Source organism: Ranitomeya variabilis, chromosome 5, assembly GCF_051348905.1.
Source record: "Ranitomeya variabilis isolate aRanVar5 chromosome 5, aRanVar5.hap1, whole genome shotgun sequence".
Classification (NCBI taxonomy): Eukaryota; Metazoa; Chordata; class Amphibia; order Anura; family Dendrobatidae; genus Ranitomeya; species Ranitomeya variabilis.
In genome coordinates, this window is record NC_135236.1 from 647910467 (window position 1) to 648054645 (window position 144179).

General features: G+C 43.9%; 2 protein-coding genes across 3 annotated transcripts; one reads left to right on the plus strand and one right to left on the minus strand.

Annotated features, from left to right (window-relative positions):
* Positions 1–427: 427 nt before the first annotated feature.
* DCTN4 (dynactin subunit 4) lies at positions 428–33146 on the minus strand. Of its 2 annotated transcripts, XM_077266345.1 has the most exons (14): positions 32952–33146; positions 31024–31094; positions 29672–29850; positions 23481–23524; positions 21777–21884; positions 20801–20821; positions 20554–20627; positions 20167–20279; positions 19422–19531; positions 19264–19337; positions 19041–19095; positions 17595–17702; positions 16921–17018; positions 2657–5540 (listed from the first exon to the last, which is right to left on the minus strand). In XM_077266345.1, the coding sequence occupies exons 1-14, from the start codon at positions 33084–33086 to the stop codon at positions 5318–5320; spliced, it is 1413 nt and encodes a 470-aa protein (XP_077122460.1). In that variant the 5' UTR covers positions 33087–33146; the 3' UTR covers positions 2657–5317. The 2 variants fall into 2 exon arrangements, with proteins under 2 accessions (XP_077122461.1, XP_077122460.1); XM_077266346.1 differs by lacking the exon at positions 20801–20821 and having other exon boundaries at positions 428–5540.
* A 6117-nt stretch (positions 33147–39263) lies between these two features.
* SMIM3 (small integral membrane protein 3) lies at positions 39264–77759 on the plus strand. The gene is made up of 2 exons (XM_077266347.1): positions 39264–39402; positions 77420–77759. The coding sequence occupies exon 2, from the start codon at positions 77447–77449 to the stop codon at positions 77621–77623; it is 177 nt and encodes a 58-aa protein (XP_077122462.1). The 5' UTR covers positions 39264–39402; positions 77420–77446; the 3' UTR covers positions 77624–77759.
* The last annotated feature ends 66420 nt before the right edge of the window (positions 77760–144179 follow it).

Genomic DNA, 144179 nt, shown 5'->3' on the forward strand with positions numbered 1-144179 from the left:
GAAAGGGTCGTTAACCTCTTCAGCACCAAAGGAAACAAAATCATTAATATGAAACACAAACACACAGGCAAATGGAACATATGAGATTCACAATTTGTAGTGATCTTCTAACCCCATATCTCCCAGGAGGATGTGAGTTGCTTGTGACAATACCATGTTGAAAAACAGCTGCAAGTCCGAAACGCATCAGGTTTTGCCTTTTCTGCAATATTTTTAATGTACCAGGAACCTTTTAACCTGTACTAATAACCAAAGAGCAGGCTACCTTAATTTGCTTTGTTTCCTACCCTGAATAGCCTTATTGAGGGGCTAATCCAAGTTTGGATCATTAAGGGCAGAAATTCAAGTCCTCAGATGCTTGGATGGATCTACAATGTAAGATGTGTAAGCATTGCCTAATGAACACAAAATGGCAGGCACACGTAACTGCACGGGTTTTATTAACTTTATTAACATTACTGTACGGTCACAACATTACATATAAGCTATAAGGTGAACCATCTGACAGCTGACAAGTCTTGCAAGAGTCACCATTTGCTTATAATGCTGCATATAGTTAGTGAGCAAGTGCTGAGCCACCCCGAGGTGCCCAGCCCAGAGATGGCCGATCCGGTACGGCTCTGTACATTACACCAGTAAAACATCAATATACTGACAGTCCGCACCAAACTCAGGGTCTTACACTTCCAGCCGGACCAAGCAATCATATCCTACCAGACGGTAACATTTGGCAAGTTGTAAGTAGAAAGTAGAAGTCGTTGCGGACTGAACTACTGCAAAGTTGGACCGTTCTTGCTTTATATTCTTTAGCCCCAGTAGAAATTAAGGAAACACGAAGCAGAAAGGCTTGTGCTGATACATCGCATACGATAAGCAGACGCTGCATGATAATACTATAGACACAATAAATATAGGCTATGCCAGGAGGTCATGCTCTAGGTGCGGTGACGGTGTAAACGTAACAAGACCGTCCGTGTATTGGCAGTGACCTACCACAACGGGAGGGAAGAGATGGCATCTGCTCCGTCAGCCATTTATCACAACATCGATGGCTGAGCAGCTACACTGGAAGGTGATGGGATAGGAGTGTGGCCTCCATTCAAAAAAGCGGTGGGAATTAGCGCAGCTTTCCTACTCTATTTGGTTACTATCACATAAACCAGAAAAGACTGCTCTATAAAAACGAAGTTATGTTCACTTTCACAGCAACTTAAAGGGGTTGTCCAGGCTTGGGGTCACTATGACTGCAGATTTGTGAGTGTGTACGCTCTGCCAGGACTCTCCTGTGCCGGGTGCATGACCACAAGTAGGCCATTTGCTTACATGTGGTCACATGCCGACTAAACGTGCGTGGCCTCACTCAACACACATGAATTGAGCAAAACCAGACAGGTCTAGTTGGAATGTGGCCAGAAGTATGCAAATCAAACACTCACAGTCACATGACCGCACACTCCCAGTGCCGACATCAGAGAGACCTACAGAACTTTGTGCGACGTGAGGATTCACAAATCTACAGAGTCACTGCAGACATGAGCTCCAAGCCTGGACACCCCCTTTAAATTAATCCAATGAGTTTAAAATGAAAAAAATAAAATAAAAGCAGCTTTGTAAATAGTTTCAAATTCAAATCTCCGACTGTTCCATCGCCATAGTAACAGACTACAAACAAGCCCTGTGTAGTCTGATCCAAAGTACAGTTTTGAGTTCAAATCTCCAACTGTTCTATCGCCATAGTAACAGACTACAAACAAGCCCTGTGTAGTCTGATCCAAGGTACTAGTTCCTTCCACCTGTCCCCTACTTTCTGCTCACATACTGAATGTATTTTACCACCAAGAAGTTGGTGAACATATGGAAAAGTCTGCCTGACAGATCAGACTACAGCGGGTGTGTGCTTGTAGTCTGTTACCAAGGAGACAAATCTGTTTTTGAGCTGTAGACATAGAACGGTAAAAGATTTTTAATCAAAACCATTTACAAAGTTGCCTCACTCTTCACCTTAAAGGCAATGGAAACAAGACACAACCTTTCAGGAAGCCCACTTACCATGTACTGCCAATAAAAACCAACAGAAGTTTAATGGCAGATGTACATGGCCTTAAAGGGTATATGTGAGGTCAGAAAAACATGGTTGCTTTCTCTTAAAGGAACAGCGCCACTCTTATTTATAGGCTGTCTGTGCTACTGCAAATCCAATCAATATACACAAACCCCATGGGGCACCAATGAAGCCTTATGGACAAGATTGGCGAATATCAGCCATATTTTTCCAATCTTAACCAATTTAGAGACCGGGAAAGGAAAAAAAATTGTCATATCAGTGGAATGGAAGCGTTCCCCATCAGCTATAGTGACCTACCGCAGTCATACGTAGCAAGAGCCTTAGAAGAATGTGAAAAAAACAAGTATGTAACCCATCATTGTGACATCAGTAACATATGTTGTATCACATAATGTATTGATGTATTTAGTGTTTGCCACACACACAAAAAAATAAAATAAAAAATGTCACATGCTATACATCATACAAGAAAACAACGCATTAAATAAAATGTTTAAGGCAAAAGTGAAGAACGTATCTGTGCTGCTTCCAGGATGGAAATGTAGTAATACAAAAAGGTTGATACGAGACTTATAACTTATTATTGGATCACTTTTATGTATGGAGTCACTAACAGAATGGATCAAAAACTGAAGGTAAAAAATAATGAAAGCCATTTCATTGCTTAATGGGGTAGTTCACTTCAAAATGTCCTTTGCGTAAAATTTAAAACAAATTAAAGGGAATCCGTCAGTAGGTTTTTGATATGTAACCTGAGATCAGCATGATGTAGGGGCCGAGATCCTGATTCCAGTGATGTATCACTTAGTTTACTGGGTGCAGCAGTTGTGATAGAATCACAGTTTTCTCTGCAGCAGATCCCAGAATGCTGGGCTGTGTGAAACCCCGCCCACACCACTGATTGGCTGCTTTAGGTGATGGGGGTGTGGTTGGACTAGAAGGCAGCTAGTCCTGTAGTCATAATCTCCTGCTGATAAAACAGATTGTATTGAAACTGCAAAAAACAGTAGAAAGTGATACATTGCTGGAATCAGGGTCTCTTCCTCTACATTATAGCGCTCTCAGATTAAATAGCAAAAACCTGCTGACAGACTCCCTTACCCCAAAAAAAAAAAAATACTCAAACCTGCCTTGTTCTCTGCAGTGTCTACTCCCTGCTGCTGCAATGACATCCTGACCAGCAGCAGCCAATCACTGGCCAAGGCTGCTCACCACTGCAAGCCAGTGATTGGTTGAGTAGTCACTTACGGTGTTATTGAGCTGGACCAGAGGGTAAAGAATTAGGGACCTCAATGGGAGATATGGTGGAATCACTAAGGACTGTGTCACATGGTTGTTGAGTCATGAGACCCTTAGACGATGGGTACAAGGAACTCAGACAGGAGACTGCAGCCTTATACATATCATTGGAGAATCGTGAGCTCTCAGGCTGCAAGAGTCTCCACGCATGTGTAAATGGCATGTTCACCATTACAACCAGTTTGTGTTGCTACAATGCTAACGGTCTCGATTAAAAGCTTCCTACTAAGGATCAAAGTGGCAGCAAGACATTACATAATACTTGGTAGCTTATCTCCTGGTGATCTAGATCTGCGGTGCTTCCCCAGTCTATTAGACTTCGACAGGTACAGACCAACCACAACCTACAACTTCTGCCAAGGACGTCGGCAGAGCAATAGTCGTGCTTGCCCCCAGTGTTAAAGATCTCAGGTTAACGATGCATTCATACAAGCGTGGCCCCTCCGTGCATCATCAACCTCGGCCCAAAATGGGAATTAGCTCAGTTTTTGATGAAGATTATTTAGGCTGATTGAGTACGAGGAGTCAGCATCTCTTCTATCGCTATATACCAAGAGCAACCAGTAAGACTAGGACTCCTGTTAACCCCGACTATGGAGGTAACACCCAAACCGCTTATTCAGCGTGAAACAGACTGCTGAAGATGAACCCAGACCAGGGTTACATGCACTTTAACGGATCTTAATACCCTACCGTTTTGAGTCTTCAGCTCCTATGCAGAGCCATGTATCGTCATTGCAACCAACTACAAACAATGGTTGTGTAGGCCGATACTGTGGTTATTGCTATCCATCAGTACCCTACTTTTTAAGCCGGCCATACTCACTAAATAGCCGATCGTTCAACTGACAGCCGTCAGACGTCTCTGCTGGTGACTTATCTAGGAGAACAATGCAATCCGCAGTCCGAAATTGGACCTGTCCAATCAACATCTTCCTCAACGATCAATCACCTAGCGCCCCCCCATAGACAGTGTCGATATAGGTGGGTTCGGGTGACTTTAGTCTAATGTGTATGGAGGCCTTTACTAGCATGCATTTGGTAAATTAGCAAACGGTAGTGAATAGATGGACGGAAGTATGTAGTGTTGCGGCTGGTTGCCATGGAGACGCATGGCTCTGCCTAGGAGCTGCAGCCACAAGACGGCAGGAGGTAATTAATCATGACCATTTGCACTGAAGCGATACAAACTGGTTGAAAAAGTGGAAATGTCTTTTAATGGGTTTTAAAAGCACCCTACAGATTGCCGGCTTCTGGGGATTTAGATTGGGGTCCTTGGCAACTTAAAGGGATCACTATGCCACGTCACCCTCAAAAATTATGATGTGTCTTCACTTTTTATTTTTATATGGTAGCAACCTCTTATCCTCTCACGCAGAGAAGACAAGTATTCGCCATGAAGGACTGGGGAAAATGGCGCCATTTCCAGTACATAGCCAAGAACACAGAGCAACGGTGACACCTGCAGGCTACAGATGGGCATGCAACCACAATTCAGTGAAGGAAAGTAATTGGAGGAACTCCCTAAAAAAAAAATGGATTCTCTTCCCCCATCTTCTTTCTCTGTAATATAATGTATCATACAGTAGATGGCCCCCCAAAAAACACAAATAAAAACTACTGCTGAGAACAGATCCTATCAGCAATGATGCCGTTTCGCACGTGTAATCAGTTTCCTATACATTGTTAGTGGACTCAGACTTGTTACGGGGTCTCCTAGGTTTACATGCGTGTTTCATACCTAGTTTGCCTCTACGTCCAGTGTTTAGGGGGGGGATCACAGAGAGACCACCAGAAGAGCTTTCCCACAAGTCACCGCCTCGTAGGCACAAATGTTCACAAACCTTCAGTACAAGTGCATTAAGCAGCTTGTTCTCGGCACTTTGGTCTCCAGGTTGAAAAGACCATGCTGCTAGCGACATGTTCCAGTGCAGGAACCAAGACGCACGGGGTCTAAGGGGCGGCAGGTACCACCGGTCCCAGGTCGAGCTCCACGTGATGAGCCAGCCACACCGCCTCAGAGCCGCACTCGCCCTCTTCTGTCGGTCGGATGGGGGTGGGCTGGTTTCTGAAGTCGTGCTTCAGCTTAAAGCTGACGATCACCTTTCCTTTTTCTTGCAGAGGAGTCACTTTGATGAACACCCCGACTTTGTTAGCCTTCCTGAAGGCGACAACGCTGGAGGAGAGAGGAAACTTATTAGAAAATTGGCCTACCGACTGTCTGCAGTGCTGCAGACAATCAACAGAAACTGGAGCAAAGGCAGAGAGTCAGCGCCGGCCCAGGGAGGGTGAGTAATGAATTGCAGCTTACACCAGAAAGTTTTCTGAAATAGGACCATCCCTTTAAAGGAAACCTGTCAGCATGTTTTATACAGCATGGCTGGGCGGGCACATGTCCCCCATTTAAAAAGATACCTTATTTGTAGAGATCCGATGTGACACTCCTGAGAAATCTAGAGTAGAACCCATATACAAGTGTACTGGGGGCGTGGCAGCCAGAGTAAAATGACACACCCCCAGAGCACTATCAGCCTGATTTGCATATGGTTTCTACACTAGATTTCTCATGCCTGGCACATCGGATCTCTACAAATAGGGATTTTTGTGTACTCACCGTAAAATCCTTTTCTCCGAGCCAATCATTGGGGGACACAGACCGTGGGTGTATGCTGCTGCCACTAGGAGGCTGACACTAAGTGATACAAAGAAAGTTAGCTCCTCCCCTGCAGTATACACCCTCCTGCTGGCTCTCAGCTAACCAGTTCGGTGCAAAAGCAGTAGGAGATCAATAACAACATATGAGCGTATAGCATGTCATATTATATATGAGAGTATAGCATGTCAGAATATAAAAACAAGCACAAGCTAATAGGGTGGGAGCTGTGTCCCCCAATGATTGGCTCGGAGAAAAGGATTTTACGGTGAGTACACAAAAATCCCTATTTCTCCTACGCCTCATTGGGGGACACAGACCGTGGGACGTCCCAAAGCAGTCCCTGGGTGGGGACAACATCAGATCAGGCCCTGTGTAACCGCTACTTACAAGTGCGCCACCGCGGCCTGCAGAGTCCGCTTGCCCAGACTCACATCTGTGGAAGTGTGGGAATTATAGTGCTTCAGGAATGCATGCGGACTGGATGAATCCGCATGCTTGCAGGCGTGCCTTGCCAACGCCTGGTGCCTAGAACCCTCGATAGACAGGGAGATAGGCTGACCTCTAGCTCGGAAGGACTCCTGGATGGTGAAACAAATTCACCATGTTATCATGGCCGATGAAACGGCTAAACCCTTCCTGAAAATGTCAGGAAGCCTTCCTCTACCATCAGGAAGCCCAAATAAAGCGTCCAACCGTCGGCAGGATGCCGACCTCGAGACATACCTACTCAGAGCACTCACTTCGTCCAGAATATGGGGAACTCATTCCTTTTTGTGGACTGGTGCCGAAAGAGATGAGGGAAGAACTATGCCCTCATAACAGTTGTGATACATTACCACCTGGTAACAAGGGATGGGGATGGCCTGAGGACAACCTTGCCTTGAAGGTAATAAGGGAAAAAAAGTCTCAAAGAGCAGAGCTGCTAGCTCCAAAGACTCGTCAGAGTGAGGATATCGCTGAGAAAAAAAAGGGGTGACTTTCCCTGATAGTAAAGTCTGCCCAAATGAAAAGGAGTTTACTGTAAGGCTCCTAGGACCATTAAGGTCTCAATGATCTAACGGTATGCGATAGGGAAGAACTACATGTGAAAACTACCTGTGAGAAAGTCCCTACTTGCAGTTTTGCTGCGATAAGGCGGGAAGATACTAGCACCGCAAACAAAAACTAACGTGGTCAGTACGGATCTCGGAGGATCACTAGGGCCCCCCTTTCTGCTTCCGAAAGGCTTTCGGAAGTAGTGGAAGGTGAGGAATGGTAACTGGTACCACGGCCGAACCAAAGCATGGAATGCGATGGCTCTTGGATCTCGAGGCTGAACCACGAACACGAGTACATTGTGATTCAGTCTGGACGTCATCCGACCTACAACTGGAGAGCTCTAGTGAAGGCAGATCTGATGGAAGACCTCGGGGAGAAGTTCCCACTGACTTGAGGCGAAACCCCGACTCCTGAATTTGTTTGCCGTCCAGAGTTCTACTCGTGGGATATATACTGCAGAGATCACCGAATGATAGATCTCGGCCCATCAGAGAAAGTGAGGTACCTTGGTCATGGCGCCTGACCGTGGGAACCTGTTAGATGATTGACGTATGGCACCGCCGTGGCATTTTCCGATTGAATTCGGATAGGGTGACCCACCAGATGGCAGGACCTGCTGTAGGACTACCGTTCAGATCTCCAGAGCAATGATGGGGAGAAGAAAACTGGCATTGGTAGTTACTAATAACCATTAAACCGGGAGAAAGGCCCTGGATGAAGAAGGGGCTCAGAGACTATCGTCTGAAAGTCTGTTTGACTTGCTGAAAACGAGCGGAGAGAAGGAAACCACTTCCATTGTCGTCACCATTTTTCCTCAGAATTCTCCTAGCAAATCGAATGAAATGAGGGGGAGAGTAATCAAGTCCTCAGAACTCTCCTTGCGCGAGCTCCCTGTTGAAGGGCCATGACCTTGTCTCGAGGGAGAATTACCATCCTTTTAGAAGTGTAGCTGCCAGCCCAGGTGAAAGGTATCGCAAGTGATATAGACGACTCAGCGTAGTCCTGGAAGGGCGACTAGACAGTTGACCAAACAGGGCAGGACGAGCACGCCTCTAGGGTGCAAGAGAAAACATGACCCGTGCGAACACTCTGGGTGCGGAAGCAAGGCAGAAGGACAAGGTTGTGACTTGAAATTGCTGTTCATGAATGGAAAGGCGAAGGAATTTTTGACGAGGGTAAGCATCCCGATGTCGATGGATGCCGGAAACTGCACCTTGTTCTGTTGAAGTAATGACTGAGGGGAGGAACTCCATCCGAAGAAGGAGGACCATGTCAAAGGTTGTTAGAAGTTTGAGGTCCAGGGTCGGTCTTACTTTTCGTTCCCCTTATTGGAACCAAGATCCCTTAGATCTAGACTGTGCTGGACAATCCTTATACAATCCTTTGTCAGTCTCCCGCTCAAAAGTTTTGACTGGCCAGTTGTTACTGGTGTGAATCAAGGTAGTTAAGGTCTCCAGCCAGGAGACCATTGCTCTAGCAATCCATGCGGCGGCTAGAGAGGATAGAGCGCTGAACCTGAAGCCGCAACGAACCAGATTTGCTATCTGACAGTCCGTGGTATTTGTAATTGAAGACCCATCGGGTAGGGATACTGGTTAATCTGCCCCGTGGCAGATTGTGCGGCTGCATCCGGCAGGTCATAGTCTCTTGCCATCGCCGCTCTCTTTTGACGGTGCAGAGATAAAAATTAGGAACCTTCGATCCATCAACCTCTTAACAGGGAAGTGGAGAGGAATTGTCCGCCTTCTTGCATCATCCGCTAAATAGTGGTGATGCAGAGGGGGGTGTGGGGAGATCGGTGCCCTTTAAAGGACTCGTCGCCCTTAACCCCTTCACCCCCAAGGGTGGTTTGCACGTTAATGACCGGGCCAATTTTTACAATTCTGACCACTGTCCCTTTATGAGGCTATAACTCTGGAACGCTTTCACGGATCTTGGCGATTCTGACATTGTTTTCTCGTGACATATTGTACTTCATGTTAGTGGTAAAATTTATTCGATATAACTTGCGTTTATTTGTGAAAAAAATGGAAATTTGGCGAAAATTTTGAAAATTTTGCAATTTTCCAACTTTGAATTTTTATGCCCTTAAATCACAGACATATGTCACGCAAAATACTTAATAAGTAACATTTCCCACATGTCTACTTTACATCAGTACAATTTTGGAACCAAAATTTTTTTTTGTGACGGAGTTATAAGGGTTAAAAGTTGACCAGCAATTTCTCATTTTTACAACACCATTTTTTTTTAGGGACCACATCTCATTTGAAGTCATTTTGAGGGGTCTATATGATAGAAAATACTCAAGTGTGACACCATTCTAAAAACTGCACCCCTCAAGGTGCTCAAAACCACATTCAAGAAGTTTATTAACCCTTCAGGTGTTTCACAGGAATTTTTGGAATGTTTAAATAAAAATGAACATTTAACTTTTTTTCACACACAATTTATTTCAGCTCCAATTTGTTTTAGTTTACCAAGGGTAACAGGAGAAAATGGACCCCCAAAGTTGTTGTACAATTTGTCCTGAGTACGCTGATACCCCATATGTGAGGGTAAACCACTGTTTGGGCGTATGGCAGAGCTCGGAAGGAAAGGAGCGCCATTTGACTTTTCAATGCAAAATTGACTGGAATTGAGATGGGACGCCATGTTGCGTTTGGAGAGCCCCTGATGTGCCTAAACACTGAAACCCCCTACAAGTGACACCATTTTGGAAAGTAGACCCCCTAAGGAACTTATCTTGATGTGTGGTGAGCACTTTGACCCACCAAGTGCTTCACAGAAGTTTATAATGCAGAGCCGTAAAAATAAAAAATCATATTTTTTCACAAAAATGATCTTTTCGCCCCCAATTTTTTATTTTCCCAAGGGTAAGAGAAGAAATTGGACCCCAAAAAATGTTGTGCAATTTGTCCTGAGTACGCTGATACCCCATATGTGGGTGTAAACCATTGTTTGGGCGCATGGCAGAGCTTGGAAGGGAAGGAGCGCCATTTGACTTTTCAATGCAAAATTGACTGGAATTGAGATGGGACGCCATGTTGCGTTTGGAGAGCCCCTGATGTGCCTAAACATTGAAACTCCCTACAAGTGACACCATTTTGGAAAGTAGACCCCCTAAGGAACTTATCTAGATGTGTGGTGAGCACTTTGACCCACCAAGTGCTTCACAGAAGTTTATAATGCAGAGCCGTAAAAATAAAAAATCATATTTTTTCACAAAAATGATCTTTTTGCCCCCAATTTTTTATTTTCCCAAGGGTAAGAGAAGAAATTGGACCCCCAAAAATGTTGTGCAATTTGTCCTGAGTACGCTGATACCCCATATGTGGGTGTAAACCATTGTTTGGGCGCATGGCAGAGCTTGGAAGGGAAGGAGCGCCATTTGACTTTTCAATGCAAAATTGACTGGAATTGAGATGGGACGCCATGTTGCGTTTGGAGAGCCCCTGATGTGCCTAAACATTGAAACTCCCTACAAGTGACACCATTTTGGAAAGTAGACCCCCTAAGGAACTTATCTAGATGTGTTTTGAGAGCTTTGAACCCCCAAGTGTTTCACTACAGATTATAACGCAGAGCCGTGAAAATAATTTTTATTTTTTTTCTCAAAAATGATTTTTTAGCACCCAGTTTTGTATTTTCACAAGGGTAACAGGATAAATTAGACCCCAAAAGTAGTTGTCCAATTTGTCCTGAGTACGCTGATACCCCATATGTGGGGGGGAACCACTGTTTGGGTGCATGACAGAGCTCGGAAGGGAAGGAGCGCCATTTGGAATGCAGCCTTAAATGGATTGGTCTGCAGGCGTCACGTTGCATTTGCAGAGCCCCTGATGTACCCAAACAGTACAAACCCCCCACAAGTGACCCCATATTGGAAACTAGACCTCCCAAGGAACTTATCTAGATGTGTTGTGAGAACTTTGAACCCCCAAGTGTTTCACTACAGTTTATAACGCAGAGCCGTGAAAATAAAACATCTTTTTTTTTCCCACAAAAATGATTTTTAGCCCCCCAAATTTTTATTTTCCTAAGGATAACAAGAGAACTTGGACCCCAGAAGTTGTTGTTCAATTTGTCCCGAGTACGCTGATAACACATATGTTGGGGTAAACCCCTTTTTGGGCGCACGGGAGAGCTCGGAAGGGAAGGAGCACTGTTTTACTTTTTCAACGCAGAATTGGCTGGAATTGAGATTGGACGCCATGTCGCGCTTGGAGAGCCCCTGATGTGCCTGGACAGTGGAAACTCCCCAATTCTACCTGAAACCCTAACCCAAACACACCCCTAACCCTAATCCCAACGGTAACCCTAACCACACCCCTAGCCCTGACACACCCATAATTCTAATCCCAACCCTAATCCAAACGTAAATGTAATCCAAACCCTAACCCTAACTTTAGCCCCAACCCTAACTTTAGCCCCAACCCTAACTTTAGCCCCAACCCTAGCCCTAACCCTAAACGTGACTGAAATACGTGGCACTGAAATACGTGGCACTGAAATACGTGGCACTGAAATACGTGGCACTGAAATACGTGGCACTGAAATACGTGATACGTGGCACTGAAATACGTGGCACTGAAATATGTGATACGTGGCACTGAAATACGTGGCACTGAAATACGTGATACGTGGCACTGAAATACGTGGCACTGAAATATGTGATACGTGGCACTGATACGTGGCACTGAAATACGTGGCACTGAAATACGTGGCACTGAAATACGTGGCACTGAAATACGTGGCACTGAAATACGTGGCACTGAAACACGTGGCACTGAAATACGTGATACGTGGCACTGAAATACGTGGCACTGAAATACGTGGCACTGAAATACGTGGCACTGAAATACGTGGCACTGAAATACGTGGCACTGAAATACGTGGCACTGAAATACGTGGCACTGAAATATGTGATACGTGGCACTGAAATACGTGGCACTGAAATACGTGGCACTGAAATACGTGATACGTGGCACTGAAATACGTGGCACTGAAATACGTGGCACTGAAATACGTGGCACTGAAATACGTGGCACTGAAATACGTGCAACTGAAATACATGGTACTAAAATATGTGGCACTGAAATACGTGATACGTGGCACTGAAATACGTGATACGTGGCACTGAAATACGTGATACGTGGCACTGAAATACGTGGCACTGAAACACGTGGCACTGAAACACGTGGCACTGAAACACGTGGCACTGAAACACGTGGCACTGAAACACGTGGCACTGAAATACGTGGCACTGAAATACGTGGCACTGAAATACGTGGCACTATGACTGTCAGAAAATGTTCATTAAACGGTTAGGGGTAGAGTTAGGGTTTGGATCCCTTTATCACCTTGATGGTGGTGGGTGGCTTTTCAGTGTGTTTTCTGTTTTTTTTTTCAAAAAAATGCATGCGTTTTTAACGCAAACAAACGCATGTGCTTAAAAACGCAAGAAAATACTGCAGGTTGTATTTCTGAAAATGAACGCATGCAGAAAAAAACCGCATGCGTTTGAAAACGCGACCAAACGCGTACAAAAAAAACGCATGCGTTTTCAATGTTAAATATAGGGAAAAAACGCATGCGTTTTTTTGTGCAAAAAACGCTGCAGACAAAAACGCAAGTGTGAAACCAGCGACGCTTTTTATAGCAAAAAAGTTTTTGCGTCCCCACATTTTGAGACCTATAATTTTTCCACATTTTGCTCCACAGAGTCATGTGAGGTCTTGTTTTTTGCGGGACGAGTTGACGTTTTTATTGGTAACATTTTCGGACACGTGACATTTTTTGATCGCTTTTTATTCCGATTTTTGTGAGGCAGAATGACCAAAAACCAGCTATTCATGAATTTCTTTTGGGGGAGGCGTTTATACCGTTCCGCGTTTGGTAAAATTGATAAAGCAGTTTTATTCTTCGGGTCAGTACGATTACAGCGATATCTCATTTATATCATTTTTTTATGTTTTGGCGCTTTTATACGATAAAAACTAAAATATAGAAAAAATAATTATTTTGGTATCGCTTTATTCTCAGGACTATAACTTTTTTATTTTTTGCTGATGATGCTGTATGGCGGCTTGTTTTTTGCGGGACAAGATGACGTTTTCAGCGGTACCATGGATATTTATATCAGTCTTTTTGATCGCGTGTTATTCCACTTTTTGTTCGGAGGTATGGTAATAAAGCGTTGTTTTTTGCCTCGTTTTTTTTTTTTTTTTTCTTACGGTGTTTACTGAAGGGGTTAACTAGTGGGGCAGTTTTATAGGTTGGGTCGTTACGGACGCGGCGATACTAAATATGTGTACTTTTATTGTTTTGTTTTTTTTATTTAGATAAAGAAATGTATTTATGGGAATAATATATTTTTTTTTTTATTATTTATTTAGGATTTTTTTTTTTTTTTTTACACATGTGGAAAAAATTTTTTTTAACTTTTTTACTTTGTCCCAGGGGGGGACATCACAGATCATTGATCTGGCAGTGTGCACAGCACTCTGCCAGATCGACGATCTGCTGTGCAGGGCTGCAGGCTTACCAAGTGTCTGCTCTGAGCAGGCACTCGGTAAGCCACCTCCTTCCCTGCAGGACCCGGATGCCGCGGCCATCTTGGATCCGGGACCTGCAGCCAGGAAGGAGGTAGGAGACCCTCGCAGCAACGCGATCACATCGCGTTGCTCCGGGGGTCTCAGGGAAGCCCGCAGGGAGCCCCCTCCCTGCGCGATGCTTCCCTATACCGCCGGTACACTGCGATCATGTTTGATCGCGGTGTGCCGGGGGTTAATGTGCCGGGGGCGGTCCATGACCGCTCCTGGCACATAGTGCCGGATGTCAGCTGCGATATGCAGCTGACACCCGGCCGCGATCGGCCGCGCTCCCCCCGTGAGCGCCGCTGATCGGTGATGACGTACTATCCCGTCGGCGGTCATACGGGCCCACCCCACCTCGACGGGATAGTACGTCTGATGTCAGGAAGGGGTTAAAAATCAGGCCAGCCATGGCATCACACGTAGAGGCTTCTGTCCAGTGGATCGCTTATCCGAACTGAATGGCAAATGCTCTACGAGAGAGTTTAGTCTCCTTCTAAGGGACATTGCGTAGTCTAGAGCAGAACCAGAGTCTTCGTCAATGTAACGAGATTGGTTACTCTTCTCTGAAGCTCTGGCAATTTCAGGCAATATCCAATCCATATTCAGAGATTTGTAGTCATCAAATCATTGCTGAGGGAGCAGGAAATGAAAAGCTTCCGTTTTCTAGATGCCTGTATGTTTCTAGACACCTGTACGTTTCTAGAATACTTGCGGCCCCCGCTAGCTGACGGCTCCCATGTAGGATAGGGACCATGTATAACGGTCCTGCGAGCACTCCAAGCCACATAAGGTACACGAAGGGATTCAATCTCTTGGTCAGAGAACCATGGATTGCGGTCAGTGATGAAGTCCACTGAGGGGAACTAGAGGATAAGCTGGGGTTGGCTCCTCGGATTGTGCCCTTAAGGCCAGGGAATACTGGTCATGCGCCCTTAAGACCAGGGAATACTGGTCATGCGCCCTTAAGACCAGGGAATACTGGTCATGCGCCCTTAAGACCAGGGAATACTGGTCATGCGCCCTTAAGACCAGGGAATACTGGTTATGCGCCCTTAAGACCAGGGAATACTGGTCATGCACCTTTAAGACCAGGAAATACTGGTCATGCGCCTTTAAGACCAGAAAATATTGGACATGCACCTTTAAGGCCAAGGAATACTTGTCATACGCCTTTAAGACCAGGGAATACTGGTCATATGCCTTTAAGACCAGGGAATACTGGTCATGTGCCTTTAAGACCAGGGACTACTGGTCGTGTGCCTTTAAGACCAGGGAATACTGGTCATACGCCTTTAAGACCAGAGAATACTGGTCATGCACCTTTAAGAACAGAGAATACTGGTCATGCGCCTTTGAGACCAGAAAATACTGGACATGCACCTTTAAGACCAAGGAATACTTGTCGTATGCCTTTAAGACCAGGGAATACTGGTCGTGAGAGAAGATGTAAAGTGGATGTGCCCCTTTAATGCAAAAAACGTCGTCCTAGTGTGAGCTGGCCGGGTGGACCAAGATGGCCACCGGGAGTTGCAGAGTTGATAAAATCTCGCAGAGAGCGAGAAGCGCCAATTCGGGGGGCGGAGCCACGGACATGATGTTGAATAGGCCCAAGCCGGGGCCTAAATTTCTGTAGCCGGCGGGCGACACCGGCGGGGCGTTCTAGGCGAGACTTCCGGGATGCGGCCTACACATCAGCCGAAGCCAGGGTCTAAATTTTTGCAGCCGGCCAGAGCGTTACCTCAGAGAGGTGGGCCACAGGAAAGTGGCTGAGGCTGCCTGTCAGCATGTGGATATCCCTCTGAAGATGAATCCACTCACCATCGTTGCGCGTCCCGGCATGGAGCCGCCGCGGATGTGGGTTCAGCGCTGTTCTGTGCAGCGTGGACGGTGCAGGGATAAACCTCAATCGACCATCCCTTTGTTAGGGAGGTGGAGAGGAACCGTCCGCCTCCTTGTGCCATCCGCTTTCACAGTGGTGGGACAGCGGGGGCTGCTCGGACGCCATAGAGAGGGGCCTCTGTACATCCACGGAGTTCAGCCCTCGGGTGGACAGGGCCAGTTGTCCGGCATTAGGCCTGGCTCCAGGAGAGGATACATGGAGGCGACACTCCATGTGGTCGCCTGCTGCTGGTGTGGGGAGATCGGGACCATGAAAGGAACCGTCGCCCCTGAAGTGAGCTCAGGCATGGCTTCCCACGTCGCAGGAGAGGTACGGGGGAGGTATACTCTCCGTGCTCGCCTGTTGATGATTCGGGGGAAATCGGAACCTTGAAAGGAACCGTCGCCCCCTTCACTCCGTTAATTAAAAAATAAAAATTTACAGAAAAGTAAAAAATAAAATAAAAACGTTGGGGTCTGAAACAGACCCGTGTGCCTCCTACAGACACTAAGCAAGAACTGGTTAGCTGGGAGCCAGCAGAGGGTGTATACTGCAGGGGAGGAGAGAATTTTCTTTGTATCACTTAGTGTCAGCCTCCTAGTGGCAGCAGCATACACCCACGGTCTGTGTCCCCAATGAGGCGAAGGAGAAATAAGGTATCATTTTTATTGGGGGACAAGCACCTATAAAGCCACATCACTACTGCCATCTGTAGAAACATGCCGACAGGTTCTCTTTAAGGAAGATGGCTACAGATCCCTGCAGCACAAACTTAAATTTTCATGATCTCAGTAGGCCCAGATGTCGGACCCCGACTAATCAAAAAGAGATGGCATACCCTAGCGACATGCAACCACTTTATAAAACGTGTACAGCTCTTTAAAGGGGTTTTTACACCTCTTTTTATAAAACTGGTCAGAGGGAGGGGACGACTTTAACAAAGAAAGCAGTGGTCATTACACTCCAGGGCCGCCATTAAGGTGGTTCCTGCAGGCAGGAGAAATTCAGATATTTCGCCCGTCAATCAATCAGTGGCCGGGGAGCTGAATGGGTGGGACGTCGTCACTTCTTTCTCTTAAATGGCTCCAATTTAAAGAAAAAGGGTGGGAAGCACAATCCTCTAATGTTACAATACTGATAGAGGGATCTAACAGACAGATACATCTGAGGATATAATCAGTGATAGGCCTCATAAGATTGTCAGCACTGGACTGAAAATATGGCTGCCGTAAATGGTATATACTATATATACTGCAGGCAGGGCCTTCAGGAAAGCAGTCCGTGTCATTTCTGCTTGGAAATAAAAATGGAACCAGTAATCTTTTCCGTAATCACACGAGAACAGTATTCCCTTCTAATATCATCAATTCAAGGAGAGACTTACTCCGGGTCATCCTGGAAACTCTGTGGTTCCGCCAGTTCGTCGTATTCGGCAGTAGCATCTTTCCCAGCGAGCACCAGCTCCTTTGTTGGTACGACCACCTGTAATAAAGGTCATTATTAGAGTCTTCATGGACACAGAATATCAGGAAATACAAAGCTGAACGAGCAATTAAGTATATAGATAAAAAAAAAGGGTGGTCCGAAATACAACACCCTAAATCCCGGTTTATTTAATGCCGTAATCCAAACTATTATCTAATCTACTGTAATTAAAAATTATTTAACTTCACCATCTGTTTATTTTTTTACAACTTCCTTTTTGATGACACTTTGTTTTGAGAATCCCAGCCCCATTTCAGGTGTTGGGCTAATGATGTGCTAGTGTGCACAATGACAGTGCAATCGCTCGCTGGCTAAGATCAGTAGTAATAAGCCGGCACCAGAGCGCACTGTCAGTGTGCATCGTAAAAAAAAAAAAAAAAAAATACCAGGTATGCAGAGACCAGCAGTGCCCCCGCAAGTAACAGCACTTGTGGGGGCGCCACTGGTCTGTGCACTCCAGATACTCGGATTTAGGATGAAAATATATTTGATTTCAAAACACCGAATTAAGGTAAAATTGTTATTTTAAGAAGGTTTTCTAGAAAAAAGTGCATGCGCAGTGCCAGGTGTTACCTTGGCAGTGCTGTTAATATCATAGGGATCTCCTCCTTCGCAGGGCATAAGCGTCAGATGGGTCAGGTTCTCCACGGGGTTAGTCAGGGTCAGCAGTACTTGGCTTTCCTGCAATACAAAGGAATAATGAAGCAAAATGTACAATGAAGGGGGCTGGATAATGATCATAAACATCCAACCCGGCACTGCACTTACAATGGGAGGAGGAGAGAGAAGGCAACATTTCATAGGTGAGGAAAAGAAACTCTGTTCTCTCTAGTACCCGATACATTAGAATATCTGCTCGATAATTCAGAAGGGCTAATTCTTAATTATACATAGAAAATAGGAGTCCCCCCACTATCATCTCTCCATTCACCAAGGCCACGAGACAGGGGGTCTGTTCTGGAAACAGGTGTGGGTCAGAAACGTAGGACACGTCCGCTCTACGATTTGGCCAGTGTAAAATTTAAAGGGACTGTCCGGTCACCAGATATAGATGGCTGATCCTTAGATTGGTGGGGGCCGGACACTAGGCTGTTAATTAGCCCCATTCAATGTGTAGAGGGGTGTTGGACGTCCCATGGATAGGTCATTAATGTCTTGTGATTGGACCACGCATTAATGTATGTTACGACAGGTATCAAACGGGGCAAAAACACTCAGAAATGTGTCCCCATGTAAGATTTAACCTGATATTTTACCACTTAATATAGGTCAGCCACTGAAATGAGCCCCGATTCATCAGTGTTGGGGTGGGGTGGAGGGTGAGACGCCAATTCATTAAGCGGGGCACATTAATAAGGCCAGTGGCGAGAGCCTCGTTTGCACCGGGCCATAAATAATACCCCAGTCAGTGGCTAGAGTAAGATTTGTGGAGCAAGGAACGCCGCCAATCGTCATCAATTTGATGAGAGAGGCTGACAAGCCCTGTCACACCCCAATTGCGCCCACTTGGCAAAAATTGCATGAAAAATGCGCCATAAGTCACTACATTTTTCTACAGCCTCATGTTGCTCAAAAATTTTGCAACCTTTGAATACTTTTGTTCAGGCCTTAAAGAGGTATTCCCATCTCAAAGATTCTATCCCAATATGTAGTAGATGTAATAATAATAATTAGCAAATGCCTTGAATCAGTAATGTAGTACAGTTCTTCTGATTCGCTATGTCACTTACCATATGTGCAGGGCATTGCAGTAGCTTAGGTATCCATAGTTACAACAGGGTGACAGTTATCTGTTAGTGGTTGTAACCATGGATACCTAAGCTACTGCAGTGCCCTGCACAAGGGGTAAGTGACATAGTGAATCAGAAGAACTATACTACATTAATAATTTGAGGCATTTGCTAAGATTATTGTTATTACACCTACTACATATTAGGATAGGATCCTTTAAAGCTTTGATGAATCGGGGCCTACGTTTTTGAATGTTTTTTGACCATTCGGATACATTGTGACTCTCACCTTCATGTGACGTAGATTGGGAATGGACATAATTCTTACTTCTGGGACATAACTCCTGCAACAAAACACAAAGAGAAGCCGTCACACTGTGCAAGTACCAAATAATTCCCAGTGTTATACGATGGAAGCGACGGATCGGAGGCTTCATTTTACAGGAAAATAATGGAGTCGCACGAGATGAAAGCTTGGCCTGAGATCTGGATCATTTGTACAAGACACTTACACAGCGACCAGCTGGATCTTGAACTTTATAGAGGTCGGGTTAAACTCCGGCTTACTCAGGTTATGTTCACATTTCTGGAAAAAAATAAAAAAGAATTAAATACAAGCAATCCATGTGGGGGCACAAAAGGCTGGAAATTAGGACAATCCTGGACCTACCCGGCAGCGGAGAGAGCGCTTGATTAGGAGATGTTTGTGGCGGGGGTGAAGCTGGGAGGCACAAATGGGCTGGAAGTCGGCCTGCAGGAGGCGCTGGTCCAGAGTGGTGACTGCGAATAGGGAGAGGAAGCATTAAACTGGGGTGGAGCAATAGAGCGGGGGCTGTATCGCCAAATTTACCAACACCAAGGTCGATATCTACAAGTGGGTCCCCCCTGATCACCAGAAGAAGGATAGGAGGTCAGAATTGGGCACTCGGGACCTACGTACTAGTGATCAGTTAAGAAAGCGAGAAATGCGGCCTCCAGTATTTCGTAACAAAAAAAAAAGTTGCTAAAGTGTATTACCATCCAATAAAGTGATTGCTGGGTTAAGAAATGGCTATATGATTGGTGGGACCCCCACAATCCTGAGAGTAAAGGGGTGGGACCCCACAATCCTGAGAGTAAAGGGTGGGACCTCACAATCCTGAGAGTGAAGGGTGGGACCTCACAATCCTGAGAGTGAAGGGTGGACCTCACAATCCTGAGAGTGAAGGGGTGAGACCCCACAATCTGAAGGGATTGGACCTCCTCCCCAACAATCCTAAGAGTGAAGGGGTCATTACCCTCCAGGCAGCAGTTTCTACTGTACAAGCACTAATTGCTGGAGGCAGTCTTTACAGTAACAGATGTGAAGGTTTTATCCTTCATTTTTTCCTGCTCAGTAATGAGCCGGGGTACATAACAGCTAGTGGCCGTATTACCTTCTGTTAGGTTGATGGGTCGGGTGTAATAGTCCTCCGGTAACGGTTCCACCTCCTCTAACGCCTGTGCAGGTTCGATCTTTATCTCCTTCTGATCTTCTCCTTCTTTCAGTCTAGAAACAGAAGAGGTTCTGCGTCAGCACTAACCCAACTCAAATCGGCTCACCTTGAGCGGACTTACTGGGGAGCTTGGGTTTCTAGGTTTACAAAGTGGAGCTGCAGTGTAAAGCACAGGGGGAAGAAAAAAAGAAAACAGCACCAAAATGCTGCTAATAAGGGGAAAAATTTCAGGCTACCAGAAGTTGTCAAGAAAACAGCTAAGGAGCATTTATACAGAATATCAGGAGTGTCCATTAGGTTCCTTTAATCGATGGCCGATTTACTTACGTGAGTCCGGCCAGAGGGGTAATCGGGACTCCGGGTCTCTGACGCTGTAGTCTTGTACCCCGGCCATACTTGTCCTGTAGAAAATTAAAACTTTTATTCGCACAGCAAAAAAAGTCATACAACAATAACTGTGCAAAAAAAAAGCAATGCTCGGTTTATGACCATTAGTGGTGATGGGGTGCAGACGGTGTAAGGCTCCGGAGATGATGGATGGAGGGGAGTAATGAACAGGCGGCCGTGCACTTACCGCTACATGAATAGTGTGTTGCTGGAGGATTTCCCAATATTATCCAGCAGAAAGCAACAAGGTAAAAACAAGAGAGCGACATCAGATTACACAGAAAGGCAGAGCCATAACCCTGCCTAAAAGGGACCCCCGGGGTGTAGGCTCCGCACAGCGAGGGCAGAATGAGAGTTATCCCACTAGCTTAGTTGTCTGCAAATAATACTCATTCTGGACTAACTGGAATAACACCAACTAGTACAAGCAGAGCTGCAGTGTACAGCATGGTGAAAACCACACAGGAGGAGCAAGTCAAAGAAAACGATACTTTTGGGCTGAAATCCCGGATAATAGCAATCCGTCAAAATGCAAGTACAATCTGCAATGCAGCTTTGAGTGTGTGGGGATATTTAGTAGGGGGGAATGTGGGAAGCCAATGCTCCCCCCTCTGGTGATTACGCTCCCCAGCACACAGGGCCCATCCACTGCAGCACAGTATCCCAGCGCAGCTCTGCGTCAGGGGTCCTGGACATAAGACCCATCTTTGGCCACATTGCTATGCACATGCCCATCATGCAACCCCAGGAATACAATAATCAGTGCATGATGTTCTTTCTTTGTATCCAGAAAAAAGAAAACCAGAGAAAGAATCTATACATAATACAACGCCCCCTCAGGCCCTGCTCTAGGAATCCCCTTTGATCAGTATTCTGTCAGCACAATAGGTGCTGAATCTTCCCAGCATGAATTGCTCCTGTCATTGCTCAATGGCCTCTCCCTTCTGCAGCCCATCTCTCTGCTCCTGCTTTCCTGTGTCAAAGCCTTGCCCCACTTTCTGTAATCCCTCTTGGCCACTAGAGACGGATTACACTGGAGACAAGGTAGGATGATTGCTTAGAGATAGAATAACATTTTTATATAGAGCAATTGTCAGGTTTATCACATTATCCTTTAAGTGGTCAAATCGTTTAGGAAACGAATAAAAAAACGTGGTACTTACAGAAAAAGCAAGGGGCATGTAGTTCCTGCGCCGCACCAGCTTCTTGCGGTCGCGCTCGACCTTCTCTTTCTGTGCGAGCTGCTGGTAATACTCCAACAGCTTGTTAATCTTGAGAAATAAAAGTCAACATTTTAGGACAAGTGGAAACCATGCAATGTTCAGAGATATTAAAGACATTTAGGTAACATTTTAAATTACAGGATAATCCATCAAAAGCACACGCTTGTAGCGGTCACTCAATACTATATTGGTGCGACCATACCAAGCTTCACGGATATCAGCTGCTCAACAGGACGACTATCCTCGGAGTATCAATATCTCTACTTGTAGTAAGTGAATGAAAACCGTCTCATTCACATCCAAAGGCTGAAAGCCTTTCCTGATCACATCCAACTCAAAATATATCAGAACTGTCTAGTAACCCTGTGCTTAAAGGGAATCTGTCATCAGGTTCTTGCTACTTCATCTGAGAGCACCATGATGTAGGCAAAGAGGAGCTGAATTAAATGATGTATCACTTAGATTACTGGGTGCAGCCGTTCTCACACAATCAAGAGTTCATAGACTTAGCAATGCAGCAGAGATGAGAAAGCAAGCCCCGCCCACATCAGGCTCTGTATGTACAATGTCCATACACAGTGAGCAGTCTATCACAGGAGGGGGCGGAGTCAGACTAGAATGCTGGAGTCCCAGAAATGATAAGCTCCTGGCACTAAAACAATCACTGTAAAAAAAAACGCTGCGTTTTGCCATGTGTTTGCATTGTTCATGCGCATGGTGGAGGTGGTGACATCATTTCCTGGACATGCGCAGTCAAGTACGCATGCGTATCGAACACATGCGTACGAATGTCCTTGCGTACCATGCGTTCCCATAGACAGTAGTGCATTTTTTTTTTTTACGCACTCATCTGCAATCATCCTCCTGTGCATGACAGCGCAATATTTGACGCCTCAAAAAATTCAACATGTTGCATTCGCCGGACACCGTGAAACGACACATGCGTACGCATCCGCATACGAACGCACGTCCCTGCGTACACCATGTTAAAAATATGTACCTATGCGGATCATATGCTGCGCACAGATGTGCTAATGTGAACCCGGCCTAATAGATAGATAATAGATAGATACATCTGTGCACTGTATTTCACAAGATAATCAATGATTTTACATAGTTGAGATTGTGTTGCAGTCCTATGTAATACCAAACAGAATAATGTAAAGTCAGAGTGTATAGATGTAGCAGATTTGAGTTTGTGCTACAATCTTCGGTGCCACTGGAAATGTAGAAGAGCCGTTAGCCCCGAAGCATCATTGCCCTTGCGCCTGTGTTTTGTTTCTCTCCGTTGTCCAGTGTATCGCATGATAAAATGAACGATGAACAACTCATCCCACGCAAAAAACAAAAAACCAAAAAAAAAAAAAACAAGCCTCATACGGCTATGTGGGCTGAAAAATAACAAAAAATTGTGACTCTTGGAAGAAAAACGAAAAAAGTAACATGGCCAAGACATGAAGGGGTTAAAGTACGTTCTCAAAAAGCAGCAATACCGCAGCCGGTGGCTGATAAATCCGCTGACTGATTCCCTATAAATGCCAGCTTGTGCCGGACAGCATACATACATGTGTTACAGCGACCCCTACAATCCCCATTACACTGTACATGTGGGAGGAGGACAGGTCCCCATTAGTTTCCACTTACCCTCTGGTTGTGAGGATTCTCAGGCTCCTGCCATCCGCCGCTCGCTGCAAAAGAGGATTCATTACCGGTAAGAAAAGGAATGATGAAGGGCAGATAATCGAGTATGGAGAACTTGGAAATTCCTGATGTTCTGTCCCCGTATGGTGCCACGTGTGCTCGCTGCAGCGGGTGGCCTCTAAATAAGGAGCAAGACTCCCCCGAGCAACTGATCAGAAGTCTCTCCCACCAGAGGCACAAAGCAAAAGGTGAGAAGAGACGTCGGCTGTTGGCTTTTAACAGCTGCACGGGGATGAGGCTTAAAAGGGTTGTTGCGTCTTCAATCTTAAAGGGGATATCCAGGACTTTGTGAAAAACAAAAAAAATGTGCCTAAGCACCGACAGGCAGGTAGTTGTTACCTCCTCATCCTGCCAGCGGTTCAGCTGCCTCTGCTGACGTCACGATGACAGAGTGGCGGCTTCTTCTTTGCTCTGTTGAGAGGACGAACTTTAATGTCATTCTGATTGACAGCCGGCTCCCCCAGTTTGACAGCCGGGTTCCCTCTGCCTATCAGAATGTCATAGTCCCGTCCTGTCAACAGAGTGGAGCAGAGAAGAGGCTGCTGCTCTGTCAACATTATGTCAGCAGAGTCAGCTGAATCGCTGGCAGGAGCGGTCTGGAACTGCCGTGTGCCAGCAATGAGTGACATGGGGCACAACAGGTAGGTTTGTTTTCCCCTTTAATGACAGTGAGCTTCCTTGACTCCCAGCTTACTTGGGGGCAGCGCTCTCCTGATAAATGATGGTTTGGATGAGAAGCATGACTGAGCTCCCAGTCTACACTGTAAGCAAAGGAGTACACGGGAGTACAGTGACATTGAAGATGGCCATTCCTATAGAAAAAAGAAGCTTGTAAGCAGCGCACTCAAACTAGAATAACCACCGCTGACAAGACTGCAGAGGTGGCTGGTAACCTTGGTATCAAGTGGTCATCTTTTCTTGAGAACGGAGAGGATTAATAAGAGGTAAATTACATCGTCGCTTGTTTCTACAAGCAGTTTGCAATTTTACCCACTTCCATAGAAGAGATGATCCCTTTAATAGAGTTGTACAGCATCTCCCATTACCGCGCTGGGCAGTGAGAAATGCTGGTGCCCACTGAGCAGGAAAGTTTCCCCAGTGTTTGGATGTCTAATAGTGATGGATGAACGTGCTCCAATAAGGAGAGGAGCTGCCCAATTGTCCTTAACCCCTTAGTGACAGAGCCAATTTGGTACTTAATGACCGAGCCAATTTTTACAATTCTGACCAGTGTCACTTTAAGAGGTTATAACTCTGGAACGCTTTATCGGATCCCACTGATTCTGAGACTGTTTTTTCGTGACATATTGTACTTCAAGTTAGTGGTAACATTTCTTCGATATTACTTGCGATTATTTATGAAAAAAATGGAAATATGGCGAAAATTTTTAAAATTTTGCAATTTTCAAACTTTGTATTTTTATGCCCTTAAATCCGAGAGATATGTCACAAAAAATAGTTAATAAATAACATTTCCCACATGTCTACTTTACATTAGCACAATTTTGGAAACCGTTTTTTTTTTTGTTAGGGAGTTATAAGGGTTAAAAGTTGACCAGCAATTTCTCATTTTTACAACACCATTTTTTTTTAGGGACCACATCTCATTTGAAGTCATTTTGAGGGGTCTATATGATAGAAAATAACCAAGTGTGACACCATTCTAAAAACTGCATCCCTCAAGCTGCTCAAAACCACATTCAAGAAGTTTATTAACCCTTTACGTACTTCACAGGAACTGAAACAATGTGGAAGAAAAAAATGAACATTTAACTTTTTTTTGCAAACATTTTACTTCAGAACCATTTTTTTTTATTTTCACAAGTGTAAAAACAGAAATTTAACCACAAATTTTGTTGTGCAATTTTTCCTGAGTACGCCGATACCCCATATGTGGAGGTAAACCACTGTTTGGGCGCACCGCAGAGCTTGGAAGTGAAGGAGCACCGTTTGACTTTTTCAATGCAGAATTGGCTGGAATTGAGATTGGACGCCATGTCGCGTTTGGAGAGCCCCTGATGTGCCTAAACAGTGGAAACCCCCCACAAGTGATACCATTTTGGAAACTAGACCCCTTAAGGAACTTATCTAGATATTCGGTGAGCACTTTGAACCCCCAAGTGCTTCACAGAAGTTTATAACGTAAAGCCGTGAAAATAAAAAAATCGCATTTTTTCTACAAAAATGATCTTTTTGCCCCCAAATTTTTATTTTCACAAGGGTAACAGGAGAAATTAGACCACAAAAGTTGTTGTGCAATTTCTCCTGAGTACGTCAATACCCCATATGTGGGGGTAAACCACTGTTTGGGCGCACCGCAGAGCTTGGAAGAGAAGGAGTGTCGTTTTACTTTTTCAATGTAGAATTGGCTGGAATTGAGATCGGACGCCATGTCACGTTTGGAGAGCCGCTGATGTGTCTAAACAGTGGAGACCCCCCACAAATGACACCATTTTGGAAACTAGACCCCTTAAGGAACTTATCTAGATGTGTAGTGAGCACTTTAAACCCCCAGGTGCTTCACAGAAGTTTATAACGTAGAGCCGTGAAAATAAAAAAAATCGCATTTTTTCTACAAAAATGATCTTTTTGCCTCCAAATTTTTATTTTACCAAGGGTAACAGGAGAAAATGGACACCAGAAGTTGTTATACAATTTGTCTTGAGTACGCCGACACCCCGTATGTGGGGGTAAACCACTGTTTGGGTGCATGGCTGAGCTCGGAAGCAAAGGAGCGCCATTTGACTTTTCAATGCAAAATTGACTGGAATTGAGATCGGACGCCATGTCGCGTTTGGAGAGCCCCTGATGTGCCTAAACAGTAGAAACCCCCCAAAAGTGACCCCATTTTGGAAACTAGACCCCCCATGGAACTTATCTAGATGTGTAGTGAGAACTTTGAATGCCCAAGTGCATCACAGAAGTTTATAATGCAGAGTCGTGAAAATAAAAAATATTTTTTTTTTTAACAATAAAGATTTTTTAGCCCCCAAGTTTTTATTTTCACAAGGGTAACAAAAGAAATTGGACCCCAAAAGTTGTTGTCCAATTTGTCCTGAGTATGCTGGTACCCCATATGTGGGGGTAAACCACTGCTTGGGCGCACGGCAGAGCTCGGAAGGGAAGGAGCGCCATTTTGGAATGCAGACTTTGATAGAATTGTCTGCGGGCGTTATGTTGCGTTTGCAGACCCCTAATGTACCTAAACAGTAGAAACTCCCAACAAGTGACCCCATTTTGAAAAATAGACCCCCCAAGGAACTTATCTAGATATGTGGTGAGAACTTTGAATGCCCAAGTGCTTCACAGAAGTTTATAATGCATAGTAGTGAAAATAAAAAATATTTTTTTTTCCCCACAAAAAAGATTTTTTTAGCCCCCAAATTTTTATTTTCACAAGGGTAACAAGAGAAATTGGACCCCAAAAGTTGTTGTTCAATTTGTCCTGAGTATGCTGGTACCCAATATGTGGGGGTAAACCACTGTTTAAGCGCACGGCAGAGCTCGGAAGAGAAGGAGCGCCATTTTGGAATTCAGACTTTGATAGAATTGTCTGTGGGTGTTATGTTGCGTTTGCAGAGCCCCTGATGTACCTAAACAGTAGAAACCCCCCACAAGTGACCAAATTTTGGAAACTAGACCCCCTAAGGAACTTATCTAGATATGTGGTGAGAACTTTGAATGCCCAAGTGCTTCACAGAAGTTTATAATGCATAGTAGTGAAAATAAAAAATATTTTTTTTTCCCACAAAAAAGATTTTTAGCCCCCAAGTTTTTATTTTCACAAGGGTAACAGGAGAAATTGGACCCCAAAAGTTGTTGTCCAATTTATCCCGAGTACGCTGATGCCCCATATGTGGGGGTAAACCACTGTTTGGGCGCACGGCAGAGCTCAGAAGGGAGGGAGCACCATTTGACTTTTTTAGCGCAAAATTGGCTGTCGTGTTTGGAGACCCCCCTGATGTACCTAAACAGTGGAAACCCCCAAATTATAACTCCAACCCTAACTCCAACACACCCCTAACCCTAATCTTAACCCGATCCATAATCCTAATCACAACCCTAACGATAATCACAACCCTAACCCCAAAACAGCCCTAATCTCAACCCTAACCATAACCCTAATCAAAACCCTAAATCCAACACACCCCTAACCCTAATCCCAAACGTAACCCTAATCCCAACCCTAATCCAAACCCTAATCCCAACTCTAACCCTAACTTTAGCCCCAACCCTAACCCTAACTTTAGCCCCAACCCTAACCATAACTTTAGCCCCGTCGTCACAAAAAAAGTTCAATGTAACCTTTTTTTTGTACGTCGCGTCTGCCATTTCCACACATGCGTGGCCGTAACTCTGCCCCCTCCTCCCCAGGACATAGACTGGGCAGCGGATGCGTTGAAAAACTGCATCCGCTGCCCACGTTGTGCACAATTTTCACAACGTGCGTCGGTACGTCGGGCCGACGCATTGCGACCGCCCCGTACCGACGCAAGTGTGATAGAAGCCTAAGGCTACTTTCACACTAGCGTCGTACTCGGCCCATCGCAGTGTGCCGGGCCGACGTACCGACGCTAGCGTTGTAAGCGCCGCACAACGGGTGCAGCGGATGCTGTTTTTTCAACGCATCCGCTGCCCCATTGTGAGGGGAGGCGGGGGCGGAGTTCCGGCCGCGCATGCGCAGTCGGAAATGGCGGACACGTCGCACAAAAAAGTTACATGTAGCTTTTTTTGTGCCGACGGTCCGCCAAAGCACAACGCATCCGTCGCACGACGGATGCGACATGTGGCAATCCGTCGCAATGCGTCGCTAATGCAAGCCAATGGAGAAAAAACGCATCCTGCAAGGCAAGCACTTTTGCAGGATGCGTTTTTTCTCCGACGAATTGCGACGGAAGCCAAAAAACGCTAGTGTGAAAGTAGCCTAACCCTAACCCTAGCCCTAACCCTAACTCTAGCCCTAACTCTAACCCTAACTCTAGCCCTAACCCTAGCCCTAACCCTAACTCTAACCCTAACTCTAACCCTAACTCTAACCCTAACCCTAATTTTAGCCCTAACTCGTCTTCTCCTGCCGGCCGGCAGATGGCAGCAGATGGCGGGCGCACTGCGCATGCGCCCGCCATAAGGAAAAAGCCGGCTGGCAGGAGAAGACAGAAGAGGACCCAGGGACACCGGGTGAGTATGTTAGGGTCCCCGAATCCCCCTATTTCTCTGTCCTCTGATGTGTGATCACATCAGAGGACAGAGAAATACAGATCGCTTTTTTTTTTTTTTTGCGGTCGCCGGTAAACTGTTAATTACCGGCGATCGCAAAACAGGGGTCGGTGCAAACCGACCCCGATCATGTTCTTTGGGGTCTCGGCTACCCCCGGCAGCCGAGACCCCAAAGATCTTCCGGGTGCCGGGCAGCGGGCGTACTGCGCGTGCGCCCGCCATTTTTTCCCGGAAAAAAGATGGCGGCGCCCATGGGGACCCACGAGGAGCACCGGGGGAGGTAGGTAAGTATCGGGGGGCTATTGGGGGCCATCGGGGACCATATTTCTCTGTCCTCCGATGTGCGATCACATCGGAGGACAGAGAAATTAAACGGCACATCGCGTTTTTTTGTTGCTGTTGCGACCGCCGGTAAACGGTTAATTACCGGCGATCGCAACTCGGGGGTCGGTAAAAAACCCCCGAATCATGTTCTCTGGGGTCTCGGCTACCCTCGGCAACCGAGACCCCAGAGAAAATCCGACTCTGGGGGGCGCTATTCACTTTTTCCACAGCGCCGTTAATTAACGGCGCTGTGGTTTAAGTACCCTTAGCGGCCGCCGTTAAAAGGCGTATCGGCGGTTGTTAAGGGGTTAAAGGGTGTTATCTCCTCATGATCGCAATGGGTTTACCCTCCTCCTGGAAAATCCACGTCCATCATCCACAGCTCTTCTGAGCTTGGCTTGTACGACCTTCACCAACCCAACTCTGAGGGTCTAATATGGACGTGAGAGATATATATATATGCCACAAGAAAAGTCGGCCAAGTTGAGAGTTCCTGTGCATGGGGGGAGTAGAGGGAAGCTTTCAGCTGAATGATTGGCAATTGTTCGGCCGTATGTGTGTGTGGGGGGCTTTGGACTATGTAGCATACTCACCCACTGACTTGTCGGCCATCCCAACATCTCTGGAGGTCCAGCGGCAAAAGCCACAAGCGAGATAATAGGTTTTCTTCAGGGTGGTCTTGGCCGGATCATCAGGAAGAGGAGCTGGAATGCTGGTGGCCCGGGTGGAGAGAGTGTGCATACAGCACGGGCAGTCAAAGCAGTTGGCGCACCTGCACAGATAGAACAGGACCATCAATAATCCAGTAATTAAAGGGATGTGCCGTGATTACCTAACCTCTAGAGACCCCCGGTGATCTGCTAACAATGCCCAGCAGAAATTCCTACAGCCACACAGATATGCCCAAATAGAAACCATGTAGATCACAAGTGCTGCAGTATAAAATACCCTCATCATGGTCACCATCAGATCTCTGATCACTGTCAGTGAATGAAACGTTACTGCTTATATCCTGGAAAACTAAAGAAATGAACCAGAGCATGAAACTGGCATATATGCAACGTACAGGAGCACGTTCACACTGCAGCCATGTAACAGACAAAACCTAAGACAGACACAAAATGGGCATAAACCCTGCTGTGAGTAAATAGTGATAGGGTGCTTAGTACACACTGTTTTTGATCAAAAAAGCATAAAAGCCATCCCACCGCAACAACAAGGGGCACCCAAATCGGGATGGTCCTGAACTTTAGTATAAAAACCTCACCTTGCGTCAGATGACCTCAATGTAGGTGCTCTTATGATGCGGCTCATTTATTTGGTTTTGCTGTACTTTCTTTTACACACAGGGGTCTAGCTCACCTTTTGGAGATCGATATTTCATCTAGATAACTTCTTATAGCTGGGTGCCTGAACAGTCGGGTCTGGGTCCTACTCTGCCCCATTTACACTGAGGTTGGCTGATACAAGGGTAAGGCTTTAATTTTAAATAATAGGACCATCCCGATTTGGGGTCACCTTGCTGTGATTGGATGGCTTTTACGATCATTTGATCAAAAACACTACTAAGTGCCCTATGTTATTTATATGCACTATTACTTTTTACTTACAGCAGGGTATGTGCCCATTTTGTTTCCATCTTCAGTTGTCTGTTTATTGGCCAGTGTGAACATGCTCCTACACGTTGCATGTATTCCAACTTATACTCCAGTTCACTTTTTTCGGTTTTATTAATTTTTTTTTTTTACTGAGGCTAAACCCTGTGCCGATTATGTCCTGCCGATACTTGTATCAAAGCTCTCATTAAATTAAAGTGTGCGGCTGTGTCATTAGTCTACGATCGGGACTGGATTATACATAGGAGGAAAAAAAGGGACCCGAGCGAAAGAGGAGAGATCACAGGGGAGAAATTAAAATACAAGATCCTGGGGGCAAAACGACGGACCTGTTCTTCTTCAGCTTGGCCTCAGCCGACGGCATATTCTCCAAGCAGCTGGGACAATAGTGAGAGTCCACCTGGAGGAAAGAACAGAAAGATGAATAGCGCGGACAGCAACCGGTCCAGCACCCACCGAACTGCCACCTTTATTTTGATTGGAGGAAAATGGGCTTTAAAAGGGATCCCCAATCATAACATACTGATATACATAATATAGGTCATCAACATTAAAGGGGTTGGCCACTCCCTGACTACCCCAATGTTTCCTCCCATTACAACTCCTGTACTCACTTCCGATACCATCGCAGCAGCTTCAGCACTTGTGCTCCCGGGACTTGTGTGACATTATGTCACGTGATCACTGGGGCCAACTCCTTTAAAAGGACGTGTTCCAGCCCACACAAGATAATAGTCTTCCTTCATTGGATATTAAGCATCTGCGGATCAGTGGGGGTACATCCAATCAGTGAGATCCCCTGTTATTCTCATGTGACCCACGCCATCTCAGCAGTTCTCACGTATCCAGTAAGTTTAGGCTGGAATAACCCTTTAAAGGAAGCATTTGCCCCTGTCCTGTTAATTGATCAAAAGGGGCACCGCACTGGACCGGTGGATAATCCAACGGACGAGTAACTGTCATTTTTCTATCTTTTTTTAATCTCTCTGCACCCCGATAATTAAAATGTTTAGCATTATAAGCTAACTTTTTTTTTTAATTTACCAGACCATACCCAAATGAGAACTTGCTTTATTGAAGGGACAATTTGGAGTTTTAAATGATACCATTCATTTCGCGCTAGAGTGTGCTGGAAAATGGGGGTGGGACACATTCCAGAGTTGTTTTTTGGGCCTCGTCATTACTGAATACCATATAGAGATAAACAGTACCTTGCGCAATAGGAGACTTTTTATTGATAACCTTTTTTTTTTTTTTGGGGGGGGGGGGGTACAAATGTTATTTATTTATTTTTATTGTTAAAAGGTGCAAAAATGAAATATATATATATTTTTTTTTTCTACATTTTTTTTCACAATGTTTTTTCATTTTGCAATGCCCCGTAGGACACGTGAACCTGCGATTGCTTGGTGGCTTATACATAATACTGCTATACGATAGCAGCATAAAGAGGTGGTGATGGGGCCTTCAGTAGGGCACCGCTATCATGGCAACCCATCGCTGCCCCCCACATAAGTGTCACGGGGGAACGATGGGTGCCCATGATGCGTGCCATTTACGTGCCGCAGCCAGAGGTATACAAGTGGTTAAATAGCGGCGATCGGTACAGCTGGCGCCCTCCTCGTGCGCTGCCCGCGCCGTACAGCCACGGCCGACGTTGGGAAAGGGTTAATTGGTGCTGGATTTGAGGCAGAGTCCGGATATAATCCGCTGACGCGTTATTCCGGCGTGTTCCTCCGTTGTCACTCCTGGCAATGCACGACACCATTAGACACGGAGCGTCACCGTTCCCCTTGTCAATAGCACGCTTTAATGAAGGAGACGGTAACATCCTGTTAATAATGCAGTCATACATTTCCAGGAGGAATGACAGAGGGTCAGCAGCACATAGAGCTAAGATGGTAGACAACTGCCATAGTGATAATCACTAAATGTGGGGTCACTTTACGGCAGTGTTGCATTAGTGTCTGACCAGACTAGGCCTCAGACCACGGCCTTTCCTAAAGCTGCAGCCTGGAACCGGTGCTGCATCATCCCAGGCGATGTGACACTGACAGGTAGCCGTCCAATCAGCAGTTGGAACGCTCCAACAAACAACCAATCACAGCGCACATCTCAAAACCCAAAGGCTGACTGACATCTGAAAGTAGCCAATCAAAGATAAGCTAGAGAGCTTCCTGCTATTCGATTGGACGGAATCGGGAAGCACCGTCTATAATGATGCCGGATCAACAAAGGCGGCTGGTGGCGGATTTACCTCGTGAGAGACGCATTCTAGAGAGCGGAGCTCGCTGCAGTACCGGCAGAAGTACAGCTGGGATAACGGAGCTCGGATTTCCTTCTCGCCGTGAACCAAGTACAAGACTCTCTCCAGCTGCAGCAGAGACGCCATCTTCCGAAGAGCCCCGCCCTCCAGGTGCCTACGCCCTCTGTGGTGACGTAACACATCTAGATCACGTGATATCAGTTCTCCTTCCCGTTTTGATTCTGAAAACTTTATTGACAAGTATACGAACAAGGCCATGATGTCTAGGAGCCTTCTGCTTTATGTATTTTTTTCCTCACAAGGCAGGTTACAGAGAGCTGGGGACAGACTTCTACAATTTTCTGGCCAGTTTTGTAAATAAAAAAAAAAAAAAGGAATCTTACCCACCATCCATGTAGAAAGCACCAAACACCTAAGGGTATGTCTCCACGTTCAGGATTGCATCAGGATTTGGTCAGGATTTTCCATCAGTTTTTGTAAGCCAAAACCAGGAGTGGGTGATGAATACAGAAGTGGTGCATATGTTTCTATTATACTTTTCCTCTGATTGTTCCACTCCTGGTTTTGGCTTACAAAAACTGATGGCAAATCCTGACCAAATCCTGATGCAATCCTGAACGTGGAGACTTACCCTTATACAGACCCTCATTAATTAATTCAGACCCTCAACAAGACTCCTTTAATGCATATTCCAGATTCGATCTACTGAAAGAGCCCCCCAAAGGACAGTAATTCAGACGTACGTAGAAAGTTATACAGACGCTATGGAGTAAAGCCAGCCTGAGACCCCCTAAAGCAATCCAGCCCCTGTAAAGTAATACGGATCTGTTAAAGTAATGCAAACCCCAGATCAGACCCCCTAAAGGAATACAGACCCCCTTTAGTAATATAGACGCCAGACCAGATCCCCTAAAGTAATACAGAACCCAGAACAAACCTACAAATTAATACATGCAACATAAAATAATCGTGACCCTAAACCAGACCCCCCAAAGTAATACAGATCCTAGACCTGACCTCCTATAGTAGTATAGATTTGACCAACTAAAGTAATACAGAGCAGACCCCTCAAGCAACACACATCCCAGAACCCTTTATGTAATACAGATGACACCCCATAAAGTAAAGCAGACCCCTTTTGTCATATGGATCAGACCCCCTGAAGTACTAAATTCATCGTTAATTGAGCTTTTCAACAATTATTATTATTATTTATTGTTATAGCGCCATTTATTCCATGGTGCTTTACATGTGAGGTGGGGTATACATAATAAAAACAAGTACAGTAATCTTAAAGAATACAAGTCACAACTGTTATAGGAGGAGACCCTGCCCGCGAGGGCTCACAATCTACAAGGGATGGGTGATTATACAGTAGGTGAAGATAGAGCTGGTCATGCAGCGGTTTGGTTGATCGGTGGTTACTGCAGGTTGTAGGCTTGTCGGTAGAGGTGGGTCTTCAGGTTCTTTTTGAAGGTTTCGATGGTGGGCGAGAGTCTGATGTGTTGTGGTAGAGGGTTCCAGAGTAGGGGTGATACGCGATAGAAATCTTGTATGCGATTGTGGGAAGAGGAGATAAGAGGGGAGTAGAGAAGGAGATCTTGTGAGGATCGGAGGTTGCGTTCAGGAAAGTACCGGGAGACGAGGTCACAGATGTATGGAGGAGACAGGTTGTGGATGGCTTTGTACGTCATGGTTAGGGTTTTGTACTGGAGTCTCTGGATAATGGGGAGCCAGTGCAAGGATTGACAGAGGGGAGAGGCCGGGGAATAGCGGGGGGACAGGTGGATTAGTCGAGCAGCAGAGTATCGGATAGATTGGAGGGGTGCGAGATTGTTGGAGGGGAGACCACAGAGCAGGAGGTTACAGTAGTTGAGGCGGGAGATGATGAGGGCATGGACTAGGGTTTTAGCAGATTCTTGGTTTACGAATGTACGGATCCATGAAATATTTTTGAGTTGAAGGCGGCAGGAAGTGGAAAGGGCTTGGATATGTGGTTTGAAGGAGAGATCAGTGTCAAGGATTACCCCGAGACAGCGAGCTTGTGGGACTGGGGAGAGTGGGCAGCCGTTTACTTTAATGGATAGGTCCGTTGGGGGGGTCAAGTGAGATGGGGGAATGACGATGAATTCTGTTTTGTCCATGTTAAGTTTTAGAAATCTAGCGGAGAAGAAGGATGAAATAGCAGACAGACATTGAGGGATTCTAGTTAGTAGGGTGATGATATCTGGTCCAGAGATGTAGATCTGTGTGTCATCAGCATAGAGATTATACTGAAAGCCGTGAGATTCTATAAGCTGTCCCAGGCCGTAGGTGTAAATGGAGAAGAGCAGAGTCCCTAGGACTGAACCTTGCGGGACAGATAGGGGGCGAGGTGAGGAGGTTATTATTGAATGTTGTAAAAACAAAAGACAATGGCGGATCAGCAGTTTAAGCAGAGGACGGATGCGAACATTAATGGAGCCAAACAGCGCCATACTCAGGGTAGTGGCCGTTCACAGATATTGCAGCTTCACTCCTATAGAAGAGAATGGGAGCTGAGCTGCAGTACCCAGGAACAGCCACTACACAGAGTATGGCGCTGTGCTTTTCAGCTCCATTCACTGTTTCCATCCATCCACTGACAGCCTCTTCACCAATCTTGTGCCTGTAGCAATAGCTCTCCCCCAACTCACTGTTCAGGACATGGCTGCAGAGCCCCATTCATGGAGTTCCAGAGCACCGATCTTGGGATTTCTGGGGGTCTCAGCAGTCGGACCTCCAGAGATCAGCAAGTGATCCCTTATTTTATAAATATGGAATAACTTGATTGAGTTTTTTTAGGCGTAACCCATTAAAAAATGTTCTATATCGTCTTCATCAAAGGGATTTTCCTGGTAGGTATATTCCCTTTAAAGAGTAACTGTTGTTTTAATTTTTATTATTTCATAAATCAATATTACACATGAAAATAAGAAACTTTCTAATACATCTGATCAGAGAAATCTGCTTCATTCTCCTCCTGGACTGACCTGTCACTGACAATTTATGGGTAAAATCTGTATTCCATGAAGTCAGATTATCCCATTAATGAGATAGGAGATGACAGTTGGTGCTTTTAAAATTCTATGGAGGAGGGAGTTCCGACACACATTCTGCTGCAAGTTCTCCTGAAACGACAGTTACATGCCCAATTTCTTTTTGTTAGGACGTTTCCAACAAAATTTACAAAACCATTTTTTTCAGGGACCACCTCACATTTGAAGTGAGTTTGGGGTGTCAATATGGCAGAAAATACCCAAAAGTGACACCATTCTAAAAACTGCACCCCTCAAGGTGCTCAAAACCACATTCGAGAAGTTTATTAACCCTTCAGGTGCTTCACAAGAACTAGAGCAATGTGGAAGGAAAAAATGAACATTTTACTTTTTTCACAAAAAATGTTCGGTACTTTGGAACCAAACTTTCTTATTTTCACAAGGATTTCAGGAGAAAATAGGCCACAAAATTTGTTGTGCAGTTTCTCCTGAGTATGCTGATACCCTGTGTGTGGGGGAAAGCCACTGTTTGGACACACAGCAGGGCTCAGATGGGAGGGAGCACCATTTGACTTTTTGAACGCAAAATTGTCTGGAATCAATGGTGGTCGCCATGTCGCATTTGGAGACCTCCTGATTAGTGATGAGCGAATATACTCGTTACTTGAGAATTCCCGAGCATGCTCGGGTGACCGAGTATTTTTTAGAGCTCGGAGATTTAGTTTTCATCGCCGCCGCTGAATGATTTACATCTGATAGCCAGCACAAGTACATGTGGGGGTTGCCTGGTTGCTAGGGAATCCCCACATGTAATCAAGCTGGCTAGTAGATGTAAATCATTCAGCTGAGGTGAGGAAAACTAAATCTCCGAGTACTTACAAATACTCAGAGGACAAAATCGGGAAATCTCGAGTAACGAGTATATTCGCTCATCACTACTCCTGATGTGCCTAAACAGTGGAAACCCCCCAATTCTAACTCCAACCCTAACACAGCCCTAACCCCAACCCTAACCCAAACACACCCCTAACCCTAATTCCAACCATAACCCCAACTCCAACACCACAACCCTAACCCCAATACAGCCCTAACCCTAGCCCCAACCCTAACCCTAAGCCTAGCCCCAACCCTAACCCTGGCTCTAACCCCAACCCTAACCCTAGCCCCAACCCTAACCCTGGCCCAAACCTAACCCTAGCTCTAAGCCTAGCCCCAACCCTAACCCTGGCTCTAACCCCAACCCTAACCCTAGCCCCATCCCTAACCCAAATGGAAAAAAATACATTTTTTTATTTCATTATATTTACCTAACTAAGGAGGTGATAAAGGGAGGTTTGCTTTACTATTTTTTATTTTGATCACTATGATAGTCTCCCATTGTGGCCGTGTGCCGGCCGGCAGATCCCGGCGGGTGCACTACGCATGCGCCCGCCATTTTCTTCCCGGAAGAAGAAGCCGAGGGCTGGTGGACAGAGCCAGAGGGACCCGGGGGACACCAGTGGTACTGGGGGGGGCTCGGGGGACCCCATTTCTCTCTCCTCTGATGTGCTAGATCATATATGAGGAGAGAGAAATAAATGGAAAACTTGACTTTTTTTTTTAAGTCGCCATTTTTCAGTGAAAAACGATAAAGTTTTCACCATTATTTACCAAGAATGATTACTCTAGAATATTGAAAATGCATTACTGCCATAGAAAATAGAAAAAAGCGCTATATAATGTACACATGAAATATTTATCTGCAGAAATTGCTATGAAAAAAGGAAGGTACTACGTGCATAAATTGGCCAATTTTTAAGTGATTTTAAGTAGTTAGCTGTTCCACTCCTGACCCATAAATTGTAGTCTTTTTTGCCCAGGAGTGGTGACTTTTGAGATGATACAGCTCTCATCTTTAAATGTAACTTCATTTCCTTGTCTTGTGAGTTTCCTCACAGATAATAGATTGCTTTAAAGACTAGAGACACATAAAGGATGTCCTTTACGGAGATCTTTCTGCTTTGTGGTGGGGAGACTTGACGATTAATGAAACCATCTCTTATTCCTTCTGAATTCTTTACCTTGAATTTCCAGGATTGGTAGTCTGGTTAGTCAGATTTGGCACTGTGAACCTCACAGAGTTGCTGCTTCTTAGTACACTAACTTCTCTCTCCTCTGGGCTGTTCTCTGGGTTTATGGGCCCATAACCTGTTGGCAGCGGATTAATCTCTGTACTATCCAATTGTTTAACAGGGAATATGTATTTATTCAGGAACAAAGATAACACAGCTTACAACTGGTATTTCTTATAGCTTAGGATCTCAGCATTTTGTCTGTCAGCTTGCAAAGTGAAAGTGAAAGACAGTTACACACACACACACACACACACACACACACACACACACACACACACACACACCAAGTGAGCAGGAACTTATTTATTTATTTTTTTTTACAGTGAATTATTGGCAATATAACACTTGCTGGAGACAGAAATTCATGCACTAATAAACAAGAGAATCCTCATAGTGTGCACGTTGTGACAGTTCACTAGTTGACCGTCACATAGAGTGACTGCAGACTTGTAGCCTAAGGGCAGACAACCCCTTTAATGTGTGATTAATTGAAAGCCAAACTCTGGGACCTGTTCAGTAATAATATGCTATAATCCCCTTAATTTAGCAGGTTATTAGGGGTCAGAGAGGTGAGCTCCCTGACAATCAAACATCGACATCCTTTCCTAAGTAAATGATTGTCCCATTAACCTCTTTGTCAGACGTACATATCCATAGGATCGTGGGTGGGCGCACATGTATGGCGCAGGATCAGGAGCTATCGCCTGCCTCCAACAGCAGCGATCTGAGCTAGCACGGATTGCTGCTGTTTTAACCACTTAAATGCTAAAAAAAACAAGCCCTCATGCATCTATGTGGACGGAAAACTAAAAAAAATAGATCAAACTGCAGGAGACATAATGACAACCACTCCAAACGGTATGAGAAAGAAAAATTTAAATCGTACAGAAGAGAACAAATTCTTTGAAAAATAGTTTATTAGTTAATGAAAAGAATAGTTCTCATTTATGAAATGGGGGTATTTTTTGATGGTCGTCCCCCTGGATCGCTCAGTCCAGCACAAAGTCCATTCTGCAGTAGATACTGGCAGTGACTGCCTTGTGTGCTAAGTGTTCTGCAGTCACTAGGTGGCTTGCTCCTCCTAAGATCAGAGGCTTTAGAGCTTTTATCTCTGGAGGGAGGGGGTGAAGGATGTATACCTCCTCCCCTCCAGGCGAGACACATCCCCTCCTGAATGATGCAGCGAGAAGGAAGCACTGCAGGCACATTGCACACAGATCCCATAATGTGCGGACGGGGGATCGGCTGCCTCTCCTGACTCACAAACTTCCCATCACTTCAACTTTACTTCTATGGATCAAAGCTAAGCCGGTAAGTCCCAAAACTAACCACATCCCATCGACCACTAGACGTAAATGTCCCCGTCTGTTCTGTCTGATTATCGCATTTTAGGTTCCCAGGGGAGCGTGTCCAAATTTTTGGCCAAAGAACTCAACATTTTCATGCAAGAAACAGTTGTTGTTAGTTTTGTTCTTTTTTATTGTCCTTTCATGGGACCAAGTTGGTACTTTATATATCATTCACAGACGGTCGAAAATGTTTGAGGCTTTGGCCACAATTCCTCACCGCAGTTCTATTTTCTAGATTTATCATTTACGCCTTATTCTCTTTTCTTTTGTTTTGAGCCACTTTTTATATTATCTTGTCCTTTTTTAGATTTTTTTTTATATTTTTCCTCGACGACTTTGCTTATCCAGATGTTTTAGATCGATTCATGAAATGCGATTTTTTTTATTAAAGGTTGCATTTTGTTATTTCATTTTTCGCACATCTCGGTCTGGTGGAGCTTTTAACTGGGCATGTTTGTTTAGACAAGTGTGCGACTTTTTGCGCTAAAAAAGTATAAAGAAAAAATCTGTTAAAGAGGGAATTAAAGAACTTTTTTTTTTTAATTTGGGGCCAAAGTGCGCTATTTTGTAGAGTTTGGCGTTAAAAACGTCAGCGAGTTTCGCAAGACAAAAAAAAATGACTTCTAAAAATCGCAAATGATGGATCGAGACTGTAAGTGGAGTTTTAAATCATTCTACTGAAGTTATTATAGTATGCTACATCTGTATATACAAGTGTGTGTCTGTGTACATATATATATATATATATATATATATATATATATATATATATATAATTAAAGAAAAAATATTCTTTAGTTTTGGAGTGCTCCCTGTTCATGTTTATTTTCTGATATATATACAGTGCCTACAAGTAGTATTCAACCCCCTGCAGATTTAGCAGGTTTAATAAGATGCAAATAAGTTAGAGCCTTCAAACTTCAAACAAGAGCAGGATTTATTAACAGATGCATAAATCTTACAAACCAAAAAGTTTTGTTGCTCAGTTAAATTTTTATAAATTTTAAACATAAAAGTGTGGGTCAATTATTATTCAACCCCTAGGTTTAATATTTTGTGGAATAACCTTTGTTTGCAATTACAGCTAATAATCGTCTTTTCTAAGACCTGATCAGGCCGGCACAGGTCTCTGGAGTTATCTTGGCCCACTCCTCCATGCAGATCTTCTCCAAGTTATCTAGGTTCTTTGGGTGTCTCATGTGGACTTTAATCTTGAGCTCCTTCCACAAGTTTTCAATTGGGTTAAGGTCAGGAGACTGACTAGGCCACTGCAACACCTTGATTTTTTGCCTCTTGAACCAGGCCTTGGTTTTCTTGGCTGTGTGCTTTGGGTCGTTGTCTTGTTGGAAGATGAAATGATGACCCATCTTAAGATCCTTGATGGAGGAGCGGAGGTTCTTGGCCAAAATCTCCAGATAGGCCGTGCTATCCATCTTCCCATGGATGCAGGCCCCTTGGCTGAGAAACAGCCCCACAGCATGATGCTGCCACCACCATGCTTGACTGTAGGGATGGTATTCTTGGGGTCGTATGCAGTGCCATCCAGTCTCCAAACGTCACGTGTGTGGTTGGCACCAAAGATCTCGATCTTGGTCTCATCAGACCAGAGAACCTTGAACCAGTCAGTCTCAGAGTCCTCCAAGTGATCATGAGCAAACTGTAGACGAGCCTTGACATGACGCTTTGAAAGTAAAGCGGGCTCGTCTGGAACGGAGACCATTGCGGTGGAGTACGTTACTTATGGTATTGACTGAAACCAATGTCCCCACTGCCATGAGATCTTCCCGGAGCTCCTTCCTTGTTGTCCTTAGGTTAGCCTTGACTCTTCGGACAAGCCTGGCCTCGGCACGGGAGGAAACTTTCAAAGGCTGTCCAGGCTGTGGAAGGCTAACAGTAGTTCCATAAGCCTTCCACTTCCGGATGATGCTCCCAACAGTGGAGACAGGTAGGCCCAACTCCTTGGAAAGGGTTTTGTACCCCTTGCCAGCCTTGTGACCCTCCACGATCTTGTCTCTGATGGCCTTGGAATGCTCCTTTGTCTTTCCCATGTTGACCATGTATGAGTGCTGTTCACAAGTTTGGGGAGGGTCTTAAATAGTCAGAAAAGGCTGGAAAAAGAGATAATTAATCCAAACATGTGAAGCTCATTGTTCTTTGTGCCTGAACTACTTCTTAATACTTTAGGGGAACCAAACAGAATTATGGTGGGTTGAGGGGTTGAATAATAAATGACCCTCTGAAAATACTTTTCACAATTTAAAAAACAAACAAACAAAGAAATAACATTCTTTTTTGCTGCAGTGCATTTCACACTTCCAGGCTGATCTACAGTCCAAATGTCACAATGCCAAGTTAATTCCAAATGTGTAAACCTGCTAAATCTGCAGGGGGTTGAATACTACTTGTAGGCACTGTATATATATATATATATATATATATATATATATATATATATACACACACATACACAATGTATAGCTGGCAGTAACACTTTAGACAGTTCAGTTTGGGTATTATGAGTCATTACTAGGCTTTCCGTGACTTGGGGTAAGAATTCCGTTTTCTGTCCTGGCCCTGTGTCTTAAAATCCTGGCCAAGGCTGAGTGCAGCAACAATATTTGGGTCCCTAGCAGCCCAATAGCTCATCAAAATGCACCATTCCACCTGCCTTGGAAATGTAAATTGGCCCAATTATCTCTGTGCAGCCCCACAGGTTGCACCAATGATATGTCCACCCCTGGTTGGGTGTACAGGAACAGTTGACCAGGGCACCAATTTCTATGGGTAGAGGGATCAATCACTGTCCCCACTGCTGCTTTTTCTTAGAGCATCATATGGGCAAGTGACTGTCCAGTGGCCCCTGAATACGATAATTGGTTGCTTTGACATCTAGGTCGGTGCCACAGGTTCCTATGCAGAGCGCAGCAGTCTAGGCAAGTTTGTCATCGCTGCTGCACTCTGCATAGGAAACAATTGAGATAACAAAGCTCTCAGCATGATGCTTTGCTTTGTCATATCAGTTGCTGCTAGGGTTAGCAATAGATACACTAACATTACTTTTGGCCATATGATGAGAACCATACAGTTAAAATAGATTTTTATTTCCATTATTTAAAGAAAAAAAACGATTGGATAGGTCATCAATATCTCATCAGTGGGTGTTCAACAACCGGCCGTGTTGCCGCTGCTGCCGATTACTGAAGATCGTCTCCTATTCATGAGACCAGCTTCGTTCTGCATTTATATCCAGCTAATAACAGCAGATAGTGGGGGATCGGACCCTCACCAATCTGATATCCCTGGGTTTACACTGCCCGATTGTACGACTGCCGATCGCTACATGTAAGCCAAAAGCCAATCATTTAGTGGCCTGTTTACTAGGCTGAGGACCGATGGCTAGTATGATGGTTCTGTGTGCATGGCCTGCCTGGTCTCCCGACACATCAGTTTACACAGGACAATGTGCTGTCCAGAATACTGATTTCTAAGCTATCTTAAAAATGGTCACACCCAACGAACAATCCTTTTGCTCATTGGTCGGGTGATTGTCAACATGTTTAGATGGGACAATAATTGGGATGCCACGGTTATATAGGGACTTTTATGGCCATTTAGGACCCTTTCATGCATTTATTTTTCTTATTTTGATAAATGGTTCAATTTTGTTAAATGTTTTTTATCCGATCTTCATTCCCTTTATTGATCTGAGTGTCCGTTTTTCCAACCATTGCAGCCTTAATTTTGCCTTGTATGCAAAGAAAGGTTTCCAAGCTTCATAGGGTAGTAAAAGACGGGCAACACTCGGATCAGTGCTGTCTTTTTTACAAACCCTCTAACTAGAATGGGCATTGTTGACCTGCAAATTGGATGAAAATCAGACTTGTGAACAAATGGGACGTGTGAACATAACCATAGACTACAATGGGAACGTGTTATGGGATACTCTGTGTGAATGGGGCCATATTGTGAGCAATGTGTGATCTTTTAGCTCCATGAAAGTCACCAAAGAGAGTTTTTACGTGAAATAAAGCTGTTTCTGTTGCTTTAATATTCTTTACTAATTTTCGGATCTCTATTTGTTGGCTTAGAATGGAATCATTCATTGAATGTATCCCAGTCGGACATTGTTCAAGGCCACGTTCCCACAACGCGCGTTTGGTCAGTTTTTGATGTTGCAGATTTTCTGCACCCATTAAGTAAAATGGGCTACCGGCATTTTTTTTTACTCACCGAAAACTCATCGTGGGAACGTAGCCCAAGGCAGATTTGTTCAACTCTGGATCTAAAGCAGAAAGGTTCCCTATTCAATAACAGCAGAAATTGTCAAAATTGTGAGAAAAATTGAAAATGTAAAGCATTAGAAAAATGCTGAACTTTCCATTATGCAATGAATAAAGTTCATTGGCAGAAAACTGCGTGCGTGTGTAACTGTTACAGTCGGGTGAAAGGACAGGCCAGGCAGTATTCTACCGTTCTGGGCTCGTCCAGACGAGTATATAATCGCTGTCTGTGCACCACGGACCCCACAAGACCCCAATGTGTCAGTGAACATGGCCAATATCCCTCGTATACTATCACAGCTTGCTCTACTTAGGTTCAGGAAAAGCAACACACGTGGAGCCAGTGACTTCCGCAATTTGCGGTCACGGCAGGCTTGATTTTCCGTCTGAACCTGGCCTCCTATGGCGGCATCGGATAAGTTTGCAGTGACGCCGTGAAGTGTCTTGGGTTGGACTAACTCAAAAAACAAACCTCTGGAATTACGTCTGAAAAAAAAACAGGATTTGCCATTACCTGCCTGATTGCATTCCTGTGGGCTGATGGTGACCGTCATGGGAAAGCTGTGCTCCCTTACATATGGCAGTGACTGCGTCATGATTTTCTTATCCCGACGGCTGATCAAGTCTTGGTTATTCTCTTGTACATGAAAGGGTTATTCTCCAAGATCCTACCCCAATATGTAGCAGGTATAATAATATTATCAAATACCTAAAATTAGAAATGTAGTATAGTTCTTCTGATAATCTATGTTGTTTACCCCATGTGCCGGGCATTGCAGTAGCTTAGTATCCATTGCAGTATCCATGGTTACAACTACTAACTGTCATGGTCATAACCATGGATACCTAAGCTACTGCAATGCTCTGCATATGGGGTAAGCGACATAGCAAATCAGAATAACGCTACTACATTTCAAATTGAAGGTATTTATTATGAATTGCTTATATAGCACTAACATATTCCGCAGCGCTTTACAGATATTGTCATCGCTGTCCCCGATGGGGATCACAATCTAGATTCCCTATCTTTGGAGTGTGGGAGGAAACCAGAGAACCTGGAAGAAACTCACGCAAACACGGTTAGAACATACAAACTCCTTGCAGATGTTGTCCTTGGTGGGATTTGAACCCAGGAATCCAGCTCTGCAAGACTGCAGCGCTAACCACTGAGCCACCATGCTGCCAATATTACTACACCTACTACATATTAGGATAGGATCTTAGAGATGGGAATACCCCTTTAAAGGTACCGTCACACTAGGCGATATCGCCAGCGATCCGTGACGTTGCAGCGACCTGGATAGCGATATCGCTGTATTTGACACGCAGCAGCGATCTGGATCCCGCTGTGAAATTGCTGGTCGCTGCTAGAAGGTCTGCACTTTATTTGGTCGCTAGGTCGCCGTGTATCGCCGTGTTTGACAGCAAAAGCAAGGATACCAGCGATATTTTACACTGGTAACCAGGGTAAACATCGGGTTACTAAGCGCAGGGCCGCGCTTAGTAACCCGATGTTTACCCTGGTTACCAGCGTAAAAGTAAAAAAAACAAACGGCACATACTCACCAGCGCGTCCCCCAGCCTCTGCTTCCTGACACTGACTGAGCGCCGGCCCTTGATTACTGCCAGGGATTATGGAACATGGAGGAAAGCTGCAGCTCCTCAAACTTCAAAGAGCTAAATGCTGTAAAATACGCCTTATATCATTTCCTCCCACAGCTTCGGGGGAAAGACGTCAGAGTCCTGTCCGACAACACCACCACGGTGGCGTACCTAAACCGGCAAGGAGGTACGAGATCAGAAACTCTGATGTCTTCTGCTACAGAAATTTTAAACCTAGCAGAAAGTCATCTAACATCCCTTACTGCATTGCACATAAGAGGAGCAAGCAATCAGCAGGCGGACTTTTTAAGCCGACACACCCTGAGACAAGGAGAGTGGTGTCTAAACCAGCAAATATTTCTGGACATAATATCTCTTTGGGGCCGTCCTCAGATAGATCTTTTCGCCACAAGAAAAAACAGAAAAGTCCAGAGATTTGCTTCTCTATATCCAGCGGATCACCCGGACATTCTGGACGCTCTCCAAGCCCCTTGGCAGTTCAGTCTGGCGTACGCGTTTCCTCCGATCATATTGCTACCTCAAGTTATACGCAAAATCAGAGAAGAAGGGGCGAGAGTTGTACTGATAGCTCCATTCTGGCCCAAGAGACCATGGTTCTCATGGCTACAGACTATGTCGGTCTCAGATCCTTGGGTCCTCCCCTCAACGCCCAACCTTCTCTTCCAGGGTCCGTTTTTCCACCCTCAGGTGGACAATCTCCACCTGACGGCCTGGAACTTGAGAGGCAGATGCTAAGATCGAGAGGATTCTCGGGGGGTTTAATTGATACGCTTCTCCATAGTAGAAAACCCTCCACCACAAAAATTTATACAAGAGTATGGAGAAAATTTTTTCAATTCCATACATCTACCAACACATCAGAGATTCCGATACATTCTATCCTGGAGTTTCTTCAAAAAGGGAGAGAACTAGGTCTAACTGTAAACACCTTAAAGGTTCATGTTTCAGCACTAGGAGCCCTCTATGGCCATAACATTGCGGGGGATAGATGGGTATCCAGATTTATTACGGCCTGCGAAAGAATGAATCCAGTTAACATACCTAGAATTCCACCCTGGGATTTAAATTTAGTCTTACAAGCCCTAACAGACTCTCTATTCGAGCCAATAGACTCAATACCAATCAAATGTTTATCACTAAAAACGGCCCTCTTGGTAGCACTGACTTCAGCTAGGAGAATCAGTGACATCCAAGCACTCTCTATAGATCCACCTTTTTTGTTAACTTTTCAGGATAAGTTAATTCTTAAACCAGACCCTTCCTACCTACCCAAAGTAGCGAAAAAATTCCACAGGTCACAAGAAATAATCTTGCCCACTTTCTTCAGTAATCCCTCCACTCCTGAAGAACAAAAATATCACACTCTAGACGTTAAAAGAGTAGTGTTAAAATACATTGAAAAGACCAGCAGCTGGCGACAGAGTAGGGCTCTGTTTATTTCCTTCCAGGGAGTCAAGAAGGGTCATGGAGTAACAAAAAGCACCTTATCCCGGTGGATCAGAGAGGCTATCAGACTGGCTTACTCCGCGAGGAAAGAAATCCCTCCGGAAGGCATAACGGCACACTCCACCAGAGCGATAGCATCCTCCTGGGCAGAGAGGGGAGACGTCCCGATTGAAACTATATGTAAGGCGGCAACGTGGTCAAATCCTTCTACATTTTATAACCACTATAGGCTAGACCTATCGTCAACTTCTGACCTAGACTTTGGCAGGACTGTCCTCAGCACGGTGGTCCCCTCCCTAGGTGATGGTCTCTGAAAGATCTCCAGTGGGGTGCTGTCGTGGCGAAGAGTAAAAAGCCGGATTACTCACCGGTAATGCTCTTTTAGTGAGTCCACGACAGCACCCTCTTACATCCCTCCCTATATTAACATAATGCATATTATTGGAGTAAAATCCTTTTAATCATAAGCAAATAAGTTTAAAGAACGAAATAAATGATATTTGCCTAACACTGGCGGTCCTCCGGGTACTCTGAAATCAAAACTGAGGAGGAGAGGCGGACCGCCCCATTTTATTTCTCAATAGGTTTCCTGTTCCTGCGGGGCGGATCCCTCTCTCCAGTGGGGTGCTGTCGTGGACTCACTAAAAGAGCATTACCGGTGAGTAATCCGGCTTTTTTTTAACTTTTACGCTGGTAACCAGGGTAAACATCGGGTTACTAAGCGCGGCCCTGCGCTTAGCAACCCGATGCTTACCCTGGTTACCCGGCATCGTTGGTCGCTGGAGAGCTGTCTGTGTGACAGCTCTCCAGCGACCAAACAGCGACGCTGCAGCGATCGGCATCGCTGTCGCTATCGCTGCAGCGTCGCTTAATGTGACGGTACCCTAAGTCATGGCCTAAACTTGAGATCCGGTGATACAGCTAACCGCCCCTCCCAAAAAACGGAGAAAACCTAACGCAAACACAATGGGAACTCATAAACTCCATGTGCAGTAGGTATTGTCGTTGGTCAGGTTTCATCCAAGGACACCACAGCTGCATCACATCAATGCCGCCGGACATACTTCTATAAGTAGGGCAGTCTGAATGGCATCCTAGTAATCACCACTTCTGCAAGGCGTTATAGGGATAATAAGATGGGGGACTCTGGGGCCATCGCTAGACCATCGACTGCCAAAGAACGTATTTATACCCCTTCATCGGGGACCGATAGAGTCAGATATGTAACCACTGACCATTGGCATTAGTATCAGATCAGTGAATGTCTAATTTCTGGCACCTACCGATCAGCTGTCACCAGCTCCCATGGCTGCCGGAACAGCACTAGGGCCTTGAACATTTCATGGAGTCTCACTTCAGTATCACCTCTATGCTGATGACACACAGATCTACCTCTCTGGACCCGATATCACCACCCTACTAACCAGAATCCCTCAATGTCTGTTTCATCCTTCTTCTCTGCTCGATTTTCAAAACTTACATGGAAAAGACAGAATTCATTGTCTTTACCCCACCTCATTCAACCCCCAATGGACCTATCCATTAAAGTCAGTGGCTGCCCACTCTCCTCAGTCCCACAAGCTCGCTGTCTCGGGGTAATCCCTGACACTGATCTCTCCTTCTTACTACACATCCAAGCCCTTTCCACTTCCTGCCCACTCCAACTCAAAAATATTTCTCTGGTCCATATATTCCTCAACCAAGAATCTGAAAAAACCTTAGTCCATGCCCTCATCATCTCCCGCCTCGACTACTGCAACCTCCTGCTCTGTGGCCTCCCCTCTAACACTTTCACACCCCTCCAATCTATCCTAAATTCTGCTGCCTGACTAATCCACCTGTCCCCCCCGCTATTCCCCGGCCTCTCCTCTCTGTCAATCCCTTCACTGGCTCCCCATTACCCAGAGACTCCAGTACAAAACCCTAACCATGACATTCAAGGCCATCCACAACCTGTCTCCTCCATACATCTGTGACCTCGTCTCCCGGTACTTTCCTGCACGCAACCTACGATCCTCCCAAGATCTCCTTCTCTACTCCCCTCTTATCTCCTCTTCCCACAATCACATACAAGATTTATCTTGCGCATCCCCCTACTCTGGAATTCTCTACCCCAACATATCAGACTCTCACCTACCATCGAAATCTTCAAAAAGAACCTGAAGACCTACCTCTTCCGACAAGCCTACAATGGCTGCATGACCAGCTCTACCCTCGCCTACTGTATCCTCACCCATCCCTAGTAGATTGTGAGCCCTCGCGGGCAGGGTCCTCTCTCCTCCTGTACCAGTTGGTCACATGTATTGTCCAAGATTATTGTACTTGTTTGCTATCATGTATACCCCTCCTGACACGTAAAGACCCATGGAATACATGGTATTGTTGTTGTTATTATTCCGTGTGTTGAAACTCAGCTAATCTGATATTGATGACCTACTCCGAGAATCGGCCAACAGTATCCTAGTAGCAGACAACCCCTTTAACTAGCAACAGAAGTAGGGACCTGTTCTTCATCTTATGAACCTTTTTGGTATTTGCAATCCTCATCCGCAGAAAACCCCTCTTCTTCCATGGCAAACGCTTTTGGGATCAATCACTAAGTTCTGACAGGTGACATCGTTTTAGGAAATTGGTGTGAAAATCCAGAGGAGTGTGTAATTTCTGGGAAATAATGAGATATTGTGACTAGTATGAACATCCTAGACTCGTACAGTCCCCCGTAGATACAAGCTTTCGGAGAAAAAAGTGTCCCAGTCAGATGCCATATCGTATGGAATCATTGTTAGTGCAGTTTACATCGGAAACCTAATGGATATGTTAGAATCTTTTGCACAATGGACTCATCATGTGCTGATGCTAATCTGTACAGCCCCATTGTTTAAAACGGTGTTCCCATCTCCTTGATCCTATCGCAATATGTAGTAGGTGTAATAATAATAACATTACCAAATACCTCCAGTAAGAAATGTGGTATAGTTCTTCTGATTCATTATGTTGCTTACCCCATGTGCAGGGCATTGCCGGACCTTAGGTATCCATGGTTATGACCACTCATATAGTGGCAGTTAGTTGTTAGTGGTCGTACTCGTAACCATGGATACCTAAGCTACTGCAATCCCCTGCACATGGGGTAAGTGACATACTGAATCAGAAGAACTGTACTACATTTCTAATTGGCGGTATTTGCTAATATTATTATTATTACACCTACTATATATTGGGATAGGATTTTGGAGATGGGAATACTATTTTAAATCAAGTTTTTTGTTACAGGTATTAAAAAAAAATGTTGGTAAAGTGCTTTTTTTATATATATTTTTATATATTTCATATCACAATCTATATTAGAAATAAAAATAGAAATCTTGTAGATTGTATACCGGTCACTGGGGCTTTTTTAGACTCACGGCTTCGACTGCAGATAAAGTCGTTCACCAGACAAATATTCAGCCACGAAATCCCCGCTGCCTGATGTGTACGGCCATCTGTTCTATAGACGCGGGCAGAGTTTGGAGAACTTGTTGTTTTACCTGCCGTTATCGGTGTGAGTCCAATAACCTTGGATGTTGTATGATAACCAGCTTTAGCACTTGCACTCCAAACTAGAAAAACTTGTTGCAGCCAGATACCAGCAGGCACGGCCGATTCTTCTGACTTTTCTGCTCCCTGAGGCAAACATTTCAGTGGCGTCCCTCTTCACTCCGTCAAAAAAAAGCATCCAGCAATGAATACACCGTAAACATGAATATAAATCAACATAAAAAAATATATTCATAAGTACCTATAAACGCACCCTAAGGTTTAGATGGCAGAAAATAGGAAACACATATTTCCTATTAATTAAAACTTACCTGGAGTAAAGTGGAGGAGTCATTATTACTAATTTTAATTCACTAGGGTATAATACGAATGTAATAGTATAGACACACGCAGCTCTGCTACATTGATATATAGTCACACACAGCTCTGCTACATGGATATATAGACACACACAGCTCTGCTACATGGATATATAGACACACACAGCTCTGCTACATGCATACATAGACACCTCCGCTACATTAATATATACACACAGCTCTGCTACATGCATATATAGACACAGCTCTGCTAGATGCACATATAGACTCACAGCTCTGCTACATTAATATGTACACAGCTGTGCTACATTCACATATACACACACACAGCTCTGCTACATGCATATATAGACACAGCTCTGCTAGATGCACATATAGACACACATTTCTGCTACATTAATATACACACACAGCTGTGCTTCATGCATATATGGACACAGCTCTGCTAGATGCACATATAGACACACATCTCTGCTACATTAATATACACACACAGCTGTGCTACATTCATATATACACACACACAGCTCTGCTTCATACACATATAGACACACACAGCTCTGTTACATGTACATTTACAGAAACACAGCTCTGCTGCATGCACATAGACACACACAGCACTGCTACATGCACATTTACGGACACACAGCTCTCCTACATGCACATAAAGACATACACAGCTCTGCTACAATCACAAAGACACAGCTCTGCTACATGCACATATAGATACACATATCTGTGACATGCACATTTAGAGATCCACAGCTCTGCTACATGCACATATAGACACACAGCTCAGCGTCATGCTCATTTATAGACACAGCAGCTCTGCTACATACACATTTATAGACACACAGCTTTGCTACATTCAAATTTGTAGACACACAGCTTTGCTACATGCACCTATAGACACACTTAGCTCTGCTACATGCACCTATAGACACACTTAGCTCTGCTACATGCATATTTACACACACGTACTATACATTACCACATCTTGCAGTTCCTTACAGGCATCTCGATTGATCTCATGAGCTTAATGGTCCTGGAGCTGGTCAAGTGGATGGTCCTTCAGCTGCTCAAGACATGCAGTATCCTTGCAGGTCCCAGTATCTTTCTTTCCTGTACCACACCGATCACATAGATGAGTGTGGGGCAGAAGGAGAAAGAACAGTTTTCTCTGTGGTCAGTAAAGATGCTTACCAACATTCTCCCCATCACAGAAAGGTGCCTCCAGACGATAAGACATGCACACTTTTCAGCAAGAGTTTTTCTTGCTTAAAAGTGCATCTTATCGATCGAAAAATACGATATTTTCCAGCAATGAATAAACTGTGTATAGCTCGGTATTCAGCGATTGTTCATCGGGCAAAATGATTTTTAGACTGATTAAAAATCAGCGTTTTTGGCAGCACATTGTCTTTTGTAAATACTGCATGTGCTGCCGAGAACAATGACAGTCCATGCTCACAGAGTGGTCTGTTACTGAGCTATGCTCACATTAAATGGGGTCGGCCTGTCTAAACAGGCTATTAAATGACCACCGATGAACAAACATGTCTCTGATCAGAGGCTGTTTAATGCCACAAGTCGGTTAGTGTAATCCCTGAAGAGACTGTAATGTATGATTAGTTACTGCAGATCATGGATACTGTCTGGGGGAGGCTAAGTAAGACATTAACCATGATATGCAGTAAATCATCATCCATCATCACATACTCTTAGCCCCCCAGACAGTAACCCTGGGATGAGTTATACTGTACTTAATAATCTCATAAAACAAACGGTCTGAATTTTATAATAAGACCCCGGACCCACTCTCAGACAGTAATTATGGTATGTAGTGCATTAAATAATCTTAATATAATAAGCCCAGCCTCCAGATTAAGAGATATATTAGTCAAATATTTATACCAACACAATGGGCAACTAATAGGGCAACAACCAAAGTGCTCATCTCGATCGGTCAGTGGAGACAATTAGTGGCACAACGACAATCTTGTAAGGGCCCATCTCTAAGGTTAAGCAGTGGCACAACACATGAAAGTGTGCAGCAGGAGGTCCAGTGTGCATGACCAATCCGGGTATGCCCATCGGGAGCTGTGGTTCGCACCCTGATTGATTATACACATTGGGCTTCCCACTGCCCACGAGCACCGTAGCAGGTCCCCTTCCCCACAGTAACAGTATTTTCAAAAATAAAATGCACTACAATAGTGATGTTCCCCATTCTGGCAACCCCATATGGTACACTATCCCCCATTCAGCCACTTTACAGTAATAATTTCCCCCATTTTGCTGCCATACAGTAATAATATCTCACATTGTGGCCCCCATACAGTATAAATGGCCCCCATTGTGGCCCCCATACAGTATAAATGGCCCCCATTGTGGCCCCCATACTGTATTATCTGTATTATGTTCCCCATTGTGGCTACCTTATGATATAACAGCCCAGATTCTGCCTTCCATACAATATAATGTCCCCCGTACCGTACAGTACAATCAGGGTTGTGGAGTAAGGCAGTATAAAATGGAGGTATGTGCTGTAAATGTTTTCATAAGAATTTGGGAAAGTTATGAAATGTCCTATAAATGTCTATTTTGTCCTGATCTAAGGCTCTAGGCTTTCAGTTGAGATGAACCTGTGCTGCACTTTATGTATATGCGGAGTAGTGACCAGTGCGGTGGAGTCGTGGAGTTGGATTCAGGGTCAGATGTCAGGGAAATTGAGGAGTAGGAGGTTTGGCTTAACGACTCTACAGCCCTGAGTACAATGTCCCCCATACAATATAATGTCCCACTCTATGGCCCCAATACAATATAATGTCCCCCTCTGTGGCACCCATATAGTACAATGTCCCCCTGTGTGGTACCCATACAGTATAATGCCCCCCTCTCTGTCCGCAATGCAGTATAAAGTCCCCTCTGTGGCACTCATACAGTATAATGTCCCCCCCTCTGGCCCCAATATAGTATAATTTCCCCTCTGTAGCACTCATACAGTATAATGTCCCCCTCTCTGGCCCAATACAGTATAATATCCCCCTCTCTGGCCCATTATAGTATAATGTCCCCCTCTCTGGCCCCAATACAGTATAATGTCCCCTCTGTGGCACTCATACAGTATAATGTCCCCCTCTCTGGCCCCAATCCAGTGTAATGTCCCCTCTGTGGCACCCATACAATATAATGTCCCCTCTGTGGCACCCATACAGTATAATGTCCCCCTCTCTAGCGCACATACAGTATAATGTATCCCAGCACAATGCACTTGAGATGGCACGCAGGCCTGCAGCTTGTACAAGTAGCAGTGACTCTCTGCTCCGCAGTAGTTTTCAACTGGATGTGTGTCTGAGGAAGCACATCCAGCTGAGAATGGAGCTTGTATCGGTGGTCCTCCCTCCATTCCGAACATGCTACCGTTACTCCCCTATATGAGACGCTGCAACTGTCCATTATCTGCTAGCCACTGTTTCTCGGTCTGACAGGGAAGTAGCAGCATTTTGCCGCCCCCTCTGACAACTTAGACTGTCGACTGAGAGGAGATACTCATCTCACCTTATTGCAGGATCGGCATTCTCAGTATGGTATAAAAACAGATTTGTAGTAAACCAAACAGCAAAGATTTTTTAAGGTGTTAATGGGATTTCACAGCTTCAGAAAACCCCTCCCTGTACACCTGATGCAATTTGATTACAAAACAAAATATGCCTTAGTTACCCTCCCCGGGTCCAGCACTGAGTCTCCTCTGCTGCTCTCTGTGTCTGTTATTGTCTACAAGGCTGACATCATATTGACAGCGCTGCAGCCAATCGATAAGCTCAGAGGCTTGGTATGAGCCACCTCTAGCCGCTGAACTCCCTTTAAGCTTCCTCTAGTGGTGGTATAATTAATTTTATCTTTTAATTCCACTGTGCAGGGTACTTAGACCTCTTTATTAGAGAAACTGAGCTGACCGCTATAAACGTATATTAATGACGTAATCATCACAGAACGTACGACCCTATAAAACTAAAATCCCAAAACGGACGACATTCATCGGACGAAGCTGCGAAATGCAGCAAAACTTTACTATTTGCTCCGATGTTTGGGTGATGTATTTGTTATGGAGACCTTATGTCTTTGCCGGTTCGCTCTGCGGTGCCAGAATGGGTTTGAACAGCTGCCAGGCATCGGGGCTGGTGGCCGGAGGTGACCTTGCTGCATTACAGAATCCGCCACCTTTCCCCGGCTGTTTATCTGTCACCTCACACACTGGTCTCCTGTGAGACCACGCGTTTTCCTAACCTGGTGGTTTACATGTCTATTTAGAAGATGAGTCATGACCCAGATGACATCATCACATGTATGTATGAGAAGAGACATCACTACCTTCAGCGGTTGTCATCGACTTACCCACAGAAGTATTTGAAGAATGTTGAAGGCAGTTACGGTAATAATGGGCTAACAGGTAACTTTAGGCGCCATTTTGACATGTCTGACAGACACTTGTGAACATTGAGACATTTGGGCTGTGTTCACACAGTGGTTTTTTTGGAGTGGATCATCTCCTAAATCGACCTTAGCAGCTCCAGACTATAAAACGCTTGTTATTTATTGCTATGGGAAATCCACTGTTCATATAAGGATTTTTTGAGGGTTTTTTACCTCATAGGTTTTGAAAAATGGCCGTTGTAAACAAAACAAAACCAAATGTGAATGTCACTACTTTGAAGCGGATCCAGGTGGAATCGCTAGTAACATTCCTTAAAAAGTGCTAAAAAATACCAAAATAATGAACATAAGGCGCTCCAGTGTCAAAACAACTTTCTATTCATATGTTTTATCTTTTTGAGCACTTAAATGGGTTGTCCAACCTTATCCTACAAGTCTCAGTCACTCAGTGGGACAGCAGACATGTGAATCCTCACAACGTACGCACTGTGATAATTCTCCAACGGCAGATGAAAAGACCGCAAGTATGCGAGTTTCATACATGCTGTCACAGGCCGACTAGACGTGCACACTGAAAGTCTATTGAGCGAGGCTGAACACATCTAGTCAGTATGTGACTGGAAGTATTCAAATCGCGTACTTTCAGTCACATGACGGCCTGCTCCTGGTGCGGCCACTGGAGAATCCTCACAACTCATAGTTCAGGGAAAGAAAAACCTCTCTAAAAACTGCCCCAAAACGGAAAGTTTTTTCAAAGTGGTTCCTGCTTAAAAAACTAAATGTGAACACGCCCTTACACTACGTCTTTTTCTGACATTTTTCGGAGCAGAAAATGCCACCAAAAATGCTCAAAAGAAAGAACTTATTCATTTCTAGGTAAAAATTGCTTGCGTAATATTCAGTCTTTGAGCTTTTTTTAATTGCCTCATGCTATCAAAAGACGCAAAAGGTTTAAAAATGTAACAATTCCTTCTCAGTACTTATAAGACAAGTTAACGGGAAGGCTAAAAAGACCATGGGTGTGTTTTGCACATTTTTTCAGTGTATGTGACACAAAAAAAATGCTAGATTTAGTTTCGTTTCTTTATGGAAATAAAAAAATGCTGAGAAAAAACATCAGAAAAATACGCAAAAACACCTCAGTGTCAAAAAACATAGGAAACAATCAAAAAAATGCTTGCAAAAGCGTAAGCTAAGGGTATGTGTGGATCGCCCCCGTGTAGGGCAATGGGGTACTCGGTACCGGGTCCTTCGGTTCTCGTGGGGATGTCACGGTGGCCCGACCCGGTCCGTGGCCCTAGGGGCGTCCGTTGGAAAATGGGGGAAAGGTCTTTAAAGGGATAATGTTCGTGACGCCATCTGTGGTATTCGGTCAGGGTGACCGACGCTGCTTAGGGGTCCGCTGGGGTGATGTAATGGCAGCTAGATGGTATACCTTCCCACAGGTGAAGTATGTCCCCAGGGCTTCCCAGTGTGTAGATGGTGGATGGTGAGAGGCGCAGTGAAGAACGAGGACACAAGGTTGCAGTTTCTTTACCTTTACTGAAGGCTTCAGCATCCACAGTCCAGGGTACAGACCACAGGGCAGGCAGAGTTCTAACTCTTAGGGTATGTGCATGTGGCATCTGTTTCAGGCGTACTCCAAGGGTATGTGCATGAGGCATCTTTTTCAGGTGTACCCCAAGGGTATCAATACAAAAAATCCCAGGCTCATATTGTTCGGTAAACTTAGCAAAAATCGCCTAGCTACCTGCATACCACTCCGTATTGAATATACTAATAAAGGAGAAACATAGGAGTTTGTGGTAAAAACTCGTAACAAAATTTTATTGACAAAATCACACATAGATTGACAAACACATGTTAAAAGATGTGATAACAAAGGACACCAACCCAAGTAGTACTCAGCACAATGTCAAGTACCCGTCCACCAAAGGACTAACAATATATTGTAAACAACCCTATCCAATACTAAGCCCATCCAAATACTCCCAAATTCTCTGGAGGGAGGGCAACACACATTGTGACCTATTGGCTAATGCATAATAGTATCCCTAGATCCATAGATCCATCTTCCATGCTGCCACCCAAATACGTGTGGTTACAACGTCAATGTGTGACAAATTGAATAGAGGTTACTCTTACCGGTGCTAGAGTACACCACTGGACGCACCCCGACGCGCGTTTTTCCGCTCTTCAGCCCTGCTTTCTCAAGGGGAGGTGTGTTTCCACTCTCCTGCAGGACCTTAAGTATCCCACTGTGGAGACACACAGTGTTAGCGTGTGTCTCCATTTTTTATTTTAATTATTGTTTTCTTCTTTCTTGTATAGTTTTTAATTTTAGTTTATCTCCTGCGGTGTGATGAATTACATCTGATCTACATATCCCATTTTTTCCCATCACTTTTTGAATGCCCTTTGAATAATTAGGATCCTAAAATATATGAGATTGAAGAATTAATTATTGCCGTGGTGGTCCTACAGACATGGAAATCCGGAAAATGCTTGAAATTATAAACGTATATATATTGTTTTCGGAGGGTTCATTTATATTTTTGTTTGGATGCTGGGGCTGTGGTGCGCGTGCTCCCGCTTGCCGTCTGCTGCTGCCCCGCGTTGTCTGGCATTGGATGTCGCTGGCGTCCGATTGGGAGTCATGGTTGCATCCTTCTCCTGCTTGGCGCTTGGCGGCGGCGCGCCGGGCCACGCGGGCATAGTACAGCCGGCCGCAGGCGTATGCGCCTTATACATTCAGCCCAGCAGCAGCCGGTCACGTGATACACTCATGACCGGTTACCTGGGATACTTAAGGTCCTGCAGGAGAGTGGAAACACACCTCCCCTTGAGAAAGCAGGGCTGAACAGCGGCAAAACGCGCGTCGGGGTGCGTCCAGTGGTGTACTCTAGCACCTGTAAGAGTAACCTCTATTCAATTTGTCACACATTGACGTTGTGACCACACGTATTTGGGTGGCAGCATGGAAGATGGATCTATGGATCTAGGGATACTATTATGCATTAGCCATTAGGTCACAATGTGTGTTGCCCTCCCTCCAGAGAATTTGGGAGTATTTGGATGGGCTTAGTATTGGATAGGGTTGTTTACAATATATTGTTAGTCCTTTGGTGGACCGGTACTTGATATGGTGCTGAGTACTATTTGGGTTGGTGTCCTTTGTTATCACATCTTTTAACATGTGTTAAAAGTCAATATGTGTGATTTTGTCAATAAAAATTTGTTACACGAGTTTTTACCACAAACTCCTATGTTTCTCCTTTATTAGTACTCCAAGGGTATGTGCATGAGGCATCTTTTTCAGGTGTACGGTTAGGGTATGTTTATGCGGCATCTTTTTCAGGCGTACTCTAAGGATATATGCATGCGGCATATTTTTCAAGTGTACTCTTAGAGTATCTTTATGTGGCATCTTTTTCAGGCGTACTCTGCCTGGAAAAGCACCACAAAAGCGCCCCATAAAATGAGAATAATGCACTGCTAGTCAAAACGACATTGCTTTGTCTTATGTCACTTCTTTCAACCACTTCAGGGTTCGAAAAGTGAGACGCTCACTCTTGGGGTGGCTTCCGGTAGGCTGCCGACATTTTCCAGAAGTGGCTTCATCTAGGAAAATTTGATGGCTGCATCGGCTTTTGCAAGATGCCATATGCACATACCCCACAAACTTGTAGGTTTTGCTCAGTTTCCGCTACAAGAATCCAGCAATAAGAGTCAATGTTCCCATACCCGTTGGCCATATGCACATGGAATATTTTTGCTGGGTTTTCAGAGGAGAAACTTAGCGGAAATTCAAAGTTTTTGATGTTTGAAGGAGTATTTAGGGTATGTGCTTACAACATCATGTTCATTCTTTGGGTGGCATCGTTTGGAAGCTGCCTGTCCTCTATTATAGAAGATATACGAAAAAGACATCAGCAGTGGAACTGCCGTGAAAAGGACCTCTAAACTGTCGGTGGAGCCGCTTCAGAAATAAAGTCGATGGCTTTTTCTTAATGCAGCTGTGTAATAAAGAAACTCGGGTGCGTCCACCATTGGATTAAAAACGTTGTGTGCACATACCCATCGAGAGTTTTTGCTCGGTTTCTGCTTCAAAATCTCCTAAAAACACATTGTGTGCACATAGCCGTAAGGAGACTTTTAGGCCATATTGAAAAAATGTTTTGATGCAAAGTTCTTGTGATCATCATAGATGGTCATTTTCTGTCCATACTGAGCTAATTGTATCATCAGACAGAATTATCAGTCTTCCTGTAGCCGTCTATAGTCTCCTACTGTAGGCTGTAATGCATTTAAAGCTGACTGGATGTATTAGATATTTGCCATTTAGTCTCTCTAATGACTATGTCTGTATTTAGTGTTTTTTTTTTTAAATGGACACGACTTAAAAGCATCTGTTTACAGGAAAAAGTAGAGTCTGATCATTACTGACATTAGAAAAGGCTGCACGTGAAAGAGGGTCAACCAGTCCATGTTTAGCAAGCAGTACTACTTCATTATATCAAGAAAGTACAAAGGATCACACAAAAGACTGTTATAAAAGAATAAAAAACAAACACATATTCAAGAGGTCCATGTAATGTTTCTGGGTCAGACCTCTGGTCAGCCAAAGTACCAAAAACAAAGCATGACCCACAAGACAAGTCATCATGGTATACACAAACATGTTCTATAGACAAAAAGGTATACATAAAAGGTACAAACTGCTAGGGTATCAGTGATTTGGAGTAATAAATGCTTAAAAATCCTTAAATTATACAATCATGTGTTATCCAGCAGTAAAGACAAAAGGTAACAAGGAGGCCAAGGAAAGGATTAAAGTGCCTTTTTTAACAGAGCCTTCACATGTTTCGCTGATGAAAAGCTTCCTCAGGGGGCCTCCCTGAGCAGAATACAACAGCATGCTTAAATGGTTTCAGTTAGTATGAGCCCCATCTTACATGCATACCTGACTTCCTATTGCTGCCATATAAAGGCAATGTAACCAGGTATGCCCATTACCCTCTGTCACTAAACCCTAGGAGAGTTTTGGAGACAAGAGCCAGCAATGCTTAAGCTATCAATTCACATACAATAGATGATGGCTGAGCACTCATTTGGCCGTCATTAATATTTTCTTGCGTCCCCAATAAACATGAACATTCTGCTCTGATAACCGTTCATTTGTGTTCAAAGGGACGAACAGAGAAAGCCACTGTCAAATTGCTCTGGCTATAGCTTATCTTCTGAAGAACAAAAGGATCAGGCATTAAAATTCAGCTGCTCAATTCTTCTCTCCCTCAACATCATATGTCTGAGAAGACTCACGACATTCTATCGGCAGGTTCAACTGTGTTTAGTGTAATGTGTATACGGGCCTTTAGACTTTAATGTACAGCGAATGGCCAGATCTCTCATTCTTCTTTTTACTGGATGGGATCACCTGTTATGGTAATGTAGCAACTCACTCTGGAAAATAGGTAACGAACTAAAAACTGCAACTGATCCTGCCAGTTTCTGTACAGACTAGACATCCTGACCCCACAGTTCCTAGTGGTTTTGAGCTGATAGACCCCTAACCACAGACTAGATGATGGCAACTTGGACCAATGCTGCCTGAAAGGCTGTCGAGCGCGTCATGCTCCTCTTAAAGAACCATAGGGCTGAGCAGAGTGCAAATTACCTACAGAAGGGAAAGTGTGCTGAAATAAAAAGAGATCCCAGAGTGAGTAAAACAAAATACAAAATAAAGGATGAAGTACGTACTGTTAGATAATATGCAGCTTACTTCCTAAAAAGAAACAGGAGATGGGTGCAGGGTAAAGAACACAAACAGCAGAGAGATAAACCCTAGCTGGTCTTTCACTGACTGGCTTAAACTACAGCAGTATGGCTGGACACCAATATGAGACTATCACCAGCAGGAAATACCAGCAGAGGGAAAGTATATAAAGCCTCACCCAAAAGATGATAGAGCAGACAAATGAGTAAATTAATACACCTGTTACCCTAAAAAGACTGAAGCAAGGATAACAGAAACTAAACAGCCAGATAAAAGGTCTATCTACAGTGGCTCAGCACAGAGGATCCGACCACAGAGCACAGGCTCAAGAGTTCGAACCCAGACATATGATATCAACGAATGGCCAAACGAGACCCATGTTTCCTAAAAGATGGGGATCCCAGATGAAAGTTGTGTATGCACTGTAAAACAGTGGCCAACAGGGATGTAAAAAAATGCTGGACCCACATCCAAAATTTATTTCACCCCCACTACTAACAGCCTCAGATGGTAAAGGGATCTGATCCCGTTGAAACTACCAGCCTGGGCATGGTGTGTGAGTGGTGGAAGCCTCTTGGGTCCCATTAGCAATGGAGATCTCACGGCATGTGCCCTCTCCAATCCTATAGGGTTAAAAAAAAGGACAGCCCACTTCCTGGCCTCATTTATGAAGGCAGATTACATTTTTAGAAACTTTGTGGAATGTCTGAGAGATATGATTGATAATGATTCCTGTACAGGTCAGTGAACCATGACCGCCAATGATACTTGGAATAAGCAATAACAGCGTTCTGTAATGTTCATGCCCTGATACATCAAATGCCACACCGAAAGGAAAGATATTCTCAGGTCTCACGTCTGGTCGCCAGGTACCACTGACCTGGATGCTGGCCGGAGTCATAAGAATCGATCCGCTCATCTCTAGTTGTAGTCCATTTAATTCTGTGCAGATTGATGGGATCCATGTCCTTAAACCCCCAGTGATTTCTGAAAAGACCTTCCAGAAGTGCCCAGCTCAGGAGGCCGGAAGGGGCTGGAGCGCAGAGCTCCCACCTGAGTGTGCCCAAGGGGCGAAGTACACAATCAGTCAAAGTCTACTGAAAGTCATAGGCCCAGATTCATCAAAGCGATTACGTCGCAAGCCGCACTCCATTTGTCAAATGGTTTTGATTCTTTAAGACGATGAATGAATTAGGAGCATCTGATTCCAACACCCCCTTCATCAAAACTCCCATGAACATCGCCGGACTTGATGAATCTGCCCCATAGACTTCGATTGAATCCCTACTCTGCACTGTGTGAGACTGATGGAAACATAGACTTGGGATAGAGTGGCATACCGCTGTGCCATTCAAACTCCTCATTATTAAATGAGGGGCTAGAAACCCCCATTGTATTGGTCTGTGGGAGACCGAACAGAATGGCCTCCAGCATTCAGACATAGGTTGTCCCCTTTCAGGAAATCTTGGTCCCTGGGTGCAGTGTAAAATAGACAAATCATTCTCCAGTTTTAAGGCCGCAGTATGTTTGTTTTGTTTTAAACATCTTTTTATTGATTTTACACATACCGGGAACCAAGAAATAACAGATGGTGGTGTTGAAGAAGTTAAAAAGCGCTGAGCAGGCATTCTTTAGAAATGACCACCTTTAACAGTCCGAAATATAGACGTAAAAATGACAGAGGGGGGAGGAAAAAAGGAGGGGGGTTCTTTCCACGAGGAAAGAGAGAAGGAATCGTCGGGTTATAATGAGCTATACATGGAATCTATCAGTGAGTCTATATCTATGACCATCAATGTAGTCTATAAAGTGATTTATGGGATACTCTGTCGTCTTAGTAAAGCTGGATAATCGGCACTGTCTCTGAAGGATTTCCACGGGGCCCAGGTTGTCATGAGCTTCTCTTGTGAAAAATGTGTGAATGCTATTATTTCCTCTATGTGGTAAATCTGGTCAACTCTCTGTGTCCAGTCTATTAGATTTGGGCAACTCTGGGCAAGCCAACGTGAAGGGATAAGTAGTTTGGCTGCAGCTATTAAAAACAATAGCAGAGATTTGTGTCTTGAATGTGAGTTATCACCTGACCAATTTAAGAAAATAAGTGTCGGAGTAGGAGGGCGTGAGAGCTAACAAATTTTAGTTATCATTTTCAACACATCTTTACAGAACGATTGGATCTTGTCACAAGACCACCACATGTGCAAGAACGTTCCAGTTTCCCTAGAGCATCTCCAACAGGTTGAGGGAGAGTTAGGGTACCAAAGGTGTGACAAGACTGGAGTGGTATACCATCTGGTGATAATCTTTATATGAGTTCTCTTGAATTCCTACACATCCGGATGGGCCATGTGTGTTTTTATAAATTTGTTCCACCTCCCAATCTTGCAGTTTAATGCCTAGGTCTTTTTCCCAATTGGAAATAAAAGCTCGTTTGACGGGAGTCGAGACGACCAATATCTCGTGATAGAGTTTAGTCAGTACTCTTCTTGGCGGGTTATGTTGAGATATTAGAGTTTCGAAGGTCGTTAACTCTCTATGTGTAACTCCAGTTCGGAGATAAGATCTCATGGAGTTCTTAAGCCTATTGTGGTGAAGGAAATTGAAGTGATAGTGTGGAAATTTATTTTGTAAATCAGTTAACGGTAGTAATGTACCTTCTGTCATGAAAGACTCCAGATTTTCTTTGATCTTGTGCAAAGAGTCTGGGTTTGTAGCTGAAGAGTAATCTAAATATAATCCTGGGAGGTCCATCACTCTAGCTAGGGCAGATGGGAGTGGCATTAATAATTGTGTTTAGACCAAGTCCGAATTATGTTTTTGGAGATTGCATTGGTAAATTAAGTCCGCAGTATGGAGGACATTATACATGAGTACTGAGCTGTGTAGTTGTGAATCCAGCTCTGGTGTCAAATAAAAAGGAACAACACAATCTGCCTTCTCCTCCCCTCTCCATATACTTAAATAGAAATCTGTAATCTGATCTCTCAGTAAACTAGCAATCAGTTGTGTTTTCACAAAGACAGATTGAGGCTGTGTGCACACGGTCAGGATTTTTCGCTTTTTTTCCGCGGTTTTCCGCGATAAAACCGCGAAAAAATGCATACATTAAGCAACCTATTATTAGAATGCAATCCGCATTTTTTGTGCACATGTAGCGTTTTTTTCCACGGCGGAATCGCATTCCGGAAAAAAACGCAGCATGTTCATTCTTTGTGCGGAATTTCGGCAATTCTGCACACATAGGAATGCATTGATCCGTTTACTTTCCACATGGGGCTATGCCCACCATGCGGGAAGTAAGCGGATCATGTGCGGTTGGTACCCAGGGTGGAGGAGAGGAGACTCTCCTCCAGGCCCTGGGAACCATATACCTGTAAAGAAAAAAAGAATTAAAATAAAAAATCGTGATATTCTCACCTTCCGGTGTCCCCCTGCAGCCTTTCCGCTCCTCGCGATGCTCTCGTTCCCAGCGATGCTTTGCGGCAATGACCTGTGATGACGTAGTTGTCTCGCGTGATCCTACGTCATCTGGGGTCATTGCCACGAGGCATTACTGAGAACGGGAGCATCGCGAGGTGCGGGAAGGCTGCTGGGGACACCGGAAGGTGAGAATATCACGATTTTTTATTATTTTTAACATTAGATCTTTTTACTATTGATGCTGCATAGTCAGCATCAATAATAAATAGTTGGTCACACTTGTCAAACACTATGTGTAGTGTGACCAACCTGTCAATCAGTTTTTCAAGCGATGCTACAGATCGCTTGTAAAACGCTAGTGTTTAGCGGGAATACGCATGCCAATTCCGCATGCATTTTTGCGGCACAGTTACGGAATTGCCGCAGAAATTTCCGCAGCAATTCCGGACGTGTGCACATAGCCTTAAAGTGAAGGATGAGTTTGAGACGAAAAGGAGGAGGGGAAAAGTGGCTCATAAGTGGAGAAAGAATCATATTTTTGTAGTAAAATATGCAGTATGACAAAGTTTCATATATTTGCCTGTACTATTGATTTATACAATATTTGTTGGAAAGAATGCCACCATTTACCGTAAATGTTCACTGGAATTATCCAACACTGAAAATTTGTTTTTGTAACTCCGCTAACCTTAAAAATGGAAGCACTTAGTGAGATGGTAAAAAACATTTGTCCCATTTAGCCTAGATCAGAAAAGCCAGTTCCACGCAAGCAAATACTTTAAGCGCAATTATCTTGATATATTAATGAAATCGCACATGGAATAATTGCTCCTTCTCTGTCCACGTTTGCTGAAGCGTATTGCCTGCCTACTGCTTGTTTATCCTAATTGCTAGGTAAGCAACGACAAGCAATGGATGTTCCCCAGAGAGGAACAGCAAACACATTTATAAAGAGATATCAAGCAGCCCCTAAATGCGTATTCTCTTGTTTGCCATTATCGTTTTAATATTTGATCTTGATGAAAGATATACGGTATATAAAGCCGCCCTACAATGATAGGAAATACAAAGTTGCCGGATTTCAAAGTGTCGTGAGAATACCATATGTATATTTTCATTGTATTACAGAATATATACAAAATGCTTTTAAAGAAATTAGTAAAAAAAAAAAAAGATACATTATATTTTTATTATATTATATTTTATATATATTATTATGTAATAATAATTACAACCTATAACATGAATCTGGTCCAAAAATGAAAAAAAAATCGAAAATAAAAAAATAAATAATATTCATCTAAAAAAAAAAACTGATTGCACGCCAGCCAACTCGGTACAATTAATTAATAATGATTATGACTCGCCGCAGGCTGCAAAGCTTCTTTGGTTGAAACGATCTCAGCTTCTGGACTCCGTTCAAAGGCGTTGCCACTTGTAATGTATTGAGAGGGATTAAAGGGGTTGTCTGGGGTACAACTCTGCAGTCAGTCTACGTTAATAAAGATGGCCTGAGCCTACCTGTAAAACTCGAAAGATTTATGCCTTATCCATGGAATATGTCGTAAATGTGTGATCTCGGTCCCACCTTTCGGACCCCTTTCCATTCATACCCATTCTGGTTACAAATTATAATCTTTGTCCAGAAGGTTTGAGGGTTGATGGGTTCCTGATTTCCACTTTGAGGGGATGTCCAGGCTTGGGGTAGAAGTCTGCTGTCACTCTATGTGACTGCAAACTACTGAATCTTCACTTCCGGCACTGACACTTGGAGAATCCTGACTACGTCCATATAGTCATAGAGTAACTGAAGACTTGTACCCCGACCCCTTTAACACTCATCATTCCACAATATTGTAGGTGAGGAAATTGTCTCTACAGAGAGGACAAGGACTAGCACTCTAGTGCCACCAATTAAAAGCAGAATAATTTTCTGCTTCCAATAGGTGGCGCTAGAGTCCTAGTCCTCTTCCTCTCTGAAGAGACAATTTGCATATTTAATTTCCTATGCATGGCCTATAAGTCTCCTCACTCTGACATTCCAGGCTTTTATATTGTCTGTAAGACTGTATAAACATACATATTCTCACACTTTGAGAGCCGACAACTTTTTATTTCCTATATTTTGTTCGCCATTGGGTATTTGTATTTTTGCCAGAACTCTCGACATTGGTGGGATATCGTCTTGTTTAGTACTGGAGTCCTACAAAGATGTTCACTAGGTAATGACACATGTAAAAACAAGGAGAACAACGCTCCCCTTCACTTTAGCTATCTTGCCCGTCTCTCCCATACACAGGAGCGCTCACTGTGTTCTCTATGAGAGTACCTCTGTCAGATATCTCTGTTGGCTGCGTATCTCAGGGAGAACAAAAGGTTTGCAGTCCAAAATCAGACATGCCAGATCCTTACCTCCTCGGTAATCAACTATTGGGGGCCTCCATAAACTTTAGACTGTTGTCCAAGCTCATCCATTTTGGCAGGTTATGCCGATGTTAGACTAATGTGTATAGGGGCCTTAAAAACTGGCACAAGTATTTCTAAAGAATCCATCAATTTTGCCAACCGTGCAATTAGCAACACATTTCTGGCCTATTTTGCATTGAACTCTGCTCCAACAGTCTCAGTTTTCAGACTGATGGTCTCTAGCTATTTCCCCTTGTGTGGGATGTAGTGTCAGAAAACTCCTGAGTCCAAAACCATAGCTATAAGGGTGAAGAGGTTCCTCCTGCCTTCCCAATAGTCATCGGGTTGTCTTTCTATGGGTCCATCAAAGAAAATGTTTCAGAGAGTTCATCTTCCAACTTTGCAGGCTAGGCAGACTTAAAACTTGATAAATTTGTCAAAGTGGCTCATGATGCTCGGTAAATTCTGCACATCTTTAGACTGTCTAGTCAAAATTAACACCATGTATTAGTTGGACCAAGTTGTGGTGCCATTTGGTGCACCAATTTTGGTGTCTCTTTTCGATCATGTTGAAATCTTGTCAAAAACACTTAAAGAGTGTGGTTCAAGGTATGACAGACAATTTTTTTTACACAAATTTTGCCAAAATTGTGGCAGGTGTAGATTAGTAGATCTTTTCAAAAAGTCTAGTAGCTTGTTTGCTAGGAGAGCAAATCGATAGACTGGATCCTGGCCCATCGTCCACGTCAGTACTCCATGACTTTCAGACAGGATCCTCACTAACCACCTCCTACCTGTCTGATACCCCAATGCCCCCGTGTTATTGTGTGTGCACTACAATGTAGTGACGTTCCAGGGATGCTGGACCACGATCCTGTGAATCTTTTTGGTCAACTCTATGAATCATCCCAAAACAATTGCTCCTCAAAAAGGGTTGTCGTTTGTGGAAATGTGTGGCACATTATTGTGTTATAATAACCCTCACTGACCCTCTTCTTATACTATCATTGGCCAGTCCCAGGGCAAGAATCAGGATGGTACTTTGGCTGCCCCTGCTGACGGGGGTAGTACAGACCTCCTGGCAGCCAAGTCTTAGGACAACCATTCATTGCGTAGCACTGTAACTTTATGTAAGTAGCTATATGTTGGTATTATGGCTGTATTTACACTGTGTCACTGTTATTTAGCCACTGTATAGTATACACCAACTACATGGCATAGTGATTTATACACTAGTCTGGGGGTTGTTGTCAAAAGATAATGGCACACAGTGCAGAGCTCAATGTAAGACCACCATGATGCCTCCAAGGGGCAAGATCAGGGTATTTAGCCCAACATGGCCAAGGGCACCCCCTTCTTTACCGTCAATCAGTGCCCCCTGTGAGATAGCATTTGCTGCACACCCCTGATGCCAACACTGACAACCTGACAATACTATCTCAGATAAAAAGGAACACTAGATCTGCCCTTGGTTAACATTTGTCCAAGGCAGCACTAATTGTGTTAGTTAATAAAATCCAATATTAACAGTATTATCTCCGCACATGTTTTATATTACATGATTATTGGTGCACCTGTGTTATTTCATTGCTTCAGCTGTTACAAGATGTGTGTGTACATGCCAAAAATGTGTGTGCAAGAGCAAAAAAAAACATCAGAGTGCGGAGACCTTCATTGGTCCCTTAAAGGGACCCATTCAGCACGTTTTGACATATGGAAGTAGTGGCTAGGCTGTATTGGTGCCTGTCCCCAAATAAAAATGATACCTTTCTTGTAGAGATCTGATGTGCCAGTCATGAGAAATCTAGTGTAGAAGCCGTATGCAAATTAGGGGGGAAGTGCAATGGGGCCGTGGTACTGCACCTAAACCGGTTCTTCCAAGAGCTCTATCCTATATTTCTCATGACTGGCACATCGGATCTCTACAAGGAAGGTATCATTTTTATTGAGAAACAAGCTCCTATGCAGCCGTACCATTACTTCCAAATGTAAATATGGTTCCCTTTAACTATAATTTATGCCAAACTGTGGTCCTTTGGGCCCACCCTACATCTATGCATAACATGTGCATGTCCATGATCATTTTTGTATTATTATTGGATACTCATGACATGTCATCAATAAGGTGGCCATAGAAGTAGATTGATCAAATGATCATCTGGCACTCATATACTTTGATCCAAATTGGCTGTTTACAGTGCAAACTGACCATACGTGCCCAAAAAGACCAGGCGAAGAACATATATTTCTGGGAAAGTTCTTGTACAGAAAAATCATTTTGGGACTAGTAGCTGTTGCACAGCTTTTTTTCAGAAGATGCTAAACCAAATGATCATTTTGGTTAATATCATGTGTTTTGATCAATTTCAGAGTTACGTGTATGGTCACTTCACTAAATTTTTCAAAGAACCCATAAGACATAAGGATATGACAGTGGTAAGTGATTGTCATGTCGGACGCTGTTCAGACCAGGTCGTTCGACAGACAGCGGTAATTCCGCTTTTGACCACTATTTGCTCATTGGCGTCGGCTAGATTTTATCTAGCTGTTCTGGGGTTAATTTACCTGATCCTCGGATTGGAAGCTGGGCCATGCCCATTGCCTTTAAATAGTTCTCCTGATCGTAGGGCGTCGCCGATTTATAGCTTCTGTCTTGTGCGTTGTTATCTCGGTCTGGAGTGGAGAGCTGGTTGTTGGAAATTCGTTGCCGGTGGTGTATTTTCCTTAGTCTTATTTACTCCTTCCTATATTTGAATTTATTTTGCCCTGCACATTTATAGTGTATTCCTGAGTGACTGCGGAATGGTGTATATTTTCCTTTATCCTTGTGTGTGCTTACTGTGGGTATTGGTGTATTACCTCTTCACTGGGTGGTGGGCGGAGGTTTCAGCCTAAGGTTGAAACAGGAGACAGGGTGAGGTTCGAGGCCTGGACATGCACACCATCAGTGTAAACTCCAGGTAGAGGGTCAGTCAGGATTTCCCTAGTCTGAGGGAAATTGCAGGGGCCCGGGTTATTAGCTCTCGCTCACCTAGTCTCCCCGTGACATTATAATCAGCCAAACAACAAAAAAGAAAAAAAAAAAAAAAAAAAGGTGGTTCTTTTTTTTTCTTTTGTCATGGATCCCATGACTTCCATAACCCGCCAGTTGGAGGCGCTGTCCCTACAGGTCACTGAGTTGAGGGGGGCAGTTCAGCAACAGGGACTAGCAGTATCTAATGTGCAAGCTGGAGCGACAGGAAGAGTTGCTGAGCCTAAATTCCCTTTGCCTGAAAAATGTGCTGGGGAACGCAGTAAATTTGTTTCTTTTCGTGAAGCTTGCAAACTATATTTCCGTATGCGCCCGATCTCCTCGGGTAATGAGGCTCAGCGTGTGGGCCTGGTGTTGTCATTGTTAAGCGGGGATCCCCAAGCATGGGCGTTTTCTTTGCCATCTGATTCTTCTGCATTTGACTCTGTGGAGAGTTTTTTTTCCTCTCTTGGAAAAATCTACGATGAACCTGACAGAATGGCTCTAGCAGAATCTAAGATATGCACTATTCGCCAGGGGGAGCGAGTTGCAGAGGATTACTGTTCTGAATTTCGTCGCTGGGCGATCGATACACAATGGAATGATCCAGCATTGCGGAGTCAGTTTATTCATGGGGTTTCTGAAAGGGTTAAAAAAGCCTTTCTGATGTACGAGACTCCTGCTTCTCTAGATTCCGCTATGAGTCTGGTTGTCCGCATTGATCGCCGTTTGCGTCAGGGGGAGCATGAGACACCGCCTATGGGAGAGGGCTTAGGTTCACGTGAGGTTGCTGCAGGTGAGCCTATGCAAATCGCAGGGGTGTCACATGTGAAGCGTCGAGCCCCTGAGCTCAGGAAGCAGGGAGCCTGTTTTTACTGTGGTAAATCTGGTCATTTTATTAACATCTGTCCTCTGCTGTCTAAGAAAAACGCAACGGCGGAAAACTTCTAAGCTCAGAGGGTGTGGAGGAGACCAATCTGAGCTTATGTATATCCTCCATGGTGGTTTCTCAATGCATGCTCCCTGCCAAGGTTTTTATCGCTGGCAGTGAGCTGCCAATTACTGTTTTTGTGGATAGTGGTTCAGCCACAAATCTCATTGATGAGGAGTTTGCGCGCACAGCAGGTTTTAGGATTGAAAAACTGTCTCATCCTATCCGCGTGGTCACCATCAATGCTGCTCCTCTCTCTCAGGGGGAGATTACTGAATTTGTGGCTGAGGTGAAACTCCACACTGGGGTTCTACATTCCGAGCGGGTTACATGTAGGGTGCTCAGGAATCTTCCTGCTCAGGTGGTTTTGGGTTTTCCTTGGTTGTCCATGCACAACCTGGTGATTGACTGGAAAACTCAGGACATAATTCAGGGGAGCGAGTTCTGCCAGGAGAATTGCCTGGCCACATGTGTTGCTGCGGTGACTTCAAGCGTTTCGGAGTCACTTCTGGATTTTGTGGATGTGTTCTCTGAAAAGGGTTATTCAGAGTTGCCGCCACATCGTCCCTATGACTGTTCTATCAGGTTTAAACCAGGGGCCAAGTTGCCTAAAGCAAGGATGTTTAACATCTCCGGTCCGGAGAGACAAGCGTTAAAAGATTAAAAGATTATATTGCTGAAAGCTTGAGCAAAGGGCACATCAGGCCGTCATCCTCGCCGGTGGCAGCAGGGTTCTTCTTCGTGAAGAAGAAAGATGGCGGATTACGCCCGTGTTTGGATTTTCAGGGAGTTGAACCAGATTACGGTTCGTGATCCATACCCTATGCCACTGATACCAGATTTGTTCAACCAGGTGGCGGGTGCTAAGTGGTTTACCAAGCTTGACCTCAGGGGGGCGTACAACCTCATAAGAGTCCGTCAAGGTTATGAGTGGAAGATGGCTTTTAATACCCCTGAGGGTCATTTTGAAAATTTGGTGATGACTTTTGGGTTAACTAATGCACCTGCAGTGTTCCAACATTTCATCAATGATGTGTTCTCGCATGTTTTGGGGAAATTCGTTATCGTGTACCTAGATGACATCCTCATATATTCTTGCGACCGTGATGCTCATTTAAATCATGTCAGGCAGGTGTTACAGCTTCTCAGAGAGAATAAGCTGTATGCTAAACTTGAGAAATGTGTATTTTCTGTTCAAGAGTTGCCTTTCTTGGGTTATATTGTGTCTGATTTTGGTTTTAAAATGGACGCAGCTAAGGTGCAATCGGTGCTGCATTGGGAACGTCCTGATAACCTGAAAGCACTTCAGCGGTTCCTTGGGTTTTCTAACTACTATAGGAAATTTAACAAGGATTTTTCCATCATTGCTAAACCGCTAACTGACATGACTAAAAAGGGTACCAATTTCTCCGTTTGGCCTGAGGCTGCTGTGCGCGCATTTGAGTTTCTTAAGAACAGTTTTGTTTCAGCCCCCATTCTTGTGCAGCCAGACGTATCAAAACACTTTGTTGTGGAAGTCGATGCGTCTGAGGTTGGTGTGGGGGCGGTACTATCTCAAGGCTCATCTTTGAGTGGTTTGCGTCCGTGCGCCTATTTCTCCAAGAAACTGTCGTCCGCCGAACGTAACTACGATATCGGCAACAGGGAGTTGTTGGCAATCAAGTTGGCCTTTGAGGAATGGCGACACTTCTTGGAGGGGTCGGTACATCAGGTTACTGTTATTACCGATCATAAGAATCTGCTGTATTTGGAGTCAGCCAAGCGTCTGTCCCCCAGGCAGGCTCGCTGGGCATTGTTTTTCACGCGGTTCAATTTTGTTGTCACTTACAGACCGGGGTCTAAAAACACTAAGGCGGATGCTCTGTCCAGGTGTTTTCCGGGGGGTGAACCTCGGGAAGATCCAGTACCCATCCTCCAAAAGGGTGTTGTGGTTTCGGCTCTCACTACCGAGGTTGAGGCTGAGATTGCCGAGGCTCAGGAGGAGGTACCATCTGAGCTTCCCATCAACAAATCTTTTGTACCGCTTCATCTCCGCGTAAAGGTTTTGGTGGAGCATCATGATGCTGTCCTGGCTGGCCACCCAGGGGTTAGAGGTACCTTGGAGTTGGTGTCACGTCGGTTTTGGTGGCCCAAGATCCGACAGGACGTGGTCTCATATGTGTCAGCTTGTACCACGTGCGCTAGGGCTAAGACGCCCCGCTCCCATCCTGTTGGCACACTACTTCCTCTTGAAGTACCTAGTAAGCCATGGACGGAAATCTCCATGGATTTCATCACTGATTTGCCCTCATCAGCTGGGAACACGGTCATCTTGGTGATTGTTGATCGGTTTTCTAAAATGTCGCACTTTGTGTCTTTGCCTTCGTTGCCTAACGCTAAGACTCTGTCTCAGGTATTTGTGCAGGAGGTGGTCAGACTTCATGGGGTTCCGTCTGACATCGTGTCTGATAGGGGGTCTCAGTTTGTGGCAAAATTTTGGAAAGCATTTTGCTCACGGCTGGGGATCAAGTTGTCTCATTCTTCGGCGTTCCATCCTCAGTCAAATGGTCAGATTTGTCTCTGATAACCAGGAGGAGTGTTCTACCTTTCTTCCTTTGGCTGAGTTTGCCATCAATAATCACCGCCAGGAGTCGTCTGGGGAGTCTCCGTTTTTTTGTGTTTACGGGCTACATCCTCAATTTTGTACCTTGAGTCAGAGGGGCTCTTCCGGCGTTCCGGAGGAGGATCAGTTAGGAGCACAATTGTCATCAGTCTGGAGGAGAGTTAAACAGTGCCTGTTGAATGTGGGTGCTAGGTACAAACGTGTGGCTGACAGTAGGTGTGTGCCAGGTCCGGACCTGAGTGTGGATGACTGGGTGTGGTTATCCACAAAAAACATAAGACTCAAAATACCGTCCCTTAAATTGGGTCCACGGTTTATTGGTCCATTTAGGGTCACCGCCGTCATTAACCCAGTAGCGTACCAATTGGAGCTCCCTACGGTGTATAAGATACACAACGTGTTCCACAGGTCTCTTCTAAAGAAGGTGGTGGGTTCTGTGGACGCGGCGCCTATGCCACCTCCAGTCTTGGTGGATGGTAATTTGGAGTTTGAAGTCTCCAAGGTGGTTGACTCTCATGTAGTGCGTCGCACTTTACAGTACTTGGTACACTGGCGTGGTTATGGGCCTGAGGAGAGGTCCTGGGTACCAGCCTCGGATATTCATGCGGATCGGCTGGTCAGGTTTTTTCATCGTCGCCATCCAGACAAGCCGGGTCCTATAAGCCGTGAGAGCCCTGGGGTCCCTCGTAGAAGGCGGGGTACTGTCATGTCGGACGCTGTTCAGACCAGGTCGTTCGACAGACAGCGGTAATTCCACTTTTGACCACTATTTGCTCATTGGCGTCGGCTAGATTTTATCTAGCTGTTCCGGGGTTAATTTATCTGATCCTCGGATTGGAAGCTGGGCCATGCCCATTGCCTTTAAATAGTTCTCCTGATCGTAGGGCGTTGCCGATTATAGCTTCTGTCTTGTGCGTTGTTATCTCGGTCTGGAGTGGAGAGCTGGTTGTTGGAGATTCGTTGCTGGTGGTGTATTTTCCTTAGTCTTATTTACTCCTTTCTATATTTGTATTTATTTTGCCCTGCACATTTATAGTGTATTCCTGAGTGACTGCGGCGTGGTGTATATTTTCCTTTATCCTTGTGTGTGCTTACTGTGGGTATTGGTGTATTACCTCTTCACTGGGTGGTGGGCGAAGGTTTCAGCCTAGGGTTGAAACAGGAGACAGGGTGAGGTTCGAGGCCTGGACATGCGCACCATCAGTGTAAACTCCAGGTAGAGGGTCAGTCAGGATTTCCCTAGTCTGAGGGAAATTGCAGGGGCCCGGGTTATTAGCTCTCGCTCACCTAGTCTCCCCGTGACTGTGATTGGCGCCAAGACAAACCCTAAATGGAGTTGTCTTCAGTTTTGAGGTCCATTATTGTGTCAAAGCCTGAGCCACCAGAAGATCCTCTCGAGCCATAGTTGGCCATATCTAACCCAGTGTCACCCCAGATTGTCAGCATGTTCCTGATGACTAGTAAACTAAGAACTTTATTTTTAAGTTCCAATAGATGGTTTGAGCCTATGATCATTTGGTCGCTTGTTCTACGTAACACATCACTACTGTATTGTGCGATAAATTCAAAACAACGTCCTCCTGAGAAGACCAGCAAGTCGTTGCTGTTACAAGCAGAAGCCGGCTGTGTATCACAGCTGCCATCTGCAGGTTAGGGTGCAGGCTCAGCTCCTGAGCCAGCTTCAAATATACGAATAAAAAAAAAAATATTATTGGGATAATTTCAATGTAGTTGCATCTTACACTTTTTTTTATCAAGCCTGAATACGTAGAGCTGACATAATAGGCTGAGGAAGGGTTGGTTAGTCAGACTTTGATATTCCTATGCACCAACAACACAGACATCTAATTGCTATTAGCAGTAATGTGCACTTAGTCGATAGCAGGAATGTGAGAAAATTGATTTAGTTCCTCTTTTAACCCCTTTTTATCTGCTGTATCTTACACGAAAGTTTGTGGAGTCACCGTCAGCAGGAGGTCACCACATGACGAGTTGTGTAAGGGCGCTCAGCAGAATAAAAATAGGGGAAATTTACTAGAATTGTGTTTTTCTGTTTTACTTCCCTTTGAATGGTCATAACTTGCCTCGAGCTGTCAGAGCTGTCACCGGTGGCCTTTTACTAACTTGTCGTAGGGTTCGTAGATGATGATGATGATGATTTTTTCAGTGGAATATTTTGGAAACAAAAAAAAAATCTGTCGACCGTTTCACAATCATTGTTCTCCCACAGAGAACAGATGGAGGCCTCAGGACTGAGGGTTGTTTTTACATTCTTCAAGGTTAACTAAGTTTTACATATGACAACTTAAGACGCTATATTACACTGCAATTGGACTGGAAAGGTTCCATATGATTTATACTAGAAATTATGGACCATATATGCCAGGCAGCTGGGTAAGTAGTAGGGATTTACATAAATTAGTAAATTGATAGCATCATTTTAGTGGCTTCCACTATAAGAATCAGCAGGATAAAGGTTTGGCTACTTATTCCCCCCGTGATGAAGCATGGCGAAACATTCTGGGGTGTTTTACCACCACAGGCTCTGTATGGATATTCTGGTTACTATTTTGTATTTCTGACTGTATTGATAGCATTATTGTATCTTCAGTAGTTTATACTGTTTATTATCTGAGAGAGGGGGACACTACATACTTTCATTTTCATAAAGCAAAAGGACATAAAAAATTCAAGAAAACATAGCAGAAAAAAGGCATTTATCAACACATGTCACAATACTAATGCACAGCAGGATGCAGCAGACCCCCATGATAAAGGTGGGGGCAACACATGTGCAAAATACTGATGAAACAGCAATACAAATATTTACCTTTCTCAATAAATAAAGGAGCGTTTTCGTTTCGAATGCCTCTTGTGCGCTGTCAGGATTCTCCGGCACCGGGAGCAGGCGGATGCATGACCACGAGTATCTGATTTACATACATGCAGTCGCATGCCAACTAGATTTGCCGGACAAGTCTAGTCAGAATGTGGCCGGGCTTATACAAATTGCCCGGCACCAGAGAATCCTCACAGCGCACAGTGTGCGCGAAGTGAGAATTCACAAGTCTGCAGTCACAGAGATTGACCCCAAGCCTGGACAACCCCTTTAAATGTGTGTCCCAGATTTAAGACAACTTTTGACATTTTCTGTAAATATGCCATGAATGGCCAATACGGAAATACTCCTTTAATCTGGCACTATAATGGTACTGACAACATCTATTATAGGAGAAGGAAATACGTAAGGCCTGTAAATATGCTGATTGATATGCAAGATGTCCGTAGGAATGTTTACAGAGCTGTGAGCCAAAGAGTCGCCTGCAACTTATTACATCAGCTGTCAGTATGTGCAATAAAACACAGGGTTATCTGCAGGCGGTGGCGCTGTGTGCATATACTCCACTGGTATGTGACCATTGATCTGTTATTGATAGAGACTAATGATTGTGGCGGAACTTAGAAGTTTTTCTTTACTTTGATCTGTAGTCCTGGTTCCATGATGCAATGCAAAAATGGCATAGAGTAAACAGAAGGCAGCAATCTTTCATTTGTTTTACGTCTCACAGTATAGAAGGTGTCAGTCAGTTGGAGGGGAATAGAGCTGGAGTGACAGAGGCTTCAGATCTACCAAAGCCCTTTTAGACTCATTTACATATACATTTAAACACTGATTTCTCGATAATGGAGGAACAGACTGACCATGTAACACTTAGAGGGTGAAGCCCTGATGACAGACTGCTATCTAGTGAAAACATTTTTTTATACCGTTTGCAAAATTGCATAAGCTTGGACATCCGACCACAGATTCATTCATTCTGTATGGGGCTGCCAGAAAAAGGCGAATGTTGTGCTTGGCAGCAGCATAGGGAGTTAATGGAATGGCGGTCGAGCATACGCTCTGCCACTCCATTCTAACGAGGGTAAATGTTCCCCGTTCTGGGTATGACTCCAAGCTGTTGGGCACCCACCAAGTTATAGCTTATCGTAAATGATAGTTTGTTTTTACTGGACGATCCTTTTAAGAAATATGAAGAAAACTGATGCACGACTTGATAATCTGACTACACAGAGATTGTTTTGTAGTCTGTTACCATGGTGACACACAGAATATGTAAATAGTATCCATTTAAACCTGGAGCATGTCATGATAGAGCCTCAAATACTGATTTTGTTTTTGTCTTGCAGGCTGTCGTAACCGCATCCTAAGTCATTATGGCCGATCTTGTGACTCCAACGCCGGCAGAGATCCCCAAACATATACTGGATATTTGGGTCATCATTCTTATAATATTGGCTACCGTCTTGGTGATGACGTCACTTCTATTATTTCCAGCTGCGGCCGTCATTATGTACAGAGTACGGACACATCCAATCAGAAGTAACCAATAGCACTACAAATTAGGAATGATATCCCGGATAGTGGTATCATTTTTTTGGACAGAATTTTGTAGAGGGGGCCTGGAATTACCCTCTTGCCCCAGAAGGTGCGGAGAAAGTCCTAGAAGATAAAGGTCCATTGCCCAAACACCGACTCTCATTGTATACGTACTGCCATACATATCAACATCTGAATCCCAAATTACGAAGACAGCCCCATTAGTTTAAGGAACACCCCCCAAATTTACATAACCCCACCCCCTTGACAGTATGGTTTGCAGGACTACTGGCAAGTTGGCATGCTGATGATTTTGTACATGGTATTTATGGACACAAAGGACACAGTATTAAATCCAACGTCATGAAGAAGCAGTGAGAACAAACCCAAGAGAATACCTAATCATGTAATTTTACCTATTTTATGGCCTGAGTCCGTTATTTTTATTATTGTTTTTAGTCATTTCTGTGTCTCTGTGTTTTTCAATTGTCTTATTCTGAGAATGCTGAAAATAGATGTTTTTCTGCTCCGTCATAGTTGTGGTTTACTCTGAAAATATCACTCTGAATTCAGTGCGGTAATAAAATATGCCACAAAAAATATGGAAATATGGAAGAATACCCTGTTTACACCGCCAGACACAGTCATATTGTTTTTCATGCAGGCACCAATAGGGGGTGCTAACTACAAGAACTGAAGATGGTTAAATTTCCCTTTCATTTCAATACATAAAGCTGTATAGTTATCTCCCCTTAGTGATTAAAGCAGCACTCTAGCTTTTTTCCTTGCCTTTATAGTGCAGCAGTTATTATTAAAGAACAATGTAAATGTTTTTGTGTATTCCTGTCTTAGTTGGTATGCCTTTTCTGGTTCGCCAGCCATCTTGATTCCTTTTTATATGGTACTCCTAATGCAGATTATTTTTTCCTATGATGCAGAGGCCGGAGTCTTATTACATTACATTTGCTCTGTGTCCTATCCAATGACAGCCAGTGATAGGTCAGTGACATAAAACTGCGCTGCCCTTGCCCCTTAGAGTCTCTATGTGATGTAGCTTAAGTGTGCCTCACTGCCTCCTGCTTGCGATAGGATTCTTTCTATCAGCTCTTACAAGCAGGAGGCAGAGGAGACAGACTGAAGCCATATTTCATAGGATGCACTTAAGATTCAGCCTACTGTACAACAGGAGAGTTTTATAATTCTGCAGATAATTATTGTATTAACTTACGTACTATAGCTATGTGGTTGTGACAACAAACAGGGAATTTGAAGCTATGTGGGTGTGTAAAGTGAAGTTTAGCCCTTACAATTATATGCTTACAGTAGCTACAAACATTGTTGTTGGTAAATTTGGGGCAACTATAGGAATTGTCCATTACCGGGACAACCCCTTCATAAATGCAATAGTGCCCCATAGAAAATAAAATAAAAAAACCCTTATACTCGCCTCCTGCACTGATGCCGACCCAAGAATGCTGGGTTTGCTGGAACTCATGTGATATTGTTAGGCTGCAACGCTTATGTGGCATATGTCACTTGAGTGCCCCCCGACCCGGCGACCAATATCGCTGAAAATGCCCCATTTTTTTTTCTACAGGGTACTATTGCATTTAAGATAGAGTTGTCCATGTAGTGGAGAACCCCGTTATGTCCGACTCCCCTCCCAGTCTCATACGGGACGGCCTCAGTCTCACCCGGAAACACCCGTTAGTGGATAGCAGTTCTTTGAATTCTGTGCTCCACACCACTGATTGGCCGCTGTCTCTACAAAGGCAGAAAGCTGCCAATCAGTGGTGGGGGCGGGGTTATACAGAGCTAATGAATATGGAGCACTACATGGCAGCAAGTTTGCTAGTCCTCTCATGATAATCTCCTGCTGATAAAACTGTGGTTGTATCAAAACTACAGCAAGAAGCCCAGAAAGTGACACATCACTGGAATTAGGTTCTTTGTCTCTGCATCATGCTGCACTCAGCTTGGGTGGCAAAAAACTGCTGACAGATTCCCTTTAAAGAGTTTGCATGAGATTAGAAAAATGCTCTCTTCCCCTCTCTCATCTTTTAGATGCTATTTAGCGAAACCCTAAGACCATAGGGCGTCAGATAATAGCACTGAATTATACGATCTCTTTAGAAAGTTAAACAGTTCGGGGACACAAGTAATTTTAAAGTAAACTTGTCCAAATGTGAGGCTTTAAATTTGTCGGTTCCTCAATGGAAAATTCTGTCTCTTTAGAAACAGTTTAGATGTAAGTGCCGACAATATATATAAGAAAGCCGGGAGGTCTGATCCCGTCAGAGAACGCAAACAGATACAAAATAAACCTTGTAACATTCCTGATGCAAATCCGCAACGATTTCCAGAAATGGAAACAACGGAAATCATCATTAGTTTACGGTAATTGAAATCTAATTTTACCAAAATGTTTGTGTTCCGAGCTGTTCCGGTTATAACAGTCTCATTGTTTTAGCTTGTTGGATACATTAACATTAATTGCTTTAAAAGCCCCCGGTGATGGTAAGTTGGCCCCCTGATCTCCACTCATGTTATTTTGCTGTGACATTGGGAAGACTGACAATTTTATAACCAAGAGACCTAAATAGTGGCCATCTTTGACCTTTTGGTCTGTATAGGGTAGAATTACCTAAAACTCTCACAAATAAGTATAAAACCCTTGGAAGTGGTAGACTGATGATAAAACGTGGCATTACCTAAAAATTGGATGGGTTCTTAAAACAAAGCTTTCGTCAGACAATGGCATATTGTTTAAATCAGGTTTTTGTATTACATGTATGTTAAAGAAAATATCACATTTTCAGTTGTCTCTGACCTAGCTGCTATAATGTCGCCCATACACACAGACATGAGGGATTCCTGCTCTTCTTTCTCTGCAGCACAAAGATAAATATGCACTATTGAGCTGTGCGACTGTGAATCCAGCACTTGGGTGAAATATATTGGCTGCACACATGATTTACCTTTGTCTGGCTGGTCTCTCACTGTGTGCTTAGTGCTCCTTACTAGTGATGGGTGGACCAGGGGAAGGTACCTGATCCAAACTTTTTAGAAAGTACCAGAACAGTACCTAAACTTCCACCAGAACCCGAACCCCATGGAGAATAATGGAAACATTTTACCAATTATGGAAACATTTTTCATTGGTGTCATTCAAATGTACAACTCTTCCCGCAAAAAAAAAACCAAGATCTCACATGTCTATGTGGAACAAAAATTAAAAAGTTATGGCTCTGGGAAGAAGGGGAGGAAAAAACGGAAACACAAAAATGGAAATTGTCCCCATCATGAAGGGGTTAAGCCTCAGTCTGTGCTACAAGGTGGCTTAGCGGAACGTAATACGCTTTTGATGTTCCAGTAACCAGCTGAATAGCTTTTTCACTAAACTAAGGACACCGGCTAATATTATGTGTCACCTCATACAGCTTAAGTCCCCTATAACCCCACAGCAGGCAAACGTTAATATTCGTATTATAGCAAACACACCTGGACTCCCCACGGGTCTACATATCGCAACTAAGATGCTGAAAAACCTTGTCGTAAGGGCTGTTTGATACAGTAGAACTAATATAAATACAGGTGTCAAGACTACAGTTGAGCTCAAAAGTTTACATACCCCGGCAGAATTTTTGCTTTCTTGGCCTTTTTTTTTAGAGAATATGAATGATAACAGCAAATCCTTTTCTCCACTCATGGTTAGTGGTTGGGTGAAGCCATTTATTGTCAAACTACTGTGTTTTATCTTTCTAAATCATAATGACAACCCAAAACATCCAAATGATCCTGATCAAAAGTTCACATACCCCATTTCTTAATACGGTGTATTGCCCCCTCTAACATCAATGACAGCTTGAAGTCTTTTGTGGTAGTTGTGGATGAGGTTCTTTATTTTCTAAGAAGGTAAAGCTGCCCACTCTTCTTGGCTAAAAGCCTCCAGTTCCTGTAAATTCCTGGGTGGTCCCACCACACTATATGGATGGCCCCCAGAGGCCCCTACACTGTATGGATGCCCACTGTAGTTCCTACACACTTTATGGATGGCCCCTAGTAGTTTCTCACAAAGTATTTATGGCCCGAGTCGTCCCCCCACGCTGTATTGATGGCCCCTATTAGCCCCCCACAAACACTATTAAAATAAAATCTAAAAAAAAAATCTTAGACCACCTAACCATGAATCCTGAGGAGTCCGCTGGCAGAAAGGACCAAGGCGTGGGCGGACCAGTGCAGTGATGTCGTCACGCAGGGGCAGGAAAAGTCAGGCGTGATGACGTCATCATACCGCCCTGCCGTGCGTCTCCCTGCTTTTCTGTGGACAGCAGGCTTATATCAACATTCAAAGAAAATGGAGCAAATTGCGCTCAAAACTGTGGTGAGACAAGTATATTATTTAAAAATATATAAGTTTGATTAATGGCTCACTCACAAATATAGAATACAATAACAACAACCAAGTACATGGACAAGTAGTGAAAAGGAGGGGAAGAGATCCAGATACAAAACGTCTCCAACACATTCCCTAAATGCATCAAATGATGGCACCTAATATCAATGCAACAGTGTAATTAACTCACATAGGAGTCAACACCAATCAGAAAAAAAAATAATAAAAATAAAATCTCAAATTTTTTCCTAAGTCATGTGGCAAGGCTCGTTAAAGGGTTAATATTGAGTTTTAGTATTGCTACTTCCAATAGGTGGCACTAGAGATCTTGTCCCCTTCCTCTCTGATGAGACAATTTGCATATTGGGGTTGATTGTGACTTGTAGGATCGCTGCTTCCAACAGGTGGCGCTATAGAGTTCAAGACCTCTTTTTCTCTGAAGAGGCAATTTGCATATTAAATTTGCATATTTAAATATAAATTACTTACCGTCTTTAAAATAATCTGTCTCCACTGCAGTGGCTTGTGTCCTACCCCACTATCCTACTACCTCAACATTTTATTTGGACCTCTGGGTCTCTCTTCAGGGGCACAACATTCAATTGTAACTTTCTATTTCCTTTCTATTTCCATCAATTTCCAATGACTAGTATCTAGGAGCCTGTGAACACTCCTGGTAAACTGTGATTGGCTGTACACAAACAGCGGGTGAAATAAGTATTGAACACGTCACCAATTTTCTAAGTAAATTTATTTCTGGCAGCGCTATTGACATGAAATTCTCCCCAGATGTCAGTAATAGTAATAATCCATCCAATACACATAGGCAAAGAAATCAAACCATACATGTCCATAAATTAAGTTATGCGTCATAATGAGAAATGACACAGGGAAAAAGTATTGAACACAAGAAGAAAGAGAGGTGCAAAAAGCCATGGAAAGTTATGACAGCAGCTGAAATCTATCAGCAATTAGAAAGCAATCTCGCTACTTAGTGAAAAATAGTTCAACTGATGACCTGTAAAAAGATATCTCATTATCAATGTGCCACACAAGAAACATCTCATGATGGGTAAAACCATTAAGCTGTCTCAAGACCATCGCAACCTTATTGTTGCAAAACATACTGACAGCATTGGTTACAGAAGAATTTCTAAAATACTGAAGGTTCCAGTCAACACTGTTGGGACCATAATCCAGAAGTAGAAACCACATAATTTCACACCATTAATCACTAGCTCCAAAACTGGAATTGAACTTTGTAATTTCTGTTTCTCAAATTATTTTTTTTAAAAATGCAAAATCTTCAAAAATATCAAAAAATGAGAAAAGAAGCTCCTCCCTTATTGAGCTCAACTTTCCTCTATCCTTTCCCAAATTGAAACTGTTAGAAATAGTTAAAGGGATTTTATATGTGTCTCGAAATTATGTCAACTTCCACCCCTAGATCAGACCTGACTATCTGAAAGGCAAAAGTGGGAACATTTCCCCTTTGTTCTGTGTAGGGTGCTCTAAGCCCCATTCTGAAAGATGTCCTACTAATCCGATGCAGATCTGATGATGACGATAACATTTGATAGGAGCACTTTAAAATCTTTAGCTTTCTGGCAGCTACTTTTGCTCTGCTGTAAAGTTGATTGATTAATGTACAAGACGTTCATCATCTATTTCAGACCCACAGCTATTTAGATATTCCAGCATAGCCCAAGAACACCCTACTCATTAAGTATTGTTCTGGCAGCTGTATAAACACGTCAATGTGCTCAATCGCTTATTATATAACTTTCTATACGTCGCACAGCCTTGTATGAGCTCTATGCAAACATCTGCTTCAACAGATTCATGTATATACCCTGAGGGTATAACGAATGTACTGGGATACTAAACAAAGAAGAATGCAAGTTCAGCTTTTCACTAATTTGAAACCCTGGCTTGTGATCTTAGTTCATACTAAGTTCATAGCATTAGAACCCACAATCATTTGGGGAGGGTTCTTTTTAATGTAAGGGATTATATCCATTTTCCATGGGTTTATCATACCTGAGCATGTCTGTCCATTACATAGTCATATGGCAAGGTTCATTAAAGGGCCAATATTCACTTTTAGGATTGCTACTTCAAATAGGTGGCAGTAGAATTCAAGCTCGCTTCCTCTCTGAAGAGGCCATTTTATTCATTTCCCAGAGAAGTATTACAAGGCCTATAAGTCTCCTTACACAAACATGTCACTCTCCACAAGGAGAGACGTTACCCCTTATAGCTCAGTCAGGGGTCTCTCATACAGCCAAATCCTATCAAGTGGCAAGGCTCATTAAAGTGCTGATATTGACTTTTAGAATTGTTAGTTCGAATAGGTGGCACTAGAGTTCAAGTCCTGTTCCTCTCTGAAAAGGCTATTTGCATATTTAATTTCCCAAAGGAGTATTACAAGGCCTATAAATCTCCTTACACTGGCATCTCAGACTTGTCACTCTCCACAGAGAGAGAGAGATGTTGCTCCTTAGAACCCAGTCAGAGACCTCTCATAGAGCCAAATCAGATCTCATGTTTTGCACTGAGGAGGGGCAACACCCCAAAACATGTGTCGGTAAATTGAGATTCTAATTTGGCTCTTATCATATGGCAAGACTAATTAAGAGGTCGATATTGACTTTTAGGATTACTTCTTCCAATCAGTGATATTGAAGTTCAAGTCCTCTTCCTCTCTAAATAGGCAATTTTCATGTCCATTATATAGACACACCATTTGAGTAGAAGCCATATAAAGCATCGTTTAACCCGCGGGTGTGTTGTAAGGAAATATCACACTTGCAGCTTTAGTATGTCATCCTGTGGATTATAGATGATTGGTGGGTGTGCTATTGAACACCCTATGATTGGCTGACCCTCCCAAAAAAAAGAATTATCCAAAGTCAATAACCCTTTTCTTGAATGGTGGACCTCCTTAATAATTTGGAAATTTGTGTTAGGACAGTGCCGGCGCCCCTGCATATGTCACCTTCTTCCTGTCAGCAGGGACAACAGCATGTTCACTCAGCGCTCCATCCTACTCCAGTCACCACTGTCTCTTTTTCATCCCAGGGCCTGCACACGGCACACAGGTTTCCTGGGAGAATGCTTAGGGCGCGTGTGCTCCCTGCTTCTTTAAGGGGTCAAATGTTCCCTTCTGAAAATGTTCCCAGCCATTGGCTGGGAGACATTAGGTGTTTAAGGCACCTTCCCCAAATGGGAGGTGCCTTAGCAACATTAGTATCAGTGAGTTTTCTATTATCCACTTGTAAGGTCCCTGTACCTATGCTCTCTGAATCTAATCCTGTCAGTACCTCACCCTGTTCCACAACCACAAGCGTAACAGTTTGAATGGAATATATAACCACTTCATATAATATATATATATATATATATATATATATATATATATATATATATATATATATATACACTGCTCTATAATTTAAAGAAGTTGCCCAATGTGAGAAATTCATTTTCAATTGGGGACTCACAGTTCATGCCTTCATGAAACAGAGAGCAGCAACAAAGAACAGCTCTTACTGTGAAAAAAACTGATGCATCCATGCATTATATAGACAAGCCACTTCAATAAGAATTGTGTAATGCTTCATCTCCCCTGTGGGGGCACTGCAGTTAAATGCTTAGTGCCAGTTTTCCCAGTGAGACACTCTGTATTTTTCTCATTGTCTGTGGATTGCCCAAGGATTTTGTTACGAATCATGATGCTCTATTATAACCTCAGCTTGTTTTCAATATGAAAGGGAAATTAATTTTATTTTATTAAGACCAAACAGCAATAACCAGGATTTTGCATTTGATTATAATTAACATATTTTTGGTGAAAGTCTTCACTTAAAATAACAGGAAGGAATTTGTTTACTCGGGCCACTTGGAGATTGTTCTGTGCAGTTTCTACATAAAGTGCTGATTGTCATTGCCGAGTCTCTGTTTCCAATTAGAGGACTGCACTTGCGCAGCACCAGGGGGATATGCTTGGAAATAATTCATGTAATTTTTCTGCCTCTGCCAGTCATAAGCATGACAGATGTATATTGATGAAAATCAATGAGGAGAAGGATTTTAGCTCTTTTCTTCTTTTATCTCTGAAGGCCTTCTTGGCTTTGGAGATCTTTACTTGTTAGTGTTAGAAAAAATAACACTTTCTTACTTTTTTAAGCAAGAGCACGGTGAGGATAGAAAGGAAAGCAATATTGAATTGTGTGCATAAAACAAATCTTGTTTAATGTTCATTCAAAAAGTGATTACAAAAATGAAGAAAAGTAAGTTCATAGTACCGAAAAATAAGTATTAGATTATTGAAGAGAAAACAAGCATTCAGTGGTTCTTACATATGGTCTTGAGGTTGATGTGGTCCATGTTGGAGATTCTCAAGGTATGAGAGATCTGTCTGAACAGGAGTTAGGTTGGCTTATATACTACACTGCTCAAAAAATTAAAGGGAGCACTAAAATACCACATCCTAGATATCACTGAATAAAATATTCCAGTTGTAAATCTTTATTCACTACATAGTGGAAAGTGTTGAGAACAATAAAACATAAAAATTGTCAATGTAAATCAAAATATCTCATGGAGACCTGGATTTGGAGCGATACTCAAAATCAAAGTGGAAAATAAAATTACAGGCTTATCCAACTTCAATGGAAATGCCTCAAAGCAAGGAAATGATGCTCAGTAGTGTGTGTGGCCTGCACATGCTTGTATGACCTCCATACAATGCCTGGGCATGCTCCTGATGAGGTGGCGGATGGTCTCCTGAGGTATCTCCTCCCAGACCTGAAATAAAGCATCCGCTAACTCCTGGACAGTCTGTGCTGCAACGTGACGTTGGTGGATAGAGTGAGACATGATGTCCCAGATGTGCTCAATCGGATTCAGGTCTGGGGAACGGGCGGGCCAGTCCATAGCTTCAATGCCTTCATCTTGCAGGAACTGCTGACACACTCCAGCCACATGAGGTCTAGCATTGTACTGCATTAGGAGGAATCCAGGGCCAACCGCACTAGCATATGGTCTAACAAGAGGTCTGAGGATCTCATCTCGGTACCTAATGGCAGTCAGGCTGCCTCTGGCGAGCACATGGAGGGCTGTGCGGCCCTCCAAAGAAATGCCACCCCACACCATTACTGAAACATGCAAACATGAAACATGAAAACTGAACTGCATTACTGCACTAGAAATATGAAAAATGAGAGCGTATAGCGCATAAAAATGGCCAATTTTATGTGTACCTGGTCGCCACTTTAGGGCATCTCTCATATACCAGGTCCTACGCTTTCCTTTCCTCGCTGAGAATAAACGTCTCCATGTGATTGGGTACCTGTGAAACCTCTTCTTAGTCTAACATTCTCTCTCTCTGTGGAGGGGTAATGGACCTGTTGCGATTAAAACACCTGTGGCTAGGAGGCAGAGTGCTCAGTCAGAAGGCTAAAGAATACATTTGAAAAAACTGACCATCACATCCAAACATAGACTAAGTGTGAACAGGTGCTGAACCTAGAGTCACCAACTCATATACAGTCAAGTAAATAAGGCAGCACACTGCAGCGCTGAAACATGCAAACATGAAACATGAAAACTGAATTGCATTACTGCATTAGAAATATGAAAAGTGAGAGCGTTTAGCGCATAAAAATGGCCAATTTTATGTGTACCTGGTAGCCACTTTAGGGCATCTCTCGTATACCAGGTCCTATGCTTTCCTTTCCTTGCTGAGAATAAACGTCTCCATGTGAATGGGTACCTGTGAAACCTCTTCTTAGACTAACATTCTCTCTCTCTGTGGAGGGGTAATGGACCTGTTGCGATTAAAACACCTGTGGCTAGGAGGCAGAGTGCTCAGTCAGAAGGCTAAGGAATACATTTCAAAAAACTGACCGTCACATCCAAACATAGACTAAGTGTGAACAGGTGCTGAACCTAGAGTCACCAACTCACATACAGTCAAGTAAATAAGGCAGCACACTGCAGCGCTGAAACATGCAAACATAAAACATGAAAACTGAACTGCATTACTGCACTAGAAATATGAAAAATGAGAGCGTTTAGCGCATAAAAATGGCCAATTTTATGTGTACCTGGTAGCCACTTTAGGGCATCTCTCGTATACCAGGTCCTACGCTTTCTTTCCTCACTGAGAATAAACGTCTCCATGTGAATGGGTACCTGTGAAACCTCTTCTTAGACTAACATTCTCTCTCTGTGGAGGGGTAATGGACCTGTTGAGATTAAAACACCTGTGGCTAGGAGGCAGAGTGCTCAGTCAGAAGGCTAAAGAATACATTTAAAAAAACTGACCGTCACATCCAAACATAGACTAAGTGTGAACAGGTGCTGAACCGAGAGTCACCAACTCATATACAGTCAAGTAAATAAGGCAGCACACTGCAGCGCTGAAACATGCAAACATGAAACATGAAAACTGAACTGCATTACTGCACTAGAAATATAGAAAATGAGAGCGTTTAGCGCATAAAAATGGCCAATTTTATGTGTACCTGGTAGCCACTTTAGGGCAGTTCAGTTTTCATGTTTCATGTTTGCATGTTTCAGCGCTGCAGTGTGCTGCCTTATTTACTTGACTGTATATGAGTTGGTGACTCTAGGTTCAGCACCTGTTCACACTTAGTCTATGTTTGGATGTGACGGTCAGTTTTTTTAAACCCACACCATTACTGACCCACTGCCAAACCGGTCATGCTGAAGGATGTTGCAGGCAGCAAATCGCTGTCTATGGCATCTCCAGACTCTGTCACATCTGTCACATGTGCTCAGTGTGAACCTGCTTTCATCTGTGAAGAGCAGAGGGCACCAGTGGTGAATTTGCCAATCCTGGTGTTCTGTGGCAAATGCACGGTGTTGGGCTGTGAGCACAACCTCCATCTGTGGACGTCGGGCACTCAGACCATCTTCATGGACCATTGTCATGGAGTCGGTTTCTACCCGTTTGTGCAGACGCATGCACATTTGTGGCCTGCTGGAGGTCATTTTGCAGGGCTCTGGCAGTGCTCCTCCTGTTCCTCCTTGCACATAGGCTGAGGTAGCGGTCCTGCTGCTGGGTTATTGCCCTCCTATGGCTCCCTCCACGTCTCCTGGTTTACTAGCCTGTCTCCTGGTAGGGCCTCCAGCCTCTGGACACTACACTGACAGACACAGCAAACCTTCTCGCATTGATGTGCCATCCTGGATGAGCTGCACTTCCTGAGCCACTTGTGTGGGTTGTAGAGTCCGTCTCATGCTACCAAGAGTGTGAAAGCACAACCAACATTCAAAAGTGACCAAAACATCAGCCAGAAAGCATTGGTATTGAGATGTTGTCTGTGGTCCCTACCTGCAGAACCACTCTTTTATTGACGGTGTCTTGATAATTGCCAATAATTTCCATCTGCATCTGCTGTCTATTCCATTTGCACAACAGCATGTGAAATTGATTGTCAAACAGTGTGGCTTCCTAAGTGAACAGATTGATTTCACAGAAGTTTGATTTACTTGGAGTTATATTCTGTTGTTTAAGTGTTCTCTTTATTTTTTTGAGCAGTGTATATATATATATATATATATGTCAGGGACACACACACACGCACACATATATATATATATATATATATATATATATATATATATATATATATATATCTTTATATTTCATAGAGAGATAGATATTAGAATAGCCAGTAGTTCATTTGTCTGCTTCTGTAAAATCATTGCAGAAGCCGACAGGTTAAGAGTCATGGTTTACATACAGTAAACCATTGCAGAACAGTTAGATTTATAGATGTCAGTGTCTAATACTGTTAGTAGTATGTGTGTGTAAAATTTGGGACCCTGTATGTATGAAAAGAATGCTCTCAAGGAAAAAACTGGCATGGGCTCCCGCACATTTTTCTGTGCCAGAGAGGGAAAGCCACCAACTGAGGGCAGATATTAATATCATAGAGAGGGGCCATGGTTATTGGCCCCCCCGGCTAAAAACATCTGCCCCCAGCCACTCCAGAAAAGGCGCATCTGTGAGATGCGCCAATTCCGGCACTTAGCCTCTCTCTTCCCACTGCCCTGTAGCGGTGGCATATGAGGTTATAAGGGATTCATGTCACCTTTGTATTGTAAGGTGACATTAAGCCTGGCTTAGTAATGGAATGTTAATAAGACACCTATCCATTACTAATCCTGTAGTTTGTAAAGGGTTTAATAAACTCACTCACGTGCAGAATAAAGTATTTTAATGAAATTAAAGAACACACAGTTTTGCCATCTTTATTCTTCTGCCAATCCAAACGATGCCCTCGATCTCCTGAAATAAATAAAAAACCAACACTATACCCATACCTGTCCGGCGTACAGTCAGTCCCATGCCATAATGCCATATGTGGGGGATATATAGTTTATAACCGGGAGCGGTGCTAATGCTACTGGCCCAGCTGTAAACTACTTGGGAATGAATGAGAAGCTGCCGGCGTCAATATCAGTGACATCAGCGCAGCCTCCCAGCCTGACCTGCGATGAACTCGGCAGTGTGGGAAAATGAACTGTCACTTTCAACTGTCATACAATTATTAGGTTCTGTAGAAGGACGTAGATCTGGGGATTTATTATGATGGAATATAGGCTGAACTGGATGGACAAATGTCTTTTTTTGGCCTTACTAACTATGTTACTATGTTACTATGTTACTTTCCCATGCTCAAGAGTTTACCTTGCTTGTGCAATTGTTTTTTTTGAGCCAGATATGACTCACATGCTGTTTCTAAGTGTTGAGAGACTGAAACATTATCCCCTTATGCTGTGTGGCAACAGTCAACATATTTTATGGGATATGGGCTAGCCGTGCTAGTACTGCTCTACAGGAACTGCGTTCCCGCAAACAACAGTACTAGTACAGTGCACTGATCACGCGGCCTTATGCTGAGAGCCGCAAAGATCGGGTGCAGGTGTCAGCTGTATGTGACAGCTGACACCCCGCAGCAACGGCCACGATCGGTGCGATTGCTGGCATTTATCCCCTCTGATACCGCTGTTAGTAGTGACAGTGACATAGAGGGGCATCGCGCAGGAAGGGGGCTCCCTGTGCACTTCCTTCAGGACAATGTGATGCTATCGCGTTGTCATGATGGTCACCATGGAGACCCCCGGCCACAAGATGTCGGTGGGATCCTTCAGGGAGGGCGGCATATCAGAGCCCTATAAAACTGTCTCATTAGTTAACCACTTCAGTGAACACCGTAAATAAAATAAAAAACGAGGCAAAAAACACAATGCTTTATCATCATTCCGCCAAACAAAAAGTGAAATAAACGCGATCAAAAAGACAAATGTAACTAAAGACAATAAAGCTGAAAACGTCATCGTGTCCTGCCAAAAAACAAGCCTTCACAAAGCTCTATCTGCAGAAAAATAAAAATTTATTGCTCGCAGAAGAATAAAGCGATGAAAAAATAAACATTTTTCATGTAAAATAGTTTTTATTATGTAAAAGTTGTGAAAAATAAAAAAGATATAAATTGGGTATCACTGAAATTGTACCGACCTGAAGAATAAAGCTGCCTTATCAATTTTACCACACACTGAACGGTATAAAACAAAAAACAAAAAGCAATTCCTGAATTCCTGTTTTTGTTCTTTCTGTTCCCCAAAAATTGGAATAGAAACCGATTAGTGATGAGTGAGCATGCTCGGTAATGCACGGTGCTCGCCTGAGCATCGCACTGCTTGTGATGCTCGGTGAACAGCGAGCATTTCTGGGGTTGTTCGGCGGGAGTTCGGGTCCCCGCCCTGCATGTTTGGCACTTTTCAGGGTGAATCAGGGGCGGACATACTGCCGATGCAGACTCTGCAACTGCACCAGGTGGAGGGGAGACCCTGCAGGCAGGAGCATAATGATCTCTGAACTATGTGGCTTGCCTCCTCCAGGGCTCATCTGATCACCTGATATCAAAGAGTAGTATGTGTATGTACTGTATGTATGTGTGTGTATGTGTGTACAATATATACAGCTCTGACAAAAATTAAGAGACTACTGCAAAATTTTCATTTTGTCTGATATTTCTCTTTATAGGTATATTCTTGAGTAAAATGTAAACTGTTCTTTTATTCTATAAACTTCTGACAACATGTCACCGAATTTCCAAGCAATAAATTTTGCATTTTCTGAAAAGGAGAAATGGTCAAAATTGCAAAAAAAAACCCAGTGCTTTCAGACCTCAAATAATGCAAAGAAAACAAGTTCATAATCATTAAGAAATGGCAATACTAATGTTTTAACTTTTGTGGAATAACCATGATGTTTAATCACAGCTTTCATGCGTTTTGGCAGGCTTTCCACCAGTCTTTCACACTGCTTCTGGTGCAACAATTTAAGCAGTTCTTCTTAGTTTGATGGCTTGTGACTATCCATCATGATTACATTCCAGGTTTTCAATGGGGTTCAGGTCTGGAGATTGGGCTGCCCATGACAGGGTTTTGATGTGGTGGTCTCTTCATTTTTGCCAGAGCTGTATATGTGTGTGTGTATATGTGTGTGCATTTGTGTATGTACTGTATGTACAGTATATGTATATGTGTGTATACCTAAGTGTGTATATATGTATGTGTGTGTGTGTGTATCTATGTATGTATATACAGTATGTGTGTATCTATGTGTGTGTTTCTGTGTGTGCATCTGTGTGTGTATGTACGGTATATGTGTGTGTATCTGTATGTATGGTATATATGGTATATGTGTATGTCTATGTGCATGTATGTACGGCATATGTATATGTCTACAATAAGTGTATATTATATGTGTATATAACTGTGTGTGTATGTATGGTATATGTGTGTGTGTATATATGTACAGTATTTGTATCTGTGTGTGTATGCACGGTATATGTATGTACGGTATATGTGTATGTATATATGGTATACATGAATGCATGTACGGTATATATACGTGTATCTGTGTGTATGTACGGTATATGTATGTAAGTTGTATGTATGTATATCTACGTGTATGTATGTACTGTGTATGTATGGTACATGTGTGTGTGTATGTATGTACGGTATACAGTACCTTGCGAAAGTATTCGGCCCCCCTGGAACTTTTCAACCTTTTCCCACATATCATGCTACCATGTTAGAATGGCCAAGTCAGAGTCCAGACCTCAATCCAATCGAGAATCTGTGGAAAGAGCTGAAAACTGCTGTTCACAAACGATCTCCATCAAACCTCACTGAGCTCGAGCTGTTTGCCAAGGAAGAATGGGCAAGAATTTCAGTCTCTCGATGTACAAAACTGGTAGAGACATACCCCAAACGACTTGCAGCTGTAATCGCAGCAAAAGGTGGCGCAACAAAGTATTAAGTTAAAGGGGCCGAATAATATTGCACGCCCCACTTTTCAGTTTTTGAATTTCCACAAAAATTTAAAATAACCAATAAATTTCATTCAACTTCACAATTGTGTTCCACTTGTTGTTGATTCTTCACCAAAAATTTGCATTTGGTATCTTTATGTTTGAAGCATGATATGTGGGAAAAGGTTGAAAAGTTCCAGGGGGCTGAATACTTTCAGAAGGCACTGTATGTGTGTGTAAATAAGGTATATGTGAATGTATGCACGGTATACAGTATGTATGTGTTTATGTGTATCTGTGTGTGTATGTACGGTATATGTATGTAAGGTATATGTATGTACGGTATTTGTATGTACAATGTATGTGTGATCCATCGGATCGTGGATAACTTGTCGATCACTGGGGATTCGGCCACTGGGCCCCCAGAGATTCTGAGAACAGGGCCCTGCAGTCTCGTCCTGGATGGAGCAGACTTGCGCATGCTCGGTCTCTGCTCTATTCATTATCTATAGAGCTGCTGAGCGCTGCGCTTGGCTAATTCCATCAGTTCCATAGACAATGAATAAAGCAGATACCAGATGATACAGATACCAGACATATAATGTAATATATACATGGTCGGTGTCTGCTGCTTCCAGCAGTGATCACGTTACCATGAGGAGGCGCTCTGCACACTTGCTGTCATGTGCCGTCTACAGTGTCAGCCGCGTCTGCAGTGTTCTATTCACTGACAGCCGACACTAGTAGTCACCTGACTGCAGGTATGACTGCGCTGGGACCAGCAGAACCGAATGCAAATGGATATATATAAATTTATTACACACATACAGAATATATATCTCCATCTCAGTGAAAAAATGCAAATATATATATTTTTTAGAGGTGTGGGGGCCCAAATAGAACTTTTGCTACGGGGCCCTGTGATTCCTATGTACGCCCCTGCTTGCAGGTTGACAATAATGAGGGCAATCTGCCTTGGTTCCCATTGCCAGATTCCCCTCATCATAAGCAGCGTACCGGGCAGGGAGGGGGTCCCAAGCTGTTAGTGTCTGCCCCTGGGGTGAGCAGACTAACGGCTGTGTGAGGTAATTATATCAGGAGGACATCTGGATAGTGCCGGATTTATCTGGATTACCCCAGTGAGCTTATATGTGAAGCAGAGTGTGACCGCTGAAATATGGCAATGGACTTCAGGGGAAGTCAGCACCACGGGACCTACAGATGTAAAGGCCGCACTATCTGTGTAATTAGAACTGATCAGAAAATCCTCTGATCCTTCAGTTCTCCAATTCCTATTGCATTTACTATGTAACCCTGAGGATGGCCGTATTCCAGCAGGAATCCTGTGTAATCAGGGCCGGACTGGCCATCGGGCACTTCTGGCAAATGCCAGAAGGGCCGTGCCAGTAGTGGGCCGCTCGATCCGCCTCCCCCCGCCAGCGCCGACTCACCCCCCCGCCGTCGCATTCAACTATACCGGCATCTATGACGCCGGTACCGTTGAATGCAATGATGGAGGAGAGAGCGTCTACAGACGCTCCTTCTCCCATCATTCCCCGCTCTGCCTCTGACACTGCAAGTGCGCGATGACATCATATCATTGCGCACCTGCTGTGTCCCGGGCAGACTGCAGCCGCTGTGACAGGAGCAGGAAGCAACGCGGGGCTCGAGGAGAGGTGAGGAGTGTGTTTTGGTTTTTTTACTGGACTGTGGGGCCATTCTCGGGGGGAGAAGAGATGCGGGCTAAGCTGTATACTACTGTGTGGGCTGTGCTGTATATAGTACTGTGTGGGCTGTGCTATATATTACAATGTGGGCTGTTCTGTATATAGTACTGTGGGGACTGTGCTATATATTACCGTGTGAGCTGTGCTGTATATAGTACTGTGTGGGCTGTGCTGTATATACTACTGTGTGGGCTGTGCTGTATATAGTACTGTGTGGGCTGTGCTGTATATACTACTGTGTGGGTTGTGCTGTATACTACTACACGGGCTGTGCTGTATACTACTACGCGGGCTGTGCTTTTTACTACTGTGTGGTCTGTGCTGTATACTACTGTGTGGGCTGTTTTATCTACTATGCGGGCTGTGCTATATTATGCAGGCTGTGCTATATACTATGCGGGTTGTGCTATATACCATGCGGGCTTTGCTAAATACTATAGGGTGTATATTATATTCTATGGGGGAGGCCGTGTTATGTACTATGTGGCTGTGTTATATACTATTGTGGGGGTATATTATATTCTATGGGGGAGGCTGTGTTATATACTATGGGGGGCTGCATTATATTCTATGGGGGCTACATTATATATTATGGGGAGGTGGGTTGTATTATATTCTATGGGGGCTACATTATACTCTGTGGGGTGGCTGCATTATACTCTGTGGGGTGGCTGCATTATACTCTGGGGTGGCTGCATTATACTCTGGGGTGGCTGCATTATACTACATGTGGGCTGCATTATACTGTATCGAGGACTATGGGGAATACGTTATACTATATGAAGAACTATAGGGTGCATTATACTATGGGAAGTGAATTATACTACATGGATGACTATGGCGGTGCATTATACTATATGGAGCACTATGAGAAGTGTATTATGCTATATGGAGGACTATGAGGAGTGTATTACACTATGTGGAGGACTGAGCAGTGTATTTTAATATATGGAGGACTATAGGGAGTGTATTATACTATATGGAGGACTGTGGTGCACATTATAATATATAGAGGACTATGGGGTGTATTTTACTAAACAAGTAAAATGCTGCATATTCAGATTGTTTTTGCCGGAACAAAAATCATTGTTCTCAGCAGCACTTCGCCGCTGTAAACTGTAGATGTGCTGCTGATAACATGATACTGTATGGTGATCTGTTAGTGATCTATTAGTGATCGTTCTGTCCCATCATTATTCCTCAGCTGGTGAAAAGAGGCTGGGATACAAGCGTTGAACAACTTCAGTATTGTTGATCAAACTCATTCAGCGGCCTGAACTCAGCGCACGTAAATACAACAGAAATGCTTCTGTGCGATGTGCAATATGTTAGCATTTGGGGTCACATTTTAAATTTTGCCTAGGGCCCCACTTTGCCTAAAACCGGCCCTGCCTACAAGTGTACAAAGATATTATACAGTCACCATGTGACAAGTGGGCCTGTGTAACTTCAAATGCCAGGGCTGAATTTTAGTCCCAGTCCGGCGTGTGTGTAATGTTTTATTCTGATCAGTGATCTACAGATAAAACTAGTAATAGTAAAAAACATATAAAAATGGTTGAAGCTGCTTCATCTTTAGCGGCTAGTTATCTGACCCATTGTGACATCGCTCGTGTTCCGCTGCTCGTGATGTCACACTGAGATCACCATTGTGACATCACGGCCTGTGTGGTTATACGGAGGGACTCTGCAGGAAGAGGCTTTGTCTGGAGAGGCTCACTGTGGATCACACACAAAGCGATTTTCCTCCTGGCTAAAATGCTGTTTCCATTTCTTCTAATCGTGACTGTGCTTCTAACATCTGTACAAGGCGTTCCTATGAACACCTGCCGCCATGATTCCAGGGCTTTGTCCCCTGCAGGTAAGTGCTTTACCAGATATTCATCCAATATGGGGTCAGTGTTAATAAGTCACATGATACATTTCTTGGAGGATTCTTCATGTGTTACTTAAAAATGTTTAGAATTGAGAGTCCTCAGTGGTTGATACCTTTTAATGGTTAACTGAAAAGATGGTAACAAATTGCAAGCTTTCGGGACTACTCAGGTCCCTTCATCAGGCATAGATTAAGAGAAATTCTGAAGAACTGTTCCAATATTTATGGACATAACTGTTTATGACTCTCACATAGTGGTAGTTCTGCTTCACGTCACCTGTCTTATCTATGGCATTATTTCTGGGCTGTATTGTGCATAAATATGTGATTCTTCAGAATTTGTATTAGTCTATGCCTGATAAAGGGACCTGAGTAGTCTCGAAGCCTTGCCATGAGGCTCAATTCGGCGAATTTTGAAAAAAACAGATCCTGCGAATGATGCCTGTTGTGAAATTGGATTCTGGGCTCCCCCGGTGGCCACTTGTGGAATTGAACTTGTGTGCATCATCCCCTCTGTTCACCTGCTCCTATCAGGATGTGGGAGTCGCTATATAACCTTGCTCCTCTGTCAGTTTCTTGCCGGTCAACAATGTAATCAGAAGCCTTCTGTGCTTGTTCCTGCTACTAGACAACTCCCAGCTAAGTTGGACTTTTGTCCTTGTGTGTTTTTGCATTTTGTTCCTGTTCACAGCTGCTGTTTCGTTACTGTGTCTGGAAAGCTCTTGTGATCGGAAATTGCCACTCTGGTGTTATGAGTTAATGCTAGAGTCTTAAAGGAATTTCTGGATGGTGTTTTTATAGGGTTTTCTGCTGACCATGAAAGTGTCCTTTCTGTCTTCCTGCTATCTAGAAAGCGGACCTCGATTTTGCTAAACCTATTTTCATACTACGTTTGTCATTTCATCTAAAATCACCGCCAATATATGTGGGGGCCTCTGTCTGCCTTTTGGGAAAATTTCTCTAGAGGTGAGCTAGGACTGTCTTTTCCTCTGCTAGGATTAGGTAGTTCTCCGGCTGGCGCTGGGCATCTAGGGTTAAAAAACGTAGGCATGCTACCCGGCCACTTCTAGTTGTGCGGCAGGTTTAGTTCATGGTCAGTATAGTTTCCATCTTCCAAGAGCTAGTTCTCATATATGCTGGGCTATGTTCTCTCGCCATTGAGAATCAGGACAGTTTGACCGGCCCAAAAAAGGGTTAAATTACTGGCTGAGAAAGGAGAGAAAAAAGAAGTCTGCTACAATTTTTTTTTTTTTTCCCTCTAGTTCTGAGTGTGCTCTTAATTGAATCACTTGCTAGTCTGCCTATACTGCAGCCTTCCTCTCTTTCTCTCCTTCTAATCCTTGAATGGCTCTGTGTTCACCTGTTTCAAATGGATCTTCAGAGTGTAGCTACAGGTTTGAATAATCTCGCCACAAAGGTACAAAATTTGCAAGATTTTGTTGTTCATGCACCTATGTCTGAGCCTAGAATTCCTTTGCCTGAATTCTTCTCGGGGAATAGATCTCACTTTCAAAATTTTAAAAATAATTGCAAATTGTTTTTGTCCCTGAAGTCTCGCTCTGCCGGAGACCCTGCACAGCAGGTCAGGATTGTAATTTCCTTGCTCCGGGGCGACCCTCAAGACTGGGCTTTTGCATTGGCACCAGGGGATCCTGCGTTGCTCAATGTGGATGCGTTTTTTCTGGCCTTGGGGTTGCTTTATGAGGAACCTCATTTAGAGCTTCAGGCGGAAAAGGCCTTGATGTCCTTGTCTCAGGGGCAAGATGAAGCTGAAATATACTGCCAAAAATTCCGCAAATGGTCTGTGCTTACTCAGTGGAATGAGTGCGCCCTGGCGGCGATTTTCAGAGAAGGTCTCTCTGATGCCATTAAGGATGTTATGGTGGGGTTCCCTGTGCCTGCGAGTCTGAATGAGTCCATGACGATGGCTATTCAGATCGATAGGCGTCTGCGGGAGCGCAAACCTGTGCACCATTTGGCGGTGTCTACTGAGAAAACGCCAGAAAATATGCAATGTGATAGAATTCTGTCCAGAAGCGAGCGGCAGAATTTTAGACGAAAAAATGGGTTGTGCTTCTATTGTGGTGATTCAACTCATGTTATATCAGCATGCTTTAAGCGTACTAAGAAGCCTGACAAGTCTGTTTCAATTAGCACTTTACAGTCTAAGTTTATTCTATCTGTGACCCTGATTTGTTCTTTGTCATCTATTACCGCGGACGCCTATGTCGACTCTGGCGCTGCTTTGAGTCTTATGGATTGGTCCTTTGCCAAACGCTGTGGGTATGATTTGGAGCCACTGGAGGCTCCGATACCTCTGAAAGGGATTGACTCCACCCCATTGGCTAGTAATAAACCACAATACTGGACACAAGTGACTATGCGTGTTAATCCGGATCACCAGGAGGTTATTCGCTTTCTGGTGCTGTATAATCTACATGATGTTTTGGTGCTGGGATTGCCATGGCTGCAATCTCATAACCCAGTCCTCGACTGGAGAGCTATGTCTGTGTTAAGCTGGGGATGTAAAGGAACTCATGGGGACGTACCTTTGGTTTCCATTTCATCATCTATTCCCTCTGAGATTCCTGAATTCTTGTCTGACTTTCGTGACGTTTTTGAAGAACCCAAGGTTGGTTCACTACCTCCGCACCGGGAGTGCGATTGTGCCATAGACTTGATTCCGGGTAGTAAATACCCTAAGGGTCGTTTATTTAATCTGTCTGTGCCTGAACACGCTGCTATGCGAGAATATATAAAGGAGTCCATGGAAAAGGGACATATTCGTCCTTCGTCATCTCCCTTAGGAGCCGGTTTTTTCTTTGTGTCTAAGAAAGACGGCTCTTTGAGGCCGTGTATTGATTATCGACTTTTGAATAAAATCACGGTTAAATATCAATATCCGTTACCACTGCTTACTGATTTGTTTGCTCGTATAAAGGGGGCCAAGTGGTTCTCTAAGATTGATCTCCGTGGGGCGTATAATTTGGTGCGAATCAAGCAGGGGGATGAGTGGAAAACCGCATTTAATACGCCCGAGGGCCATTTTGAGTATTTGGTGATGCCTTTTGGTCTTTCAAATGCCCCTTCAGTCTTCCAGTCCTTTATGCATGACATTTTCCGCGATTATTTGGATAAATTTATGATTGTGTATCTGGATGATATTCTGATTTTTTCGGATGACTGGGACTCTCATGTCCAGCAGGTCAGGAGGGTTTTTCAGGTTTTGCGGTCTAATTCCTTGTGTGTGAAGGGTTCTAAGTGTGTTTTTGGGGTTCAAAAGATTTCTTTCTTGGGATACATTTTTTCCCCCTCTTCCATCGAGATGGATCCTGTCAAGGTTCAGGCTATTGGTGATTGGACGCAACCCTCTTCTCTTAAGAGTCTTCAGAAATTTTTGGGCTTTGCTAACTTTTATTGTCGATTTATTGCTGGTTTTTCTGATGTTGTAAAACCATTGACTGATTTGACTAAGAAGGGTGCTGATGTTGCTGATTGGTCCCCTGATGCTGTGGAGGCCTTTCGGGAGCTCAAGCGCCGCTTTTCTTCCGCCCCAGTGTTGCGTCAGCCTGATGTTGCTCTTCCTTTTCAGGTTGAGGTCGACGCTTCTGAAATCGGAGCTGGGGCGGTGTTGTCGCAGAGAAGTTCCGACTGCTCCGTGATGAGACCTTGTGCTTTTTTTTCCCGTAAATTTTCGCCTGCCGAGCGGAATTATGATATTGGGAATCGGGAGCTTTTGTCCATGAAGTGGGCTTTTGAGGAGTGGCGTCACTGGCTTGAGGGGGCCAGACATCAGGTGGTGGTATTGACTGACCACAAAAATTTAATTTACCTTGAGTCTGCCAGGCGCCTGAATCCTAGACAGGCGCGCTGGTCGTTGTTTTTCTCTCGGTTTAATTTTGTGGTGTCGTACCTACCGGGTTCTAAGAATGTTAAGGCGGATGCCCTTTCTAGGAGTTTTGAGCCTGACTCCCCTGGTAATTCTGAGCCCACAGGTATCCTTAAAGATGGAGTGATATTGTCTGCCGTTTCTCCAGACCTGCGGCGGGCCTTGCAGGAGTTTCAGGCGGATAGACCTGATCGTTGCCCACCTGGTAGACTGTTTGTTCCTGATGATTGGACCAGTAGAGTCATCTCTGAGGTTCATTCTTCTGCGTTGGCAGGTCATCCTGGAATCTTTGGTACCAGGGATTTGGTGGCAAGGTCCTTCTGGTGGCCTTCCCTGTCACGAGATGTGCGAGGCTTTGTGCAGTCTTGTGACGTTTGTGCTCGGGCCAAGCCTTGTTGTTCTCGGGCTAGTGGATTGTTGTTGCCCTTGCCTATCCCGAAGAGGCCTTGGACGCACATCTCGATGGATTTTATTTCGGATCTGCCTGTTTCTCAGAAGATGTCTGTCATCTGGGTGGTGTGTGACCGTTTCTCTAAGATGGTCCATCTGGTTCCCTTGCCTAAGTTGCCTTCTTCTTCCGAGTTGGTTCCTCTGTTTTTTCAAAATGTTGTTCGTTTGCATGGTATTCCTGAGAATATCGTTTCTGACAGAGGGACCCAATTCGTGTCTAGATTTTGGCGGGCATTCTGTGCTAGGATGGGCATAGATTTGTCTTTTTCGTCTGCTTTCCATCCTCAGACTAATGGCCAGACCGAGCGGACTAATCAGACCTTGGAGACATATTTGAGGTGTTTTGTGTCTGCGGATCAGGATGATTGGGTTGCTTTTTTGCCTTTGGCGGAGTTCGCCCTCAATAATCGGGCCAGCTCTGCCACCTTGGTGTCCCCGTTTTTCTGTAATTTGGGGTTTCATCCTCGATTTTCCTCCGGTCAAGTGGAATCTTCGGATTGTCCTGGAGTGGATGCTGTGGTGGAGAGGTTGCATCAGATTTGGGGGCAGGTGGTGGACAATTTGAAGTTGTCCCAGGAGAAGACTCAGCTTTTTGCCAACCGCCGTCGTCGTGTTGGTCCTCGGCTTTGTGTTGGGGACTTGGTGTGGTTGTCTTCTCGTTTTGTCCCTATGAGGGTTTCTTCTCCTAAGTTTAAGCCTCGGTTCATCGGCCCGTACAAGATATTGGAGATTCTTAACCCTGTGTCCTTCCGTTTGGACCTCCCTGCATCCTTTTCGATTCATAATGTTTTTCATCGGTCATTGTTGCGCAGGTATGAGGTACCGGTTGTGCCTTCCGTTGAGCCTCCTGCTCCGGTGTTGGTTGAGGGTGAGTTGGAGTACGTTGTGGAAAAGATCTTAGACTCTCGTGTTTCCAGACGGAGACTCCAGTATCTGGTCAAATGGAAGGGATACGGTCAGGAGGATAATTCTTGGGTCACTGCCTCTGATGTTCATGCCTCCGATCTTGTCCGTGCCTTTCATAGGGCTCATCCTGATCGCCCTGGTGGTTCTGGTGAGGGTTCGGTGCCCCCTCCTTGAGGGGGGGGTACTGTTGTGAAATTGGATTCTGGGCTCCCCCGGTGGCCACTTGTGGAATTGAACTTGTGTGCATCATCCCCTCTGTTCACCTGCTCCTATCAGGATGTGGGAGTCGCTATATAACCTTGCTCCTCTGTCAGTTTCTTGCCGGTCAACAATGTAATCAGAAGCCTTCTGTGCTTGTTCCTGCTACTAGACAACTCCCAGCTAAGTTGGACTTTTGTCCTTGTGTGTTTTTGCATTTTGTTCCTGTTCACAGCTGCTGTTTCGTTACTGTGTCTGGAAAGCTCTTGTGATCGGAAATTGCCACTCTGGTGTTATGAGTTAATGCTAGAGTCTTAAAGGAATTTCTGGATGGTGTTTTTATAGGGTTTTCTGCTGACCATGAAAGTGTCCTTTCTGTCTTCCTGCTATCTAGAAAGCGGACCTCGATTTTGCTAAACCTATTTTCATACTACGTTTGTCATTTCATCTAAAATCACCGCCAATATATGTGGGGGCCTCTGTCTGCCTTTTGGGAAAATTTCTCTAGAGGTGAGCCAGGACTGTCTTTTCCTCTGCTAGGATTAGGTAGTTCTCCGGCTGGCGCTGGGCATCTAGGGTTAAAAAACGTAGGCATGCTACCCGGCCACTTCTAGTTGTGCGGCAGGTTTAGTTCATGGTCAGTATAGTTTCCATCTTCCAAGAGCTAGTTCTCATATATGCTGGGCTATGTTCTCTCGCCATTGAGAATCAGGACAGATGCCGCTGGATCCTTTTTTTCTTATAGACTTGTATTAGCGCTGGATTACGCCGGATGGCCTCACGTTTCGTCAGTATAATGCAGCCCACATATAGTATAATGCAGCCACCCCACAGAGTATAATGTAACCCCCATAGAATATAATGCAGCCCCCTCATATAGTATAATGCAGCCCCCTCATAGAGTAAGATGCAATCACGCCACATAGAATATAAATATAATACAGCCCCCCATAGAATATAATGTAGCCCCATCAAAGAGTATGATGCAATCCTCCCTCATAAAATCTAATACAGCCCCACATAGAATATAATGTAGCCCCCCATAGAATATAATACAGCCCACCTCCCCATAGCATATAATGTAGCCCCCATAGAATATAATGTACCCCCATAGTATATAACACAGCCTCCCCTGTTGTGAACTGTGTTTCTGGGCTCCCTCTGGTGGTCATTAATGGTACTGTGTTAGGCATGTCTTGTTGCAGGCCTGGGCTCCAGCTGGGTCATTAAGCAGTGGGTGTTCCCTATTTAGGTCTCCTCTGGACTCAGTCTCTTGCCTGGCATCGTTGTATCCAGTCCTATATGGTCTCCTCCTGATTCCTTTCCATTTATATAGTTACATAGTTACATAGTTATTGAGGTTGAAGGAAGACTTTAAGTCCATCTAGTTCAACCCATAGCCTAACCTAACATGCCCTAACATGTTGATCCAGAGGAAGGCAAAAAAAACCCATGTGGCAAGGAGTAACTCCACCATGGGGAAAAAAATTCCTTCCCGACTCCACATACGGCAATCAGACTAGTTCCCTGGATCAACGCCTTATCAAGGAATCTAGTGTATATACCCTGTAATATTATACTTTTCCAGAAAGGTATCCAGTCCCCTCTTAAATTTAATTAATGAATCACTCATTACAACATCATACGGCAGAGAGTTCCATAGTCTCACTGCTCTTACAGTAAAGAATCCGCGTCTGTTATTATGCTTAAACCTTCTTTCCTCCAGACGTAGAGGATGCCCCCTTGTCCCTGTCTCAGGTCTATGATTAAAAAGATCATCAGAAAGGTCTTTGTACTGTCCCCTCATATATTTATACATTAAAATAAGATCACCCCTTAGTCTTCGTTTTTCCAAACTAAATAGCCCCAAGTGTAATAACCTATCTTGGTATTGCAGACCCCCCAGTCCTCTAATAACCTTGGTCGCTCTTCTCTGCACCCGCTCTAGTTCAGCTATGTCTTTCTTATACACCGGAGACCAGAACTGTGCACAGTATTCTAAGTGTGGTCGAACTAGTGACTTGTATAGAGGTAAAATTATGTTCTCCTCATGAGCATCTATGCCTCTTTTAATACATCCCATTATTTTATTTGCCTTTGTAGCAGCTGCCTGACACTGGCCACTGAATATGAGTCTGTCATCCACCCATACACCCAGGTCTTTTTCATTGATGGTTTTGCCCAGAGTTTTAGAATTAAGCACATAGTTATACATCTTATTACTTCTACCCAAGTGCATGACCTTACATTTATCCCCATTAAAACTCATTTGCCATTTATCAGCCCAAGCTTCTAGTTTACATAAATCATCCTGTAATATAAAATTGTCCTCCCCTGTATTGATTACCCTACAGAGTTTAGTGTCATCTGCAAATATTGAAATTCTACTCTGAATGCCCCCTACAAGGTCATTAATAAATATGTTAAAAAGAAGAGGGCCCAATACTGACCCCTGTGGTACCCCACTGCTAACCGCGACCCAGTCCGAGTGTGCTCCATTAATAACCACCCTTTGTTTCCTATCCCTGAGCCAGCTCTCAACCCACTTACACATATTTTCCCCTATCCCCATTACTCTCATTTTATGTATCAACCTTTTGTGTGGCACCGTATCAAAAGCTTTGGAAAAGTCCATATACACTACGTCCACTGGGTTCCCTTGGTCCAGTCCGGAACTTACCTCTTCATAGAAGCTGATCAAATTAGTCTGACATGAGCGGTCCCTAGTAAACCCGTGCTGATACTGGGTCATGAGGTTATTCCTCTTCAGATACTCCAGTATAGTATCCCTTAGAATGCCCTCCAGGATTTTACCCACAGTAGAGGTTAAACTTACTGGCCTATAATTACCGAGTTCAGTTTTTGCCCCTTTTTTGAATATTGGCACCACATTTGCTATACGCCACTCCTGTGGTACAGACCCTGTTATTATGGACTCTTTAAAGATTAAAAATAATGGTCTATCAATGACTGTACTTAGTTCCTGCAGTACTCGGGGGTGTATCCCATCCGGGCCCGGAGATTTGTCAATTTTAGTTATTTTTAGACGCCGCTGTACTTCCTGCTGGGTTAAGCAGGTGACATTTAATGGGGAATTTTTATCACTAGTCATATTGGCTGCCATGGGATTTTCTTTTGTAAATACTGATGAAAAAAAGTCATTTAGCAGATTGGCTTTTTCCTCATCCTCATCCACCATTTCACCCAGACTATTTTTAAGGGGGCCAACACTGTCATTTTTTAGTTTCTTACTATTTATATAGTTAAAGAATATTTTGGGATTATTTTTACTCTCTCTGGCAATGAGTCTCTCTGTCTCAATCTTTGCTGCCTTGATTTGCTTTTTACAGAATTTATTTAATTTTCTGTATTTATTTAATGCCTCATCACTACCTACTTCCTTTAATTCTCTAAATGCTTTCTTTTTGTTCCTTATTGCGCCCCTAACAGCTCTATTTAGCCATATTGGTTTCCTCCTATTTCTAGTATGTTTATTCCCATACGGTATATACTGTGCACAGGTCCTATCCAGGATGCTAATAAACGTCTCCCATTTTCTTTGTGTATTTTTGTGTCTCAGGATATCGTCCCAGTTAATTGCACCAAGATCCTCTCTCATCCGTTGGAAATTTGCCCTCCTGAAGTTTAGTGTCCTTGTCACCCCCCTACTACCCATCTTATTAAAGGTTACATGAAAACTTATTATTTTATGATCACTAGTCCCCAAGTGACCCCCAACCCTTATATTTGATATGCGGTCTGGCCTGTTGGTTAATATTAGGTCTAGCAGTGCCCCCCTCCTTGTTGGGTCCTGAACCAGCTGTGAAAGGTAATTGTCTCTCATAGTTGTCAAAAACCGATTACCTTTGCTGGAACTGCAGGTTTCTGTTCCCCAATCTATTTCAGGGTAGTTGAAGTCCCCCATAATAATGACTTCTCCTTGAGTCGCAGCTTCATCTATTTGCTTTACGAGGATATTCTCCATTGCTTCCATTATTTTTGGAGATTTATAACAAACCCCTATCAGTAATTTATTATTTTTTCCCCCTCCTCTTATCTCCACCCACAGGGACTCCACATTTTCATTAAATTCACCTATATTATCACGCAGGATGGGTTTTAAGGAAGATTTTACATATAGACACACCCCTCCCCCTCGCTTATCTGTACGGTCATTTCTGAACAGGCTATAGCCCTGCAAGTTAACAGCCCAGTCATGGCTCTCATCCAGCCACGTCTCAGATATCCCCACCATGTCATAATTATGCTCCAACAACATTAGTTCTAATTCGTCCATTTTGTTGGCGAGGCTTCTGGCATTAGTATACATGCACTTGATGTTACTCTCTGTACCTCTATTCTTTCTTAAATTATTAACTGTTCTAACCCCACCCCCCATGCCACCGCCACCCCCAACTTCCTTATTTGTGCCCAGCTCTCTATCTGCACTATCTTCCCCTCCTATAAAATGAATACCCTCCCCCCCAATCCCTAGTTTAAACACTCCTCCAACCTTCTAACCATTTTCTCCCCCAGCACAGCTGCCCCTTCCCCATTGAGGTGCAGCCCGTCCCTAGCGTAGAGCCTGTAGCCCACTGAGAAGTCGGCCCAGTTCTGCAGGAACCCAAACCCCTCCTTCCTACACCAATTCTTGAGCCACTTATTAACCTCCCTAATCTCCCGTTGCCTCTCTGGCGTGGCACGTGGTACAGGCAGTATTTCGGAAAATACCACGTTGGAGGTCCTTGCTTTCAGCTTGCAGCCTAATTCCCTGAAATCATCTTTAAGGACCTTCCACCTACCTCTAACTTTGTCATTTGTGCCAATGTGCACCATGACTGCTGGGTCCTCACCAGCCCCTCCCAGTAATCTGTCCACCCGATCAGCGATGTGTCGGACTCGAGCGCCAGGTAGGCAGCACACCGTCCGACGATCCCTGTCTTTGTGACAGATTGCCCTATCTGTTCCCCTAATAATTGAGTCCCCCACTACCAGCACCTGTCTGGCCTGCCCTGCTCTCCTATTTCCCTCCTTACTGGAGCAGTCACTCCTCCGGCTTTCAGAGGACATGCCTGGCTGCAGCAGTGCTACCCCTGTACTGGCACCCCCCTCATCTGCCAACTTAGCAAACTTATTGGGGTGTGCCAGATCAGGACTAGCCTCCCTGGCACTCTTCCCTCTACCCCGCCTTCTATCTGTCACCCAGCTAACTGCCACACTGTCCTGCAGCTCCATCCTACCATCCCCCTCCTCATCTATCCCATTGAGCGTCTGCTCTGTGAGCAGAAGACTCCTCTCCATATTGTCTATGGATCTCAGTGTTGCCAGCTGCACATTTAGATCCAAAATCTGGGCTTCCAAATGCACAATGTGCTCACATCTCGCACAGCAGTATGCACCCTCGACCGGCTGGTCAAGGACTGCATACATGTGGCAAGATGTACACTGGATGGCATTAACAATTGTGGAGCACATTTCCTAATGGGGATTGCACCACACAGAAACTTTAATTAAAAATAAATACAAAGTATTAATTTAAAAAAAAAACAAAAAAAAACAGAAGCAATTCCTCCCTTGGAAACTCCCTGATTCCAAAGTCACTGAATCACAAGTCACACACTTACCGCCGTTCACACTTATGCTCAGGTCACACTCAGCTCGCTCACACTCGCTGTGCTGAAGATTTATAGATTTTTTTTTTTTTCTCTCTATCTCCCCTCAACAGCAATCCACCTTGCTGTTCAGATGCACTTCCAAAAAGGGCTTGAGCCCCAAACAGCTGCCCCTTATAAACCCTTGATTATGACCGCCCACCCTAAGTTAACACCTTGTGAATATAGCTACTCCCAATTCAGCAATTCACACAAATTCACACAGGTATTTGTTAAAGGCCTTCCAAATACCTCTTCACTGAATCACAAGTCACACACTTACCGCCGTTCACACTTATGCTCAGGTCACACTCAGCTCGCTCACACTCGCTGTGCTGAAGATTTATAGATTTTTTTTTTTTCTCTCTATCTCCCCTCAACAGCAATCCACCTTGCTGTTCAGATGCACTTCCAAAAAAAGGATGAGAAATTTGTCTCATGCAAGAAAAGCTAAGTCCGTTTTGAATACTTTGGATCATTTGCATTTTCAGTGTTTTTGTCCAGCTTGCTTAATATGTGATTTTCTGCTCGCTGGAAGCTCTAGGGTGCTGATATTCTCCTTCCGCACCGTCAGTCGGTGTGGGGGTTCTTGAAATATTCAGCGTGGATGTTTTTGCAGGGTTTTCTGCTGACCGCATAGTTCACTTTCTATTTTCTGCCTATCTAGACTAGTGGGCCTCACTTTGCTGAATCTAGTTCATCTCTACGTTTGTGTTTTCTTCTTGTCTCACCGTTATTATTTGTTGGGGGCTTTCTATATCTTTGGGGTTCAATTTCTCTGGAGGCAAGTGAGGTCTTATTTTCCCTCTAGGGGTAGTCAGTTCTCCGGCTGGCTCGAGACGTCTAGAATCAACGTAGGCACGTTAACCGGCTACTTCTAGTTGTTGTGCTAGGATCAGTTATGCGGTTAGCCCAGTTTCCACCTCCCTAGAGCTGATCCTATGTTTTTGTTTTCCTTGTCGGAATACCAGAGATCCTCTACCACTGGATCATAAGAGAATGCCAGGCCAAAAGAAAATGTTTATTGCATCGCAGAAGCGGGACTAAAAAGAAGCTCTGAGTTTTTTTTTTGTTTTTTTTTGTTGCTGCAGTGTGCCTAGCTTCTTCCATCCCCTTTTACTCTGAGTGGCTGGAGCTCTGCTGCAGATATGAATGTCCAGACTCTGACTTCTAGTGTGGATCAGCTTGCTGCTAGGGTGCAAAGCATTGAGGATTTTGTTATCCATAACCCTATGTCTGAACCAAAAATACCTATTCCTGTGCCGTTTTTTGGAGATAGATCTAAGTTCCTGAATTTTAGGAATAATTGCAAATTGTTTCTGTCTCTGAAACCTCGTTCCTCTGGTGATTCCGCTCAGCAAGTTAAGATTGTTATCTCCTTCTTGCGCGGCGACCCTCAAGATTGGGCCTTCTCTCTGGCGCCAGGAGATCCTGCCTTGGTGAATGTTGATGCGTTTTTTCTGGCACTTGGTTTGCTTTATGAGGAGCCTAATCTTGAGAGACAGGCTGAAAAGATGTTGCTGGCTATCTCTCAAGGTCAGGACGAAGCTGAGGTGTATTGTCAAAGATTTCGGAAATGGTCTGTGCTTACTCAATGGAATGAGTGTGCCCTGGCCGCAAATTTCAGAAATGGTCTTTCTGAAGCCATTAAGAATGTGATGGTGGGGTTTTCTATCCCTACAGGTCTGAATGATTCAATGACTCTGGCCATTCAAATTGATCGACGTTTGCGGGAGCGCAAATCTGTTAATCCTTTGGCGGTGCTGTCTGAACGGTCACCTGATTCTATGCAATGTGACAGAATTCTGACCAGAGCCGAGCGGCAAAATCATAGACGTCAAAATGGGTTGTGTTTTTACTGTGGTGATTCAACACATGTTATCTCAGCATGCTCTAAACGCTTAAAAAAAATTGTTGTTAATCCTGTCGTCATTAGTACTTTTCAGCCTAAGTTTATTTTGTCTGTGACTTTAATTTGCTCATTATCTTCTTACTCAGCTATGGCTTTTGTAGATTCTGGTGCTGCTCTGAGTCTTATGGATTTATCGTTTGCCAGGCGCTGTGGTTTTGTCCTGGAGCCTTTGGAAAATCCTATTCCTCTTAGAGGAATTGATGCTACGCCATTGGCAGAGAATAAACCTCAGTATTGGACGCAAGTGACCATGTGCATGACTCCTGTACATCAGGAGGTGATTCGTTTTCTGGTACTGCATAAGATGCATGATGTTGTTGTTTTGGGTCTGCCATGGTTACAGGCCCATAATCCAGTTTTAGATTGGAAAGCTATGACTGTGTCAAGTTGGGGTTGTCAGGGGATTTATGGCGATTCTCCATTGGTGTCTATTGCTTCTTCTGCTCCTTCTGAGATCCCTGAGTTTTTGTCAGACTATCAGGATCTATTTGGTGAGCCCAGGTCCAGTGCCCTTCCTCCTCATAGGGACTGTGATTGTGCTATAGATTTGATTCCTGGTAGTAAATTTCCTAAGGGACGGCTCTTTAATTTATCTGTGCCAGAGCATGCCGCGATGCGGAGTTATATAAAGGAGTCTTTGGAGAAGGGACATATTCGCCCATCCTCTTCTCCTCTTGGTGCAGGATTCTTTTTTGTGGGCAAGAAAGACGGGTCTTTGAGACCTTGTATAGATTATCGTCTTCTGAATAAAATCACGGTGAAATTTCAGTATCCTTTGCCATTGTTGTCTGATTTGTTTGCTCGGATTAAGGGTGCCAGTTGGTTCACCAAGATAGATCTTCGCGGTGCGTATAACCTTGTGCGCATAAAGCAGGGAGATGAATGGAAAACAGCATTTAATACGCCCGAGGGTCATTTTGAGTACCTGGTGATGCCTTTTAGACTCTCTAATGCTCCTTCTGTGTTTCAGTCCTTCATGCATGACATCTTCCGGAAATATCTGGATAAATTTATGATTATTTATCTGGATGATATTTTGTTTTTTTCTGATGATTGGGAGTCCCATGTAAACCAGGTCAGGATGGTGTTTCAGGTTCTGCGTGAGAATGCTTTATTTGTGAAGGGTTCAAAATGTATCTTTGGGGTACAGAAGGTTTCTTTTTTGGGTTTTATTTTTTCCCCTTCTACTGTGGAGATGGACCCAGTTAAGGTCCGTGCCATTCATGACTGGACTCAGCCCACGTCTGTTAAGAGCCTGCAGAAGTTCTTAGGCTTTGCTAATTTTTACCGTTGTTTTATCGCTAATTTTTCTAGCGTGGTTAAACCTTTGACGGATATGACCAAGAAGGGTTCTGATGTTGCTAATTGGTCTCCTGCGGCCGTGGAGGCCTTTCGGGAGCTGAAGCATCGGTTTACTTCAGCGCCAGTCTTGTGCCAGCCGGATGTCTCTCTTCCCTTCCAGGTTGAAGTTGATGCTTCTGAGATTGGTGCAGGGGCCGTTTTGTCGCAAAAAAGTTCTGATGGCTCCGTGATGAAGCCATGCGCCTTCTTTTCAAGAAAATTTTCGCCTGCTGAGCGGAACTATGATGTTGGTAATCGGGAGTTGTTGGCTATGAAGTGGGCATTTGAGGAGTGGCGACATTGGCTTGAGGGAGCTAAACATCGTGTGGTGGTCTTGACTGATCATAAAAATCTGATTTATCTCGAGTCTGCCAAGCGCCTGAATCCTAGACAGGCTCGTTGGTCGTTGTTTTTCTCCTGTTTTGACTTTGTGGTCTCGTACCTGCCTGGTTCGAAGAACGTGAAGGCTGATGCACTTTCTAGGAGTTTTGTGCCTGACTCTCCTGGAGTCACGGAGCCGGTTGGTATTCTCAGAGAGGGAGTGATTTTGTCTGCCATTTCCCCAGATTTGCGATGAGTGCTGCAGAAATTTCAGGCTGATAGGCCTGATCGTTGCCCACCAGAGAGACTGTTTGTCCCTGACAGATGGACCAGCAGACTTATTTCTGAGGTTCATTCTTCGGTGTTGGCGGGGCATCCTGGGATTTTCGGTACCAGAGATTTGGTGGCTAGGTCCTTTTGGTGGCCTTCCTTGTCGCGGGATGTGCGTTCTTTTGTGCAGTCCTGTGGAATTTGTGCTCGGGATAAGCCTTGCTGTTCTTGTGCCAGCGGGTTGCTTTTGCCCTTGCCTATCCCGAAGAGGCCTTGGACGCACATTTCCATGGATTTCATTTCGGATCTTCCAGTATCTCGGAAGATGTCTGTTATCTGGGTGGTGTGCGATCGTTTTTCTAAAATGGTCCATTTGGTGCCCTTGCCTAAGTTGCCTTCCTCCTCTGATTTGGTTCCTTTGTTCTTTCAGAATGTGGTTCGTTTGCACGGCATCCCTGAGAATATTGTTTCTGACAGAGGATCCCAGTTTGTGTCCAGGTTCTGGCGATCCTTTTGTGCTAAGATGGGTATTGATTTGTCATTTTCGTCGGCTTTTCATCCTCAGACTAATGGCCAGACCGAGCGAACTAATCAGACGTTGGAGACTTATTTAAGATGTTTTGTTTCTGCTGATCAGAACGACTGGGTTACCTTTTTGCCACTGGCCGAGTTTGCCCTTAATAATCGGGCTAGTTCTGCCACTTTGGTTTCACCATTTTTCTGCAACTCTGGTTTTCATCCTCGTTTCTCCTCGGGCCAGGTTGAACCTTCTGACTGTCCTGGGGTTGATTCTGTGGTGGATAGGTTGCAGCGGATTTGGAACTATGTGGTGGACAATTTGAAATTGTCACAGGAGAAGGCCCAGCATTTTGCCAACCGCCGCCGCGGTGTGGGTCCCCGACTTCGTGTTGGGGATTTGGTTTGGTTGTCTTCTCGACATGTTCCTTTGAAGGTCTCCTCTCCTAAGTTCAAGCCTCGCTTTATCAGTCCTTATAAGATTTTGGAAATCCTTAACCCGGTGTCTTTTCGCTTGGACCTTCCAGCGTCATTTGCTATTCATAATGTGTTCCATAGGTCCTTGTTGCGGCGGTACGTGGTGCCTATGGTTCCTGCTGTTGAGCCTCCTGCCCCGGTTTTGGTTGAGGGCGAGTTGGAGTACGTGGTGGAGAAGATTTTGGATTCTCGTATCTCTAGACGGAGACTTCAGTATTTAGTTAAGTGGAAAGGCTATGGTCAGGAGGATAATTCCTGGGTTGTCGCCTCTGATGTTCATGCGGCTGATTTGGTTTGTGCCTTTCACGCTGCTCATCCTGATCGCCCTGGGGGTCTTGGTGAGGGTTCGGTGACCCCTCCTCAAGGGGGGGGTACTGTTGTGAACTGTGTTTCTGGGCTCCCTCTGGTGGTCATTAACGGTACTGTGTTAGGCATGTCTTGTTGCAGGCCTGGGCTCCAGCTGGGCCATTAAGCAGCGGGTGTTCCCTATTTAGGTCTCCTCTGGACTCAGTCTCTTGCCTGGCATCGTTGTATCCAGTCCTATATGGTCTCCTCCTGATTCCTTTCCATTTGTCTCATGCAAGAAAAGCTAAGTCCGTTTTGAATACTTTGTATCATTTGCATTTTCAGTGTTTTTGTCCAGCTTGCTTAATATGTGATTTTCTGCTCGCTGGAAGCTCTAGGGTGCTGATATTCTCCCTCCGCACCGTCAGTCGGTGTGGGGGTTCTTGAAATATTCAGCGTGGATGTTTTTGCAGGGTTTTCTGCTGACCGCATAGTTCACTTTCTATTTTCTGCCTATCTAGACTAGTGGGCCTCACTTTGCTGAATCTAGTTCATCTCTACGTTTGTGTTTTCTTCTTGTCTCACCATTATTATTTGTTGGGGGCTTTCTATATCTTTGGGGTTCAATTTCTCTGGAGGCAAGTGAGGTCTTATTTTCCCTCTAGGGGTAGTCAGTTCTCCGGCTGGCTCGAGACGTCTAGAATCAACGTAGGCACGTTCACCGGCTACTTCTAGTTGTTGTGCTAGGATCAGTTATGCGATTAGCCCAGTTTCCACCTCCCTAGAGCTGATCCTATGTTTTTGTTTTCCTTGTCGGAATACCAGAGATCCTCTACCACTGGGATCATAACACTCCCCCATAGAATATAATGTATAGTGTACCACCATAATATATAACACAGCCACATAGTATATTACACAGCCTCCCCCATAGAATATAATATACCCCCATAGTATATAACACAGCCTCCCCCATAGAATATAATGTATAGTGTACCCCCCATAGTATATAACACAGCCACATAGTATATAACACAGCCTCTCCCATAGAATATAATATATCCCATAGTATATAACACAGCCTCCCCCATAGAATATAATATACCTCCCAATAGTATATAACACAGCCCATCACCCATTGTGACATCGCTCGTGTTCCGCTCCTCGTGATGTCATACTGAGATCACCATTGTGACATCACGGACTGTGTGGTTATACGGGGGGACTCTGCAGGAAGAGGCTTTGTCTGGAGAGGCTCACTGTGGATCACACAAGAAGCGATGTTCCTCCTGGCTAAAATGCTGTTTCCATTTCTTCTAATCGTGACTGTGCTGCTAACATCTGTACAAGGCGCTCCTATGAACACCAGCCGCCATGATTCCAGGGCTTTGACCCCTGCAGGTAAGTGCTTTACCAGATATTCATCCAATATGGGGTCAGAGTTAATAAGTCACATGATACATTTCTTGGAGGATTCTTCATGTGTTACTTAAAAATATTTAGAATTGAGAGTCCTCAGTGGTTGATACCTTTTAATGGCTAACTGAAAAGATGGTAACAAATTGCAAGTTTTCGAGACTACTCAGGTCCCTTCATCAGGCATAGACTAATACAAATTCTGAAGAACTGTTCCAATATTTATGGACATAACTGTTTATGACTCTCACATAGTGGTAGTTCTGCTTCACGTCACCTGTCTTACCTATGGCATTATTTCTGGGCTGTATTGTGCATAAATATGTGATTCTTCAGAATTTGTATTAGTCTGTGCCTGATGAAGAGACCTGTGTAGTCTCGAAAGCTTGCAATTTGTTACCATCTTTTCAGTCAGCCATTAAAAGGTATCAACCACTGAGGACTCTCAATTCTGTATATTTTTCTATCCTCTGGCTAACACGGTACCAAGATATATATCTTTCCTGTATCATGTGTTACTTGTAATTCCAGGAGCATTCTCCCATCATGTGTTCACTATTCCTGGCTCACACTAATTGTAAGCTTGAATGGAGATCCCCTGTAAGCGAAAAATAAGTTACATGTGTGTCTGACCTTCTTGGGCTACGTTCACATTAGCGTCTTTGGGCGCAGCGTCATCATCGGATACCGACGCATGCGTCATGCGCCCCTATCTTTAACATGGGGGGTGCATGGACATGCGCCGGTATGCGTTGTCAAGCGTTGTATGATGCATGCGTCATTTGGGCACACCAGACAGGGTGCGGCCGACGCTACATGTTGCATTTTTCCTGCTCCAATTTTCCGGTAAACAACGCATGCAACGCACTTGCGTCGTAAATGCGCCAAAAAACCACATTACTGTCTATGTAAAACGCATAGGGCGCAGGTGCCTGCGTTGACCCGTGTTGTTCGACGCATGCGCCTTTTGAGTAAAGTGTCTAGACAGTGACAAGACCACCCCATAGATATGAAAAAGGGTGATTGCATTGTATTTCACTTGCCTGCACGTCTGGAAACAGAGAGTACACGAGACACAGCTCTGCCTTCAAGAGATGTAAGTATATAATTTCTCTGCCATTTTTTTTTTATTCTTTGCAATGTTTGTTGCTTTTTTTTATTGTGTGTGACATTTTTTTTTTTTTCTTGCAATTTATGGTGGTTTATTTAATTTTTATTGGGTTGTTCTGCGTTGACCGCATGCGTCAAAAAACGCTGCGTTGTGTATTGCGTTTTGGGTTGCGTCGACGAAGCTGCGCCCAAAGACGTTAATGTGAACTTAGCCTTATGTGTGATTTCATCAATACTTTTGGGGGAAATAACTACAAACTTATGGTAATTGGGGAATGTCTACAACTTATTGGGATTTACTATTTTCCTGAACTGTTCAGTCCTAGACTTCAGGCCCCCATACACATGAGACTAACGACAGTCGAATTTGCCGATATCAGCAGCTCTGACGACTGTCCAATGTACAATTTGTAAGTGTTGATCCTTTTGTTCTCTGCTAAATAAGCCGCCAGAGGAATCTACCAGTTGCTTACTTACAAAGAACACAGGTGCGATCGGCAGAGTTAGCGCTCCTGTATATGGAGGAGTCAGGAGAAATATCTTCCGGGTGGACAGATCAGATGAACCATGGGCTGACAGCTTTGTATTGTGTATGCGTCCTGTAAGTCTTAGACTATGTGCACACATCTGGAATTGCCGCTGAAATTTCCGCGGCAATTCCGCAACTGTGCCGCTGGTAAAACGCATGCGGAATTGGAATGCGTTTTCCCGCTAAACACTAGTTTAGTCACAGCCACATAGTATATAACACAGCCTCCTCATAGAATATAATATAACCCCCAATAGTATATAACACAGCCTCCCCCATAGAATATAATATACCCCCCAATAGTATATAACACAGCCTCCCCCATAGAATATAATATACCCCCCATAGTATATACAGTTAGGTCCATATATATTTGGACAGAGACATCATTTTTCTAATTTTGGTCATAGACATTACCACAATGAATTTTAAACAAAACAATTCAGATGCAGGTGAAGTTCAGACTTTCAGCTTTCATTTGAGGGTATACACATTAAAATTGGATGAAGGGTTTAGGAGTTTCAGCTCCTTAACATGTGCCACCCTGTTTTTAAAGGGACCAGAAGTAATTGGACAGATTCAATAATTTTAAATAAAATGTTCATTTTTAGTACTTGGTTGAAAACCCTTTGTTGGCAATGACTGCCTGATGTCTAGAACTCATGGACATCACCAGACGCTGTGTTTCCTCCTTTTTGATGCTCTGCCAGGCCTTCACTGCGGTGGTTTTCAGTTGCTGTTTGTTTGTGGGCCTTTCTGTCTGAAGTTTAGTCTTTAACAAGTGAAACGCATGCTCAATTGGGTTGAGATCAGGTGACTGACTTGGCCTTTTAAGAATATTCCACTTCTTTGCTTTAATAAACTCCTGGGTTGCTTTGGCTTTATGTTTTGGGTCATTGTCCATCCGTAGTATGAAACAACGACCAATCAGTTTTGCTGCATTTGGCTGGATCTGAGCACACAGTATGGCTCTGAATACCTCAGAATTCATTCGGCTGCTTCTGTCCTGTGTCACATCATCAATAAACACTAGTGACCCAGTGCCACTGGCAGCCATGCATGCCCAAGCCATCACACTGCCTCCGCCGTGTTTTACAGATGATGTGGTATGCTTTGGATCATGAGCTGTACCACATCTTTGCCATGCTTTTCTCTTTCCATCATTCTGGTAGAGGTTGATCTTGGTTTCATCTGTCCAAAGAATGTTCTTCCAGAACTGTTCTGGCTTTTTTAGATGTTTTTTAGCATAGTCCAGTCTAGCCATTTTATTCTTGATGCTTATGAGTGACTTGCACCGTGCAGTGAACCCTCTGTATTTACTTTCATGCAGTCTTCTCTTTATGGTAGATTTGGATATTGATACGCCGACCTCCTGGAGAGTGTTGTTCACTTGGTTGGCTGTTGTGAAGGGGTTCCTCTTCACCATGGAGATTATTCTGCGATCATCCACCACTGTTGTCTTCCGTGGGCGCTCAGGTCTTTTTGCATTGATGAGTTCACCAGTGCTTTCTTTCTTTCTCAGGATGTACTAAACTGTAGATTTTGCCACTCCTAATATTGTAGCAATTTCTCGGATGGGTTTTTTCTGTTTTCGCAGCTTAAGGATGGAGAGCTCCTTTGACCGCATGTTTACATCACAGCAAAACCTTCCAAATGCAAGCACCACACCTCAAATCATCTCCAGGCCTTTTATCTGCTTAATTGAGAATGACATAACAAAGGGATTGCCCACACCTGTCCATGAAATAGCCTTGGAGTCAATTGTCCAATTACTTTTGGTCCCTTTAAAAACAGGGTGGCATATGTTAAGGAGCTGAAACTCCTAAACCTTTCATCCAATTTTAATGTGGATACCCTCAAATGAAAGCTGAAAGTCTAAACTTCAACTGCATCTGAATGGTTTTGTATAAAATTAATTGTGGTAATGTCTATAACCAAAATTAGAAAAATGTTGTGTCTGTCCAAATATATATGGACCTAACTGTAACACAGCCTCCCCCATAGAATATAATGTATAGTGTACCCCCCATAGTATATAACACAGCCTAGGTCAAAGAAGTGTCACATAGATATCTTAAAAAAATAAAATATCTTTATTATAAATGGTTAAAATACATATGAATACATGAATAGACAATAAACAAGGTGCCTCAAACCAACCAAAAATTCCGAAAAAAGTCAGCTGGAGCAGGACACATAGTAAATACACAGGGAATTATCTATATGGACAATGCACATGCATGGGGTGTTAGATTACTGAAAAATAATCATGAACTATTATAGCTCAATGGCATATTGCTGCTATCCTTTGGTCATGCAAGCACATTTATAGTGGTATACTGCCATTGCCGATTAGCCATAAAAACAAATTGGTAGGAATAATGAGACTAATTCGATATTGCCACCTCTCAACATTCTTAATCAAAATGTATATACATAAAAAATGCAATATTTCTGCTATGCAGTGAGGGGGCAAAACACATAAATTTATTTAGCCAGCTATGTCAAAATGGATGCATGTGACTCAATGCAGTCCTCAAAATGCAGTGTCAGGGCTTGCACAAAACCAGGACCATATACTTATCAAAATTCAAGTGCACTCAATGTGTCACAATAGTATTGCAGTCAGAGACAAGTAAACTTCCAACCACCCCACACCATATACATATTACCTGGGTCTGCGCCACTCCCAAGAATGCTCTTCCAAGTGGCACGCGCGTTGGGGCTAGAAGGTTCAGCATGCCACTTTGCAGAGCATTCTTGGGAGCGGCGCAGACCCAGGTAATATGAACGTGATCGTCGCCTCTGACAGTCAGTTCCCTTTTTCTTCATACTGTTGAGAAGAATGCTTACTACTAGTGATGAGTGAATATACTCGTTGCACGGGTTTTCCCAAGCATGCTCGGGTGGTCTCCGAGTATTTGTGAGTGCTCGGGGATTTAGTTTTTGTTTACGCAGCTAGGGAATCGTCACATGTATTCAAGCTGTCTAGCACCCACAAATCATGCAACCGCGGTGACTAAAACTAAATCTCCAAGCACTCACAAATACTCGGAGACCACCCGAACATTCATGGAAAACCGAAGCAATGAGTATACTCACTCATCACTACTTACTACCATAAATATAACCTGTTCTAATTTCTATAATGTTCATAAATTAAACATCGGCCATTTTAAACAATATATTATTGAATTGCAGTTAGAACAATTTCTTAGTATTTCATGGCCCTCAGGCTCACCTGACAGTAGAGTAGAATCGGTGTCCATTAATGAACAACTAATCAACAACCACTAACATTAACAAAACAAAAGGACAGAGAACTTATTCCACTGCCTCCTCTGAATCCTCCTCCGTCTACTGTTTCGCCTCCTCAAAGTTTTGATTAACATCTTGGCCTGGACATAGACCTAGAGAAATATAAAGTCCTCATGAATTTTTTCTTCTGGCCTACGGCAGCGAAAACCAAATGTAAGGTCTTAGGGCTTTGAAATATGTTTTATGATGTTATGTATTAGTATTAACAGGTAATATTCTAAATAATTAAAAATTGGGCACTAACGACCGAAACATTGATAACATAATTTAGCTTGCATAAAGTAATCAGTCTGTGAGATAAGACTTGCAAGACTACAGGACAATGGGTAGGATGATAGGATGTAGAACATACCGGAACTTAGACATTAAATAATGCCCACTATATATTACATAGTACTGTATTATAATCTAGAGATAATGGTTGACATGTAAACGTCTTCTGCTGCCCCACTCATTATAATCTGTTTCCATGTACATATATTAATCATTACTGTTTTGCTAAATATTGTGACGTTTATATTGCAGGAGAGGCAGAGAGGTTTCGCTGTGAACTCACAGTGAAAATGGGATCCAGCTGGAGATAAAAACTTTACAACAGTAAAAAGAGGGATTCCGAGCTCGGTCTCTGTTCTCAACCACCGGATGCGACATTTACTGGACTTTCCACAGCTAGATGCCCTCACTGAACAAGTGAAGTTCCTTCTGCACAACGAGGCAGATTCCAGGCTCGGTCTCTGTTCTCAACAATAGAACACGACATTACTGAACTTTCCGCAGCTAGACGCACTCACAGACTGTGTGAGTTTCCTAATGCACAACGAGGCACATTACAGGCTTGGTCTCTGTTCTCAACAATAGAATATGACATTACTTGACTTTCCGCAGCTAGATGCACTAAAAAAATAAGTGAGTTTCCTACTGCACAACGAGGCAGATTCCGGGCGCGGTCTCTGTTCTCAACAATAGAATACGACATTACTTGACTTTCCGCAGCTAGATGCACTCATAAAATAAGTGAGTTTCCTACTGCACAACGAGGCAGATTCCGGGCGCGGTCTCTGTTCTCAACAATAGAATACGACGTTACTTGACTTTCTGCAGCTAGACGCACTCATAAAATAAGTGAGTTTCCTACTGCACATCGAGGCAGATTCCAAGTTCGGTCTCTGTTCTCAACAATAGAATATGACATTACTTTACTTTCCGCGGCTAGTCCCACTCACAGACTATGTGAGTTTCCTAATGCACAACGAGGCAGATTCCAGGCTCGGTCTCTGTTCTCAACAATAGAATACGACATTATTGGACTTTCCGCAGCTAGACGCACTCATAAAATAAGTGAGTTTCCTACTGCACAACGAGGCAGATTCCAAACTCGGTCTCTGTTCTCATCAATAGAATACGACATTACTTGACTTTCCGCAGCTAGACGCACTCACAGACTATGTGAGTTTCCTACTGCATAACGAGGCAGATTCAGGGCTCGGTCTCTGCTCTCAACAATAGAATACGACGTTACTTGACTTTCCGCAGCTAGATGCACTCACAGACTATGTGAGTTTCCTACTGCACAACGAGGCAGATTCCAAACTCGGTCTCTGTTCTCAACAATAGAATACGATGTTACTTGACTTTCCGCAGCTAGACGCACTCACAAACTATGTGAGTTTCCTACTGCATAACGAGGCAGATTCCGGGCTTGGTCTCTGTTCTCAACAATAGAATATGACATTACTTGACTTTCCGCGGCTAGACGCACTCATAAAATAAGTGAGTTTCCTACTGCACAACGAGGCAGATTCCAAACTCGGTCTCTGTTCTCAACAATAGAATACGACATTACTTGACTTTCCGCAGCTAGATGCACTCATAAAATAAGTGAGTTTCCTACTGCACATCGAGGCAGATTCCAGGCTTGGTCTCTGTTCTCAACAATAGAATATGACATTACTGGACTTTCCGCGGCTAGACGCACTCATAAAATAAGTGAGTTTCCTACTGCACAACGAGGCAGATTCCAAACTCGGTCTCTGTTCTCAACAATAGAATACGACATTACTTGACTTTCCGCAGCTAGATGCACTCATAAAATAAGTGAGTTTCCTACTGCACATCGAGGCAGATTCCAGGCTTGGTCTCTGTTCTCAACAATAGAATATGACATTACTTGACTTTCCGCAGCTAGATGCACTCATAAAATAAGTGAGTTTCCCACTGCGCAACGAGGCAGATTCCAAGTTTGGTCTCTGTTCTCAACAATAGAATATGACATTACTTTACTTTCCGCGGCTAGACGCACTGATAAAATAAGTGAGTTTCCTACTGCACAACGAGACAGATTCCGGGCTCGGTCTCTGTTCTCAAGAATAGAATACGACGTTACTTGATTTTCCGCAGCTAGACGCACTCACAGACTATGTGAGTTTCCTACTGCATAATGAGGCAGATTCCGGGCTCGGTCTCTGTTCTCAACAAAAGAATACGACATTACTTTACTTTCCGCGGCTAGACGCACTCATAAAATAAGTGAGTTTACTACTGCACAAGGAGGCAGATTCCAAGCTCGGTCTCTGTTCTCAACAATAGAATACGACGTTACTTTACTTTCCGCAGCTAGACGCACTCATAAAATAAGTGAGTTTCCTACTGCACAAGGAGGCAGATTCCAAACTCGGTTTCTGCTCTCAACAATAGAATACGACGTTACTTGACTTTCCGCAGCTAGACGCACTCACAGACTATGTGAGTTTCCTACTGCATAACGAGGCAGATTCCTGGCTCGGTCTCTGTTCTCAACAATAGAATACGACATTACTTTACTTTCCGCAGCTAGACGCACTCATAAAATAAGTGAGTTTCCTACTGCACAACGAGGCAGATTCTAAGTTCGGTCTCTGTTCTCAACAATAGAATATGACATTACTTTATTTTCCGCGGCTAGACGCACTCATAAAATAAGTGAGTTTCCTAATGCACAACGAGGCAGATTCCAGGCTCAGTCTCTGTTCTCAACAATAGAATACGACATTATTGGACTTTCCGCAGCTAGACGCACTCATAAAATAAGTGAGTTTCCTACTGCACAAGGAGGCAGATTCCAAGCTCGGTCTCTGTTCTCAACAATAGAATACGACATTACTTGACTTTCCGCAGCTAGACGCACTCACAGACTGTGTGAGTTTCCTAATGCACAAGGAGGCAGATTCCAGGCTCGGTCTCTGTTCTCAACAATAGAATATGACATTACTTGACTTTCAGCAGCTAGACGCACTCATAAAATAAGTGAGTTTCCTACTGCACATCGAGGCAGATTCCAGGCTTGGTCTCTGTTCTCAACAATAGAATATGACATTACTTGACTTTCCGCAGCTAGACGCACTCATAAAATAAGTGAGTTTCCTACTGCATAACGAGGCAGATTCCAGGCTTGGTCTCTGTTCTCAACAATAGAATACGACATTATTGGACTTTCCGCAGCTAGACGCACTCATAAAATAAGTGTTTCCTACTGCACAACGAGGCAGATTCCAAACTCGGTCTCTGTTCTCAACAATAGAATACGACATTATTGGACTTTCCGCAGCTAGACGCACTCATAAAATAAGTGAGTTTCCTAATGCACAACGAGGCAGATTCTGGGCTCGGTCTCTGTTCTCAACAATAGAATACGACATTACTTTACTTTCTGCAGCTAGACGCACTCATAAAATAAGTGAGTTTCCTACTGCACAATGAGGCAGATTCCAGGCTTGGTCTCTGTTCTCAACAATAGAATACGACATTACTTGACTTTCCGCAGCTAGATGCACTCATAAAATAAGTGAGTTTCCTACTGCACAACGAGGCAGATTCTAAGTTCGGTCTCTGTTCTCAACAATAGGATATGACATTACTTTATTTTCCGCGGCTAGACGCACTCATAAAATAAGTGAGTTTCCTACTGCACAACGAGGCAGATTCAAACTCGGTCTCTGCTCTCAACAATAGAATACGACGTTACTTGACTTTCCGCAGCTAGACGCACTCATAAAATAAGTGAGTTTCCTACTGCACAACGAGGCAGATTCCAAAATCGGTATCTGCTCTCAACAATAGAATACGACGTTACTTGACTTTCTTCAGCTAGACGCACTCACAGACTATGTGAGTTTCCTACTGCATAACGAGGCAGATTCCTGGCTCGGTCTCTGTTCTCAACAATAGAATACGACATTACTTGACTTTCCGCAGCTAGATGCCCTCATAAAATAAGTGAGTTTCCTACTGCACAACGAGGCAGATTCCAAACTCGGTCTCTGCTCTCAACAATAGAATACGACGTTACTTGACTTTCCGCGGCTAGACGCACTCATAAATTAAGTGAGTTTCCTACTGCACAACGAGGCAGATTCCGGACTCGGTCTCTGTTCTCAACAATAGAATACGACGTTACTTGACTTTCCACAGCTAGACGCACCCACAAACTATGTGAGTTTCCTACTGCACAATGAGGCAGATCCCAAGTTCGGTCTCTGTTCTCAACAATAGAATACGACACTGCTTTCCGCAGCTAGACGCACTCACAGACTATGTGAGTTTCCTACTGCATAACGAGGCAGATTCGGGGCTCGGTCTCTGCTCTCAACAATAGAATACGACATTGCTTGACATTCCTCAGCTAGACGCACTCACATATTTTGAGAGTTTCCTACTGCATAATGAGGCAGATTCTGGGCTCGGTCTCTGTTCTCAACAATAGAATACGACATTACTTTACTTTCCACAGCTAGATGATCTCATAAAATAAGTCAGTTTCCTACTGCACAACGAGGCAGATTCCCAGTTCGGTCTCTGTTCTCAACAATAGAATACAAAATTACTTTACTTTCCGCAGCTAGATGCACTCATAAAATAAGTGAGTTTCCTACTGCGCAACGAGGCAGATTCCAAGTTCGGTCTCTGTTCTCAACAATAGAATATGACATTACTTTACTTTCCGCGGCTAGATGCACTCATAAAATAAGTGAGTTTCCTACTGCACAACGAGGCAGATTCCAAACTCGGTCTCTGTTCTCATCAATAGAATACGACATTACTTGACTTTCCGCAGCTAGACGCACTCACAGACTATGTGAGTTTCCTACTGCATAACGAGGCAGATTCAGGGCTCGGTCTCTGCTCTCAACAATAGAATACGACGTTACTTGACTTTTCGCAGCTAGATGCACTCACAGACTATGTGAGTTTCCTAATGCACAACGAGGCAGATTCCGGGTTCGGTCTCTGTTCTCAACAATAGAATACGACATTACTGGACTTTCCACAGCTAGACGCACTCACAAACTATGTGAGTTTCCTACTGCATAACGAGGCAGATTCAGGGCTCGGTCTCTGTTCTCAACAATAGAATACGATGTTACTTGACTTTCCGCAGCTAGACGCACTCACAAACTATGTGAGTTTCCTACTGCATAACGAGGCAGATTTCGGGCTCGGTCTCTGCTCTCAACAATAGAATACGACATTACTGGACTTTCCGCGGCTAGACGCACTCATAAAATAAGTGAGTTTCCTACTGCACATCGAGGCAGATTCCCAGTTCGGTCTCTGTTCTCAACAATAGAATACAAAATTACTTTACTTTCTGCAGCTAGATGCACTCATAAAATAAGTGAGTTTCCTACTGCGCAACGAGGCAGATTCCAAGTTCGGTCTCTGTTCTCAACAATAGAATATGACATTACTTTACTTTCCGCGGCTAGACGCACTCATAAAATAAGTGAGTTTCCTACTGCACAACGAGGCAGATTCCAAACTCGGTCTCTGCTCTCAACAATAGAATACGACGTTACTTGAATTTCCGCAGCTAGACGCACTCACAGACTATGTGAGTTTCCTACTGCATAACGAGGCAGATTCCTGGCTCGGTCTCTGTTCTCAACAATAGAATACGACATTACTTTACTTTCCGCAGCTAGACGCACTCATAAAATAAGTGAGTTTCCTACTGCACAAGGAGGCAGATTCCAAGTTTGGTCTCTGTTCTCAACAATAGAATATGACATTACTTTACTTTCCGCGGCTAGACGCACTCATAAATTAAGTGAGTTTCCTACTGCACAACGAGGCAGATTCCGGACTCGGTCTCTGTTCTCAACAATAGAATACGACGTTACTTGACTTTCCACAGCTAGACGCACCCACAAACTATGTGAGTTTCCTACTGCACAATGAGGCAGATCCCAAGTTCGGTCTCTGTTCTCAACAATAGAATACGACACTGCTTTCCGCAGCTAGACGCACTCACAGACTATGTGAGTTTCCTACTGCGTAACGAGGCAGATTCGGGGCTCGGTCTCTGCTCTCAACAATAGAATACGACATTGCTTGACATTCCTCAGCTAGACGCACTCACATATTTTGAGAGTTTCCTACTGCATAATGAGGCAGATTCTGGGCTCGGTCTCTGTTCTCAACAATAGAATACAAAATTACTTTACTTTCCGCAGCTAGATGCACTCATAAAATAAGTGAGTTTCCTACTGCGCAACGAGGCAGATTCCAAGTTCGGTCTCTGTTCTCAACAATAGAATACGACATTACTTTACTTTCCGCGGCTAGATGCACTCATAAAATAAGTGAGTTTCCTACTGCACAACGAGGCAGATTCCAAACTCGGTCTCTGTTCTCATCAATAGAATACGACATTACTTGACTTTCCGCAGCTAGACGCACTCACAGACTATGTGAGTTTCCTACTGCATAACGAGGCAGATTCAGGGCTCGGTCTCTGCTCTCAACAATAGAATACGACGTTACTTGACTTTTCGCAGCTAGATGCACTCACAGACTATGTGAGTTTCCTAATGCACAACGAGGCAGATTCCGGGTTCGGTCTCTGTTCTCAACAATAGAATACGACATTACTGGACTTTCCACAGCTAGACGCACTCATAAAATAAGTGAGTTTCCTACTGCACAACGAGGCAGATTCCAAACTCGGTCTCTGTTCTCATCAATAGAATACGACATTACTTGACTTTCCACAGCTAGACGCACTCACAGACTATGTGAGTTTCCTACTGCATAACGAGGCAGATTCAGGGCTCGGTCTCTGCTCTCAACAATAGAATACGACGTTACTTGACTTTCCGCAGCTAGATGCACTCACAGACTATGTGAGTTTCCTAATGCACAACGAGGCAGATTCCGGGTTCGGTCTCTGTTCTCAACAATAGAATACGACATTACTGGACTTTCCACAGCTAGACGCACTCATAAAATAAGTGAGTTTCCTACTGCATAACGAGGCAGATTCAGGGCTCGGTCTCTGTTCTCAACAATAGAATACGATGTTACTTGACTTTCCGCAGCTAGACGCACTCACAAACTATGTGAGTTTCCTACTGCATAACGAGGCAGATTCCGGGCTCGGTCTCTGCTCTCAACAATAGAATACGACATTACTGGACTTTCCGCGGCTAGACGCACTCATAAAATAAGTGAGTTTCCTACTGCACAACGAGGCAGATTCCAAACTCGGTCTCTGTTCTCAACAATAGAATACGACATTACTTGACTTTCCGCAGCTAGACGCACTCATAAAATAAGTGAGTTTCCTACTGCACATCGAGGCAGATTCCAGGCTTGGTCTCTGTTATCAACAATAGAATATGACATTACTTGACTTTCCGCAGCTAGATGCACTCATAAAATAAGTGAGTTTCCCACTGCGCAACGAGGCAGATTCCAAGTTCGGTCTCTGTTCTCAACAATAGAATATGACATTACTTTACTTTCCGCGGCTAGACGCACTCATAAAATAAGTGAGTTTACTACTGCACAAGGAGGCAGATTCCAAGCTCGGTCTCTGTTCTCAACAATAGAATACGACGTTACTTTACTTTCCGCAGCTAGACGCACTCATAAAATAAGTGAGTTTCCTACTGCACAAGTAGGCAGATTCCAAGCTCGGTCTCTGTTCTCAACAATAGAATATGACGTTACTTGACTTTCCGCAGCTAAACGCACTCATAAAATAAGTGAGTTTCCTAATGCGCATCAAGGCAGATTCCAAGTTCGGTCTCTGTTCTCAACAATACAATATGACATTACTTTACTTTCAGCAGCTAGATGCACTCATAAAATAAGTGAGTTTCCTACTGCGCAACGAGGCAGATTCCAAGTTCGGTCTCTGTTCTCAACAATAGAATATGACATTACTTTACTTTCCGCGGCTAGACGCACTCATAAAATAAGTGAGTTTCCTACTGCACAAGGAGGCAGATTCCAAGCTCGGTCTCTGTTCTCAACAATAGAATACGACATTACTTGACTTTCCGCAGCTAGACGCACTCACAGACTGTGTGAGTTTCCTAATGCGCAACGAGGCAGATTCCGGGCTCGGTCTCTGTTCTCAACAATAGAATATGACATTACTTGACTTTCAGCAGCTAGACGCACTCATAAAATAAGTGAGTTTCCTACTGCACATCGAGGCAGATTCCAGGCTTGGTCTCTGTTCTCAACAATAGAATATGACATTACTTGACTTTCCGCAGCTAGACGCACTCATAAAATAAGTGAGTTTCCTACTGCATAACGAGGCAGATTCCAGGCTTGGTCTCTGTTCTCAACAATAGAATACGACATTATTGGACTTTCCGCAGCTAGACGCACTCATAAAATAAGTGTTTCCTACTGCACAACGAGGCAGATTCCAAACTCGGTCTCTGTTCTCAACAATAGAATACGACATTATTGGACTTTCCGCAGCTAGACGCACTCATAAAATAATTGAGTTTCCTACTGCACAATGAGACAGATTCCGGACTCCGTCTCTGTTCTCAACAATAGAATACGACATTACTGGACTTTCCGCAGCTAGACGCACTCATAAAATAAGTGAGTTTCCTACTACACAACGAGGCAGATTCCAAGCTCGGTCTCTGTTCTCAACAATAGAATACGACATTACTGGACTTTCCGCAGCTAGACGCACTCATAAAATAAGTTGCACAACGAGGCAGATTCCAAGCTCGGTCTCTGTTCTCAACAATAGAATATGACATTACTTTACTTTCTGCAGCTAGACGCACTCATAAAATGATTGCGTTTCCTACTGCACAACGAGGCAGATTTCAAGCTCGGTCTCTGCTCACCACCATTGAATACGACATTACTGGACTTTCCGCAGTTAGACGCTCTCATAAAATAAGTGAGTTTCCTACTGCACAATGAGGCAGATTCCAGACTCGGTCTCTGTTCTCAACAATAGAATATGACATTACTGTACTTTCCGCAGCTAGACACACTCATAAAATAAGTGAGTTTCCTACTGCACAATGAGGCAGATTCCAAGCTCGGTCTCTGTTCTCAACAATAGAATACGACATTACTAGACTTTCCATAGCTAGACGCAGTCATCGTTAAAGTGAGATACCTGCGCACCAGACAGATCCCGGGGTCGGTCTCTGTTCTCATCAGTGGATAAAATATTTAATGGTCAGTTTGCAGCTAGATGGACTCACAAATCGAGTGAATTACCTGCTGCACCATGAGACAGACACCGGGCTCGGTCACAGTTCTCACCAATGAACAGCAATATACCTAATTTTAACGTGTCCGTGTGTCTGTGCACAATGAGTCATCCACAGCTCAACCGTGCGTCTGTACGCAATAAGTCATTCACAGCTGAACAGTAACTTAGGTATCCACAGTCACTACCACTCTAGTAGCTAACTGCGTGGGTGTAACCATGGATACCTAAGGAGAGGAGCTCTCCCTGGTGGCGAGTTTTTTGAACATTAGCCTGTGAGTCTACACTGTGAGGCAACATTGTTAGGCAACACTGTGAGGCAACATTGTGAGGCAACACTCAAGCAACACTGAGGCAACAGTGTGAGGCAATATTGCAAAAATTCATCAAATTGAGCGCGCTGCTGCATGTAGAGGAGCGAATCGCATACGAATGCGTAACCTGCGTCTTAATAAAACAGAAGACGAATGAAATTATCGAAGAACTGCTGATGCAGCCCAACAGAGGGCAGACAGAGCAAGAGAAACAAATGAAGTAACTGAATCACGTAGAGCATCTAATGCTGCACGATGACGAGCAACACGCAATGCACAAAGTGATACACATATTTCACAAAAAAGAGAACAAGATAGAATACGTGTTCAAAATGCAAGAGCCACTCGACAATGGCATTTTACATTTGCTGCTAGAGGACTTCTCAATCAAATTGATGAGACATGTATTGAAGAGCACTATGCTGGCGAACTGACATTTCAATGTCAGTTCTGCCAATCTAAAAATTTCAAAGGCGAAATGGCACAGGACAAAACATTCCCTTCCTGCTGCAAGAGAGGGCACATCCAAGTACGTCCCATTCGTATGGATGATCAATTAGTCAAGTTGATGAAAGGAGAGCATCAGCACTCCAATAACTTTATGGATAATATAAGGCAATACAATAGCTTGCTTGCTTTGACATCAATGGGAGCACAAGAAGTGCCACCTCCTGGGCATGGTCCATACTGTTTTCAAATTCATGGACAAATTTACCACAGAACTGCCCCATTGCATCCCACTGTGGGTAGTACTCCCAAGTTTTCCCAGATTTATATCTTGGACAGTGAAGAAGCATTAAGTACTGTACAAAAAGTCAAACAAATAAAAAGTGCCTCCCAGCACTGCTATCATCTCTTGGAGAGAAAAGGAAAGCAATTAACCCACTCGCAAGAGCCTTCACAATGATGAGGGAATTTGAAATAGAGGAAGAGAGGGTTGCTGAATTAGAAAATCGCAATCCACTCGAAATAACAATGTCAATTATAAATGACTACAATGATGACCAGAGGCGCTACAATGCACCAAGGTGCAATGAAGTAGCTATAATTTATCAAAATGCAATGGGTGAACCCCCATTTAATAGGGACATCAGAGTTCACCTCAAAAGTGAAAATCAAACTGTTCAGATCAGCTTTCTTCACAGAAAGTGAGATGCAATCACATATCCACTTCTATTCCCATATGGGGACAGTGGATGGACAATAAAGTTGACAACTCCAATTGCCCTAAGTGTGCATCATCAAGGAATTGATGATATTCATCTACCATCCATACCAGTGGATCAAGATCGACAAGAAAAAATCACCCTGTTGCAGTACTATGTATACAGGCTTGCCATTCCTGATGAGTTCAATCCCCTTTTAAATGCTGGGAAGTTGACGCAACAATTTATCGTTGACAGTTACATCAAAATTGAATCCGACAGGATCAAGTTTATAAAACAAAATCAAAAGGCATTATGCGTCGACAGTTATGCCAGTGTTATGGATCATATCCATAATGCTGCGTTACACGAAGGGCTAAAATCTGGGACACCAGTAATTTTACCGTCCACTTTCATTGGAAGCCCAAGAGCTATGCAGCAAAATTACCAAGACGCCATGACAATTGTCCGAAAACTTGGAAAGCCAGATCTGTTTGTTACAATGACCTGTAACCCAAAGTGGAAATAAATTACTGAAAACTTAGAACCATGGCAAAGGCCAGAGTTCAGACCAGATTTGGTTGCACGAGTGTTTAAAATCAAACTCCAAGCCGTGCTTAACGAGATTTTGAAAAAACACGTTTTTGGCCATGTAGTTGCCTATGTGCATGTAATAGAATTTCCAAAACGTGAACTACCACACGCTCACATGCTCTTAATCCTCGGAGAGGAAGATAAACGGAGGGACAAAGAAATAATTGACAAATTGGTCTCTGCTGAAATCCCAAATGAGACAGCAAATCCCAAATGGCATGAGGCAGTGATGAAGCACATGATTCATGGCCCATGTTGTGAAGATGAACCTGGTGCTATATGCATGACAGATGGTCAATGCGCAAAAAAATTCCCAAAGGAATTTAATACAGAGACAAACCCCAATGTTGATGGTTACCCACAGTACCATCGACGCAATACTGGGAAAACCAGACGAGGAACGCGAGAAATCAACAATAGATGGATAGTTCCATACAACCCCTATTAATTACTCAAGTACAACTGCCATATCAATGTTGAGATATGTGCTTCAATGAAAAGTGTTAAATATCTTTTCAAATATGTATACAAAGGACATGACTGTGCCAATATCTAGTTTGATACATTAAACTGGATTGAACCAGCCATGTACCTAGATTCTCGGTATATAAGCGCCCCTGAGGGCATGTGGAGAATCAGAAAAAAATAAAATGCATGATGCTTCACATACAATTAAAAGGCTTGCTGTTCACCTTGAAAACATGCACCAAGTGTTTTTCAAAGATGGTAATGTGGATATGATTATTTCAGACTCAAAAGCCTCTACTCTGCAGGCTTATTTTGAGCTAAACAGAGTTGACGATTCCACCCGTCAGTATTTGTACAGTGAAATCCCTGAACACTATGTATGGGATAGAAAAGCTGTACCAGAAGGATGGAGAAAACAGTGGGCTTAATTTGGGAAAACAATTGCCCGAATGTATACAGTCTCTTTAACAGATGATGACTTGAGCTGTATTACCAAAGACACCTTTTACTTTGCCAACTTGGCCAACTTTACTTTGCCAACTTGGCCTTGGAATAACAACAAATGAGACCACAGTGTCAAAAATTAAGCCAACCTCACTTCAAGCAACGGAGCTTAGGGAGTCATTTGTCGTTATTTGGGACGAAGTAACAATGACTCCCTGTTTTAATATGAACGCTGTGGATAATTTGTTCCAAGACATACGTGGAAAAAAAAAGACCATTTGGTGGAAAAGTTTTCATAAACGGTGGTGGCTTTCGTCAAACCCTACCAATAGTGGAAAGTGGAAAAAGAGCCCAAATTGTACAGTTCACCATTAAATACTCAAAATCCTGTAATCAGTTTTCACGGTTCCAGTTACAACAGAATATGAGAACATCTCAGGATGAAGTTGAGTACAACTCATGGTTACTGAAACTTGGCAATGGAGAGTTGTCAAATGTATATGGTCTACCTGAAGACACAATTGAAATCCTGAATTCTTTTATTGAAGAGGGTAATTTAATTACAGCTATTTTTGGTGACTCAATTGAGATTACAGTTGCAACGGTAGAAGCAATTGCCAATAAAGCAATTCTTACTCCATTGAATGATGACATTCACGCTTTGAACGAGAAAATTCTTAGTCAAGTTCAAGGTGAACACTCAACATATCGCTCCGTCGACACAATTGTGGAAGAGAAGGGTGTGATTCTCACAGATTACCCTGTAGAGTTTCTTAACTCTTTGAATCCCACTGGGATGCCTCCTCATGAACTAAAGCTGAAACCAGGAGCTGTAATTATGCTCCTGCACAATCTTAACAGAAAGCGTGGCCTTTGTAATGGCACAAGGCTTTATGTGAAAAGCTTAAAAGCAAATGTTCTTCATGCCATTGCTGTAAATGGAAAAGCAAAGGGTCAGACAGTTCTTATTCCAAGAATTGACCTGATTTACAAAGATAAAAGCTTGCCAGTCCAGATGCGAGGGCGTCAGTTTCCTGTCATGTTGGCTTTTGCAATGACCATCAATAAATCTCAGGGACAGTCCTTGGATATTGTAGGAATTTATTTAACTCTCCCAGTGTTTTCACACGGGCAGTTATATGTGGCTTTCTCCAGGGGAAGGAAAAGCCAACAAATAAGGGTCAAAATATTTGAGACACAGAAGCAAGGTAAACTTATTCCTAACGTTGACAAATGGTTTACTGTCAACTGTGTCTACAAAGAAGTCTTTTATTAAGCTTTTAAACAATTGTAAAAGCCAAAAGATTTTGTACACAAAAGCGGGACTAACTCCTAGCCGCGGTCTGTGGACCAAACATTGGGCATGGGCAGGGCCTTGGGGGCAGATCCCAAGTGCGCTCAACCATGTGAAATAGCTTATGCTCAGGAACATTGAGGGATAACGTATCGGATAGCTCTACCCGTTCATTTCCTTTAGGAATAGGGCTATGGGATAGCTCTACCCATTCACTTTCTTCATGGATAGTGTTGTCGGATAGCTTTACCCGAACAGTATTGTTACGCCCACAGGGCATGGGGAAATATAGTGGACTTACTAGACCACTGATGGAGCAGTGGTAGCTGTATACCCAGTACACAAGAGACAGGAGAATGTGCTTCCAAAAAGCAAAGGTATTTATTTAAATGAAGCTTTAACAAACAGAAAGAGGTGCCTGAGAGAAGAACCCTCTGGACCACAACACTGAACCATGTAGTGGAGCACCTTGCAAGGTGTACCCCTATACAGGGATTCCTCTGTCACAACACCAGATGGCCTAAATGCCGCAGTACCCGGACCAGAGGGACGACCCGTACAGACCGTATTAACAAGACGGTGGAATTCAGGCTGTCAGTGAAGTGAAACCTGGACGCTCTGTGTAGTTTCGGAAAGGCTGATCCAGCCGGCAGCAATATCTGGATGGTTCCGTGAGGAGCAGCTTAGTCAGCCTGGAGTGGAAACCGGAGAGTCCAGAAGGATCCAGAATAGGGAACTGCCAGCGGAGGATTCTGAGGAGACAGAGGAATTAGAAAACCGAAAGTAATAAACTACACTTTGAAGAGCAGAGCACAGCAGAGTGTGGCCTGAGCAAAAGGCCACAAACAACAGAATGAACACATTGCCCAGGCACCTCCCATAATGGGAGGATGCCTTTTATGCACAGAGCATCATAGCACAGAGAGCCTTAATAGAGAACAGGTGCTCTGCTGTTTTAAGTGTGTGCAGGAAGCGGGGCGCGCCTCCTAAGAGCATTTCCAGGAGACCTGCCAAGAGGATGCAGGTTCTTAGCAGAGAAAGGAGCCACTGATCGTCTGGAGCCACGGACAGGGTGAGTAATACCAGTGGAGCTGCGTGAAAGGTGCCGGTCTCCCTTCGCAGCGGAGACCGGATCTGCAGCTGAGGGCATGACAGTACCCTCCCCCTTACGCCCCCCTTCCTCAAACCTGCCAGGAACTTTCTAAGAAAGACCGGGGCATTAATGTTCGCCTCAGGCTCCCAGGATCTCTCCTCAGGGCCATATCCCTTCCAATCAACCAGAAAAAGCGACCTGCCCCCTCTTTTCTTCATAGCCAATATGTCCTTCACCTCATAGACATCCTTGGAACAGACAGGAGGAGGAAAATTACCTGGATCCTGGGTAAAGTGACTGAGAACAACTGGCTTCAGCAGGGAGACATGGAAGGAGTTATGGATCCGTAAGGAGGTAGGCAACTTCAAACGATAGCACACATCATTGATCGGGTGGAGCACTTCAAAGGGACCGATGAAACGAGGGGCCAGCTAATAAGAATTGACCTTAAGTCGGATGTGCCTAGAAGACAGCCATACCTTATCTCCGGGTTGAAAAGGTGGTGGATCCAGACGTCTCTTATCCGCATGCTCCTTGGTTTGAACCGATGCCTTCTCCAGTGAGCTCCTGGTCTCTGTCCATACCTTTGTGAAGTCCTTGGCCAGGGAGTCAGCCACAGGATTGCCAGAGGCAAGAAGCAATGGAGTCAAGATCCTAGGATGCTGTCCATAAACAATGAAAAACGGGGAGTTAGAGGAAGACTCACCAACATGATTGTTGTAAGAAAACTCCGCCCACGGCAGCAGGTTGGTCAAGTCGCTGTGGTGACCATTCACGAAGTGTCGCAAATAGTGGGTGAGGACTTGATTCACTTGCTCCTCTTGGCAGCTAGATTTTGGGTGATAGGCTGAGGAGAAGTCCAGGGTGACCTCCAACAGCTTACTGAGGGACCGCCAGAATCGGGAGACGAATTGAACTCCTCTTTCGGAGACAATGTGGAGTGGAAGTCTGTGAAGCCGAAGGACATGCAGAATGAAGAGCTCTGCGAGTTTAGGAGTAGAAGGGAGACCAGATAGCGGAGTGAAGTGTCCCATCTTGGAGAACCGGTCCACAACAACCCAGATTACTGTACAACCAGACGATGCTGGCAGATCTGTGATGAAGTCCATGGCAATGTGTTGCCAGGGAGCAGACGGAATCGGTAGCGGGAGGAGGTGACCGGCTGGCAGTTTCTTGGGTGTTTTATTACGAGCACAGGAGGGACAGGCTGCAACGAAATCCAAAACATCTTGGTGCAAGGTGGGCCACCAATAGTGTTGAGATATTAGTTGTAAGGTCTTCTTTTGACCGGCGTGCCCAGCAAGCTTAGAAGAATGACCCCAGTGTAGAACTCTCTTCTTGTCTCTTTCAGTTACAAGGGTCTTACCGGGAGGGAGCTGCGACAGCCTGACTGGAGCCACCGTGATCATCTTGGACTGTTCAATGACATGCTGAGGCTCCTCTTCAAGGTCGTCTGACAAGAAGGACCTGGAAAGCGCATCAGCTTTGTTATTTTTTTCTGCAGGATGGAAATGGAGAGAGAAATTGAACCGAGCAAAGAATAAAGGGTTGAATCTTTGAGCAGACTGAAGATAGGACAGATTTTTATGATCAGTGTAGATGATGACTGGATGAACTGCGCCTTCAAGCAGATATCGCCATTCCTCTAAGGCGAGCTTAATTGCCAGTAACTCTCTATCCCCAATTCAGTAGTTACGTTCACAGGGCGAGAATGCCTTAGAGAAAAAAACCACATGTCACCATCTTACCGGTAGGCAGTTTTTGTGTGAGGACCGCTCCGCCTCCAGATGACGAAGCGTCCACTTCAAGGAAAAACTGTTTGTTGATCTTTGGTCTGTGCAGGGCCGGTGCGGTTGAGAAAGCTTGTTTGAGGGAGGTGAAAGCTGACTCGGCCTCAGTTTGGCACCTTTACAAGTCAAGGCAGTGAGTGGACTTACCAAAGAGGAGAAGTGAGGGATGAATTGCCGATAATAGTTGGTGAATCCCAGGAACCGCTGAATGGCCTTGACTCCCTCAGGTCGGTGCCACTTAAGCACGGCGGAGACCTTCTCTGGATCCATCTCGAGACCTGTATCGGAAATGATGTAGCCAAGAAAAGGTAAAGACCTCTGTTCAAACAGACATTTCTCAAACTTCACATAGAGACGATTCTCCCTCAATCGTTGAAGAACAAGACGAACATTCCTCCTGTGACTTGGTAAGTCGATAGAAAACACCAGGATGTCGTCCAGATACACCACCACACAAACATAGAGCAGGTCACGGAATACGTCATTGACAAACTCTTGGAAGATGGCGGGTGCATTGCTTAACCCGAAGGGCATCACCCGATATTCATAGTGACCATCTTGCGTGTTGAAGGCAGTTTTCCACTCATCCCCAGATTGTATCCTGATGAGTTTGTAAGCCCCACGGAGATCCAACTTGGTGAAAATCCGGGAACCTCGCAGACGATCAAAAAGCTCTGGAATTAAGGGAAGAGGATATCTATTCTTTACAGTTACTAGGTTGAGACCACGATAGTCGATGCACAGGCGAAGAGATCCATCCTTCTTCTTGACGAAGAAGAACCCAGCTCCAGCTGGAGAGGAGGACTTCTGGATAAACCCTCGAGCCAAATTCTCCTTGATGTACTCGCTCATGGCTTTAGTCTCAGTGGGAGAAAGAGGGTAGATCCTACCTCAAGGCGGAGTAGATCCAGGAAAAAGATCGATGGGGCAATCGTAAGGCCTCTGAGGAGGAAGAGACTCGGCTTCCTTCTTGTCGAACACATCTGCGAAGGACCAGTAGGCATGAGGTAACCCGGGTAAAGCTGCAGGAGGCCGCGGGATAGAACCAGGCCGAACCAGTTTGAGGCTGTGATCGAAACAGGACTGACCCCCAATGAAGGATATCCCCAGACAGCCAATCCAGGACAGGTTCATGCAGGCGCAGCCACGGAAGGCCTAGTAGAAATGGTGGAGAAAGATTCGGTAACACATGGAAGAAATCTTCTCCCTGTGGAGTGCTCCAATTTGAAGTTCCACCTCCTCGGTGATGCCAAGAATGGAATCCTTCAGGGGTCTTCCGTCTATGGAGATAATGCGCTGGGTCCGCTGCAGAGGAATGATTGGGATCCCGAACCGCTTGGCCACAGTTTGCTGAATGAAATTTCCACCAGACCCAGAGTCCAGATAGGCCGTCTCGGAGAACCGCACCTTTCCGAAGATCACCTGTATTGATATAGTTAGTGGAGGAGAGGAATCATTCTCACCTAGGGAGGCCTCTGTTACCTGTCCTAGGCGGAAGAGTTCTTCTGGGCTCTCAGTTCCACTGCATTGACCGGGAGCGGAGCATCCGCCATAACAATACGGATTTCTAGCGGGCATCTCCTCCTGCAGATTCCTCTTCACCTTCACCTTCAAGTATTAACTACAGAGCTTTTTCATACACAACGTAGGAGTTGCAGGAGAGGTACACCAGGTATTTATGTTTGCTATTAGTCTGCACATATGCCAGACTGGTGCGTGGGTACACCCCATTGCAAAGTCAGTGTGCTGCATTGTTACACCCCATTGCGTAGTTCATGATCTCAGTGCGTGCCCAAACATCTACAGCCTAAGGGAAGGGCAGTCCTTCAGCCACGGTTCCCTAGAGGTTTCCTCCACTGGGGGTTTTTCCTCTCCTAGTGCTGAATGTTACTCTTCATGAGTCAAGAGCCCCTCATCATCATTATTATTGGGGCACTCTTTAAATCTATTGCCCTGACTTCCATTGGAACTACAATACTCACCTTAAATGAAGTAAATAAAGAAGTTAGTGGGTGATAAGTATCAGTGTATCTGAGCTTATATGGATTTTTACAATACAGAAGAGTATATACAACACTGCGAGGAGGGAATACTTTATGCAGTCATTAAACACATGGAGGCTTATATTTGTGTTTTCTCACAACCAAACTTATTTGCTACAAATTTAATGTTCATTTTGACATCCCGGAAATACATATGTGCAACAGTAAAGATAAAGGGGAGGGGGCAAACTTCCTCAGTAATATGATCCTACAAAAATTTTGGAGTGTGATACCCCATAATATCAATGAAAGCAAAGAAAGTCAGAAAAATATTTAAAATTGCAAAATTTTATTATTACAATTAAATAACATAATATGAACAAACAACATATATATGATGAGTAGAGGTGAATCACAAGGTGGGCGGCCCCAGATGAACTGAGTGACACACTGTGTCCTTTCAAAAGTATGGCAATGTGGGTGGTAAGGAGTGGGGCAAAATCTGTGTACACCCTAATAAATGAAATTATAGCAGCAAAAAGCAGTAGCTTATGTCATGGTGTCCCAATGCTCCATCCATCTTTGCACACAGTCCAACTGAAAACATACCTACATGGATGTAAAGTGACGCAAATAGTCCTTACCCATGGGGAGTGCTTGCTGGAAACGTCCACCTTAGACCTGATGCATGTTTCGCGCTGTGGCTTTCTCAGGGGGCTGTGTGAGCTGCTGTATGTGTGAAATATTATATACCCCATCACAGCTGTTCAGTATGGCTGCCACAGTCAATGAGTGCATGGGGGCGGATCCAAAAGCTGCAGTCTTGTCCCTTCTGACAATCTCAATGATGCGCAGGTCAGAAAAGATTTCCTGTGATGTCAGTGACCCACACATCACCGATATAGATGCCTTCTGGAACGCAAGCGGGAAGAAGATCCACAGCGCATGCGCGCAAACTCGGCGGCCATCATGGAGAAGGGAGCGTGTAAGGGCAATGTAGTAAGTATATGTAAAAAGAAAAAGGTGATGGGGGAGCCCATATAAATATTGATTAGCCACCCAGTGGACATAACAGGAACAGACATGAAATCAATCCTTAACGGCAAGCAGTAACCAAAACGCTGCATACATATTTGGCAATAGAACAGTTCATACAGTGTGGTCCATCAAAGCCCACAATGGGAGGTACCAAGCTCCGATCTCCGAGACACTGTTTCCATAGTCCATGTGGAAATGATGATGAGTCCAATAAAGGAAGAAGTAGAGGTTTTGCACAGGGTGAGAAGGGGTTCCAAAAGGAGTCCAGTGATGTACAAACTGCATATAAAATAAAAACCAACTAAAAACATATATAACACCATAATTAAAATAAGAGAGGCAGAGGGACCTCCCGCAACAGATCTCATAGGAAGCAAACAAAAGAAAGCTTCTCATTAAGGCCATAGGGAGACATAGTGCCCGAGAAGGCTATCCAGCGACACTCCAACTGTGCCAGTGTTCATTTGAGATCACCCCCTGATGCCATAGTGAACTTTATCTATCCCACGTATCTTTAAGGCATCAGGGTTAGGGCTCATACTCACTTGCGAGCAAAACAGACGAGTGCAATCCGATAAAAAATCGGATTGCACTCAGACCAATGTTATTCAATAGGTGACATCTCAGTCTGATTTTGGCTGAGAAAAAAATCGCAGCATGCTGCGATTTGCTGCGAGTCTCGGACGAGACTCGTCAATGCAAGTCAATGGGTGCGATAAAAAAAAGCACGGAATATGGACCATGCATTTTCTGTCCGTTTTTTACAGACACCTTACCATTCTGTGGCATAGAACACTGTAAATGGTCCTGTAAATGATTGTATAAAAATAGTTGCAGAGAAAAAAACGCATTGCATACGATGTCATACGGATGTAAAACGTATGGTGCGATTAAAAAATCGCATTGAGTTCGCATGACAATCGCATAGTTTGCATCCAATTTTTTCGGTCCAGATTACGGACCGTTTTTTTTCTCGCAAATGGGTATGAGCCCTTACAGTCAAGGTGAAGTCTGATGTGTCGCGGGATAGTTTTCACTTCCAAGACATCAGTGGCATCCTTGGCAGCCATGATACCCCTGACATGTTCCCTGGCCCTAATACGAAACTCCTAGGAAGAAAGGCTTAATTCATACTGCATGTACACATGACATAATAAATGACATGGCTAGGGCTATATGAAATATAGCTTGTGATTCGGTAGTCCCTACTGCCATAATTTCATTTATAAGGATATGTGCACACATTGCAGATTTGCCTGTGGAATTTTCTGCGTGGAATCTTCCTCTCTTGGCAGAAAAATCCTCGTTGAAAATCCATGCGTTTTTGATGCGTTTTTTATGAATTTTTTTTTGCAGATTTGTATGCATTTTTGTAAGCTAAAAAATATATTATTTAACAAAAAAAAAAGAATTGTGATGTCAGTTCCTTGTCCAACCTCTTCTTTTACATACTCCATTGAAGAGTAATGTTTACACACACAGATAGATGGATAATACCAAGGCCGATGTTTAGTAATAAACATAATAAAATTGTACATAAAGAGCTAAATAAAGACGCACACAACGAGTCTCGCACCTCAATACCCGACACTGCCACCGCTACAGGGCAGTGGGAAGAGAGAGGCTAAGTGCTGAAATTGGCGCATCTTACAGATGCGCCTTTTCTGGGGTGGCTGGGGGCAGATGTTTTTAGCCGGGGGGGCAATAACCATGGTCCCTCTCTAGGCTATTAATATTTGCCCTCAGTCGCTGGCTTTTCCTCTCTGCCGCAGAAAATTGCGCGGGAGCCCACGACAGTTTTTTCAGTGAAAACATTCTTTTATTAGATACAGGTCCCAAATTTTACACACACACACCTCTAACAGTATTAGTCACTGACATCTATAAATCTAACTGTTCCGCAATGGTTTACTGTACATAAACCATGTCTCCTATCCTGTCGGCTTCTGCAATGATTTTACAGAAGCCGATAAATGAATTATCGGCTATTCTTCTATCTCTCTATGAAATATATATATATATATATGCATTCTATGTGTATATATCTATTCTATCTTTTCTATTCTTAACCTGTCAGTGTGATTTTACTGTACACCGGACATGAATTGCCGGCTTTTCAAAGGACACCGGTGCTTACAATCGGAGAGCACTCGCATAGTGCGAGTGCTGTGTGTTTTTTTCTCGCACCCATTGACTTACATTGGCGAGTCTCGCCCTAGATACGCAGCAATACACAGCATGCTGTGATTTTTTTTTCTCAGTCCGATTTCAGCTGAGAAAAAAATCGCAGATGAGATGTCACCCTTTGAATAACATTGGTCTGAGTGCAATCTGATTTTTTATCGGATTGCACTCGTCCGTTTTTCTCGCGAGTATGAGCCCTAACTCAGTCACTCACTACCCAGAGTATCTATTTGCTAGTTAGAACCTGCATATGTTAAGTAATCTATATTTTTTATTATTGTTATATTAATATTTTACAGTTAGAAAGGTCTCTTGACAAGAGGTTGATCAAAAAATATTCCCTGACAGAGATCTTCAATGAGAAATTGTAATCTGTAGGAAAGCCTAGGTGCAAGTGTTTAGTTTCCCTATAGCGCCACCACAGGAGATACCAACCATTACACATTCCTATTTAAATTAATGGGATATGTTTGTATTTCAGTACCAGACAAATCCTCCAGAGCTAGTGAAGAGCTTTTATCCCTCTCCGGCTAAGATATGAGGAATCTGAACAGGAACCTGAACAGGAAACACTCCATCTCTCTTAAAGGGGTTGTCCAGCCCTTGAGATATTTGTAGACAGCTATTAAGTCTCCTCTCAGTCTTCTTTTCTGTAAGCTAAACATTCCCAAATCCTGCAAACCATGTCCTATGAGCAGGGCCGGCTCCAGGTTTTCATGGGCCCCAGGCGAAAGAGTCTCAATGGGCCCCTTTAACACATACCACAATTCATAATGCACAGTTACAGCAGAGAAATATAGGTATAGTACAATTGCAAAGATTTCACTTCATGCATTACATGAGTGATATCTATTGGAAATTCTTCAATAGGTCAGAAACCGGAAAGTATAGTCCTCCATACAGTATTATGGGCATCACATAATGCTCCATGCAGAATAATGTGCCCCATAAATTGCTCCTTACAGTGTTATGGGCACCACATAGTGCTCCATACAGAATAAAGTGCCCGATATATTGCTCCATACAGTATTATGAGCTCCACATAATGCTCCATACATAATAATGAGCCCCACATATTGCTCCATAGAGAATAATGAGCAACATATATTGCTCCATACAGAATACTGAATCCCATCAAAATGCTCCGTACAGTATAATGAGCCGCATATAATGCTCCATACAGTACAATGAGCCACATATATTGCTCTGTACAGTATTATGGGCACCATATATTGCTCCATTCAGAATAATAGGCCCCATATAATGCTCCTACAGAATAATGATCCCCATATATTTATCCATACAGAATAATAGACTTCATATAGTGCTCCATACAATGTAATGAGCCACATATATTGCTCCATACAGAATAATGAGCCCCATATATTGCTCCATACAGTATATAATAGGCCCCATATATTGCTCCATACAGTATAATGAGCCCCATATATTACTCCATACTGTATAATGGGCCCCATATATTGCTCCATACATAATGGGTCCCATACAATGTTCCATACAGTATATGTACAGTATATGATGGGCTCCATATAATTCTCCAGTATATGATGGGCCCCATATAGTGCTCCATATATAGCGGGCCCCATATAATGCTCCATACAGTATAGGATGGGCCCCATAGAGTATAATGAGCCCCATATATTGCTCCATACAGTATGAGCCCCAAATAATGGTCCATATAGTATAATAAGCCTCACATAATTCTCCGTACAGTATATGATGGGCCCCATATAATGCTCCAGTATATGATGGGCCCCATATATTGCTCCATATATAGCGGACCCCATATAATGCTCCATACAGTATAGGATGGGCCCCATAGAGTATAATGAGCCCCATATATTGCTCCATACAGTATGAGCCCCAAATAATGGTCCATATAGTATAATAAGCCTCACATAATTCTCCATACAGTATACGATGGACCCCATATAATGCTCCATATAGAATAGTTCCAATATAATGCTCCATTTATAATGGGCCCCATATATAATGCTCCAGTGTATGATGTGCCCATATCATGCTCCATATATAAATGGCCCCATATATGATGCTCCAGAATATGATGGGCCCATATATGTTGCTCCAGTGTACAATGGGCTCCATATATGATGCCCCAGTGTATGATGGTCCCCGTATATAATGCTCCAAACATAAAAAAAATTAAATACTCTCCTCTCATCACTGGCTACTGCTCTGCTCCAGACTCCTCAGCTTCGTCATCTTCCAGCTCTCTGAACTGTGACTGCTCAGGCAGAGGGCACACAGACGTGACGTCATCGCGCCCTCTGACCTGATCGTCACAGTCATCAAATGCCGCAGTGGTGGAGCTAGAAGAGGTAAGTATCACAAGTGCCGGGACCCTGATCAAGTGGAGGGGCCCACTCGCCGGTGTCTGCACTAGCATAGACACCGGGCCCCCATAATGGTGTCCCGGACGGCAAGTGGGCCCTCCCGCTGGCTCAGGGCCCTGGCACTTGCCCGGGTACGCTGGGTGTTGACGCCGGCCCTGCCTATGAGGAACGGTTACAGGATTTGGGAATGTTTAGCTTGCAAAAAAGAAGACTAAAAGGAGACTTAATAGCTGTCTACAAATATCTCAAGGGCTGCCACATTGTAGAAGGATCATCTTTATACTCATTTGCACAAGGAAAGACTAGAAGCAATGGGATGAAACAGAATGGGAGGAGACACAGATTAGAAATTAGAAAAAACTTTTTGACAGGGTGATCAATGAG

Coding starts and splice junctions, on each gene's coding strand:
- DCTN4 (XM_077266345.1), bottom strand. CDS start 33,086: ATGGCGTCTCTGCTGCAGCTGGAGAGAGTCTTGTACTTGGTTCACGGC. Junction 23,525..29,671: donor GATGGCCGACAAGTCAGTGG/GTGAGTATGCTA, acceptor CCTCTTTTGCAG/CGAGCGGCGGATGGCAGGAG. Junction 19,532..20,166: donor ACCCATCAACCTAACAGAAG/GTAATACGGCCA, acceptor CCCTATTCGCAG/TCACCACTCTGGACCAGCGC.
- SMIM3 (XM_077266347.1), top strand. CDS start 77,447: ATGGCCGATCTTGTGACTCCAACGCCGGCAGAGATCCCCAAACATATA.